We start from the raw sequence: 121,896 nt of genomic DNA on the forward strand, positions 1-121,896 counted from the left end.
ATCAAAACTTTTTCTAATGTTTGATATGCTTAGAAAATAAAGGAAATTGAAATGGCAAAAGACGGAAGGAAAATGGTAAATGGGCCTAGTCTCCTATGAAATAAGAATGGGTAACTACCTATCGCATGAATAACTAATACACTAATGCATGAATAATAACTAACTAAACCACTTCCTGGCATATGTTAACCAGTACTATGTGTCAGGAACCAAGTCAGATTCCTGCTTTAGTGGAACGTATAGGCTAATAAAAAAGACAGACGTTTAATCAGTGATGGAAGTCTGCTGAAAATTGAGGACAATGGAAGGAAACAGTAGAGGACCTCACTTAAGGGATCAAATCTAGTGCAAAGGGTCATAGAAATCTCTCAGAGCAAAATTTCTCTGAGCATATTCGTGCTCAGACTCAGGTAAACTGGGATCAGGGAAAAGGAAGAGTACTCCAGGAACAAGGAAGGCCTAGAAACTACCACTGATAAACTCAATAATGTGCCTCGGAGAGCCTCATAGAGAGAGATGATGATGGGATATCAGTTTGTCAAGGTCTGAACGCACATCAGATAAGTGAAGCTCTCTAAATAAGCTGAGGCTTCCAAAAAGAATGCTCAGCAAAAATCATGGTTAAAAACAAGATCAGTGGATGAGAGTGAATCTTTCACCTGCTTCTGCATTATGCATTGAAAACAGTGATCTCTGAACTGAAACCTAGAGAATAATTTAAATATGAGGATATGAAATTCCAAAATGTTAAAAAATAAAATGAAATAAGAGTCTCTTGGTTCACTTCTAGAACACTGGGAAGCCTGATATGAAGTAGATCAAAATTGATAGTAGTTAAACAATTTTAGACAATACAGGACATGCCTAAAGACCCATTTTCAAAATGAAAAACAAATTATAAAAAATGAACATGATCATAATTTGGGGCAAGATTCCACAGTGTGGTAACCAAGTCTTCAAAGAAAAGAACACAGAGCAAATGGTTAACTGATACTACATTATTACATTTATATTAACAATATACAATTGATGTTACATTACAATTCCTAATATAGAAAATACCCAATAATATATTGACAATATATTACAATGTATCACAATAATATCTATTGTATTACCCAGGTTTCAGAGAAACAGAAACCTGTTGACATATTTATATGTCAGAGTCACCCCTAAGTAGGGCTATAATGATGCAGCTGTCCAACTTCGGTGGTATTGGCGTAACATGCAGAACCGTCTGTAAACTATGCTCAAGATTTTTCTTCTTTGTTCAGTTGGCTTTAAAGAACTCCACTGGAGGTCATAGGCGTGAATCGAGGATGAGGACTCAATTTTGAGAGTCTGAGCAATATGCTAGAGCAACTTACCAGTACCTTCTAGACCTGCCCAAGCTTGGTTTCTTATATATCATTTTCACATGATGATAGACTGCGCTGTACACACCCAACTTCGTGGGTCAGACAACATCCAGTTCATGATGGGAAGCTCAAGCCACATACTCACTTGGTGTCCTGTGGTTGAACTTTCAGTCTTTACATGGTGCAGTAGTAAATAAGCTTTTTCAAAAGAATAATTACTGGGCTTCCCTGGTGGCGCAGTGGTTGAGAGTCCGCCTGCCGATGCAGGGGACACGGGTTCGTGCCCCGGTCCGGGAAGATCCCACAGGCCACAAAGCGGCTGGGCCCATGAGCCATGGCCACTGAGCCTGTGCATCTGGAGCCTGTGCTCCGCAACGGGAGAGGCCACAGCAGTGAGAGGCCCGCGTACCACAAAAAAAAAAAAAAAAAAAGAATAATTACTTGTAGAGGAAGGCACAGATCTGCCTCAAAAGCCTAGAGATCTACTTGCCAGAACTCCATACAGCATCCCTATTTGCTATGTACACATTGTCACTGGATCTCCTGGATCATAAGGCTCAGGTGGTGGAGCAGCAGGCCCTGAGGCTGGAATTGCTGCAGAGCCTTCTCTTGCTCTGGTTCACATTCAAAACTGGCAGCCTTAAGGGGTAACTCTGCACATAGCTAGGAGCATGCTCAAATGTGGTATATGTGACCTCAATTTTTGTTTAGAAACCACACACCAAGCACTGTACCTCTTTTTTTTTGTGGTACGCGGGCCTCTCACTGTTGTGGCCTCTCCCGTTGCAGAGCACAGGCTCCAGACACGCAGGCTCAGCGGCCATGGCTCACGGGCCCAGCCGCTACGCTGCATGTGGACTCTTCCCGGACTGGGGCACAAACCCATGTCCCCTGCATCGGCAGGTGGACTCTCAACCACTGCGTCACCAGAGAAGCCCCCGTACCTTCTTTTATTCATGGCGGATGGTGCAAGGTGCAGCAACTTATCTTTCACCTTACTCTAGACCATTAAGCCCCCAGAAACTTCACTGAAATGCTGGGCCTCTGAATTTTTGTGGGATTTATGTCCCACTCTCGTTTACACTTTTTTTTTACTAAGGCATCTGATTTCTACTTTCTGCTCCTTAGATACAATCAACATGATATTATGTAGAACACCAGTGTAATGTTTTGTTCAATGTCATGACAATCTATTTCTCTGCAAACTATCTTACAGCAGAGAGCAGAATTGACATAGCCCAGACTCAAGTGTGTGAAGGTCCACTGTTGGCTGTGCCAGATAAAATCAAACCGCCTCTGGTGATCCTTGCAAAATAGTTTGGAGGGAAAGGTATTATTCAGGTCAATAGCTATATTCCAAGCTCCAGGGCCTGTGTTTATTTGGTCTAGTCATTTTGGGACAGCAGCTGCAATTAGAGTTACCACCTGTTTAAATTTATGATTCACAGTCATTCTCCAAGATCCAGTCAATGTCTGCATAGGCTAAACAGGTGAGTTAAATGGGCACGAGAATGCGCACTCTGCACCTTTGCAGAGTGTCTGTGATAGTGGCACTAATCTCTGCAATTTCCCCCAGGGATGTGATATTGCTTTTGGTTTACTATAGTTGTAAGGGTGGGAAATTCCAGGGGCTTCTACTTTGCTCCTCCTATTGTAATGACCCTTTTCCCATGGGTCAGAGAGCCTAAGCAGGGATTCTGACTGCTGCCAATTATACATTCCAATTTCTACAACTATACATTCAGGGGAAATAACCACAAAATTGGTCAGTTGAACAACTGAGCTCACAGTGAGTTAAACTTGGGCTCAGATTTCATCTGTCTCCTGACCACCGAAAACCCCTATTTTAACTGGTGGGCTATGGTGGGTAGTTTAGGTCATAGGAATTAACATAATTAAGAGCCAGTATCTAGTAATTCCTGCAAGACCTAGGTATTTCTTTTTCCTTTTCCACATGCACCCTCATTCTATCAAATGGCTGCAGGTCCCTTTGGGAAAAGACTTGCAGGAATTCTATGGTATTTACTAGAAGCAATAATGAAGGGTCCTTGCTCAAGGGGGCCTGGCCTTTCCTTCAATCAAGGGACTCTGAATCTGTGAATTGGATTAGGTTAGAAAACTTGGTGAGTGGCCTTTACTCTCCACTGTGACAACTCAGTCAGGCTTTTGGCTACCCGAACTAGAGTTTTTCTATTATATAGATCAAGCAATACTCTAGTATACTGCTCATTCCTATTTCATTCCTAGGGACACCATGATCAATTAGCCATCACCAAAGATCTCTGCAGTCCAATGCACTCTGATGATTACTATGTCCCTGTTGCCTACACCTTCGGTAAAAAGAAACCCAATATCATGGGGAGAAAAAAGAAGGAACTGTCCTATCGGGTCCTGGGATTTTCACAGTAAAAATGATTCTCTCTTTGGCTACCTCATGCAGATCTAGGTTCTGATTTATTCTACCTTTATGGTCCAGGAACTCCCCGGTCAAAAAATTAACAAGCAACTATACCTTTTTACGGTCATAGTTTGCTCATCTGAAAGATGTAAATAATATTTACCTCCCTCAAATGGTAGTTGTAAGGATTAAATGTGATAATGTTTAAAAGTAATACATTTCATGATGCAGAGTATATAGAAAAAATTTGAGAAATATTAGCTATTGCCATTACTCTATAAGAGAAGAATATTATGCATCAATTTTACACACAAAAGTGCACCTCAGCCACCATACACTGTCCAGAGTAGCAGGACAAAAGCATGCAAACTTCCAGATGTCCCCGGGTCAGTTTTTGCCACTTGTCTTTTCTGAAGCAGCTGTTCTCCCTCAAGTTGACTGAAGTTGTATACCTCTGGCTCCTCTGGCGGGGCTACGTGCATACCCCTCAGTGCTGGCTGAGTTTGTCCTCAAAGCAGCTTGACTCTCTAACCTTAAGTAAACTCAGCGATCCAGGGCCTATGACAAATGCACAGTAAGGACGACATTACGACAGAGGAGCTGCTTGATTTATTGTGCCTTATGAAATAGAACCCTCCTCACATCATGGGAATTAGTGATGGAATTTTTAAAAGAATAACAAAATGAAATCATGAACGGAAGAAAAAAATGCCCGGATCCAACTCAAAAAAAAAAAAGTTTCTAATAAAAAATGCAAACCAGATGCAGTTAGAGATGACTGATAATTAAGGATGATAAATGACTAATGTTTTCTATTGAATTATCCAGTGCACACTATTGTTTCTACATGAGGGAACAATTTACATATGGCTGCTGGGATATCTTTTTACCTAAATTTGATTTCACAGGCAATTCTCCCAATCCTAAAGTGCCCTCCATCACTGAGTCCTATACTTCCCTCAGGAAAGTGACTATCTTACCTTTCCAAGATCTCTTTTATAAGAATAAAAAAGAATAGGATAGATTATGCATAAATATCCTCTCCAATGAGCATAAAATGTATGCGACGAAGCCACAATAAGTAGGATACAAATGCTGTTTCCTTGGTGGGGATGACACATTAGCATGAGGCTTCCCATATTCCCAAACCAATCTACCTTGTGACTAAGGGTGTATATTGTTCAGGCACACATAGGAGGTGAGGTGCACGGTCTGTGATTAAACCTTTTTTAAATCCCAGAACAATCCCTCACTCTCGCTGTCAATTTATCATGACCACAGCCTGTTTTCTGAGCTCCTAAAGAGTTTTAGTCTATATTACATAACACAGTTTTAGTGGTATGCTGCCTTTTACTAGTAACCATCGTTTATTCTGTGCTAGTATTATCTCAGCAACTAGATTACCATAAGGTAGGGACTTGATCCACTGCCCCCATCCACTTAGTACCATGTGAGCATGAAGGGTATCCTCAACAAATACTCAAAGGATGTGTGCTCCATCCCATATGTCCATATATATGCTAATACTCAACTGAGACGACTAGATTCAACCCAGACTTGGTTTATGTAACTTCAGGATTTTTTAGACATGAGGAGATTATGTTAACCACATAAGAAGCAGAGTTGTAATGAAGAACAGGCTAATAGTCAAATGATTAACACTCTCTCTACCCCTAGAGAATCCCACTTAAAGTTTAACATTAGCCTTTCCCAGTTGAAGTTGCTATAGATCAAGTATTGTCATTTGAAGTTTTCAGCTGAGTTGTTAAGTCTCCACTCTCACATAGGGAAGAAAATAATGTTTACTTTATATATGTTGAAGGAAAAACAGCCCCAATCTGGGAAGAAAAGAAATGTCTTCTAAGAGGAAACTTGATTCCTCCCACTCACCACTCTAGGGCCAGTAACACTTTCTGTCCAGCCAGTAAGAGGATTTCTTTTTTTTTTTTTTTTTTTTGCGGTACACGGGCCTCTTACTGTTGTGGCCTCTCCCGTTGCGGAGCACAGGCCCCGGACGCGCAGCCTCAGCAGCCATGACTCACGGGCCCAGCCGCTCCGCGGCATGTGGGATCTTCCCGGACCGGGACACGAGCCCGTGTCCCCTGCATCGGCTGGCAGACTCTCAACCACTGCGCCACCAGGGAAGCCCAGGATTTTGGTTTAATTCAACTTATTACCTGAGGAAAATCTATGGGGAGGGACTTAGGGGATTTTTCATGTGGATTCTTATTCAGTTCATTTAACTATCTTGGACAATAAAACTTTCGTTACATTTGCTGCCTTGCTTGTAAAAGAGGAGGAATTCTGTTTTCCAGGTAGAGGTTTCCAGCAAACTTTAACAGAATCAGATGAAAGAAACTACATAAGAAAGGAAAGTGATCTGTTGGAGCCTCTTATCTCATTTTGGTTGTCCACGTGTCTTGTTTGATTTCCTAATCATACTCTTCAAAGCCCAGATGTTGCACATCTGAAACAGAGTATGTTGGACACTGTGGTGATGACAATGTTAAAGGAAAGTCACTCTTCGGTTCCACATCAGACAGCCAAATTGCTCTGTTAGTTTTAAATTTAAAAATTGACCCCAGCTGCTTCAACTTCTTTTGGCTCCTGACTGAGAACACTAAATAAAGATAAATAATTAATCAGCCTATTGGAAAGAAAGTAAGCAAATGTCATGTGATTTAGAGACTGAGGTTACAATAGTTTGGGTCACCAGAAAGTTACTGCGTATCTTCTTTCAGACTTTTCTGCAGAAGTGTTGGGTTAAATAGGACAGACACCTGGGCCAAATCCCCCGACACAGTCTGCAAAGTTTGGTTCTGCCTATGGGATCTATACCTTTGTGGTATTATGGCCAGAGAAAACATTACTCAGATTTACTTTAGATATTTGCAAAACATTCTATTAACTAACAGTCTGATTTTTGTGGAGGTGATAGGGATGGAGGGGAGTTTCTCCCTTAATATTCTTAAAGCTGATTTAAATATTTGACTTGTCACAAGTGGAAATGATTAACTAACAGAATTAAATCCATTTTGACTCAGACAGTAATCAGCCAACTAGTAATTATAACTAATAGTTGAACTAGGATTAGAAGAAACACATATAGGACAATTAGTCACTGTTCATTTATATGGTATCTATATTACAAAAGCAACAATTCTGTGATGTAAATGTATGGGTTATAATTATCAGTACTTTCTTAGATAACAGCTAGTTATTTGGGTTTAAAGACAAAGGGGTACAAGGATGCTATTTTGGAGTTTTGTAGAGTGATAATTACTAGCTCTTCTCTTTTAGTTGCAAGTTACAGAAACCCAACTCATCCTAGCTCAAACTAAGGGAATACGTGGCTTACATAACTGGTAAAGCCAAGGCATGAACTGGCACTGCTCGTTCCAGGGATTCTATCAGTGTCATCCCAATCCTGTCTCTTTTCTCTTGCTCTACAGTTTCTTCGTTTGGCTTCATTTTCAAGCAGACGCATCCAATGATGGCACTATATTGGCACAGTTACTGGCATTACAGGCACACAGAGCACCTAAAGCTAGGGAGGCCTGAAAGAAGGGCTCTCCTGTCTCATGCTGTCTCTGCTTGGTCAGGTGTAGGGCACATGCTCAGCCCTGGAGGGAAAGGAAGGGTCAAGTCAGAACTATATGAACCAAAATTGGAAGACAGCTGGCTCTCATAAGGACATGTGGGTTCTGCTACCAGAGGAGATAATAAATATCTGCAACCTATGTCCTCTTTTCCTCAGTTTTTCCCTACCTCCTACTCCTACCTCATCAACTTTAGTAGCATATTAAGCAGGCAGAAAAAGGGGATGAATGAAAGCTAGGCCAAGACAACTAAGACTCATGTGTCTTCTCCATCTTCCTCCGTCTTTGCAAGAGTGACCTTGGAGACTCTGTAGTCCAGATGGGATGGGACCAGATGGAGAAGCTCTCCCCGACACAAACTGGCCTCCGTGTGAGCAAGAAACAAGCTTTATTACATTAAGTTACTGAGATTTGGAAATTTGCATGTTGCAGCACCTAGGGTTAATTACCTAATATATTACTATTTCTTAGCAGTAGAGAGATGAGAGGTACCATTTAAATAAAGCCTTACTTATGGATCTCACATAGTCATTTACTCTCTGACTTCTTGAAAACGGAAACTTGAAAGTTTCCTTTAATAAGAGTTAAAAGCAATTGTTTTGAGGTGTCCTGCATATGTCTCCATGATTAATTTATTAATCAGGTTTTCTTTATACAGAGCATTTAATTGGCATTTAGGACTTAACTTAGGAAACTTGATTCCCAAAATACGATGTGTTTACATTTAAATGATTTTTTGAGTTTTTATTGAGAATCTTTCTAAAATGTATTATTCCTCTTATCAGCCATTATTTTTCAAAAATTAAGAAATTTTTGATGATGTAACATCACCATGAAAATTGATTGTTTGTATTCACTTCAGTAAATGAAGAAATGGATTGAATGAGCACTGACCTTCAGACTTTTTCTGGCAGCCCGTCTTGAAAATAATTCTTTAATTACTTGCTCTTTGTATTTTTCCCTAAATTCTGGTTCAGGGAGGATCCAGTTAATTAAGGATTCTGCCTAATTAAGTTCCTATTTATCTGGGTTTCACTGAAATAAGAAATTAAGAAGTTGTTATTTTGGATGCAGTGTAGAAAACAGTGTAGAAAAACAGACATTGTTCCAGGGATCTAATAGTAAAAAAAAATGGGATAACTGCTAGACCCTAATGTCTTTTCTCTCCATTGCAATGGCCCTTCTGATAATTTCTTTTAGCTATAGCTACTATTCAAACTATTTTAGCTTATATATACTTATCCCCACCCCAAGAAGTCCATTTTGCTGAGAGAAACCTACATATCATTTATTCATTCAACAAATAGTGTGCTCCTATAATAAGTAAAGAAGTCTGTGCCAGTGGGGCACAGGATTATGAGCAATTATGGTGTAATAAGTGCTAAGTGCTGTGTAAGCTACATGCAAAGGAGTACGTGCAGCGGAAGCGTAGACAAGACCTTCTGGCAGAAGAGATACCTCAGCTTGTCCTCAGGACTAGCCTGGTAAAAATGCAAATTTAGGGCATTGAGGCAAAGAGCACAGGCACAGAAGTAGAGAGAGGAAGAAGGATTGGCTGGTTTTACTTATTAATATAATCAGCCTTGGAATATTTAGGAATCCATTTGCAAGCATGGGCATCTTTACAAAAGACGATTTTTAAGGCACAAGTAAGTTGTGCCTTATCTCTTGGAAGGACAATTCACAGCATGTTCAATGAATTCTTGGTTTGAAAACTCGTTGTGCACAAATTGATCCCAGGAAGCTGAGATATGGCATTGTTACCCCTGCAAGGGCTGTTAGGATCCCCAAGAGAGCTAGCCAGAAGGCAGGTGGAAATCCGTAGGCTAAGCTGATTGGCTCCACGGGTTAGCATGCAACTAATAAGAATGAAACTGGGCCTCAGTACTGTGCGGATCAGTGAGCTTTCTGCTGATCCCCAACTGTGGGACCTCTGACTGTGGAGTGGACCTTTGTCCCAGCTGTGTCAAGACCTAAATGTGGTACAGATCTGCCACCCTCATGAAAACACCACTTAGAGACCATATTTTCTTGTGGATAGGTCGGTAATGTATTTTGATATGAAGGGTGGCCTATATATGAAGGATATATATTTTATTCATTTCTCTATCACAAACATCATTGCTTAGGGAAACTACAGGGGATTTCATTGTATTTTTTACCTTTTGTTTGATCTCGATCATTCCTTATCAATCTGTATCTAGTCACCAGATACAGGTTTGTTTTTTTAAGTGTGATTAATTCACATTTACCCTTCCTTGTTCTGAAAGGATTTTAGGTAGTTTAAAAGATATATAAACACAGAAGGATAGCATACATTAAGAGTAAGCGATGAGAGACATGCTGTTTAAAGAAAAAAGTGGCTTATAACACAGTTACATACTAATGTACCAATTTATTAAAATAGAAAGATGTATACATGTATAGAAAAAGCCTATAAAATATTTTGGGTTATTTTTGCTTTTCCATATTTTCCAATTAGTCTAAGATAAACAAGAACAGTTTTACAATTATAGTCTTTTTTATAAAGTACATAAGAAAGGAATAGGAAACACACACACACACACACACACACACACACAGAGAAAGGCAAAAGCACATATCCTGTAAGTTACCTGACTGACTAGTCACAAATAGGGCCCAAACTGTCTAATAGCTACTGTGAGCATGGAAACTTGGTTAGCAACAATTTCACATTGTTTAAAAGAAATCAGTTGTTCAGGAAAAACACTGATATTCCTGATATTTATATCCAAGAAAAATATCTCCCTAAGACACTAAAAAAGAATAATATACTCATAATAAAAAAGAATCAGTTTATTACCTAACCACTCAACTTTTTGATACTCACTAACTGTATATAGGATAATAGAATAGGAATTATTTTATATTCATGTCACAGGAATTGAGTATGAGGCAAGGAACTATTTCCAAAGTGGGTTTATGTTGTAACTTTGCAATTCGTGTATCCATTTGAGAATGGATAACAAGAGTGGGTCGCGCATAATGTCTCATTAGAGGACTTCATTTATTAACTAGAGAAATGAAGGAACTTGCCCTGACATTTAAAAATAGAAAATGGAATTATCCACGTGTATTTGGTGTGCTAGGTGCAGTGATTCAGACTATATTTTATAAGAGAGTGGTTTTAGTAATCTCTCGTTGAGTCCTCACGAGCGAAGACTCAGGGAGAGTGCCCATTCTCCTGGCTTCAGAGTGAGCAAAAATCCTGAGGTGGTACTCAACTGGGGCACACAGCGTTTCTACTATGACACAAATCTGCATTTTCAACTATGTTCAGGATCCAGCCATCAATGGCTACAGGGAAAAGCCTCCCAAAGAGGCACAGAGACAGAAGGTTACTCCTAGAAATCCTGGTAAGGGGAACACTAATACACCTCAAATAGGATCCTCTATGATCTGAGCCCCAAATGCTCAATCATTACATTCAACTTTTATAAAGATTGAGGAAGACAGATAATTTCTTCTCCCAATTCTGTATAAATTCTAATTCACATATAAAGTGTACAAAATTCAGATTATTTCTATCTACACAAAGGCTATAATTTAACAGATGAGTTCCTGGCACCTAGTTTAAATTTAAAATCCAATGTTTCAACTTAATAGCATTTATTGAACACCTACTAAACTTAACACATTCTATTAGGTGCTGTGGCGTACACAAGAACACAAGTATGTGACTTTCAGAAATAATAGTGTTTTCTTTTCAGAATATAAGTGCTGAAAGTAATTATCAGGCTTCATGCGCTATGCTCAACATAGCTACATGACCTTATACTGAAGAACAGCATTAGTTAATCCTTAGAACTCCCCAGGAACAATGAAATAAATATTTTTATCAGCTGGGATCCCAGCAGATGCTATTAGATATATCACAGTGGTTTTTACAGTGATTCCTAAACCTGCACTAGACTGGGTGCAAGTGATTCAAGGAAAAAGACACAAGACACTAAGCAGTGTTCACATCACACAGCTGGACAGCATGGAGCTGGGATTGTAAATCAGACCCTTGAAATTTGGTACCTGCCCCAGCAGCATCAGCATCACCTGAGAACATCAGCAGTGCAAATCTCAGGCCCCATCAAAGACCTATTGAGTCAGAAACTCTGGCCTGGGGCCCAGCAATCTGTGCTGTGACAAACCCTCCAAATGATTCTGATACATGCTGAAATTTGAGAACCACTGATATGCCAAGATGTGGAGAAAACTTTAGCTGACACTTGATTTTTCCAGCTGTGGCCATTATGTTCTGAACCTGATCTGACGTTACATCTTAACACTAAAGGCCAATTGTAATGTGCCTTCTAATCCCATATTCTTCTCCCCAACCCTCGGAAGAGTTCATTTTAGCTTCTGAGAAAAAAAAAATTCTCCTTCACTGATCAGTATGCCAGCTTTTATTCTTAGAACCAAGCCTGCATTGAATTATCTGCAGAGATTTCAAAGATCTTTAATAGCCCACCAACATATGGGAAAATAAACTACTGACAATGTGTCAATGTTTTCTTTTGCTTTTTTTTTTTGCTTTGCTTTTCTGTGATTGAGTTACTGAAAACAATGCATAGCTTTTGCAACCCTGAGGTCTGTGGACTTACAGAAGATCTACTAAAAATCTCATAAATTCAAAGCAATTTGGTAAAGGAAAATAAGAATTCAAGCTATCACACGAATGCCAATGGCCCAAGTGGCTTATGATTAAAACATGACATCGGGACTTCCCTGGTGGCGCAGTGGTTAAGACTCCGAGCTCCCAACGCACGGGGCCTGGGTTCAATCCCTGTTCAGGGAACTAGATCCCACACGCATGCCACAACTGAGAGTTTGCGTGCCACAACTAAGGAGCCCGCCTGCCACAACTAAGGAGCCTGCATGCCACAACTAAGGAGCCCACCAGCCATAACTAAGGAGCACACGTGCCACAACTAAGGAGCAGGCAAGCTGCAACTAAAGAGCCGGCCTGCTGCAATTAAGACCCAGCACACGCACACAAAAAAACCATGATGTCTATTTTACATGATTTTTACAGCTAATTAGAAAGATTTATCAGCATCCAAAAGAAGCCCCCCAGAGGAAACAGGGCTGCACGCATTGATTAATGATAACCAGTTCTTACTTAAAGTGGAAAACTACTATACTCCAAACACTCATGTCTGGCAATGAGACTATTTTTTCTGAAGGGAAAAACTGATCAGAATTGAGGGCATAATAAGGCCATAAATGACACTCACTTGCCTACTTCCTCCATATTTCTTCACCAACTCAAGTCGCATCAACTCCACAAAGCTTCACTCACTGGCATTTTATTTCCTTCTTTTACAGACCAAATTATTGTAGCCTATGAGTCAGAGTGTAGGGCTGAATTATCAAAGTGGTTGGAAGTCAGACCAGTTTGGATCCTCTGCTTACTAGGTGTATGGTTATTAGGCAAGCTCAACCTCTCTCGGCCTCAGCTTCCCCATCTGTAAAAATGTGGGAAATACTACTACTAACATCACAGAACTGTTATAAGAATTGAATGTAGTAAAACATATAAGATGCTTAGCACATTGCTTATATAAATGCTGAATAAGTGGTGCTGTTATACTGTCATTATCGTTCAAATTTGGTTTATGCGTGATGATGTAACCAACTAGAATGTTAAGTTCCTGGAAGAAAAGCACTAGGTCTGTGATTCCTATAGGAAAAAAGGGAGGAGTGGAAAAGAGAGAAAGGGGGAAAGGGAGGAAGGAGAGAAAAACCATACAAACTTTCCCACCGACTGGCTGATTCCTGGAATTCTACCTTCAGAGGTTCATTCCTTTATTTTTGGTTTTTGATCTCACGAATCCATCTGGTTTTGCAAACATCTCTCTCTTAGGATGAATGTAAGATCTGAAAGTCAATTTTTATTCAAATTTTGGAGAAAGAGAACATGTGAGAATACCAGGTACGTGATATTGGGCCAAAAAACAAGGGAAGAGGATGTCTGTGCAGCAAGGATAAGCCTTGCAGCTTCCAAAGTTCTCTGGACCCTAACCACAAGCAGCAAACTGGAAACTACTATGGAAACCAACATGTCTCTTGATTCTGATGTAGGAATCCTAGAGAGAAAGCAAAAGAAGTGAAAAGTTCCTTCATTCTCTGATGGGCAGCACATCTCCATCACTGTCTCCAGAGATTAGACCCCCTTTCCTGACTGACTTTCATCCAGAATTCAGAAGAGGAAAGGGACCCATGGCTACTATTTATTGTGTCATCTGTTGTGTTTGCTTTTATTTTGATCCATGTGGTTCTACTTTTGTAGGACTCTCTAACTGCCCCCAAACCCTCCTAGAGGGATCCATTGGGAAGTAGCCATACCTTAACTCCTCTATTTGACTCTTCAAAAACAAAGGTAACTTTAACAGGGCATTTATGACAGATCCTTTTTTGTTTCAATGAAACTAGGAAGAAACCTTCATTTACAGAAACCAAAGGTATCACTATTGTCAATCTCTCCCTCATGTCCACAGTTACAGCCTTCAAAAACAAAAGAAAAACTGTTCCTTAGAAGTTTCCAATAACCAGAGAAGACGATGCCTTTGAATGCTGGCAGGTCCTAGATGACAGGTTCCGGAAACAGCGACACCCTGCTGGCAGCAGCAGATGGAGAGCTCCCAGCATGAAGCTGTTAACAAAGGGGAGCTGGGATAACATGCAGCTTCACAGCTTGCCAGCTGTCTCCAATTGCAGGGCTCAGACATAGGTCCAAAGCAACTAAAACAGCAGCAACACTTAGGTACAACTCAGTGTTGGAGTTTTATTGTTTCTTAAGAAGTTTGCTTCTTTTAAGAAAAAGAAACTATGTAGACACCAGAGAAACCCAAATGATTATTGCTTTAGGGATGTTTTCAGAATTCTCCCAGAAACAGTAAAGGTACAGTCAGTAAAAGTTTGGCATTTTAGTGGTTGCTCACAACTTTGTCTCTTTGGCATCACAGACAACACATCTGCTCAAAGGAATTTCCTATATCTGATCACAAACTACCAAGCCATTGGTTTACGGCTGCCTAACATTTGTAGCCTAGTCCTGCTGTGTGTTCAGTCAAGCACAGCCTTACAGGTAGTTGGGGCAAAGCAAGAGAAGGGAGGAAGGTAACTCATTTACTCAACATCTTCTGTGACTTGGCATTGTTTGGTGCTGATAGAGACCCTTCACTCATTCAGTTATCAAGGAATCAGAATGACTGGATTTCACCAGCTTCCAGGCACACACCTTGATACCTTAAATTACAGTGACTCCAAGTTCTCCCTCCCCAAACTGGCAGACTCTCTCCTTTTCCTGTGGTCCTCTTCTCAAGAGGACCAAGAATCCCCAGATATGCTGACTCATCTCTTAAATGAGTCCTGGCTCTTCCCATAGGTCAGGAACTCCAACAGCCCTCAATTCTGGATAACTCCACAACTGCTGGTCTGGAGGTTGGTTCCTACAAAAGCCAATGCCAGACCGCAGTCACCACCATCATAGCTGTAGTGCCTGGAATACGGTCACTCACAAAGTGAGAAGAAACAATTCTTTTGGGATCCACTTTGTAAAACTGGAAAAAAAAGAAAAAGAAAAAAAAGAGGGAATGAAGAAAGTCTTTCAGTCAAAATTCTAACAGATGCTTTTGTGGGACTTGATGAGATGAGTTTTAAATTCATAGGAAAATGCAAAGAGAAATAGTCAAAATGCTCTTTTGAATAAAAACAAAAAAGAAAAGAGAAGATGACTTGCTTTTCCAGATATCAAATATCAAATCATATTCTAAAGTTACAGTGATTAAGATAGTGAGGTATTGGTCCAAACACGCACAATTCTATCTATGGAATAGAAAAAGTCTTAAACAGACCTGTGCATAAATGGATACTTGGTTTATGTCAAATGTTGCCCTGCAGAGCAGTGGGGAATGGATGATGTTTTAAATAAATAGTGCTAGGAAAACTGGATATCTTAACAGAAAGAAAATAAAATTTGATCTCCTTAACTCACACCATACACTAAAATTATTTCTGAGTGAATCAGAGCTCTAAATGTGAAAGGCAAAACAACAGATTTTCTAGAAGATAATATAGGAGACTAACTTCATGACCTGACTTAGGAAAATAAAGTATTTCTAAAACAGGACACATAAAGTTCTCACCATGAAGAAAAAAATTGTTCAATTTATACGTAACAAAAATGAAAACAGCTGTTTATCAGATAGTAATATTAAACAAGTAAAAAGCCACAAATTGAAGAAAGGTTCAGACTCAGAATTTTTTAATAACTCCAATGAAACAATTTTAAAAAGATGGACAACACACCCCCAAAAATGAGGCAGAGACTTAGACACATCGCAGATGAAATCCAAATGATCTATAAACATGTGAAGAGGTGTTCATCTACTAGAAATCAGGAAAATAAAAATTACAAACAATAAGTAATGGTTACACAATTCTGTGAATATACTAAAAATCACTGAACTGTCCATTCAAGAAATGAGTGAATTGTGTGGTATGTGAATTCTATCTCAATAAAACTATTATTTAAAAAAATTGTTTAAACACAGCACATTTAGCACACACTTATCAAAATGACTAAAATTAAAAAGATTGTATTGGTGAGAATGCGGGGCAATTAAGTTCTTAATCACTTCTGGTGGGAAGGTAAATTGGTACAACCGCTTTGGAAAATAACCTGGCATAATCTGTTAAAGTTGAAAATACGCATACAGTATAACCTAGCAAGTCAACTCCAAGGTATAAACCCGACCAAATGAATGTATGCGTTTACCAGCAGACACAAAAAAATGTTGGCAGCAGCATTATTCATGAATGCCAAAATCTGTAAATAACCCAAATGTCCATCATTGCTAGAACTGATAAATACTGTAAACCATAGTATATTCACACAGCAAAGAACATGAACAAACTTTGGTTAGATGCAACAATATACATGAATCTTACAAAAGTGTTGAGCAAAACAAGCTACCAAACCATGGTGTTTGAAGATGCACTCTTAGGTGGTAAATCTCTAAGGTAAGCAATGAAGTGCTTACCTGAAAGTCAGGATATTGATTCCATTCAACAGGCACCAGGGCAACTGTGTTGGGAAAGTGGCACATGGATGGCTTCCTGTTTGGGCAATATTCTATTTCTTGATTTAAGTGATGGTTACATGAGTCATGTGTGTTTACTCTGTGATAATTTATTGAACAATATACTTATGTTGTACACATTTTACTATATATATTTTACAAAACAGCAATTGTTTTAAAAATAAAGTTTTGAAGGGAGTTGCTCAGGCCCCCCAACATTCCAGCCATTAAGCAATGCACCTTGTTTTCACCTTGGCTAGTGGAGCCAATGTTCTGGTTGCTCAGGTAGAGGGCACTTCAAGCCTCACCTCTACTGCACCATGTAGTTTGCCCTTTGTCTCACCCTCAGGGTAGGTCTGACAATTCACCCGGGGTTTCCATCATCTCTAGGCAAGAGAATGTAGTATTCCGACTGAGGAGTATATTCAGCCCACAGAGTGTCACACCAAACAGCATGGGCCTGTGATTCACTCACTACAAGGCAGGAGAGGATGAATTCTGGCCCTCAGGGCACCCCTGGCTCACCCTGGCCAGCCGGGAGAGGCCAGCCTTGGTACTGGCCTGCAAAATGTGTTTCTTCCAGAGGGCTTCCTTGCTCACCTACTTTTACAGTCTGGCCTTGATCCTGTTCCCTGGAGCCATCCAACAAGGGAGGAGGTCTGAATCCTAGTCCTTTTCTCTAAGGAGTCTGCACTCCTGTGTAAATGTAAATGTGCGGGCACCTCTGCCCAATACCATCCAAGCTCCACCTGTCCACAGTCTGAGCGTCTGCCTCAGCATCCATCCTTTTTTACCCACACTAAGCTCATGAAATAGGTACTATTATCCTCATTGTACATATAAGGAACAGCTTCAGAGAAACTGTACAATCTGCCCTTGACTGCACAGCTAAAGAGTAATAATAATATAATTTTGATGATAAAGTATTATCTTTTGAGTACTTACTGTGTGCAGGCACTCTCCTAAGCACTTTACATGTGTTAAATTTATAATCCTCACCAGAGCCCTATGAGATAGGTACTATGATTATTCCCATTTCACAGTTAAGAACGCTGAAGCCCAGAGAGGATTAAGTAAGGTGTTGATAGTAGTGAACAGAGGCATCAGGAATTAAACCAAGCCTACTTAATCACAGTTTAGCCAGCGGCTGTCCAGAATTAAAGGATAGATTATTTTGTTTTCTGGTTTGGAGTCTTCCAATGTACCAAGAGAAGGTCACTGTCAGTGGATAAAACACAAAGGGGGCATCCTTTACATTGCTGGGTAGCAGGGCTACATGAGGACTCAGGCTGGTGGGATTCAGCTCAGTCCTGCCTGCATCTTACAGGAGCCCTGTAGCTTCTCCAGGCCCAGGCTCAGTGGACATCATGACAGAAGAAACAGATGACGGGACCAAGTATCATCTCTCCTTTACAGTACTCTAGTTAATAGATTCCCTTTATATAGTAGGTGGTCTTGTCAAGCTATTTACTTAACAGTAAAAAAAAGCTTCAGATTCAATCATTTGGGTTTTTAGAGCTCCTTTTCATAGGCAAATAGTTCACATCTTTTTGTGAGTGAACTATGGTCAGTGGTTTCTAGCTTTGGGAACTAGTTTCTACCCTTTCACATTCTCCTTCTGTCATCTCTGTCCCCTAGTGAGGGTAAGTGGTGACTCTGTACTTATCCGCAGATGAGGATCTCAGCTGAATCTAGATGCTCCTAGACTCAAAGCAGGGGCTCCACCCCCACCCAGGGGATCAGTCTTCACCTCCAAAGTAAATGCAAGTTCTGTTCTAGTATCAAGTTAATTATCCTTTGTAACTATCCCTGCTCTGCATCAAAGGTAGTAAGCAAACATAAAACAAGGCTTTGAAAGAAACAATTAAGTGACAATGAAAACCACTGGGCCTCCTAACGTACATGATTTTTTGGCCTGCAGAAACCATGTTTTTGACCTGGTGTTTGCTCTCAAAATAGAATTTGCTCCTTATGGTTTACTGACCATTATTATCTTGTCAGAAATTGTCACAGTTTATTAAACAGAAAGTTTTAAAAGATTGTCTCCAATCTTTAATTGTGACTTTCTTTGTATATTGGAGGCAAATTAATTTTTTCCTATAACACTGCCTTTCAGCTTCAGGAGGCAAGTTGATTGGGAAATGCAGTCTAATAGCTCTTGCCTCTATTTCCCCTACACAACCTCAATCCAGGAGCCCACGGCTCTGGGTGACTCTGGCAGCAGTGTAGTTAATGTACTCTAATTCCCATTTTGAGAAGAGAAGATACTAATCCTTCTGGAACTGTTCCCATGTACTTAAAAGTGGACCACAGAGCTCTGGTTTAATCCAGGGTGTCAGCTGGCACATAGGCAGACTTTCAGAGATGCCTTGGGCTGTCCTCAGATACCCCACAGGTCAAGGGTCCCAAATTGTTGCCTGGTCCCTCCGTCCCTCCACTGCAGGCCCACCTTTGCTCAGTAGTCAGCACCAACATCAGCCCTCACCATCACCTCCTCCCTCCCCTCCTCCCATGCTTACAAGCTGCCACTTCTCCCAAAGTATCCTCTCCAAATGCTGCCAACCTCTAGCTCTTTCTAATCCACTGGGTGAAGGAGACCATCAGTGGCATCTTCAGGAATGTTATATCAAATAATATTGTAGGAACAGCCATGTCAGTGAAACCAAGCAGGACCCTGTGAGGCTCTCCTGAGAACAAAAGCCTTTCCATGTCCCCCATTTCTTGTTAGTAGGGAAAAGGCCTCAGGCTCCTAGACCCTCCCTGAGTTCTAAAGGGCAGATTCAAACAATTACTAATTAGGGGAGTGATATTTCTGAGTCCTTCTACAAGAAATAAGGGTCCTATCCAGGTGGAGCATGGTAACTTCAAGCTGAGCATAGGCACGTGGACTCAGAAGTCTGATTCCTGCAACACCACCCTGTTACCTCACTACCATCCAACCAGAGGAAGGTCACACACACTGCCTTCCTCTTCCCAAACTTTGCCTATAAAAACTCTTCCCTCAAAATCAGTGGGGAGTTCAGGCCTTTTGAGCACGAACCAACATTCTCCTTCCTTGGCCCTGAAATAAAACTTTATCTGCTCCAAACCCCGATGTTTCGGTTTGTTTGGCCTTACTGTGCATCGGGCACACAAACTAGGGTTCGACAACATCAGTAGGATGGTCTCCCTCCTTGCATGGTCCCCCCTCGACCCACCTCCACATGTTCTGATCCACCATCTCATCCCTCACTCCTACTCCTAGAACTCTGACCTCAGTTCCACTCTGATGAAACCTTCAAGTCCCAGACCCAGAAGGCTCAAATCCTCCCAGCTTTCTGGCCTGGACTCTAAAAGCTTTTGCTCAGTGATTGTTTATTTTTCCTTGGCTTGGAATGATTTCCAATGTCATTAAGAATGACAACTTCGGTCTAGAGACCCTTGCCACTCAAAGTGTGGCCACAGACCAGCAGCATCGGGCTCCACCTGGAAGCAGGATGGAAATACAGAATCTCAGGCCTCACCACAGACCATCTGCATTTTCACAAGATCCCTAGGGGATTCACATTAGGATTTGAGAAGCTCTGGTCTAGAAAACAGAAACGCCTGTTCTAACACAAGTTTAATTTATTCTTTTTTTTTAATCCCCAATTGCAGGATGTTTTTACAAAATCAGAACTGTTGCAGAAATATTTTCTTAATTTATGTTCCACTGAATTTGGTTAATTAAAAATAAAAGCTAATAAGACTTTCCACATTCTCAGGAAAATTTAGTATTTTTGTAATTTCTACATTGTATAATAAGGTTTAGTCTAGATATCTAATCCTTGACATATCTCCCCATATTAATTTATACACAAAGTTCACTGAGTCTCTATTTTATTTTTAACTAAAAATAACCTTTTCTTGTTTTCATGTTATAAAAGCAAAACATGTTTTTATAGAAAAATCAGAAAAACACATAATTGGAAGGAAATAAAACAAATCAATAAAATAAGATAAAATAAAACTACACAGAGATAACCACTGTAAGACACTGCAATATTTCTGTGTATTTGTAACATCATTACAAATAACAGATAATAAAATGCAATCACATGGTACATACCCTTTTTTAATTTATCTATCATGGACAACACATGTCCAATAAATATTAATCTACAATATTTTTTAAATGGCTGAAGAGTATTGATTATTTATTTAGGACATTAAAACAACCAATGTTTCACCAGGATCCATTTCTATTTTCTTCCAAAGGCATTTAAAAAATAAGTAACTACCTGTTAGCTATTCTCTGGGCTTGATTCAACTGATTGTTTATAAGGCAGTATCATTTATTCATTTGATTAATTTGTATCACCTTCAGTCCTTTGTGTTCACTAATACAATTAAGAAATACATCTGTGGGAAAAGTGTGTGAGTTTTTATGCAGCTCTATGAATAGATAAAACCAAAATCTGTCCACTAAGTAACATCCTTTGAGGGTCATTAAGTGGATTAGGCTATACTAACAGTATTGTTTTCTGTACAATAGATTGATAAGCTATACATGTGTTCTTTCTTTCCCTGGGGTTAATTTTGAGCTCACTTAGGATGTACTAAGAGCACATGAAAACCAAAGTCATAAGTTTAAAAACTAAAAACACACTGAGGTTAAGGTTGAAGTTGCCACGGAAGTATCACCTACCTGTATCCTGGTGATTATTGATTAATATTAGCCTTTGCGAAGACATACATATATATAAAAAACTACAACAAGGTACAGGATAAAGTTATACATAACATTTAAACAACCTTAAAATCTTTTACACCTGGCTATGGAACACAACCCAGTCAATGAAACAAAGTGGAAAGTTGTGGTGATTCCTAAGTGCCATCCCTCCTCATTAAAAACAAAACTGGTTTTCCACAACATGAAACATATTTAGACTCCTTTGCTCAGCCAGAGTTCTTTGGTTTGCATCAACAGAAAGGAACTGTGGCTATCTTAGGCAAATAAAAATGGAATATATTGTAAGAACACGGAATAGCAACAGAAGAAAAAGTTGAACAGCCAAGCCTCAGACAGGATGGTAATCCAGAAACTCCAGGATCTAGGCAGCAATGGTCCTCTCAGCTCTTATGATAGACTAAATGAGCTTCAGTATCACAATCAGAGAGTGCCTGATTGGCCCTGCTGTGGTCACACACCAACTCATTTGGTCACTGGAGGGGAGAGGACCTTGATTGACAGCCCCACCAATCTGGAGGCCTCTGATGAGGGAGACGTTATTATGAAATAAAAGGGAAATGGGCCTCTGGGCAGGCAAGACCAACAGCTGTTCACAACAGCCATTATCTTCTAACAGTGTAATGACTACACACTGGCTATTGGTGGCAAAGAAGGACACCAACAACTTCAAGTATCAGACGGAACTGGTTACAGGCATCAGCAACTGAAAGAACTGACTGATCCTTGGTTCATTCTGAGGATTGTGAAGCGTGTAGGGAAAAAAAAAGAAGCCTGTGGTTTACTGATGTATAATAAATGGTTTTGGAGGGAGTAGGCCATTTTAGTTTAAATAAACAAATAATTAACCTTGATAACAAAAGTTTAAGAACTATGTTAATGACTTTAGTCATCTTTCTTCTCTGCTATTAGACAATAGTTGTTACATATGTGGTATTAATGGAAACTTGTTTTGAGTTTGGAGCAGTGCTTATCAAATTTTAATGTCCATATAAATCACTTGGGGATTTTGTTAAGACGCAGATTCTGATTTGGCAGGTCTGGCATGGGGCCTGTGATCAGGCATTTCTAACAAGCTCTGGGGTGATAACAGCAAAGGACCAGAGGGCTGAGCCTTCCCTCTACCTTGCGGCTCCCCCGTGGCCATGGCCGTGATTCTCCTCTCACATCATGTGGTCCTTCATTCAGCCCCTGCACTACTCACCAGCACTTCCAAGTAACAAGAGGCTACTTACCTTTTGGCAACTTTTAGAAAGATATGGTGAGGAAGAAGATTGAAACTACCCACAAACGTGAGTCTTATGGATTTCGTTTATATAAGTGCAATGGACTGAATATCTGTGTCCCTCCCAAATTCATTCTTTGAAATCCTAATCCCCAATGTGAAGGTACTAGGAGGTGGGGCTTTTGGGAGGTGCTCAGGTCATGAGGATGGAGCCTCATGAATGAGATTAGTGCCCTTATGAAAGAGACCCTAGAGAGCTCCCTTGCCCCTTGAGCCGTGTGAGGACACAGCGAGAATATAACAATCTATGAACAGGAAGTAGGCTCTCACCAGACACCGAATCTGCTGGCACTTTGATCTTGAACTTCTCAGCCTCCAGAACTGTGAGAAATAAATTTCTGTTGTTTATAAGCTACCCAGTCTGTTATCCTGTTATAGGAGCCCAAACAAACTAAGACACCAAGTGATTCCCTTTCCCCGAGCACAGAAACTACAACCCATTTGTCCTCTGATCTAAAAGCAGACCACAGTGGTTTATGTTGCATTCTCAAAATGCTGCTCAACTCAGAAATCTAATATACTGACTTACATCAGCCCTTAAAATGGGGCATTGTCTGTCATCAGAGTTGGGAGATTCATTTCTCCATCAAAAGAAAAAAGGGAAACTTTGAAACAAATCTATTGTGTGCTTGCTGGACAGAGCCCAGGCCCTGTCCTCACCTCTGGCAGTGACTGGCCACATCCTGTGAGCAGGGCCAACCCAGACCCTCCGGATGTTGTGAGGTGCTTTATCTGCACCTTGTCACAGATGCACTGAGTGACAGAACATGGAGTGAATGGTCTATTCTCTCTGTAGAGACAGAGTCAACAGTGTTCTTGTAGCACACTTGGCCTTACTTGCCTGAAGGAGGGTGAGGGCACCACACACACCCCCTCTGGCATTTCACTTCCCTCAGTGGACAGCTTGAGTTGGAGAGCCAGTGATAAGATAAAAGTAAAACAGAGACAGCAGATGTCAGGTTCTGAGGCGAAGCATTATTTTTAGAGCTTGTAGGTAATAGAGTAGCTAACCCTAAGGGGAAAACAATTCCTCAATTTTAAAATTTGAGTTCTTGACCTAAGGTTTTGAATTTAAGAAATATGATAAAAATCTTGCAACCAGGTCTAGGTTGGGTCTACAGCATGAAGAAAGGAAGAAAAAAACAAGCTGCTCACAAAAAGTAAAAAGTGACAACGCATTTGAAGTAAATCCATAGGGTTTATCTAATTTTTCTCTGAGTCTTGGTGGTCCTTGTCCATTCATTTTCACTAGAATGCTGGTGAGCAGAGGGCTCGTGAAAACATCATGGCCAGCAGAAACAGCTCTCACCCACCTTTCCATTGACCATGATTTTTTTCCTTCCTTTTCTCCAGATAAATTTTCTGAATATATTCTCAGAGCTGTCTTTGGACATGACAATGTGCAGTTCTATGTCAATGGAGAACAGGATTTAATTCCATACAACCAGACAATATGATTAGGTATTGAGAATACCAAAATGAATGCGCCAGAGGCCTTATCCTGGAAAAACCTACAGTCCATAGGAGAAAAGAGTTAATAGCTATTGGTAGACCGTAATGGTCCAAAGTACAGACGTCATCAGTCAAATGCAGGTTCAAATCTAACATTATTCACCGTTAAACCACTTACTTCATTTAGTCTCCATGAATTTCAGTTTCCTCATCTGTAAAATGGCATAGAATGGCCATGAAGATGAAATATTCCATAAAAAGCACTTATTACAATGTCAGCCTATTAAATATTTGGTATATTTGGGTAATTATTATTAGCATTGCAGCTCACTGAATTTCCTCATGGTCAGCCTCTACCTTCTATCCACTAACTGTTTCTCCTACTACTCATGTTTTTGGTCTGTTTATAAGAGCTGTCATAGACACTCATTTTAGCCACACGATCCCTGGTCCAAAATACATTGAGAGAATAGGGAGCAACACCCTGAATTGTGTGATGTATGATTGGCTTGTACCACCTCTGGGATCTTTCTGGGCCCAGAATCTTAAAAGTGAAGAGAAACTTAGAAATCTAGTAGCTAACCCTGTTTATAGTACAGCTGTTACCTGCCACATCTGTGGCCATCAACAGGGAGACAGAGTGGTGCTGATAGACAGCAGAGGTGCAAGGACTCAATAAATCCAAAGGCATAGAAGGGAATAACCTCAATACCCAAGGTAGGCTCCTAGACCCATCTGAGGCACAATAACAAAAATCCATCCAGCTCCATCATCTGCACTGGACATGTCCTTTTGAAATACTACTGGGGAGATGCAGCTGCCCAGCTAAGCCTCTCAATCCTCACCTGCCCTTTAGCAAAGATGCTCTAGTAGAAAGACTTTGAAGACAACCAGGGCCATAAGGAGGTAATCTCTTAGGCCACTAGGGCTTGACCTATGTGCCTTGAGTTCCATTGCTGTGAAAAAGCTAAAACCATCTCACATACAGATGGCAGGTTTGATTGCCTGAAGACAGTGGTGTAAATGACACATTTTCTGTGTTTTTCCTGAAGACTAATTGCTCCCTGCACAGAAGCATTTTAACTATTTTAATTATCACCAAACCCATTACAAAACTCCTGGTGTCTGTGCATTTAAAGCAACTTTAACCAAGCTTGTTTTGTTCACTGGTCACTATGATTTCTCCTAGAATTACAGTGTTCAGACCTCTGATTTATATTCAACACTGACCAAAAAGCCACCAATCCCTTCCAATCAGTGGGGACTCTAAACTTCTCCAGAGATCCCCTAACAGAGCAAGGAATAGAAACAGTATGTCCACCCAGATATCCCAAAATGATTCACCAAAAGACTCTCCTTGAAAAGTATCTGATTTTTCCCTAATATATGGAAGATAAATAACTTCAAAGAAAACTTAACACATAAGACTTAATTCCCAGCATCCGAAAGTCAAGACATAAACCACAGACACCATCAGACAGTTACCTGTGGAATAAACTTTATTTCCTGCCACAGAGGGATGGAGAAGAGTAAAGAGGGAGATAGGGGGCAGTAAAGTCTTGCAACTTTGGACACTCTCCCAGGCATCCTGGGGCTTTGCTTAGGCTGCTTTGTAAAGGAAAATTAATGCTCAAAACAAGTTTATCATTTATTGAGTATGTACATATTAATAATTCTCTTAAAAAAATAAAAGAAGTCTATGAAGGGCATAAGATGAGGGATCCTTTGATAAAATGGCACCAGAATTCACTGACCAGAGGACAGCGGTCTCGTCCACATAACTGCAGGGCTATTTGTCACTACACAAGGCTCAGTGGGCTGCCTACCCGGAGCTGCTATCTGCACTAGACACAGCCTTTCCGGGGCCAGGTGCAGGCACACACACATCAAAGCCCGCCTTATCTCCGTCCCTGCTTCTTATCTTCTGCGGATAAACAAGGGCTCCAGCCCGGGCTCTCAGGCCAAGTCCCCTTCACACATGCACATTCAACGGCACACCGAGTCCGCATTCCTTCCAGAAGTACAACTTCCTCCCAAGTAAAGGGCACGCTTTGCCTCAGGGAGGATGGTGACCTCCACCCTAAAGAGACAGTCCTCCAGCAATCTATTTTTTCTCCCAAACCCACATGTTTTTCAAAGTAACCTTGACCAAATCTTTTCTCGATTGGAAACCACTCCACGGACCAGAAAGGAATCAAGCAGCCCAGGAAATACGCCTCAGCTGATCCCAAAGGTGGCTGATCAGGCAGCTAACAAAAGGAGTCGCATTCTTTGCTTAGTTATGCACCCAAGAAAGGGCACTGCCTCCACTAGTTCATGGGAGGACTCAAGAAAGAATCTGAAAATTGACAGGAAATAAATCCATCCTTTACCTTTCCCTACTGAGCCCAACAGCCCCTCTGTGTCTCTTCATTGGAAGTTTTGAAATCAAGTGAAAGACTTTTTTGGATGATAGCCTGCAGGATTTGACTCTTTCCCATGACAAATATGCCTGACGGGTTTAGCTTTAGGCTCTGGGTTTTCTCTTCCCTTAAAGAACAATCTTTTAAAATGCATTTATACACATCACGTCAATAGACTCTTATTCCAAGGGAGATAGATAAGGAAACATTATTATTATTTTTAGGTTAACAATGAGAAGTAGACACAGATGAAGTCAGAGCTATCCTGATGGTGCTGGGAGGGACCCTCTCACTTCTGGTTCTTTTGTTACCGGCAAAGCCCATCAACAATTCCTGGGAAATAAAAATAGAATCCAGGTAATAAAGTCTAACCTTTTGTTTTTCCTTTTCCTTTGTGCTTGGTCTAGTCTCACTTGCTCACAGGCTGCCGCGTGCAGAGGCCTTGCCCGGCCCTTCAGACCAGAGTTCCCGGTGACAAAAGGCTTCGCAGACACCTCATCCGGGGACCTTGGGCAGAAGCGCTGCGCTCGACACCACAATTCAAGATGGCGGCCGGCGTGTGCAGAAACGCTGCCCGCCCCGCCCACCCCACCCCCCGTCCCCGCCCCCGTTCCCGCCCCGCGACCCGGAGCCCCAGCAGCATAGCGGCGCCTGCGCCAGTGCCCGACCCGTGAGAGCTCTGCTCCACCCCCTACCCCGGCCAGGAGAACCCTGTAAAGCAGCCCGGATCAAGGCCTGTCAGGGAGGGCGTGGACTCTAGAGCACGAGCTCTCACCTCTCCAGTCTCTGATCAAAGAATAAAACTGTCCTTTGCTTCTGAACCGAACTCGGTCTCTTTCTATTAGCTCGAACGACACCGGGCAGGAAGACGCTTGTTGCGGCCCAACTAGAAAGGGTCGGTCACACTTTGTTCCTGCCATGTTCCACATGTGTGTTGCAATGATGGCTTCACATTTGGACTATCCTATGTTGTTTGACATTGAGCTAAGCCATCTGTGACAGTGGTTGTCTCCAGGGCAGGGAGCTGGGTGGCTGAGGCACCCACTGGGAGGGAAAGAGGGGAGAGGGAAACTTTTCACTGGGTATATCCTTTTAAGCTGTTTTGGATTTTAAACCATGTAAACTTATTGCCTATTCACCAAATTTTAAAAAAATGTTTAAAGGACTGTGGAACTTTATAGAACACAGAGGAAGCATGAAAAAGATAACTGTAGAGCTTTATAGGAGGAAACATGAACATTTAAAGAAAATGGTTAAGGGCTGAAAAGAAATATACACTAAGGGACTTCCCTGGCAGTCCAGTGGTTAAGACTCCACGCTCCCAATGCAGGGGGCATGGGTTCGATCCTTGGTCGGGGAACTAAGGTCCCACATGCCCCACGGTGCAGCCCAAAAAAAGAAATATACACTAAAGGAGAAAATTTTTCAATTCTTTTAAGACTGACTATATCTCCCAGCCTATCTCCCCACCATTCCTAACCTCACTAGTTCCTCAGCAAGAGAACAGTATTATACTGAAAGTGGCAGTCTAGCTTTGTGTTTGATATTTTTGCTTTTTTTTTTTTTAAGTACCAGAGTTTGGAACTCAGAATATGATTTTTAATAGTGTAACAAAAATTAGCTTAACCAAAGACTATGTATATAGCTTCTCAGCCCAAGAAACAGGCTTTTTATCATCTTTTTATCCAAGGTGGTTGGTATACATCAGGCATTCAGTAAATGTTGAAGGAGAAGCAAGAAGGGAATGATAGAGGGAGGGGACTGGAGAGGAAAGAAGGATGACAAACAAATGCCCTCCCTCTCATCTTTGTTACTGATGGGTTTTTAAAGGGTCATAAGAATTTGGTGACTCAAAAAAAAAAAAAAAAAGACTGTATGCTCTGGGTAGGCTACTTCAAGGAGATGGGAAAGACAAGTGCTCGGGGTTCTGAACCATTTTCCTTCAGGGAACACTACAGGTCTTAGATATCAGAACAATGGACCCCAAGGCAAAGCTCTGAAACAAGCAACAGTGTTTGAATCACAAACCGTTTTTTATTTATGAGAGATTCCTTGAGGTTGATCAATAAAATATCCTTTATGTCTATTGCTAGGATTTCAAAATCATGACACTTCAACAGCTCATTTGTCTTGGAGTGAAGAAGCAGCTCCCGGAGACAGGGTTTGTGTTTGTCCTTGGAAATAAGAACAAGAGCCGGCAACTCAGGAGTCTTTATTTTTGTCAGCTTGCTCTTCTGCAAGCTTACACCGTCAGCACTGTGTGAAGAGTGAAACCAATAAAAAGCATCTCGCTCAATGCAGGAGGCCAACTCAAGACTGTTTCTCGGCTCTGAAGCAAGTGTCTGTCAGTCAGGGTCAGGGAGGTTTCTGCTGCATTTAGGTGGGAAATTTTTCACACAGTGTAACTGGGAGCCTAAGAAGGGAGGCTAAGATGAAGAAACTGAGGCTCCCAGGTAGTAATGCTTTGCTTCAGGCCGCCTTAAGTATGTGGCTTGCCCCACTGAACGGTCATTAACTGAGACCCAGAACCAAGAAAGGAACAGACCCTAGAGCAGTGGCAAAGCCACAAACTCCACCACCATAGGACCTTTGTCAAGCATCTCAGCCACAGGGTGCCATTTTGCAAGAAGCTACAACTTCCTAAAGAGCCTTGGCAACAGCATAAAGGGAACGATCCTCGTACGGAGGAAACTTCTCCCAGTTCAGGTCCAAACTCTGTAGAAAGGCATGTAAGTCCTTTATGATCTGGCCCTCATTTTCTCTCCAGCTTCATTTCTTCTCTTCACCCAACACTTTTAGTTTAGCTCCAAGTATCCAAACTACTTGAATTGTTATCCAAATGTGCTTTTCCCTCTGCCTCGAATCCCCCTCTCGCCCTCACACAACCTGATGTCAGCTGGCAACTTGCACTGCTTCTTCTTCAGGAGTCTACTTAGATGTCACCCTCTCCCACCCCTTATATTTTAAAATGTAGATTTTATGATTATTCAAGTAAGCTGAGACCAACATATTAGAATATGATTGCCATTGAAAAGATAGCTTGCTCCTCAAAGTTCCCCAAAGAGAGCATGTCTTGCCATGCAGGGGCAAACAGGTTGGTCAGAAGGCAGAGGGGAGCTCGGGGAAAATGTGGGCAAGAGCCGTTACTGGGGTTCCCACAGGAACAAACTGTGAAGTAGGGTAAGCAGGCTTGGGATTGGCTAGTTTGAATAGTTTCAGTGGGCTCTGGGTCTGTCCTTAATTGTCTGTATCTGGCCCTTGAGTGATTATGACATGGGAATATTGGCCCAGAGTGTAAGGGGCTGAGAGAGGACATAGGGGTACATGGGCTCTGAGCTGCTTAGTCTGCATATGAGCGACACACTAGCAGGTGAGTCCTTCACCGCCTCTAGGAATTGGCTGGCCCTGGAAGGAGCAGTCTCTCCAAGATCAGCAAGGTCCCACATGTCAAAATATCAGAAACACATGGTTAATACACCCTACACTATTCGAAGTGGTTAAATGCTCCTCTTATATTCACTGTGGACTAATGCTCTGGTAAGACTGGCGACTATTTGAATTGACTACTTACCTCCTTGTTTACTACCACTTGTAGCCCCACCGGCTATAAGCTCATTGAGGACAGGGGCTGTGTCTTTTTCATTGCTAAGAATGGCAACAAAGTATACAGAGATCAACTTGATAGGCTTCGAGGTCTAACCCTTGGTTCTGGTGCACTACGTGACATCACCTGCTGCAGGACTGAGTCTCCTGGACCATTCACAGCTCGTGGAAACGTGTCATGTCTTCTCCAAGAAGCCTTGCTCATTACACAGCACTCATCTTGCCCTTCTTTCCTCAGGAACCCACTTAGCATCATGCAAGTTACTCTCTTCGGGCTTAGAAGCCAGACTGGAGGCAAAAACAAAGTTCTGTTGTTTTCAGGTTCTTGATCTGTTTTTCCAAAACTAAGAAAGAAAACAAGCTAACAAAGGCATAAATCAAAAAATAAATTTTTATTCTCTATTTTGCTCCAAAAGATAAGACTGTTTGTAGAATTAAATGTCAAGGGATCTTATGACATTTCCTGGCAGAATTTGTGTGAAGCTTTCGACCAGTTAGTTTAATCCAAATTAGTAGGAGCTTCAGAAAAGGTTTTTGGCCCATCCTCAGCTGGGAAGAGGTTTTGTCATGAACTCTGCCAAATGCGTAAGTATATATAAAAAGGGAGTAGAGGGAAATCAGGATTTTGGCCCAACTTTTTTTAATAACGAAGAAACAAACAAAACCCCCAGTTTAATTAAAAATTTCCCCATTCTGGCCTACCCTGTAATTTTTATGTTGCTACCCAAAAGTTATTACATAGTTACTTAAAAAAGAGAAAGGGGAAGTATTTTTAATTTTAAAGGATAAGGAGAAGAGTGAAAAAAACTCTTGAGTTTTTCTTTTTCTACATCCAGAGTTCAAACAGCATGGCCTGTGTTTCTTTAGCAGGTTTCTCTTAGAGGCAACTAACAGCAGCCTATCGGTTTTTAAAGTTCTAATTCTACAATGAGGCTCACTGATGTATACAATAAATGGAGTGCGTGCACCCATGCAGTCGGACAGAAGCACATCACCCCAAAGCCAGTGTTGCTCTCTGCAGCTTCTAGTAGTACAACATAGTAATTTCATCTCATTAGTAACTCGAATATAAATTTCTTGTAATAACTTTGGAATTGCCTGATCCAGTCTCATGGGTATTGGATCGTGCCAATTCTCTTTGCTAAACATACATATCATGCAGGGGGACAATGCAACAGAATGAACCTTAGCTCTGTATGGGGTATGTTAACTCAGTAGTTCTTTGTCTCACGCAGGGATCTTCTGCTCCTCACGTTTGCAATCACTATCCAGCTTCGGCCCTGAATACTCAACAGCCTGCTGTGCAGGTCTCTGTGCCTGTTCCATAGGCTTCTCATGTTCAGGATGTCTGTCCGATCCTAAACACATCTTCCTTCCACTATTTTCTTTTCCAGTTTGTGTCATGCCATCCATGCAGTCACCCAGTTGGAACCCTGGATATCATCCATTACTCATCCCTGTGCCCAGTCAATCACCAAGACATGCTCATTTCATCTTCTTAATATTCTCCATTCAATCTTTACTACCACTGCTCTAGTTGAGATCCTTACATCTCTAACCTGGATGGATGACTGCAACAACCTTCTGACAAACATCCCAGCTTCTAGTGTATCTCCCTTCACTCCAAACTATTACCACTGGAGTGATGGTGATAGACCAAGCCTGATAATATCTCCTTCCCACTAAAAATCCTGAGGTAGCTTCCCTTCCTCCCCCAGAGCAGAGGGAGGCAAGGTAGAAACCCCTCCTGCCATAATCTCTAGCCTTACTTTGTTGATTCCCAGGTCACACATCACCCTTCAGTGATTCTAAACCCATGTAGCTCCCCTACGCACCATGCTCTTTCTATGCCCTGGCATCAACCAATCACCAGCAGGCAAGCCTTAGAACACGTATCATAGGGAAAATAGAGTAGCACATATAACTGCTACAGGGAAAAGCAGTTACCATTAAAATAAAATAGAAGACAATTTTTGTTTACATTTTTTGAGATCTAGAGGAAAATGTAGGGAGAAGAAAATTAAAGATAATAAATCAGATGAAATATTGATTATCCGGCTTCAACATCAATAATAAAGCACTAGGTAGAGGAGTCCTTTTGGACCGGATTGTCACAGCTCCCTCTTTGGTGCTGGTTTTGGAAACCTTCCCAGCCTGAGACTCAAGCTATTAATCAACAACTGTCTCTGAGTTGAAACCCACCAACTAAAAGACTTAGGTGTCTGACAAAGGACAAAACACTGCACTAGTCAGAGCCAGCTCTGGAGCAATGTACTAAGCCTTTCTGAGAAGGCTTGGTAAATGACTGCCAGAGAAAACACAGAACAATGTAGAGAAAATTTCCAGAGCTCAAAAATTCCAGATGCCTGTGTCTGGTAGGGAGCATGGAAAGTCTACCAGATACCTTGACTACCAGCCCATAGTCGAGTGGCTTTTGCAGTGAAAGGTATAATACCGTTGTCATACCAAATACCAAATGGTCCAAAAAGCCAAACATGTGACACGAATTAGTCTCAAGGGCCAAAGTGACGTGGCTGGAGTCAACTGCAGAACAACACTGTTGTAACCCGAGAAAGCGCCAACAGCTCTGAGAGCGGGGCAAAGATCTAAAATAATCAATCTGCCAGAAGCAGGCTGGACAACACTCCATGCAATGTGGTCTCCTTCACCACAAGGCAATCAGAGTCTACCTTTGGCAGGAGTCACAAGTCTGGCAGCAAATGGTAACTCTGCATCAGAAACATAGTCCTTTACTTTGTGTCCTGTCTATACAATGGTGGATGTGCTGCCACGTGTGGGACAATGATGGCAATCTGGGTGGTGCCAGCCCAACCAACAGCTTTACTCTAGTTGGTCTCATCAGAGAATGACCCAGACAGCTCTGCCGGCAGCCACAGTCTGTTTCTACTATTTGTAGCCCCTAAGGAGGGGTATCTTTAATCAGCTAATCTGTAGTTTCCCAAGTGACAGAACAAACCGTAGGTCATTAGCAACAGCCTAAAAGTCAGTAAAAATATAACAAGGCTCAGCAAAGAGGGTATTGGCTGGAGTTATGAGAACAGCTTTTTCTGCCCATGGACCAGGCCAGCCACATCCGTTTTCAGGTCTGTGTACCTGGCGCTGAGATCAAGCAGCCACAGCAGTCCACCACCACCGGGTTTCAGTTTGGCCAATCCATCAGTGAACGAGGCAGAAGGCATTTAGAGCAATCTCCTGATTGTAGCCTAAATGTATTTTTAGCCCACCCTAAATGCAACCTTTATGAATCAAGGACACCATTGAGCCACTCCCTTTGTTTCAGGCAGTGGAATGGGGGGTTAAACTTTCCCCAAACGGATAGCTGGCACCTTTTCATCTAAATTCAAGATGCAACAACGGCTAAGCCAACTGCATTCTTGAATATACCAATTCCATTGGACAAGTGAGGCTTGTTGGGCCCTTCTATCTTGGTAGTTGTGAGTCTGTTTGATCCACTCCACTTTGGAAGTATCAGGTTGGATGGCTCAGGTGTTCAGTTTTGAAAAGAGCCCAGTAGTTAGCTAATAGTTAGCAGACTATTAGCTAGAATAGCCTTCTTCCCTTTTCAGAAGAGGGAGGAGGCAGGGGAGGTGGAGACACTACCTTTATCTTTCAAGGGTGCTCACACCCCACCAAAAGACGGTCTACGATGCAGGGGGTCAGTGCCCCCCTTAGTAAGGTGTACAGAAACGCAAGGCATCTATGGAGAACTGTCTCCCAAGAGGTAAAAACTATAGAAAAATAATGCAAAAAGAAGTTTTGCTGTTTGTGCCGGAAGCACTCAGACTTGTGGTGAGATACTCCAGCCCATGATTTATAAATAAACAGATATTAAAGAGGTTTTACAGATTTTTAAAGCTCATCAATACCAGCTCTGACCATCCTGATCCACTTCACAAATGTACAACACATTAGATACAATACTTGGGCAGCCCATCAAAGCCCAACCCAAGTACCATTTCATTTCCAATTTTAATTTTCTCCTCAGCCATTTTAAAAATCTGACTAATTTCACACATAAGCCCAGCTAATCTCCACTGCTGGATGTTAGACAAAATAGAGTTCTTCTGATAAGCCCTCAGGAGAAAGTCAGGAAGGCTTGATTAAAGGAGAGATTTTAAAGTCATAGAGGTCAAAGCAGATTCCTTTTTAGGTGATTCAGTTTGGCATCGCCGCGATATAATTATCTTAGTAAGAACATTCAAATTCTAGAACAAAAATATACTAAGCACGTCCTAATGTCCCAAGAAATAGGGCTAGCAGTTACATAAAGTGAAGCTGGCTTATCTTAACATTCATCTTTTAAGCCTATTTTGTTCCATGGCCCAGGCTTCTTAAGAGACTGCCATGAGAATTTAGCCTCCATCCCCCTAAGAGCCTGTCTACAATGGCTTATAAAGCAAGGGATAAGAGCCAAATTCCAGGTTGGCCTCAGTTATGTCTAAATGTCAACTTGCTTATCCCACATAGTGAAACATATGAACATCCTGAGGCAGACCTCTATTAAGGGAATAGAGTCAGGTTTGCCCAAAGAACATCAAGGAATGTGCTGTCTCCATGATGCTATGGCTAGATAGAATCGCAGATATGTTTATCATTCCATTACAATTCTTTACACTCTAGACCTTATGTTCTTAAACCACTCTGTTTTAGAGACGATCTCAATGTTTTAGTAAAGTACAAACATCATCAGTCTAGTGTTATTGTGTCCATGTGTATGTTCTGGATTAAGGCACTTTTTTTTTTTTGGTTTGGATTACAAACCACATTACTTGATAAATATCTGAGAAAAATGGGAGTGGGTGAGTTGGAAATCAAAGTAGACTTCGCTTGTTCTATGAATACAATCCTTCTAAGACAGAAAGATTCTTACAAGTGTTTAGTTTTCTAAATAACTTTATAATGGAGAAAACCCATGCTCTTGTAAAAAGAGCCAAAGTCCTTATTCTGGTATAATTTACTCCCTTTTGGTCAAACAGGCAAATCAACAATAAGGTCATCAATATTCTCAGCAACACCAACCTCCATTTCTACCCCTATGTTCCATTAATGAATTTATACAGGGCCAGTGCCTTGTTTAGTATTAGAACCATGAACATCAGCTTAGTTCCACTGTGGTTTTACAAGGGAGATTAGAATGGTGTAGAAAGATCATTTCCCCCCAAAAATGTCACCTTTGATTTTCAACACATAATGTTTTATTACATATATCTTTGGATTAGCAATACTTGATAGTATTTCCAGCATGGGTTAGTTCTCTTAACCCAAAAGGACTAAGGCCTTTGATTCAAGAGTCAGATTTGCTTATATTGGTATCTAGATAACACAAACTTAACATCTAATTTCCTGATGTTAAAAAAAAAGTCATCCCTGATTGTTTAATTATAAGAGTATAAAACATATTACCTTAAAAGTTGTTTCTGTCCCAAACTTTTAAAGCACATTTTTCATCCAATAATGTAAACACATTCACTACAATGCATTTGGTATGTTAACTCATACTCTACTTTTCCCTACCAAACTTGAAATAAAGTTCTTTAGTTGTAATCACCATTCTTCTTAAATATGTAGGGTATATCAATTTTTTTTTTTTTTTTTTTTTTGCGGTACGCGGGCCTCTCACTGTTGTGGCCTCTCCCATTGCGGAGCAAAGGCTCCGGACGCGCAGGCTCAGCAGCCATGGCTCACGGGCCCAGCCGCTCTGTGGCATGTGGGATCTTGCCGGACCGGGGCACGAACCCGTGTCCCCTGCATCGGCAGGCGGACTTTCAACCACTGCGCCACCAGACAAGCCTTGAATTTTTTTTTTCTTTCTTTTTTTTTTTTTTTTGCGGTACGTGGGCCTCTCACTGTTGTGGCCTCTCCCTCTGCAGAGCACAGGCTCCGGACGCGCAGGCTCAGCGGCCATGGCTCACGGGCCCAGCCGCTCCGTGGCATGTGGGATCTTCACGGACCGGGGCACGAACCCGTGTCCCCTGCATCAGCAGGCGGACGCTCAACCACTGAGCCACCAGGGAAGCCCAGCCCTGAATTTTAAGTGAGTTTCCACCATAAGGAAATAATGGTAACACTGACTTACCTCCCAGAGTTTAAACAGTTTGAAAATGTTTCATCGCTCAATCTCTGTACTTAAAGAATTAGTCATAAGGAAGTTAGTGGCGAACAGGCCTAAACCTGGGTCACCTTGGGCAGGAAGTGGCTAGAAATTTGTAGCAGATTTTAAACTTTGGCTAAATACCCCAAAGACCTCCTATTCCACTATTCCTTCCCAACTATCACAGCAAAAAAAAAAAAAAAAAAAAAAAAAATCCACCAGAATGGATGGGAAGGAGGTTACTTATGATGAAACACCACCAAGATGGTTACATCCGTAACCGTCTGTATTTTACGGTTGTTTTAATATATGCCAGAAACAAAATTATAGAGTCTGTCATATTATAAACACTAAATAGGCCAGCCCACAGACCACCTAGGGTTCACTCACAGATTACACTGTAAATTCATACTACAGGACTACCTAAAATGTAGGCATTTTGCTAGGTGATATTCCTGCCAGTAAGTGCATGAGGAATACACATAAAACTAAAGCAATCCCAGAAATGATCTTCTCCAACTTATGCAGAAGTAGTAAGATCCTGATGCCAGAAAATAAAGTCTCTTTTTTTTAGAATAAGAGGACGTGTTACCTGCACTAAAATCAAAATCTGTTGAAAGTGATCGGGTTTCTTTTTCACTTCTGAGTACTAACCTCAAAACAACTGCACAGATTCACACTCTGAGTCCGGTGACATTTCAGGAATGGGAGACTGAACTTATTGATATATATGAAAATAAACCTCACAACAATGAAGAATTAAAGATTAGAAGGCCTCCACTAATGGTAATAAGAAATAATATGAAATATATTTTTTTTAATGTTGGATAATTTTTAAGAACAAAGTGACTAAAATTAATGTTGCAACTTTTCCAGATCTAATTTGGAACTAATTTGGACTAATTTTTGTGACAACCAAAAAATGGGGCAAGGCTAAAATCTCATTCCAAATTTAGTCAGCTACAAAGTTTCAAACTCACCGCCCATATAACCTCAAAAAATTTTAAATAAGACAGTTTACAACAGAAATACTGAAAATAAATCATCCTTGAATACTTTTAGATTTTCCCCAGTGTACCACAAATCACATCCAGAAACCCAAACAAAACAATCACTGAAATGTTTGAGATCTGCTGCTGAAATTCAGAGCTGCAGGACAAGAAAAGGAGGGAGAACTAGGCGGATGGCCTGCTCTCTCTCTCTCTGCCTGGGCAGCACTGGTCTTCTGGAGGTCCTAAGCTATGCACATTCAAAGTGTGAGTCCATAAAAGCCAGCAGTAACACTAAAATAATAATAATAGCATAAATAAAAATAGGCTCTGGTTAAAGAGAGAGGATTCGTTTACTGCCGTCCTGCTGAGGTACTTTGACCACCGAGAGCAGGAAAGCTATTAGCATCCTGAATTAATGGGTAGAGTGGTTTTCAAACAAGATATTTTCATGATGGACACAATGTGGACTCAGCAAAGTTTCTCCTTCAAGAAAATACAGCTTCTATTTCAAAGAGCTCTGATTAGACTTAATGCCATTAGGGAACCATCAAGGATTTGTGTTGTTGTTACTGCTTTTAACTATCAGTTACTTTCTAAACCAAAAATTGTGGGTAGTTAACTTGACCGACAGTCAAGGTTTAGGAATGCAGAAGCAAATCCAAGGTACAGACGAGCTTCAGATGTGGACAGGCCTCAAGGAGTTTGGAATCTTTTTAGGTTGTCAGGTCCTAGCCTTTCTCATCATCACCATTATCATTGTGTTACTAACTTGTCTGGGATTTATAAATAAAAATTCATTTCCTTCATCACATCCCCTCCGTATACTACACGATTTTAGGAATCCTCAGTAAGCTTTATTAGTGACAATGTAAAACAATTACAATCAAAACCAAAATTAAACAAGCCTACCTAATGAATAAATTCTCAAACACTATTAATGCCTATAACATATCCAGCAGATATCTGTTTAAAAAGTCAATACCATTTGTAAATTAATTACCAAAAATATAACTGTTTTCAATTTCCATAATACTTGAAAGCATAAATATAAAGTTCAAAAGACCACATACAACAGAAGAGTCTATAAAACAAAGCTAACGTTAAAAGAATTGTTCAGTTGACTTTATAGCATTTATTTTGTTATATAAAATTATTTAAAACAGTACATTTTCTGTATCATACATGAAAGTTCACATCCAGATGTCTTTTCTATCAAATCCTTATTCTTTCACCATTGTCAAAATCCTAATTTTCATTCCTGGCTAGATTTTTCTTCCTTGGCAATTCTTTTTGTTACCCCACTGAAATATTTCTCACGGAAGGAATTATGACCTTGGTACGGCAGAAAGTGATCACTCAGCAGATGTGAATACTGGTCCCGGTTCTGGTTGGTTGGAAAATACAGAAAATAAAGATGTTTGAGTTATTTCTTTCATTAGCCTGCAAACCAAAGCAGTCATTTACTTTAAGCAAAATCTCACTCTCTGGTACACATTTGTTTTCCTTTATTACATGAACAAGAAATATACCACCACTTTATATCTGTATCATGCTTGGGTATCCAAAGTGTTTTCACTTACTTCACGTCATCTGATCCACACAACAGTCCTCTGGACAGAGAAGACAAAAACTTTTACTGGGAAAACAGAGACCCAGGGAATGCAAAGAGAATCATCCAGGCAACTCGAGTTGGGACAACCACCTGCATCTTCCGATTCCTAGTTCAGCACAAACTGAAACTGTCTTTGACTATAAGAATTATCAAGCAAGGAAGCTTCTACTCCAATGGTGTACAACAACAAATTATTACATTTGTATGATGTCATACAGATCAGTAAAACTGTTTGGGAGTACATGCACGTTCAGTTAATGAAATAAACTATTCCTGGCAACTTTAAGTAACCTCAGTAGATGAAGATACAGGATAAACAAGTGATTTTCACACTTTTAGACTTCAGAGACAGGTGAGGACTAGTGCTTAGACTGACATTTGGAAACTGGAAATATTAACCTGGGCTAAAATGTCATGTTTCAGCTTAGAAAATTGAGGATAAGAAGACTGACAGACAACATTGAAACATCAGCTTCTCAGCCAATTTCACTAGCCACCTTAAACTGTGAAAAAAAATCTAATTAGAAATAAAATCTCATTTCCCATGCATTTCTGTAAATTCATATTCAAATGTACAGGGATTAATGTGATTCTGAGAATAGGCGGGAGACATAATTAGAAAATATGAAGCCTAATTATTTATGCTGGTTTCAGTATCAAAATGATATCTACAAATATATCTGGAGTATAACAATCCTCAAAATATTTTTGTATTTTTCCTCATTCCTGTATGAGATGAATACTTTCATTCTCTCCCTCATATCTAATATTAATAAAAGCCCAGGTTTAGCCAAAATAAAATTATGTTGGCTGATTTGTTTATTCAGAAACTATTTTGCCCCAGAATGTTTTTTTTAAATTACACAAAAAAAGAAATTATTAAACATGCCCAGATTTCCTGATTCATTTAAAAAGAAAAAAGTGGCTATTTAAATTTTATGGCACTAAGTATACTACAGTTCCAAATTCTTGCAAGCACGTGAAAGCATGCCAATGGTTACTAACTTCAGGCTATATAATCCCCAAAAGATAAAAAGTTAAAGAATACCAAATGAAAGGTAGTATTTATGGGGTATTTATTATGGGCCAAAAACCATCCTAAATGCTTTACATGCACTATCTAATACAAACTCATCAGCTCTAAGAGATAAGTACACTCTTATTACCATCTACAGATGAGGCGTTATTTAAGAGTACAGGCCCAAGATAATACAGCTGGTAAGTGACAGAGCTAGGATTTGAACACAGGTCTACCAGACCCAGGGACTACACCCTTTAACTATAACATAATGAGGTTTTTTTCCCCAAAAGAGCTAACTCTTGCCTCAACTCAAGAGGAAGGATTATCTCAGGGAATAAACATGTGATGAACAAAGGCTCCCCAGAAAGGAAGAGACCTGGATCAGAAACGCTATTAACTTTGTTCTAGTAACGAAGAGGATTATTTCAATGATACAAAATTTTCATACTAGAAGGAGATATAAGGAGCCACAGGATGCCTGAGGGATACCATAACCCTAGCAGTACTGTCGACTGGACAGGAGGACTCAACGTCCACATCTCCAGACTGGACCTGGGAGAACAGCAATACAGGATGATGGTCCAGCATTTAGCCTTGCCTTGTGCATGGCAACTTTTCTCAGAAGTCTGACTGAAGAGTCATAGGAAAGGAAGGGACTTGCCATCATCTGCTCTTCCAGGCGTTCTACATTCTGTCCTTATATCAAATAAGATCACTAGAAAACTTGCCTACTTTCTGAACTACATTACCTTAATCCTGGCAGAAATACCTTTACTTGGTTATATGTAAAGCTATGTCCAGATGTGACATCTCTCCTGCTACATTACTTCTCACAGCTCTTTGCATCATTCTCCACCCAGTCATCAAAATCAGAAACCTGGGTCAAATCACTCTCCCTTTTCTTCTCACATTAAGTCAGTCCTAAAATCTTAGATTCTGCATCCTAAATTTCTCAAATCCACTCCTCCTCTTCACCCGTAACTCCACTATTATAGTTTAAGCCTTCCTCATCTCTCCTTGCTTTTTTCCTAAACTGCCAGTTGCCTTGCCTTTGTGGCTCCCTCTCTATTCTCCATAATGGGATCAAATGCAACTTATTAAAATGCAAATCTAATATTCCAGCATTCTGGCTAAAATCCAAACGGGTTCAAACTTTCCCCAATTCTGAGGCTTTTCCCTTAACATTTGGGAGTGAGATTCAATTGCACATCAGTTTGCTGAATGTCTTTTCACTTTCCTCTTCTGTACAAGAGGGATCAGAACACTGTCAGGCAGTGAGATCCTTCCCAGCTTTGCCTTCTGTCCTCTCTTCTCCCTGTGACTCCTCTAAGCCATGCAAGAGCACCTCTACATCTCAAAATGCACTGCAGACTACTTCAGTGAATATCCTGGGGCTGCAGTGGAATGACAGGACAGAAATGTGTGATCCCAGAGTGCTAGATTAAAAGGTAGAGGCATGGTAAGACAGCTGAAGACCAGGATGGGCCGGGGACTGACTCAGGCTCAGTTACTTGTGTGCCTAACCCACCTAAACTGCCAATTATGCAGCTCACTGGGGGAAGCAGGAGAGAAAAGCTGAAGCACAATGGAAGGTAGGTATCCTCATAGACAAAAGTGGGAGCTTAACCAAATAGCTTGTCTTTGACTTAAAGGATATACATAGGACAAACTGAGGATGAAGAAGAGACTATAAAGACCAGAGGCAGATGAACAGCAGAAACCTGGAAAACCCAAAAGTAATGATTAAAACCTATGCTAATTAATGTTTATCAAGAAAACATATACTACCTATGGCATTCTTTATCTAACTAGTTTAAACTTCAAGATTCACTCAGAACATATAGTAGTAAAAGCAAAATAAGCCCCTAAAAGACCATATATTCAGTGCTACAGAGACCCAGTGACAGAGAAATACATGCTACAGGAAAAGTGGGGAAAGACTATTAACCTTCGAAATGCAACCTCTGGGGGCTGGGGGAAATGCTATTTATCTCCCAGGGAGTAGAGAAGAATCAATGTGAGGTATGTGTTTGGGTCCTATAGTGGAACGCCTCCTTCTATAAGATTGATTGCCCCCAACTGTGAAATAAGACATTCATAACAAAAACTCCTGGAGAACCCAACAGCTCCAAATCCCTTGTGCAGCCAGGGACCTGGCAAGAGCCGTTCTATTACTAGCAGCGTTAAGTCCTGCTTCGGGATAAGCCAGACACTCCAGAGACTTTGGCTACCATTTTCATCTAGGTGGAAAAGATATGGTTCATAAAATGTTCCACATAAAACATTCAGTACATTTATGGTCCACATATTATCACATACATATCATATATGTAAATATCATTACCTATGAACAATACACATTTAACATATACTCTGGTCCTTATGAAAAATACCATTTGCAGCATTCAGAACTTATGTTAACTTGATGCTGAATAAAACGGCAAGCTCGCTGTTTTTTCTCTTTTCCCTCTCTCTTTCATCCTATCTTTAGTTTAGTTTACCAGGGCTCACACTTGAGATGATGATATTCAACTCTACATATTTTTCATCACCTTTTGATAACTCTTCTCTATTCACATTCCCTGCCCATCTCAACCAAGAATATCTGCAGATTTTTTTTTCAACTCAGTATCTCAAATGCCAAGGGTTTACTTAAAAGGAGAAGAGTATCCTCAAGCAACACAATGCTTGATATCCCTCACTAACTCAATCTTGCCCCAATGTTTGATTTCTGGTTTCTCTAACACTTCCAAATCTGTCTATCACTATCAGTCATGATATCATCTATGTATCATGAAACCTGAGTTCTGCCAATCTTTAGTAAGCAAGAAATACTTCATGGAAAATAAAAATACACAAAGAATTAGGAAATGCCAAGAAAGAAAACTATGGCAATGAAAGATTACAGACCACTTTTCCCAAATTTCATAACTACTGGTTAAATTTTGGCACATGGCAGTACTTAAGGAAATATGAATAAAATATTAAGATTGTTGATTACACTATCTACTGTTTATCATTTTTATAACCAGAAATCAAGAATTTCTGTAGGAAAATCTGTGCTAGCTACAGATGGCTACATAATGGAAATACACAGCTTTCAGACCTATCACTTAACTTTGTAAGACAAACAGCAATTGTAAATATGACAAGAAACATACAAGTTCTGATTCAAGAAAGCAACTGATACATATTTGCAACTATGTGTTTTACATAAGTGAATTATTTAATTTTCTGCATCTTTTCACAGATTATTATCTAAATTTTGCAGATATGGAAAGAGACTAAAAGAGTCTAAATAATCTGCCACAAGTCACACATCTAGTAAGCAGTATTTCCAGAATTGTAGACTAGATCAGACTTCAAAGCTCATGCGTTTTCCATCACAGTTGTTGTTTTTTTTTTAAGTAGAAATTACATCAAAACAATGGTTAAAGAGTTAACTTCCCACATGGTAGATTAGTGGGTCGTTCAAAATGGAGTTTGACATTTAGAGGACATTCTTCACGGAACAGCAACATATTTGGTAGCACATATTTCAGATCTAAACTTTTAGACAGAACCCCTTTAACCACTGTCCCACCCAGCCAATTTCCTGTCCTATCAGTACTGCTAATTCTAAACATAAACCACTCGAGGAATTTTAACACACTTGCCAAAAAAAATCAAAGGAAGCTTTACAATTGGTAGTGTACTTTTATGTGTACAGTGCCCTCTGCTGGCTGAAGCAGATAAATCCTTCTGTATAGTATTTCCCGCTGTGGATAAAGATAGTTTAAAGCAGAGCTGACCATCATGCATCCAACTGTCAGGAGCGCTCTATTTCCCTCACTGTCTCTAAGTCCTGATTGCTGTAAACACCTAGAGTTACAGAGCAGCAACATGATGGCCATTTTCCTTCAGAGGGCACTGGCATTTATTCACACCATTTCATTTTCAGAAGAATAGTGTGGAAATATACAAATACATATTTACCTTAGTGACTGTAAAGTGTATCATTGTCATTTATGTCCATTTGCAAATTATTCTCGAGAAAAATAAAGGAAAAGTACATAAACTAGACCTTATTCAAGTTAATCTTTATTTTTACAAATAACTCTACATCAAAAGTAGAGCATCAAAAAGAACACAGGAGACATTGAAAGGAAAGTACTTCAGCCACTTGTAATTTAATAAATGTTAATCTAAAGGGGAACAACTTTTCAAGAAAAGAAAAAAAAACTGTATGTTTTGTAGTTACATCTGAAGCTGACACTTTTTTTTTTTTTTTTTTTTTTGCGGTACGCAGGCCTCTCACTGCTGTGGCCTCTCCCGCCGCGGAGCACAGGCTCCGGACGCGCTGGCTCAGCAGCCACGGCTCACGGGCCCAGCCGCTCCGCGGCATGTGGGATCTTCCCGGACCGGGGCACGAACCCGTGTCCCCTGCATCGGCAGGCGGACTCAACCACTGCACCACCAGAGAAGCCCTGAAGCTGACACTTTGAATGGAACGAATGACACTCTGGATTACACTGGGAGAATACATATATGTAAGAGCGTCCTGAACATCATAAAACTGCTCAGACTTTAAAGAAACTAAAGTTCACAACTCCATTTAGGTAAAACTATCCTTCTAATTACTGCCTTCTCCCAGAAATCTGCCATTCTTTGTTATCATCTCCCTTAAACAGAAGGAAGGTGTTATGATTTTCCACAGTATGGCGATTCAGCTGCTTTTTTGGTTTGCTTCTCATGAGAAATGAGGCCTAGGTATGATAGGATTAAAATGTTTCTGTACCACTGACTTTTGAGGAGTGATATCAGGGTAATGATAAAATTCAGTGTATTTTGAAACAGAAAACTTTTAGCTAGCCTTAACTATCTATTCCTACTCTTCTTTCAAATGGATGATTTAAATGCTGTTGAATTTGATTGTTTTTTATTCTAGAGGGGCCCAAAACAATCACTGAACAATTACTATTCATTCCATAAATATTTACCGAGTGGTGAGCAAAACAGTCAAGCTCCATGAATTCACAGTTATATACTAGCGGGAAGAGACATTAAACAATGTATACCCAAACATGAATTTACAAACCATGATTAAACACTGGGAAGAAAAGGGTTACTATAAGAATATAAGGAGACACCTAGTTAGATGGGGGAGAAGAGAATGCATAAGAAAGGCTTCCCTAAGGAAGTGACATTTATCTGAGACCTAAAGGATGAGTCAAATTTACTCATAGAAAGAGACCAGAAGAAAGCATTCTAGGGAACACAATGAGGGAGGAAACAATGTGAAAAGAAAAGCAGGCTAGTGTGGCTAAGGCTTGCAAAACTAAAGGGAAGGTGGCACAAAATGAAATTGGAGAGACAGGCCAGAAGCCTAAGATCGGGCCGGCCTTGAAGGTTATGTGAAGGACTCTGAATTTTAGTCTAAATTTCACAAAGTTATTGATGACTTTTAGGCAGGGGAGTTTCATTATCTGTTTACATTGTGAAAGATATTCCGGCTACCGTACAGGAAACATAATGGTAGGAGAAATTCCAGAGGCAGGGAAACCAGCTGGAAGACTCCTGCAGCAGTCCAGGAAAGCGGCACTGCGCCATGTCCTTTGGGAAGTAGGGAGGACAGGTAAAGATACATGCACCTACTCAGCTACCCCAAGCCAGATTTCTAAAAGTTATCCTTAACTCCTGTCTCCCTTACCCCAATTATTCAATTAGTCGTTAGGTCCTGGCACATCTACCTCCCCTGAAGCTCTCAATTCCACTGTCTTGCCCACAATCTCCAGTTTCTACCTTTATTAGTTGACAGCCTCATCATCTTCACATGACCATGCCAGAAGCCTCCAGGCTGGTATCACAGGCATCTTTCCATAATAAAAACTTGCCTGCATGTTAAAGCCCGGGTGACCTTCCTAAAACAAGAACTTCTGCCACTCTACTAACTCACATTCCTCAGGGCTTGCCATCACCGATAGGATAAACTTGAAACTCTTTGGTATGTAAAGACCTTCAACACTAGGCAGGCCTTTGGTTTTCCACTTCTCAAGCCACTCCTCCCCACATACTTAGTATTTCAGTCATGCTTAAATGTCTAGGGTTCCCTGAATGCACCATAACCCCTCTCATGTCTCTGTACCTTTGCTGAAAATGTTGGTCTCTTGACTCAAGCACCATCTCCTCAGGTAGGCGCTCCCTGGTGTTCACAGAGCAATATGCACTGATCACTACAGAACCAAACACGTGATGCTGGAATGGGTTGGGTCATCGTTTCTCCCACATGCAAGTTCTCTAAGGATAAGGACTATGTTTTATCAGTCTGTTCTGTCTGAACACATGACACAAATGGTCCCATAAACACATGCTGAGTGATGAAAGCCATGGCTTTCCCCTCAGGGAACATGCAATCAAATCAGAAAAAGAAAACATACTAAAATATGAAAAATACATGAATGTAAAAATCAGTAAAAGACAGTTTTCTCATTTCTCATACTACCTTTTCCATTCACTCTCAACAAAAACTTACATCTTTCTTTACAGAGAAAAAAAAAGGAGTCATCAAGTATGAATTTTCTCAACTTCCTTGCCCCCAGTCCCCCTCTACTACAAACTGGATCCCCTTGCTTAACTCTACAGTCTGTCTCATCACTCCCAACCCACATTCTAACTGAAGCCAAAATTCTCTCTCACGGTTTCCCTTTACTGCCAAAAGAGTTACTTTCAAAGAACCCTCCAACAATATACCTAAGAATAATCATCAATTTATAAAAATTACTGTTTAAAAACAAGAGCTTTCGGGCTTCCCTGGTGGCGCAGTGGTTGAGAGTCCGCCTGCTGATGCAGGGGACGTGGGTTCGTGCCCCGGTGTGGGAAGATCCCACATGCCGCAGAGCGGCTGGGCCTGTGAGCCATGGCCGCGAAGCCTGCGTGTCCAGAGCCTGTGCTCCGCAGCGGTAGAGGCCACGACAGTGAGGGGCCCACGTACCGCAAAATAAAAAAAAAACAAAAAAAAAAAACAAGAGCTTTCCCCTAGAAAGGTGTCACTTTGGGGATGAAGCTGAAAACCATCTGGAAGAAAACCAAATGGCTATTTTAATTATAGGTCAGGTTTAAGTTGTTCTTTCACTTACTGACAGCTCCTGATAATGAGATAATGATTTCTTCTACCTCACTAGTATTAACCTTAAGTCATTTATATTCTCAAAGTGGCAGCAGTTTATACAAAACAGCAGTTTCACTGCAAACACTTGAATACAAATGGCTTACGAAACTTATTCTATGATAAGTGGAAACCAATGATGCTGTCATCGTAAGTAAAAGCCAGCAAATTGGTGATGCTCACCTAATTCTGTCGAGGATTCATGAAACAGATTAAAGGTATAATACGCATTCTTTAATAAGGTGAGAGGAAGAAGGCAAAGAGATGGAAGAGGAAAACAGTGAGTAGATTTTCCTTCTTATAATCAGCAGAGAGTGAAAATGAAATGTAAATGACAGTGCTGAACATAATGGACCTCAGTTCAGCTTCAGGGTAATTATCCATGTCCGGCTTTTGTTTAAAAATCCTGCTCCCCTTATCAAAGCTTCCCAGTGTTCTACATCTGGTACTGGACAGTAGCTATAGAAACCACTTGTGCTAAAGTTATACAACTATAAACAGCACTAGGCCATTTCCAAACCAAGGACAAGCAGGTCAAAAGTCTGGCATCCAATACTGTTAAGGAAAAAAACCCTCTAGCACTATTCTTAATGGGAGCAAGGTAAGGGTTGGAAATCTTCATCCCTAAACTTTGTATTTACATATAACCTGTACTTGTAAAAAGTTTAATTACTCTGTAAGATATTAAGTTACCTAGAATTTGTTAAAATATTTTAATATATATAAAAATCTTTATATCTAGAGTTCTGAAAATGAGTGACACCTAATGATTGAACTTTGACATCTGGCACTCAACACATAATTTCTTTCTAACTAAAAAAAAACATCATGGATATCTGTGCTATCATGTTGATACAGAACTATGAATACTTCCTACATACTCGCCACTAAAACCTATAACTCCATAAAATTCAAAACTTAACCTCAAACATTAAAATACAAGTCAACACAGGGGATAAAAATGTAATGACAACTTATTAGTTACTATATCTAAAAGTCAATTAAAGTTAAGAAGAACCTTACTTACCTAAGCAGCAGAGGATGAGTAACAGACCAAAACACGCATAGACATGAACATACATACTCTTGCTTTAATGTGGAGACAATTCATCTCCTAGGTGACTTCTTAAAATCATCAACAATCCATTAAAAGAAAAATTAATTAAAATACACCTGCATTTATATATGTAAACATCAAAAACAAACAAAATTATTTTGCTTAGGGATGAATTCGATAGTGATAATATTACAAAGGAAAGTAAGGAAGTGATTACCATAAACGTCAGATTAGTGGTTCTACCTGCAGGAGGAGGTGTTTATGATCAAAAATAGCCACAAAAGGGGATGCTCCAATACTCTGTAATTCTGACCTTGGTGGTGGTTACAGAGATGTTTACTTTATAATTATTCATTAAACTGTATCCTTTAGGTTTGGGGCAAAAAAAATACACATTAAAATCTCAGGGTTGGGTTCTTGGTGGGTCATGGAGTGAGAAGAAGACACTAGTTTGTGTTTGAATTTGAAAAACACTAGAAATATAGTTCTAAATTAAATAACCATTTGATAAATAAATAAAAATACAAAAAATAGAAAATGTGTCATTTGAGAATTATAAAAAAAGCTCCAGAGGATTATGCTGACTATGAACATAAACTTCCCATTTCCCTAAACCATTCATGCCTTGGACCCCTAGATCATACTTTATATTTTGCAACTGACCTCTGCCTAAGATTCTGTAACAACAGTTAAAGACTGTTTTACTGCCATGGTTTGAAAATATGAGCATTAGAGCTGGAACATTAAGATGGATGCTCTCTCTGCCTTCAGAGAACAACTGCTTTTTCCTGCAAATAAAAGAGCCATATCCAAATAGCATCATAAGTAGAAGGATCCAGGTATCTTAAATGATTCCTTCTTGGAGCTAGTAGGGGATAGACTTTTGCTTTTTCTTGGTTTACCAGAAATAGTAATTTAAAACTATTATGATAGCATTAATTTAACAAAACATCCAGTTTGGCAAAGTCATTTAGTTGCAGAAGTATAAAAGAAAAAGTCAAGTGATGACTCTCTAAAATTTAAATTCAAGGAAAAGTACCATTAACAGCAAAAGTGATTCATTCAGAACTAAGTAGATGGCATGATCCTTAAAACTGAATTAATACAATATGATATGCAGTATCAGGCTTCTTTCTGTTTTTATAAGCCTTTTTTAAATATCTCAAGTTGAAATATAATTTATAAATAATGCAAATAGCTTCCTTCTGATTTCTAATGCAAAATAATTTAAAAGAGTCTCTCTTTCTCCATCTCTCTCCCTTGCCCTCTCTCTCTCTCTCTCACACACACAGAGACACACACACACAGACACACATTTTGATAGTAATGAATACTGTATTGTACTATGACCTAGACTCAGTTCATATCCAACTATCATGTTCTGATTTAGTGTCACCCTGTCTTATTTTTCTCACTGATAAATGAAGTAGCATCTATTTCCCACCAGGCATGTTATAAGATCGAAATACTTCATACCTAATCTCTAATCTTTCATAGCTCTAATCAAAAGGAAAATACCCAACCATCCTGGCAAAAGACAGGCAAAAAACAAAGTATTTCAGAAAGAAAGGTCAACAGGAAGAGACCACCTTTAATTCAAATGGCTGCCAAAGGAAAAAAAATTGACAACATGGATCCTGGGAAAGGATAATGCATAATGGAAACAGGCACAAGCATTATGTCAGCAAAACACCACAGGTTGTGATTAGTAACACTACTATCATTATAATATGGAAACTACTTATACAAAGACTAATTTCTTCCACTTCAAGCCATTCATAAGTCATTTTCTCAAACAAGTGACCTCAGTTTCTCTTCTCTCTCTTATTTAAAACACCGTTGTTGTTGTTATAATGTTAATGGTTCTTTTCTCCCTCCACAGCTTTAAAATCTTTCAGTCCTTTAGTCAAGTCTTTCAGTTTTGGCCACCTTCCATCCTGATTAATGAAGCATTCATAGGCTTCATGTTACTGGACTCTTTCATTTGGTCCAAAATAAAAAATTACATTAACTTTCATCACCTGCTACTATGACCTCCCAATATTCTCTACTTTAAATCATGTGAACTATACTGGCTAGCTATAAAAAAAATAACAACTGGTTTACACAGTATTATAACTTTAGTCTAAACTAATGTCCATATGGTATCTAAAATTAAATTTATCTATACTTCAGTACTTCTCAAACCACCAGCAGTGTAAGGCAGGATGTCCAGTAAATAAGCCACAAAACAAATAGGGCACATGACGGCCCATTTAGTGCAATGACAATTTAAGATAATTTTCTTATATTTAACCAAGTACTATAGCATATAAAAGTTGCATTAATGTTTAAAAAAAATTTCAAGGAAGTCTTGAAAATGGCTGCTTTGGGTACTCATTTGTCTATCCAAGTATATTGGTATAAAACACTGAGAGAGTATTATTTTGGGTACTTCACTGAAGACAAACTACTACAGTTGATTTCTGAACTGTTCTGGACAACTCTAGAGATCAGCATTTTTCTCCTATGAATTTTATATGAGAAAAATGTTTTATAGGAGTAACCACTGTGACCACAACTATATATAGCAGCATTGACTACATGTTGTATCAACAGGAAAAATAAGTTCTAGTAAAAACAAATCATTCTGCCATGGCCCCATGAGTGATGAGAAAAAACTGGCTTTAAAAGAAACTTGTAACATGCTACCATTTGCCTTTTAATCTTGGCATATTCTAAAGGTAGAATTGTGTTTTGGTGAAGAGGCAACATGATCTACAAAAAAGGAGAGAATTTCAGGGACAAAGAGGAGTTTTGGTCTCAAATTGGCCACTTCCTATTTAAGTGGACTGGGCTAGGCCTTGGCCACTTCCTCATCTCTAACAGAGGCAAAATAATAAGGTCAAATGGATGTGAAACCGCTGTAAAAAATAAAGCATTAAACAGTGTTATTTGTCATTCACTTAGCTTTCAGACTACATCAACAGGGAATAATGACAGAAAACTAGCTTTTCTTAATCAGGCATCTTCATAATTTTAACATGGTTAACAAGAATTTTCTCCTTTACTACTAATGTTCAGTAAGTCTGAAAACTATAGCCAATAATGTAAAGATACAAAGTTTTATGAAATATCTATATTCTTTAGATATTTTTACATTTATAACTTATGTTTATATTTTAAAAGGGGGGGGAGGGAGAACACTTTATAACAACACATCAAGTGGGTCAGAAGTTATACTGAAGTTAAACCTAACAAGTAACAAATCAAAAATGAAGAGACACAGTATACAAAAGTGTAAAAATCTAAAATTAATAGTCTTCCACTGCCAAAATCAACAACACTGAACAAGGTCGAGAATAATTTGTTAGATGTGCATGAGAACTGTTTGACAATTTTATGTCATCACTTTCATTATAAAGGACTGGGATCTTGCTGCAATTATATACACTCCTCTCCATACAAACAGAAGGTAGAAATGAAGTAATTAATTAAAAGCCAAACACGACTAATTTAACATGACAAAGTAATTTCAGTTATAATAAACTCCATACAAGTTAAAACTCACTGATTAAATTTGATCTTATAAAGTGAAGGCCATTTCAAAAAATTACTTGAGCAAAAGGCTTGCCTTGTTTTATAAATTAATTTGAAAGGACAAAAGTAAAATGATAAAAAGCAACCAAACAAAAATTAACACTGCCTTTATAGGTTTAAAAATATCTAAGGTGAGTGACCTTATTTATCATTTTTAGATAGGAAAAAGCATTCTCAGAAGCATTCTTAGATCATTCTCTATTTCTTCTTCTGTGTATCAAATTTGCTTAGGGAAATATTATAAATCTACCAAAAAAAATATACTAGACTTTCTTAAACAAATTAAACTCAGGGAAAAGCAAATGTGAAATTGTCCACAATGGGTCTTAATTTTGTCACTAAAACAGAAATGACTGGTTTATTATGGGGCTCCATTAATTATTAAAGCCTTTTCTCTAGATTTTTCTCCTTCCAATTCTTTGGAACAGTGCTTCAAGCCCTCATAATCATCATATGGTGCAAGTACTTTTTATGGAGGCCACAAAATAAAGATTGCTGATGTCATTCACTGTACTTTCTAATATCAAGACTTAAAACTGCAAAATATATAGGTAATATTTGTATTTTTAATGCATTAAAATAAACATTAAACAAACAACCTAACTTTACACCTCAACAAACTAGAAAGGAAGGAAATAAAGATCAGAGAAGAAATAAGTGAAATAGAGACTAAAAACATAATAGAAAAGATGAATGAAACTAAGAGCTGGTTCTTTGAAAAGATAAATAGAGCTGACAAGCCTTTAGCTAGACTCACCTGAAAAAAAAAAAGACTCAAATAAGTAAAATCAGAACTGAAGAAGAAACTTTAAACTGATACCACAGAAATACAAAGGATCATAAGAGACCACTATCAACACTTATATGCCAACAAATTACACAACCTAGAAGAAATTCCTAGAAACACACAACCTTCTAAGATTGGGTCATGAAGAAACAGAAAATCTGAATAGACCAATTGCTAATAGAAATTGAATCAGTAGGGGCTTCCCTGGTGGTGCAGTGGTTGAGAATCTGCCTGCTAATGCAGGGGACACGGGTTCGAGCCTTGGTCTGGGAGGATCCCACATGCCACGGAGCAACTAGGCCCGTGAGCCACAACTACTGAGCCTGCGCGTCTGGAGCCTGTGCTCCACAAGAGAGGCCGCCATAGTGAGAGGCCCGCGCACCGCGATGAAGAGTGGCCCCTGCCTGCCATAACTAGAGAAAGCCCTCGCACAGAAACGAAGATGCAACACAGCAAAAATAAATTAATTAATTAATAAACTCCTGCCCCCAACATCTTTAAAAAAAAAAAAAAGAAAGAAATTGAATCAGTAATCAAAAACTTCCCAACAAACAAAAGCAGAGGACCAGATGTCTTCATTTGTGAATTCTACAAAACATTCAAAGAAGAATTAATACCATCTTTTTCAAACTCTTCCAAAATATACAGGAAGAGGGAACACTTCCAAACTCATTCTACGAGGCCAGCATTACCCAAAACCAGACAAGGATACCACAAGAAAAGAAATTATAGACTAATATCCTTGATGAATATAGATATACAACTCCTCAACAAAATATTAGCAAATCAAACTCAATGATACATTAAAAGAATCATACACCATGATCAAGTGGAATTTATTCCAGGGATGCCAGAAGAGTTCAATACAAGTCAATAAAACGTGATACACCACATTAAAAAAAGGAAGAATAGGGCTTCCCTGGTGGCGCAGTGGTTGAGAGTCCGCCTGCCGATGCAGGGGACACGGGTTCGTGCCCTGATCCGGGAAGATCTCACATGCCGCAGAGTGGCTAGGCCTGTGAGCCATGGCCGCTGAGCCTGTGCATCCAGAGCCTGTGCTCTGCAACGGGAGAGGCCACAACAGTGAGATGCCCACATACCGCAAAAAAAAAAAAAAGGAAGAATAAAATTGTATGATCATCTCAATAGATGCAGAGAAAGCATTTGACAAAATTCAACATCCATTTATGATAAAAATTTGTATGGAACTGCAAAAAAGCCCAAATAGCTGAAGCAATCTTGAGAAAGAAGAACAAAGCTGGAGGTATTATGCTCCTTGATTTCAAACTATATTACAAAGCTATGTCAATTCTAGCAGTATGGTTTTAGCATAAAAACAGACACATAGATCAATGGAAGAGAATAGAGAACCCAGAAGTAACTCCACACTTTTATGTTCAATTAATTAATGTATGACAAAAGAGCCAAGAATATACAACGGGGAAAGGACAGTCTCTTCAATAAAGAGTGCTGAGAAGACTGGACAGCCACATGCAAAACAATGAAACTCTATCCTCTTACATCATACACAGAAATTAACTAAAATGGATTAGAGACTTGAAGAAAACACAGGTGGTTTCTTGACATCGATCTTGGTGATGATCTTTTGAATATGACTTTAAAAATAAGGCGACAAAAGCAAAAATAAACAAGTGAGGGCTTCCCTGGTGGCACAGTGGTTGAGAGTCCGCCTGCCGATGCAGGGGACACGGGTTCGTGCCCCGGTCCGTGAAGATCCCACATGCCGTGGAGCGGCTGGGCCCGTGAGCCATGGCCGCTGAGCATGCGCGTCCGGAGCCTGTGCTCTGCAACAGGAGAGGCCACAGCAGTGAGAGGCCCGCGTACCACAAAAAAACCCAAAAAACCAAAAAAACAAGTGAGACTACATCAAACTAAAAGGTTTCTGCCCAGCAAAGAAAATCATCAACAAAATGAAAAGGCAACCTACCAAATGGGAGAAAACATTTGCAAATCATGTACCTGATAAGGGTTAATATCCAAAATATACAAAGAACTCATACAACTCAAAAGCAAAATATTAAAATTAAAAAATGGGCAGAGGATCTGAATAGACATTTTTCCAAAGACAACATACAGATGGTCAACAGGCACTTGAAAAGATGCTCAACATCACTAATCACGGAAATGCAAATCAAAACCACAATGAGATATCATCTCACACCTATTAAAATGGCTGTTATCCAAAGGAAATAACAAATGTTTGTGAGGATAAAAAGGAAAGGGAACCTGTGTGCATTTTTGGAAGGAAGGTAAATTGGTGCAGCCACGATGGAAAACAATATGAAGACCCCTCGAATTAAAAACAGAACTAACATATGACCCAGCAATTCCACTTCTGGGCATTTACCTTATGAAAATGAAAACCCTAATCTGAAAAGATACATACACCTCCACATTCAGTGCAGCATTATTTACAACAGCCGAGATATGGGAGCAAGTTGTATGTTCATCGATGGATGAATGGATAAAGCAGACGTGATATGTATAATAGAATACTCCTCAGCCATAAAAAAAGAATGAAATCTTTCCATTTGCAACAACATGGATCGACCCTGAGGGCATTAAGCAAAGTGAAATAAGACAGAAAAAGACAAACACCATATGATCTCACTTATATGTAGATTCTAAAAAACAAAACAAACAAAAAACGAAGCTTATTAAGACAGAGAACAGACTGATAGTTGTCAGGGGGTTAGAGGAGGGAGGCAGTGGAGAGGGTCAAAAAGTACAAACTTCCAACTATAAAATAAATAAGCCATGAGGATGTAATGTACAGCATGGTAACTAGTTAATAATAGTGCATTGCGTATCTGAAAGTTGCTAAGAGAGTAGATCTTGAAAGTCCTCATCATGATAAAAAAAAATTTGTAACTATGTATGGTGATGGATGTTAACTAGACTTACTGTGGTGATCATTTCATAATGCATACAAACATTGAACCATGATGTACAGATGAGAAATATGTCAATTATACCTCACTAAGAATGCTAATGTCACTCACTTTACTTTCTCATTTCAAGACTAAAACTACAAAATCTATAGGTAATATTTGTTTTTTATACATATTACTCATGTGGCTGGCACATGTTAGTTATTATTCTTATTATTAATAACTCATATAAGTATATTAAGTGCTGTGATTTCTAAGAGCTGTAATGTTACTATCTGAATTATCAAATGTCTTACTACTTCCCTCAAAATATAAAAGACATGAGAAGTGACTGGGAGAGTATGAAAAAAGCATACTCTAACATACAACAGAAGGCTTTTATTCAATGTGACAGATACTGATAATCAGTGTTATGGACTGAATTGTGTGCCTCAAAATTCGCATGTTGAAGTCCTAACCCCCAATATTTCTGTACTTGGACATAGGGCCTTAAAGGAGGTGAATGAAGTTAAATGAGGCCATCACTGTGGGGTGGCAATCCAATAGCACCGATGTTCTTGTAAGAGGAAGAAACATCAGCAGTGTGTATGTACAGAGGACACAAAGAGAAGGCGGCTGTCTACAAGCTAGGAAGAGAGGTCTCATCAGAAACCAAACCTGCTGGCTTTGGACTTCCAGTCTCCAGAACTGTGAGAAAATCAAGTTCTTTTATTTAAGCCACTCTGTCTGCAGTATTCTGTTATGGCAGGCTGAGTAGACTACAGTTAATTTAAAAAGTCAGTAAAAGCAGGAAAAAATTAAAATGCTTTGTTAATATATTAAACATCTTATTTCAACTTAAAAAATTGTATATTCAGGGACTTCCCTGGTGGTCCAGTGGTTAAGACTACGCTTCCACTGCAGGGGGCATGGGTTCAATCCCTGGTCAGAGAATTAAGATTCCACATGCCACGTTATCAATCTTTTGATACAGAATTAAGACCTGCAAAGATGTCCAGTTTTGGCTTCTGTAAAATGAAGCAAGAACTTAGACTCTTACAAAGCAACCTCAGTACAGAAACCTGGATTGCAGTAACTTTTTCCCAACCTGTTATAGTTATCTCAACCATTTCCAATACAAGACTCTAAATTTTTCAGCAATTCACTTTGTCCTATCTTTCTAAAGCATTCATATTTGTTTCTACAGAGATGACAACTTCATTCTTCCATTCACATTTCACTGGTCTAACTAGTATTTAGATTATATAAATGACATAGCAAATATAACTGGCATAAACAGCTCACAGGAAAAACACAAGTGGCTCACAATAGACAATTCATCTGTAAGTACAGAAGTGTACAAATATAGTAGAGACCAAGTAACTCACTAGCTCAAAGTATCTGACCTATTCTAGGCATCATGCATTGTGTTTTAGAGCAGGAACAGCCAGTACTGGTTAATCAACTGAGTTTGAAATGAAGTTAGTTAAGAGGGCTTCTTGGTACAGTCCTCCCTTGGCATCCACAGGAGATTGGTTCCAGGACCCACTGTGGATACCAAAATTGGCAGATGCTCAAGTCTGAGAGTCGGGTCTCGGCATCCACGGGTTCCGCACGCTCAGTTTCAACCAGCTGTGGATCGTGTACCACATTTAGGATGAGCAGTTTGGCTGAATCTGTGGATGTGGAACCCTCGGATAGGGAGGGCTTACTGCATATCCAAATAAACGGTGGCCATTTAAAATGATCGCTTTGGAAGGTTGTGTCACTGTGTCAAACAATTTGAAAACTCCTCTTTTGGAATTTCTGAAAACTGCTTATGTTTTAAACGTTTAATGGTAAACTGTCATCCTTGGAACGAGATGTGACTTCCAAAAAACATTAAGTGACCTGTCTGGTATAAAATGTGAGCAGCAAAGTCCAGGAATATAATTTGAAGAAAAGCAAGGTGTACTATAAAGTAAAATAACTGTTTAATATATTTCTTCTTTAAATGTAAATCTAAAAGTTTTAAGAACATGCTGAATAATTATGACATAAGTATATTGAGTACAAGATGCCACTCCAAGAATATCTGCTACTTGCATATAAACTTCTAGTATTTGTTTAAAATGACTATCAGACATTCATTTTAATTACATCACATATACCTTTACATATGTATGTATGTATGTACACAAATACATACATACACATATATGTAAGAGTGGACACCAATCAACTTTATACACACCCACACACACACACATACGTACATGTATATATACACATAGCTTAGCCTTCAGAAATGCCCTGATACTGGAGCCCAATTATTGAGGAAATTTTGTCACATTGAAGATTCTGAACCTTACTCTTATAAAAATGAGTCACGAAAATTTTTGCATCAAGAAGTAACTTAACGAATGCAGTGTTTTAGGAAGATTTATTTAACATGTAGGAACTAGAGGTGTGAAAAATGGAAGGAGAAAGGTAATTTAGGAGATTATCAGCATAAACCAGGTATATGGTAATAAGGGTCTAAATTAGAGACAGACAGGAAATGGAAATTAAAAGGACAAAAACAAGAAATATGTAAAATAATATATGCAAAAGGGACTGTACAAACATTAGTTTTTATTATTGTGAAAGAACCCGTAAGCTGTGAAGTAGATGAAAAATATCAAATGCAGAGTAAGGATGAGTAAGACAAAATCCTCAGGCAGTAACACCCTGTTCTTCTCCGCTTGCCCTACAAATCCAAAACAAAGATGGGGCTGACTCAAATTTCTAGTGAATATGGAAGAGCTTTGGTTGTCAATCAAGATAAGTACAGCCCAGTGAGCATTCTGTAGATTTAATTAAGCTCCAGTATGAGGTATTATTCATATCAATTCTGATCTGGATATGAAGTAACAGATGTTTTGTTCTTTCTTCTCAAGCTTAAATGAATTATGTGTGGGGGAGAAAGAGAAAGAAAAAGAGAGAGAACACGTGTTGGACCCTAACAGATGGGGGCAAATTACTTTCTCCTTTATACAAAGTGACATTTTCTCTTCAGTACAGTCTGCAATCACGTAGGTTCTGCTTTGGGGAGAAATGGTAACTAGTACATTGCTAACTAGACAATGGTTGTTTAATTAAGAGTGCTCTGTTTTATAACTGAGTTAGCCCAAGGATGTCAAATAAGCCTGAAAAGTAAAGGTCAACTTTTATTTCTAGTCTTCAACTTCTATATTCTATTCCTACCCTCTGAACTCCACCAAAGGCCACAAACCTGCTCAACTTTTACCTCTTCCTGAACTCGTCAATATTTTTTAAAAAATCAAGGACTAACGTTTCCAAATTTCATTAGAGGAAAACTAGAAAAATCTACTTCTAATTCTTCCAGAATTTATCTGAAAAACACTAGGATAACTTACCTCAAATCCCTTCACCTTTTCCATCGTTATCAAGCGCCTTGATGTGCGACCGGAAAGCTTCTGCTCACAGTTGCTGATGAGTTTCAAGCAAGGGTGCCAGGGTACCATCTCTTCAGTGTATCTGAAGAAAGAGCAGCTGACTGTTAGGGATACTCACATGTGCACCGCGCACAGGATCATCATGGGGGTTATCCAGTGTGGTATGGGACGTCCTCCCACTACATGCTGTACCATTTTATTTCACATATGCTAATTGTCCATATAATCCATAAACAATCTGCATTTATGAAAAGCAAAGTATTTAACATAACCACATCCAAAGAAAGTAATTGAATGTTTTTACCTGTATAATGAGGATGAGAGAGAACACAGGTATGTTTTATTGAAGAATGCCAAGCATTTAAACCACAGAAATACAAGATGACAATTCTACCCTAAAGGATCCCACGAGAGCACATAAGACAGACAGAAATACATTCCATAACAACCCCCTAACATTCATGAGGGACTGATTCAACTGGGGATGTTTATAAATTCCCAAAGGAAAGTCCACTACAGCATATACCCCTTTAAAATGAAATGTCCCTGCAAAATTTTTTATGACATCTTGAGACCTCTATTAACCTTGTTATATAAGATTATTCAGCTAAACTACCACTAAATTAAACACTACAGATGACATCAATCCTCTGCCATGAAATAAAACCAAAGTTATGATCAAGAGCAGTGGTGCTTGCTGCCGTACAGCACATGTACTTAGTGAATGAAGATGACGACACCTAGAAAGCAGGACAGTCAGGGTGCAGTAGTTCAGAACTTCATGTCTGATAGGTTGTTGGCACTAATCTTGGTAGAAGAAACAGGTAACAAATGTGGGGGAAACAGTTATGGAGCAGAATTCAGAAGAACAGCAGGAGAGAGGGCTCACTAGGAAGGGGCACCTTTAAGAACACTGTGATTGCCAGTTTTTATTTTTCCTTTGCAAACCTTCATATGTTTCTAGATAAACAGCCTGCAAACATTTCTTATACGGGATATCTTAAAGCTCTGATCCAAAATGGGAAAGGTGCTGATCAGCGCTTCCTGTAAAGGACCACCATCCAACCAGCCAATTCTAATGCATCAACACTGTCTTCCCCACCACTTGTTCACTGATTTCTCTAGGTCCCTGTGACCTTCAACAAGCTCTCCCTCATTACCTTGACCACATGCTCAAAACTTTCATCACCCACTTACCAAGCAACATTCATAACGCACTTCACTTCATTATCAGTGGAAGGAATTCTCTTGAAGTCATTCTCTGCCTCCCTCCTTAGGGCTTTCCAACAAATAATGGCCATTTCAGATTTCATCTCACCTAATAATTCTCTAATGCTCACTATACAGTCAGAAATGTTGTGCTCCTATGACATTAAGTTGATGTCAAATTTGGAGTCTTCACACAAAGCATTTATGATATGAAAGAATACATTCTACACCATAGTTGACAGACTTAAGTAATGGTAACAAAGAGAAGATATAGTTTTGACCTTAGGCTTGCAAACATCAGGGTTTAGAAATGTCTGAACTTGTCAAATTTAGTAACATACCCTTTTTTAAAGAAAAAAATCTTATTTCTTGGCAAAGGAAAACGTATTTTTATTAAATTTTATTTATATACCTTTTATTGACAAGGTATTTTTATTAAAATGTTTCTTAAATGTATATAAACATAAATTCCTCATGCTTATATAATTTATATAACTATAAAGCCCAAAACAAATTTATAAATTAAATCAAAGTACAAAACCAATACCATTTTAATTAATATTTATGACATGAATAATGCTAAACTGGTGAAACTAAGTCATTGGCGTTTGGCTTAACAGCAGAAAAACATTTACATGTTCTAGATCATTTTTTGACTTGAACTTTGAGTTTAAGCATGAAAGGACATCATTTAGGTCATCATTATCATTAACAAACTTGTTTTTAACCACTGCTCTATTATATGAATGAGCCAATCAATTTAACAGTGTACTCCCAAAATATCACACTAAAAAATAAAAAACAGCAGTTAAAAATTATTTACTATATATTTACTAACATATTTCATACTCATGGACTGTTTGCAATCTGTTAAGTAGAAGCTATAAATCTGTACTATGCCTAGACTATTATGATAGTATGGTATCTTATCTTAATTCCCTGTTTTTAGTACTATTCCCCTATAATCTAAGCCTCTATTTAAAATCTAAATCAGCCAGAATAGGTAAATCCACAGAGATAGATAAGTGGTTACTAGGGACAAGAGCAGTAGTGACTGCTTATGCATACAAGAGTTTCTTTTTGGGATAATAAAAATGTTCCAGAGGGCTTCCCTGATGGCGCAGTGGTTACGAATCCACCTGCCAATGCAGGGGACACAGGTTCAAGCCCTAGTCCAGGAAGATCCCACATGCCGCAGAGCAACTAAGCCTGTGCGCCACAATTACTGAGCCTGCGCTCTAGAGCCCACGAGCCACAGCTACTGAGCCCGCGCACCAGAACTACTGAAGCCCACACGCCTAGAGCCCATGCTCCGCAACAAAGAAGCCCACGCACCGCAATGAAGAGGAGCCCCCACTCATTGCAACTAGAGAAAGCCCATGCGCAGCAACGAAGATCCGATGCAGCCAAAAATAAATAAATAAAATAAATTTATTTAAAAATTGTTCTAGAATTAGACAAGTGGTGATGGTTGCATAACTCTGAGGTTATACTAAAAACCATGGAGTTGTACACTTTAAAAAGGTGACTTTCATGGTATACAAATTATATTTCAACCTTTTTAAAAAAAGAAAAAAAAAGTGTATATGTCCCTAGCTTTTCCATCCATCAATTTTGACAGCCATTTATTTTCCTGTGAATCTTCATGACTCAAGCTAACTATTTCCAAATGTCATTAGAGTTTCACTTCCCATTTGAGAAACGGATTTTGTGCTGATTGGAGCACTTACTGAAAACAATTTAAAAGAATCACTTTTCTCTGTTTCCTGTATGAAAGATGAAAAACAACATGTTCGTTTCTGTTTTGTGTAGCTCTGAGCCACCACAAAATTCATTTTATCACAATTAAACTTTATCCTCAAATCTTACTTTGGAGTACTTTATTAGACTTCTTCCCTTTGTCATCATTTTTATCACAAGCACTAGCAGTTGGATTTCCAGTAAAGGACATCCTTCACAAAGAAACACAGTTTCTAATCACTTCAAGAGCATTATCTGTATATAAATGACAATTAGAAAACAACACATAGGGATATGTGGAACCTGGGCAAAAAGCTACACTCACTCAACAGCTTAGCAACTCCTATAACATCAAATACACAAGTTGAATGTATGCCCTGCCCAAATGAATGTTACACAGATCTTCAGGGTCATTTGCAAATAGTTGAAATTGTGAATAATAAACTCACAAATACCAAAAGTCAAGAATAATTTTACGTGGTAAGTCTCTATGAGTAATAAGAGTAAGCTACTAGGAGAGCACATATGAAGGACTGATGAATTCTGCTTAGAAGGTTTCAGAAAGTGTCACAGAGGTGGTAACAATTAAGCCAGGCCTTGAAAGATGACTAGAATTTTACAGCTGAGGAAAGAAGAAACAGTATATCAAGCAATGGGTACAGAATAAATAAAGGTTGAAGGACATAACATATACAGTGTGTCTTGATGCTGGCCAAAAATACAGTATACTAGAGTGGGGAGAATCTGGACTAGAGGAAGCAGAAGTTTGTTGAGTAGCAGTTTCTTCACCACAATTTAAATTACCAAATAGTGAGAAAATCCTTTTTCAATCATCAGTTCTGACAATTCTTCACAAATAACTAAGCTGTTAGGTAGTATTTTGTTTTTATCGTCTTATACCTTTCAAAATGTCTTAGGTTTAAAAAAAATAAAAATGTTCTGGGTTTAATGAATAATACCTTAACTTGATTATAATGTGCGAGTCTTATTTTTAAACTTCAATCATATAACAGGATTTGGCTGAGTAAATTAATTCAATAGTAGGACTAAAAGCCTACATTCACTATACCAAAAATACAAAAGTTTTCAAATTAAGCTGTGCTAAGGTACAATTTTAAAATGAATTCTTTATTCTTAGTCTAATAAAAAGCTATATATGCAATACAACATAACCAAACTAATTCTAAATTGTTTAATTCAGAAGCAAGAACGTTATTTCAAACTTTTGCAGATGACTTTAGTTTTAAGTTCATCTAATACTGTGTTATTTTAAAAAGAGTAAATACTTTGGATTATGTTTACTGCAAAAGTGAAAATAGTTCATTCCCTAATATAAACGCAAGACAAACTAAGTTCATTAATAAGATCACTTTGAGTTAAGGGGAGGAGAAGGCACAACAGAAGTCTAGTTATGAACATCAGAAGACCTGACAAATAAGTCAGGGAAGTAAATGCCATAGGAGTCTTTCCATGTGTGTCCTAGCCTGGATGAAATTTGTCCTTTGATAAAACATCTAAGGTAAAAAAAAAAAAACAAAAGTGACAAAAACGTGCCTTTTTTTACTTCTAAAAAATCCCTTTGGTTATATGGACTTGGAAATTTCCCCTTGTCGAAAATTATTAAAAGAGAAGTCACTGAAGAAATACCCAGTGGCCATTTTTTAAGGTCTTCAGAAATACTAAAATAGTTGAAAGTGCCTCCAGTTTGACTTTTTATAAAAAAGAAAGAAATAAAAGAATTACAGAAGATATTCATAACCACATTTAATTTCAATTATAATTAAATAATAAACTACAAAATAGTGGAAAGTCAGAAATGCCAGAATATAAGAAACACACAAAAACTAATGAGGATATTTCAAAGGACAGAGGAGCCACCTCAGAGGGACTCCTGCTGATCATAAATCTGGGACAATTTGAACAACAAAATAATGATAGTAATAAAGTATAACCCAATGAATAATATAGGAATCTATGACTCCATACCAGTATAAATTAATAAATTAGTGGGAGGGAAGGGAAAACTAATCCTTATAGTAGAATGCCAACTTAAAATGCAGAAGGAATGATGGAATAGAAAAGTCATCATTATGGTGGTTGTCAATGTGAGTAGTCACCTGATGAAGAACAAGATATTGGTGTAATCTTGTGATACCTCCCCCTGGGAAATACTAATCGAGAAGAACATGATAACTCACAGCGGAGAAACCTGACAGAGAACATGACCAGATGATCAAGTTTAAGACCTCCCGTAGAGGTTGGCTCTGTGTGCCCCATAATGCAGTGCACTAAGAGCACAGTATCATTTTTGTGGTATTTCTACCAAGAGCATTGCCTGAGTCTGGTCAAGGAAGAAACATCAGATGGACCGGGTTAGGGGTCAACCTTCACAATATAAGCCCTGTACTCTATAAAACTGTTAAGGACACAAAAGATAAGGAAAGATTGAGGAAATATTCCAGACTGGAGGAGAATGACATGAGGGGTCAATGCAGTACATTTTCCTAGAGAGACTGCAATCAGTAATATCTGACTGGGGTCCATGATCTGGACAGCAGCACTATCAATGCTGACTTCCAGACTTCAGGGGTTGATGGTGATTTGACAACAATGCTCTTGCTTCTGAGAAATGCAATGAAATACGCAGGGGTGATGGGGCATCATATCTGCAACTTCTCAAATAGTTCCAAAAATGATTAATGATAATGGGCGTGTGATTAATGTAATGGGTGAGGAAAGGGGGGTAGAGGAGGTGTATGTTAATAGTTGGAAAATTTGGATGGGGGAGAGATGGGAGTTTTTTGCATTTGAAACTTTTCTGTAAATTTGAAATTTATTTCAAATAATTTTTTTAAAATTCCAGCTCTGAAAACTTGAATTAAAACAAAAAGACAAGTTAGTTTGCTGCTGGAGTTCAGCTTGTCTAAGGCAGAAACCACTTTTGAATCAAAATAAACAAATATGCTCTTCTCTGAAAATATTTTTTTTCTCTGAAAATATTAATAAAACACCATCTATCACTCCACATACCAGACACCTGAGATCTTGGCAAGATCTTGAATTATGTGAACAGCACTAGGAATAATGAAAACAATAAACTAGCTAGCTTTTAACTTTAGACAAGTCATTTCACTCCTTGGAATTAATTTCTCTTATTTCCAAAATTAAGAAATAATTAATTTCTTAACAGAACATAAGCCCTGTGTTAAGGGGTATGGGTATGAATGTGTACAGTCTTATTAGCTGATAAACAAGATGCAAAACTAAAGTTAGATCAGGGTTTCCCTGAGGGTGCAGTGGGTAAGAATCCGCCTGCCGATGCAGGGGACACAGGTTCAAGCCCCAGTCCAGGAAGATCCCACATGCCGTGGAGTAACTAAGCCCCTGGGCCACAACTACTGAGCCTGTGCTCTAGAGCCCGTGAGCCCCAACTACTGAAGCCTGTGTGTCTAGAGCCCACGCACTGCAATGAAGAGAGTAGCCCCCGCTCGCCTCAACTAGAGGACGCCCGTGCACAGCAACGAAGACCCAATGCAGCCAATAAATAAATAAATTTATTTTAAAATAATAATAATAAAAAAATAAAGTTAGGTCCTGGTAGCTCCCAATGAAACATTTATAAAAGAAACAACAAAAAAGCATAGCTTCCAACTGCTGAGGGACCATCAACCATTATGAAAAGACAAACAAGAAAACACTGGTCTAAAATGCTTTTTGTACAATTATGTATAGTAAATATAGAAATTAAAATAATTTCTAAAAAAGATATCTATAGCATCTTGAACAAATAGCCAAATTTTCAGCTTGACACTGCCTTTCAAATCTAAAGATCCTGTTTTGTCAACACATCTTGTCTTTCATTGTTGGTGTACACAGCTCTGTTTATAATTAATAACTACTGAATAATAAAACCCAAACCAATAATGTTGAACATAATCAGGGCTTTAAATATATGCATAGCTCTTAGTTTGTTTGGTCTTAGCTTTTAAAAAAGATTTTACTGCATTTACGGTGATCATAAGAGCCAATATATATTCAAGCTAACTAGCAGTAGATAGATGAATCACTCAGCTAAGTTGTTAAAATTTATCTAAGTTTATGGCCTGGCCAAAGAGCTATTGAACACACAGGCCCCGAGCTAAGTATGATATACAACAGGGGCAAACTTTTGCTCTTACAGGCCAGATAGTAAATATTTTAGCCTTTGTGGACCACATGTGTTTCTGACACATATTCTTCTTTGTTGTTTTTTTCTTTTCTAATAATCCTTTAAATAGGTAAAAACCAGTCTTAGCTCAAGTGCCTTACAAAAACAGGCTGAAAACCATATCAGGCTCACAGGCTGTAGTTTGCCAACCCTGATGTAAAATAAAAAGTTCAAAGCAATTCAATCAATTAAGAAGAAGGGGCCTGTTTTATGCAGCGTGTTGGTAAATGAAGGCCATCATACACATTAAACACAAAGATATTTACCCTGAATATGATTAGAGACAGGGAAAAAAAGTATGCTAGATATACAAATACCATAAGAAAAAGTAAAATTATTTAATATTTTAAATAATTAAAAGTAAAATTATTTAATATTACATACTCTGGTGTGTACACTGGTAACCAATAGACTAGTCTTCCACCTAATACGAGGGTCTCAGCTGCAAAGTTTAACAGGTCAAAAAACATATCACTCAGATGATAACTCAAGGAAACAGGAACGTGGCTTTCTGGACTAGACAAAGAAAACAAAATTTCAAAATCAGTGAAAAACTTTAAGACTATTAAACTAAGTTAATTAAAAGAAAGCAATATGCTTCTTCCCAAAGTAGTAACATACCATATTTAACTTTTACTTACCATTTTTCTATCCCCTTTGGTATTTCCTTTTGTGAACCTGTTCTTCTTGTAGACTCTCTAATACCATATGGAGCTAGACAGAAAACAGGTAACACGGATAGTCAAAAGTCACCTAATCACCACTGCAAAGCAGATGGACATCATGTGCCTCCAGATATGACACCCTGAGAAGGATACATCACCTATGCAATATTCCAGCTGAGAATGCATAACAAGAGGGACATTCTATTTAAAACACTGGGAGGGCAGGCAAGCAGGTGACTGTATTCTTCAAAATGTCAATGTCATAAAAGACAGAGAAAGGTTGTGAAAATGTTACAAACTAAAGGAGGGTTAAAAGATATGACTACTAAAGGCAATACCTGACACTAGGCTGGATACTGCACTTCAGGGAAAAACATGCTATAAAGGATGTTACTGGGTCAATTGACAAAACTGGATGAGAAACTACAGATTAAAGAATTAGCGATTCACTGAAATTGGTAACTGTACTTTGGCTATCTAAGAGACTATCCCTATTCTTAGGAAATATACACTGGAGTATGGGGGGGCGGTGAAGGGCCATGATGTATACAACTTACTCTCAATTGATCAGGAAAAAAATTACGTATTTTTATAAATACACATAGAGAGTGAGAGCAAATAATAAAGTAGATTATTAATAAAAAGTCACTCAATTTTCAAAAGTATATTCATACTTGCTAATTTTTCTTTTGTTAGATTTGAAAATATCTAAGTTACCAAAGAACTGAAAAGGTCTGAGATGGAAGGGTTGAGATACTATATGCCACTATATACAGATTTACTGCCAAATACTATAGAAAAGGTAGATTTATTCTTAGATAGGATGCCTGAAAAGCCCAAGAACTCACATGGCATGAGAAAACAAGTTCTCATGCACATTCTTGAAGCTCAGTGGGTTCACAAGCACAGTGGGTCACACCCAAATTTCTTTTAACTCTATAAAGGAGATGCCAGTTACAACGGGCACAACAACAACAACAAAATATAAAAGCTTACACATAGAGAAATGGGAGATATCTGAAACTTTCTTCTTCAAATGTGATACCATAATTGCAAATGACATTTTGGCTCCAGTTGCTACACTAATAACCAATTACGGTCAAATATAAAACAAATATAAAAACAAATTTATGTCTTAAAAAATAAGCCGAAGAGAAAAAGGGATGACAAGTTAATACATATAGTTTAAAAAATCAAAACCACGTAGTTAAATTGGTGTCCTGCCCTACATTCATAATTTTTTCCTTCTCACTATGTGAAGAAGTCAGGGGTGAGGGGAATACTAATACAAGTTGGCTTTCTTTGTTGTACTGATAAATTTTGTAATTTAAATGTAAATGACTTTAGGAACCTAATCCTACTCCTACTTTTGTATAAAAATAAACTTACGATCAGTGATGATTGCATCAAAGTATGTGCCCTTCCTCCAAGAAGGTTTAGATGCATCTGAAACCAGGACATCAAGGTAATACTTCTCTAAACCATATTGACGAAGATTTGCCCTAATGTTTTCATCTGGTCCTCTCCATTTCTGGTTTTTCCTACTAGCCTTTCCTGAAGGGAAAGAAAAAGGAAGACAGAACTAACAAACAACATTCTTACCTCGTCATTTGGCTAAAAGTAACGTTTAACTTATCTAAACCTATATTTAATCAAATAAAACTTGCTTTCATTTCAAATCTTAATTTTATTTATACAAGGAACAATTATTTTTATTTTAACTTATTGTAAAAAATGTTTCAAAAAGTAAACTGTACTGATGTCTACCTATCCTTTCACATAAAACTGCCTTAAAACACTCATTCAATAATTAATGCATTCAAAGCGTACTAATAAAGACACAGAGTTAAACAGAACATGGTCCCTTTCCTCTAGCAGTGTAGAAACACTGACGAATTAGATAAATGGAACAGAAATGAAGAGAGCTAACTTGGGAAATGCAGGAGCTGTGACCATGGACAGAGGAGGTAAAACGAGAACACAAGAGATGAAGTGTTAAAGTGGGGGACTCAAGGAAGAAGTTCAAAAGTTTTAGTTTAGGAGACATGAGTGGATGATGATACCATCAATTAAGATCTGAGAAACCAAGAGGAAAAGAAAATCTAGGAAAGAATGAGATTCATTTGAGATACATCAATCTTGATATACCTTGAGGTACCTACAGAAGCTTCAGAAAGAGATATTCAGCAGGTAGGTAGAGGCCAGAATACATATACCTGAGAGATGTCAGTATATAAACTTAAGTTAAATCTGTAAGAATGAATGATATTTCTGATTAACCTAGGTGGCAATTACATAAATGTTTGTTCGATAATTACTCTTGTTATTTTAATAAACTCTTCTGTATTATGATCTACTTCACAATAAAAACAAAACTTAAAAAGCAAAAGAAGAATGACATGACTCTGCACAATATGTAGTGTGATAAAAGGGGTCAACAAGAGATGCCTGGAGAAAAGCAACATATAAACAGACATTGAAGAAAACTGCAGGGCCTTCAGGAGACTGAGATCAAAACAAAGAAATCAGAGTACCACCCAATGAAGCCACTGTCTAGGAAACCAAGGGCTGCTTTATGAAGGTCAACACTGCCAAATACTGTAGATCTGTAGTAAGATTTTTCAGTAGGCATGCAAGCTGAAAAATAACAGGCAGAAGGCAGTTAGAGATGAAGAAGAGGAATAGCAAATAAACTAGTCTTTTTAAGAAGCACTTTGGGGGACTTCCCTGGTGGCACAGTGGTTAAGAATCCGCCTGCCAATGCAAGGGACACGGTTTGAGCCCTGGTCCAGGAAGATCCCACATGCTGTGGAGAAACTAAGCCAATGTGCCACAACTACTGAGCCTGCGCTCTAGATCCCATGAGCCACAACTACTGAAGCCCTCACGCCTAGAGCCCGTGCTCCGCAACAAGAGAAGCCACTTGCACCGCAACAGGGAGGAGCCCCCTCTCGTCACAGCTAGAGAGAAAGCCCACATGCAGGAACGAAGACCCAACACAGCTAAAAATAAATAAATTTATTAAAAAAAAATGAAAGAAGCACTTTGGGGACTTCCCTGGTGGTGCAGTGATTAAGAATCCGTCTGCCAATGCAGGGTACATGGGTTTGAGCCCTGGTCTTGGAAGATCCCACATGCCGGGGAGCAACTAAGCCCATGCACCACAACTACTGAGCCTGCGCTTTAGAGCCTGCAAGCCACAACTACGGAGACCACGCGCCACAACTAGTGAAGCCCACGTGCCTAGAGCCCATGCTCCGCCACAGAGAAGCCACTGCAATGAGAAGCCCGCGCACCACAACGAAGAGTAGCCCCCGCTCGCCACATCTAGAGAAAGCCTGAGCGCAGCAACGAAGACCCAACACAGCCATAAATAAATAAATTAATTAATTAATTAATTTTAAAAACTCAATCTCTTAAAAAAAGAAAAAGAAACACTTTGGTAAAAGGAAGAGGAAAACAAAGTAGTAGCTAGGAGGGTCCCTATAGAATTGATAAAAAAGTTCTGTATTTTTAAAATAGAAGAAACTTGGAAGTATTTGAGAGTATAGTAAGAGATTAGAAGCATAGGAAGCAGAGGGCATATCTAACAGCATCTTGGATAAGCTCTGAGGAAACTCTACCTCAGTCAGAATTCTACCCAAGTAGACTGAAAGGTTATCACATAACTTTTAAACATAACTCTAATAAATAAAAATTCAAATGAATTATATAGGACAATATCCTTAAAGCAAACATACTGCTTCTACTAAAAGCAAACAGGAATAATTCTTCTTAGCACTTTGTCTACTCTAACATACTGCAGACAAAGACTATCTTTTTCTGGTTAGCCCATTTAGGTGAACTTTATAAAATGTTACTCATTCTCCTTATAGTACTAAATTCTTTATAGCAAGGTAGGAAAAAAGACAGTTCATCAAATACAATATATCAAATTACTTAAGCAAAAGAAAATAAAGTCTAATAAATTCTCACCTATATAATAATTTACACTGGGTGAGTAAGAGGAAAAGCATGTTTTATAGGCTGATTCTAGTTACAACAATGAAATACCAGCATAACTACAATTTCAAAGAAACTTTACATTTTTAATACTATTCAGCTATGAAGAAATATTTTGTTTGATTCAATTTCATCCAATCACACTTCATTAGCAAAGCTTCTAGATTTTAAAGTATTTTCCAAAATTGCCTCAAAAGCAAGCAGATGCTTATCTCAAATTACCCTCAGTCTAATGCAGAATCTTTACTATTACTGTCACCTTAACTGTCTCAAAGATGTTTCGGTCAGTTATGAAATTAAAAACATGTATGGTACTCAAGGACTAGAAATTAGAGTATACACATATGACTGCTGAATAAAAGAACGGTGATAATTGTTAAGTAGAAACTCTGTTTCACTAACATGAATATGCTAATTAAAAATGACTAGTCCCTCTCCCACTTCCTTCCCAACCCAAAAGTTTTACAACCTTATTGATTGCCTACTTTTTAAAAATCTAAGACCAAAAATAGCTCTGAGAGGAGGGATTTTTCCTACTCATCTTTGTGTTTCCCCGGGGGTCATTTTGCTCACACTGGATCACTTCATAAAAAGCAGATACCCAATGAAGTCTTATTGTTGTAAGAATAACTAAAACTATATCACAACACTTTAACATTAAAAATAGATGTATAATGCCATATATAACTATTTAAGTATCTTAAAGGCACATTTGGTACAAGAGCAAAGACTGTAACACTGTCTAGAACCACTACTCACCCAAGCCATGAACGGTGTTGTAGTCTATGTCTGTCCCATATACATATGCACCAAAATGAGCAGATGCTATCAGAAGGCCACCTGAAAAAAATCACACAATTGTGATCTGTTAACCAGAAAGTCCCAGACTCTTATTTCTTCCCCTATTTAATCTGATCCAAATTCTTACAAACCAGCTGTAGGCAGAGTACCCTAGAATGACATTGGTTCCGGCCATATTTAGTAGGCTTCAGAACTGAAAAAACAACCCCCTAAGCTGTGCTCATCACACTGGTCACAAAGCAGGGAATTAATATATGCCCTGGCATTATTACTTTAAACAGCACTACTCTGGGAAAATTATCCTTTTCTTGGTCAAAATAATGTGTATTTAAACATTTTCATCTTATTTTGAGAAGTCTATACAAAAGCATCTTGCTCCTTTCTTACAATGAACATACAAGGCTGCTACACAAAGAGCTGCCAATAAATAAGTCTGACAATTGGGCTTAATTCTCACTCAAGTCAGAGTTTCAAATAACTTAAAGAGGGCATAATTAATATATAAGAGATTAATTCTTACAAAACTTAAAATATGAGGACAACAAACAGTTACTCCTATTGTCAGTGAGGTAATTATCTGATTTTAAACTGTAGATACAAATTTCTGAATAACTGTTATCAGACATACACAAAAATAGTTAATACAATGAATTTTCTGTTTACTTAGTGCTGTGAACAAAGAAAGAACAGATGTCCTAACACGATTTGACTAGACTAAGTAATTTGGTAGGTGTGACCAGTTCACATATGAAGGAACATCCTTATAAAGATTAAAAATTAATGAAATCCTTTAAACTAAAAGGTATAATATTTTTAAATTGTTTAAGAATAAAAATTCACAAAGTTAAATATCTTAATAATTGTTCTTTTCAATGAACTTCACTTTTTTAATTATCCAAATTAAAAATGTTCTTAGTACTTGGGTAAGTCCTAATAGTTATACTGCAGAACTATCTGTCAGCCAAACTGAAATCAGAAATATACAGAAAAATATTCTTAGCCTATGCACAAACTTGGATATGGGGAAATAACTAGGGCTCTTTCCATTATATCCTTTTGAAATGTAATCTCTAAAATTAAGATGGGTAGTGCCTCCAGAGGGTCAAGGTCTATAAATGAATGTGTTCCTTCCATAGCCATTTAAAACATAGTTTGGTAACATATACTTAAAAATACTTTGCTCAATGAAAAATATTATAACTACTACCTAATGGAGCCATGAATAAGAGAAATGGAAGACTAAAAGTACAGCAGAAACCAAAACCTAGGTTCCCTCATACTAACTACAAAAAGCATTTGTTTGAGGAGGTAAGGTTAAGTAAGCCCTCATAATTCTTAGCCTATAAATGGAACAGTCCATATTTAGGAAAGGTACTATATTTAGTAATGACTTGAAATACAAAAATCACTTCACCCATATTAGAGGAATTACTACAATTCTGCCAATTAAGGCAGATACTCACCTAGAAGAACTAGTTGTCAAGGGGAACAGAAAAGCTTTCCTGTGTTCCTTAAACAGAACCTTATCCATTTGGTTAGAGTGAGTTTTGAGAAGACCCAATTTAGAGTACACTGCTGAAAGGAGATGAATAATCTGTTAGACTACATCTGTTAGTTAACTTTGTGCCCTTTAAAAGCTTTTCAAGTTTCAAATAAAATCAATATAAATTAGCTTCTCTGAACTGGTCACTGGGTAATCACCGTTAATCATCTAGTTATTTTTTTAATTAAATTGAAGCATTTTCACGTTTAGTTATACCTCAGTTGGAGTTTCCTTGGAAGCTTTTTGGTGGAAGAAGGGGTGATAAAACGGAGGGGGTGAAGTGTTGAGGGGGCAGATAACATGACTCACCCGATTTCTTATTAGCTATCAAGTGTAAAAATACCACATATGTGATCTAGACTAGCAAATCAGCATTTTAATGTCTTATTACCTAAATAGTAACCAGTTTAAGGTTAGGGTAATATCTTACAGGTAAAAGGACACAATAACTGAATTATGATATAGAAACAAATTTATGAGTTTCATCTGTAGAGATTTAAGTGGAAAGCCTTATAAAAATGTGAAAATGAGAACTGGGCTTTGGTTTTGCCGAAAGAAAAGGAAGAAAAATTGTAATACTATGTCCCCTATGTAATCCTTAATAAAAACAAACAAACAAAACCAACTCATAAATTAAACTAGCAGCTTAAGCAAAAGGATATTGCCAGAAAACAGAGATTACACCAAACTATGAGACTCAGGAAAAGGGGTCTACAAAGAGTTGTGGATAAAATGGGAAGCAGAGATTCTCACAAAGACCTACAGAGATCCATTATCTCTCTGCTAACTTTCTCTTTTCCTCCTCATAGTCTCCTCTCAGAGGTAGACAGTGGGCTTCTCAATACTTGCTCCCATGTCTATCATCTGCAATGACAAAATTTCAAAGTTTTACTCCTTTCCTTAAACCTATGAGCCACTTGAAAGTAGAACAGGCAAGGAGTACACAATAGTCTCCTGGGTATATTCTTAACTACTAAAGGAGTGGACTCATTTGAGAGAGGGGAAAGGGAAAAGCAATCAGAGCTAGGGCTGCAGAGCTACATCACTGCACCTACAGACATCGGCACACACTTGTGCCAATTATTTTCATTATGAACAAAGAATCAGAAGTTTACAATTTTAACCCTCAATTACCTTGCCTGCTGCCACAATTTGCCAATAGTTGCAAATTATGAATATCTTGGAAATCAGCCAAAGAAGGAACTAGAAAATGAATTCATGGCCAAATTGTTCATCATCACCATTCAATATTAGCTATATCTAACAAAAGGTTAGCTATTAGCTATATCATCAAAAAGGTATCTAAGTGCTTAAAAAAATAATTAAAAAATGATCAACAGTATGGTCAATTGACTGTCTTCCATCCATCATACAATTTCCTAAGAATTTCATATACATATATTACCTCACTTAATCTCACAATATATTACTTATTACCATTTCACAAATGATGGAATTGAGGCCCAGACAAGTAAAGCATCTTGTTCAAAGTCATATAGTAACTGACAGAGTAAGGATTTAAAACTCACTCTCTTTGCTCTTATGGTACGCTATACTATATAACTTCCTTTAGGGTCAGCAGCAATTGAAGTAAATATTCATTAGCCTACTAATTAGATACACAAAAGTAAAATTTGTTATTAAACAAATTAAATTAAGTAAGGCTGCATACTCAGTTAATAAGAGTTGTATACAATTCACGAGTCTTGTATCACATCACAGGCAGGCCTGTGCCATTATAGGTATTCAACTTATGCATGCTGATCATTCCTTTAGCAATGTTCATATTAGAACAGCAGTACTTCCTAATTACTGACAGCTGACCCACGATATACATCTTCCCCCTTGAGAAAATGGAGATGTACAACTTAAAATAAATCTTACTATAATGAGAATCAATGTATTTGCTAAAATGGAAATGAAAGTGTGTTTCTGTAGCTCATAATGTCATTCTAGACAAGAGAACAGACTGTCTAAAAGGAAAAGGAAAGGTATTTAGGGAGGAAAAGATTATATCTCTCCTTTCAACTTCCCAGAAGCTTTCTAACCTACTCTATAACCTTGAGACCATCACAAGCCATAAGTAGTCTGTGGGTAAAGCCTTCAGGAAACTAATAAACATCTATTTTGTAGCTTTAGAATGGAAAAGGGATATCATACATTTGAATTAAAACAAAAATACTAAAAAAGGAAAAGAATATCATCCAATACTTATGAAAAACTACGACCATGGAGGAGGGCACAAGGCTACTTATTTCTCCAATCCTTCAGAAGGTACTACCCATCGAAGAGACAAAAGGTCCAGTAAAGAGGACAAACTGCTTAAGCACTGTGCCTATTCTCAATTATTAGCCATTAACAGTTATAAAACAAAAGCACCAAAAACTAGCTAAAGTCTTAAAGCTATGCTTAAACAACAAACACAAATTATGAAATGTATTTTAGCAGCATCTTTGCAAAGATCTTCCTCTTGCAATTTTCCATTAACTGTCCTACATATTGCAATTAATTTTCCATTAATTGTCCTATACAGTATAAACAGTCAAATGACCAAGATATGCTACCCACCCTAAGGAGCAGCCTTAAAGCAAATTAGGGGCAGGTCTGCTCACCCCTTACCACACTAAAAATAGTCAACACCTTGACTGCTATGGAAGTTAGCATTTCATAATATGCCCAGCCTCGTCTACATCAAAGGAAGGAAATTTTACCCATACTGGTAACTATTTTTGAACTTTATGGTCTGGTCTATGTGTATGTGTGCATACTAAACACGTACATGTATGTATCTCAAAGAATCACTTCACAGGAAAAGGTTTTAGAAGTCCAAGAACAAGATTAAGAATTAATAGAGGGTTACCATTTGGAAAAAGATAAATTAAATCAATTCCTCATGGCATACAAGAAAATAAACTCCAAATGCATTCAAGATCTAAAAGGAAAAAAATCAAAACTACTAAAGTACCAGAAAACAGAGCTGAATTCCTCTACAAATTGGATGTAGCGGGAAAGTTTTTGCCTGACAAAAAAAACAATTACATGCAAAGTCAAAACATAAAGGGCAAACTGGGAGAAAATATTTTACATATTTATATACATAAAACAGGAAAAAAGGGGGAGAGTGACTAAAATATAAAGTATTTTTTAAAATAAGGGGGGGGAATCAAAAAGTCTACAGAAAAATAGGCAAAAGATTTGGAGATAATTCCAAAAACGTTATAAAACTGGACCTTAAAATAGAAAAAGTGATTAGATTTCACTCGTAAGAGAAATACAAATGAACACTTCACTGAGATAACATTTTCACCCAACAAACCGGCAAATTTCAAAAGCCTGACAATATACTCTGCTGGTGAGGCTGTGAGGGAACAGGGGCTCATATATTGCTGGCGAGAAGGCAAGATGGTATAATGGAGAGTAATTTGGCCACATTTAACAAAACTACATACGCTTACATTCTTCAACCCAGCAATCCTAATTCTAGGAATTTACCCTGGAGCTATACTTCCAACACTGTGAAAGTATATATGTACAGATTATTCATTGCAAACATTATTTGTAACTGTGAAATATGGGAAACTACCTATATCCAAGTTGAGGTGATTGTTTGACTAAATTACAGTACATAAACCCATGGAGTACAACTATAAAAAAGAACAAAGATAATCTCTATGAACTAAAGGAAGTGATTTCTAAGAAATACTAAGTGAAGTTAAGTGAAAAAAAAAAAAAAGAAATCTGTACGGTTAGACCAGAATTTGTAGTATATGTGAAAACTCACAATTTCTAAAACATGTATATGTTTGGTTGACCCAAAATAAGGAACATTCTGGATAAAAAATAAAGAGAGGAGGGATAGTATTCTTCAAAATTGTAAGTTTTATAAAAGAAAAAGTAAGATTCTGGATATACTCCACATCAAGGGATCAAAGAAATGTTAACAACAAAATACAATACCTGGAAAGGAAAACAGATGGTATAAACGGACATCAGTGGGTCAATTACCAAAAATGGAATACAAACACTAAACTACTGTATTAATAGTACATTTACTAACACTGAAAACTATACTGTGGTTATGTAAGAGAACATCCTTATTTTTTTTTTTTTTTTGCGGTCCGCGGGCCTCTCACTGTTGTGGCCTCTCCGGCTGTGGAGCACAGGCTCCGAACGCGCAGGCTCAGCGGCCACGGCTCACGCGCCCAGCCGCTCCACGGCATGTGGGATCTTCCCGGACCGGGGCACAAACCCGCGTCCCCTGCATCGGCAGGTGGACTCTCAACCACTGTGCCACCAGGGAAGCCCGAGAATATCCTTATTCTTAAGAAACACATTCCAAGTCTTTGAGAGGTAAAGGGATGTAATGGATGCAACTTACTTGTATATAAACATAATGAGAAAATAAATGATAAAGCAAATGATGCCAAATTTTAACAACAGTCTACTCTGGGTCAAGGATATGTGTGTGTGCTTTCTTCTATTTTTAATCTTGTAACTTTTCTATCAGTTTGGCATTATTTCCTGTAAAGTTCAAAAAGTTGGGGAGGCACTCAGGATAATGAGGATAGGAAAGAAAGGAATAGGTATAGTAGTATGTTGGGGGTGGGATATATGAAGACAATGGTGGAATAGCAGAAGAGAGACTCACTAAGATTAATTCAACAACACAGGAAATAATTCCACCAGTTAGAATCTCTTGACCTTGATTCTATTTGCTCCTAATGACATGGGATTGTATTCCTCAAGTTAGTTTATGGTACAATAGCTGGCTGGCAGATCCTAAGGCTGAGAGAGGCAGCATTATGATAGTAAAGAGCACGAGCTCTGGAGTTAGACTGCTTGAGTTTGAATCTCATGAGATTTCTACACTGGATAACCCTGACCAAGTCACTTAACCTCTGCCTGTGCCATAATCTCAGGAAGATTTTTTTAAGTATCTCAATTTCAGTAGTTGTAAGAATTAAATTAGATAGTAACATTAGAGTGCATAGCTAGTACCTGACATGTTTACCATTCAACAAATAGTAGCTACTGCATCACCACTGCTTACAAAGTTTCTGATGAGTTTCTGATGGGGAAAGACCACTACAGGGAGACACTCCAACCACGCATAATTTGTTCCTAAACGATCTGAATCATAATGAATTTAGCCAGATGAACCTAAATGTGAGTACTCCCTAAGTATAGGCAAGATTTAAAAAAATGGGTTGAAGCAGGAAAATGTCTTCAGAGTCAGATGAAATAAACTTGGACTTTTAGGACTTCCACACAAGGTTAATTATGAGGACATCCAATCAAGTGCATACAAAACCCAGGTCATAGCCTCAGCAGCCAAGCTCTAGTCCATTGATACTTAGTCACTTTTCTTATTTTCAAACTTCACATATGAACCTCCACAAACCAAAGGCACATTTTTTTTCCATGTAAGTATATAATTATCAATTTTAGAAGATGAATACTTTTTAAAATTCTGTCACTCAAGTCTTTCTTCCCCCCAAGAGTTTTCCTTTTTTTTTTTTTTAACTGAAGTATAGTAAGAGTTTTCCTATTTAAATAAACTATATAGCTTTACAACATTTCTACAATGTATGGTATACTCCCCTTAGTGGTTTACTTGAGGAAATAAACCCCACAAAATTCTTTCAGCACCCTCTCTGGAAGTGGCAAAAGTGTTAAATATTGGCTACTATACAAATATGTGGTTGTCTCTTATCTAATGATAAATAAAGGATTATTTTATCTTTTAGCAAAACTATTACTATGACCTTGACTAATATAAACAAGCAACATCTCTACACTAGTTTAACAATTAAATTAAAATACCTGTTCCAACAAATGGATCAAATACAATATCATTTTCTTTCACTTTTCCATGGTTGGCCATGATGAATGATAAACCAGCATCCATGCTTGTATTTCCAATAAAGTGTCTCTTTTTGACACTGTATGACTCAATAAGCTCTCTCTGCCCATCTGCAATCTAGATTAGAGATAATTTTCAATTTGTGTAAATGTACAGAACAGATTTAAGATAATTATTCACAATAAACCCATAGTATCTTGATAATGAGAACTTCTTTCCATTTACCACTGCTTCACATAAATATGTGATTAAGGCAGTTATGGACAAAAACCTTTATTTCTTAGTGTGTTCCCATTTACTTTTGCTTTTCAAAGCAAATTTGAATTGAATTTGAATGCAATTATTCCAGGGCTTGGTGGTGAGCTCTAGCCACCTCTTTTTTTCTCCTAAATAATAATATTCTGTAACATAAGCCACAGCTTCCTGCCTCAGGGAAGTGGGCAGAACTGCTCTGCAGTAATTTCATTTCTCTTCAGAATGGAAACCTAGATCAGAGAGCTCCACAAATGAGAATCCTGCTATCACAGCACTCTGCCTTTTCTCTGCTTTATTAAAAAAGCAGTTCACACTTTCCGATGAGTCTTAAGACTTCCAGGTACATGACCTCCTACCTGGGCCCCATATCTAACAATCCTCTTGCATTTCATCAGAATCTCTGGAAAAACAAAACACACAACCAATATTTTCCACTGATTTTAATTCATACAGTAGTTCTGACTCTTCAGCTCCTTTAAAGTTTTACATATAAAGAGTCAAATACAAAGGCCTACCACTTAGAATTTTTTCTTTTTCTTTCAATTTTTTATTGAAGTATAGTTGAATTACAATGTTAATTACCGCTGTACAGCAAAGTGACTCAGTTATACATATATATACATTCTTTTTCATATTCTTTTCCATTATAGTTTATCACAGGATATTGAATATAGTTCCCTGTGCTATACAGTAGGACCTTGTTGTTCATCCATTCTATATATACCAGTTTGTATCTGCTAATCCCAAACTCCCACTCCTACCCTCTCCCACCCCTCTCCCCCTTGGCAACCACCAGTCTATTCTCTATGTCCCTGATTCTGTTTCTGTTTCATAGAATAGGTAAAAAGAACACTTGCTTACCCATCTACCAAAATAGATATTATGTGGATTCTCAGGGATGCAGTTTGGGTCCAAACCATAATCCTCCAAAATAGAGAATATATGTTGTGGCTTCTTTAAATTCACTTTTCCTTCAAATGGCAGAAATTCAAGGGCCTAAAAAATAAAAGTAATTCCAACGTCCTATAAAAATTTAAAAGAAAACATAGTGCTTATATAATAATACCAATCTTGTAAGTCTGGTATCAGCACTAAATAAGACAAAACATGAAAAGTACTTAGCACATAATGTGGTACAAAAGAAGCACTTAGCATTGCGGATATTATATATCAACAGTGGCTATATTACATTAATCTCATAGGTTTTTGGTTTTTGCTAAATTCACTTACATCTATCCGTTTGATTTTTTCTTCTTGTGTCAACGTTTTATTAAATGTGTGAATCTTTATTTTATATGTAGAATCTGAATGCAGAAATGGAACCTAAAATAAGAGCAGATAAATTCTTTAAGCTTAGTAATTCTACATTATCTACAGATATGCTTACAGAAAACCACATTTCACTACGCACCATCTTCTCCACAGGGTAGTTTCTCAAAGAACTATATAGCTCCTCTGGAGACTTTCCATGACCCCATAGTTCAAATATAGACCTAGGAAATAAATGATTGACATTAACCTCAGTAAAAAAAAAAAAAAATGAGTTCATACAGTAATATGTAACAATTATTTCACTGGTTCTTTATGCTTGCTCCACTAAAACAATTATTGCCTATGTTTTCTAAGCTATAAATGAGAAATATGCATCCTGGAAACAAATATAGCTTAAGTCTAAATTAACACAGAAGTTGAACTTTACACAAATAAGGAGGATTTATAAGTCAAGATTTTTTGAAGTTTTCATCATAATCATTTCATCATTTTTAAAAAATTTTTATTGGAGTATAGTTGATTTACAATGTTGTGTTATCACTTCATCATTTTTTAACTACAACACAAATGATTCCATAAAATGACTTGTGATTTTAGTGAAACAGTAATAAAGGTGCAGGAAATTCAATCATTCCCACTGTCTTCTGAATAAAACAAAAGGAAAAACGACCAGATAAAAATGTTACCATTAATATTTAGCCATTATTTAATAACATTTAGTAATAATTACTTTTATGACTATTACAAAAACAAAATTCTTACTACAAAAAATTCTCAAGTGTCTATCAAGGAACATAAAAAATTAAGCAAAATTTCATTGTAATCAATGAAACAATTCTTAGAATTAGTTGTAATGGAACTTGATCTATATATTAGTACAATTTTGTGCATCTGAACTCAACTACTTTATGATTGTAAGTAATGCTGCCGTTAGGACTGAGTATACTATCTTCTGAAAATGAATTCCTCCTTTCCCTTGTAATGAATTATAGAAAGAGGGCCTCTACAGTAATACTACCCTTACTTAGCTAACTAAGAGCTAACAATATAACTCAAAGTACCAGGGACTGTTCTAAAGCCACTTAATATTAATTCACATATTCCTCACAGGAATCCTATTAGGTAGCTGCCAGTATCATCATCCATTTAACCAATGAGGAAACTGAGGCACAGAAAGATTAAATAACTCTCTCAGGTCATATAGCAATTGGTGAAGCTAAGATTCAAATCCAATCCATCTGACTCCAGAATCTATACACTGCTTCTCAGATATAAATATGCAAAAAGACAGGAACTCCAGGCCATTCAGGAAAGGCACAGACAATTCCATAAATCATAATTATCCCTAATGAACCATTATACAGTAATTTATAGGAACTAATGCTTGTAGTGATAACCTAGAATCAGTAAAAATGAAATAATACTCCCTATCCTCTTTTTCAGAAAGAATTTATATAACATTAATAAATTTATATTTAAATGGCAAAATAAAAATATTATAACATCATAAGCTTCAGTTATAATTGGAACACTGGAGTAACACCCTTTGTGATTTAGATTTCGGAGTAAACGGTTTTCATATATATGGCTGCACTATTATGATCCCTATTTTAGAGATTATAAAACTTATATGACTTGCAACATCTCATGGGTGCTATATAAATAAGCATGGATGTCAACTTACTAATATAATATCAATATGACCTAAAATATTTCACTGATTATAGCAGTAATAATGAAACCTTTCTGACAAATAAAAATGCTTTAAGAAACTATGCTTTGAGGAAAGAAGGGTAATAGAATGGGGAAAGATACACAAGGAGCACCAATGGTTCCTGTCATGGTTTATTTCTTTAAAAAAAAAAAAAAGCTGTGGCAAATATCTCAAAATGTTGAGATCTAACAAGGTAGGTACCTCGGTGTTTGTTATATATCACTGCTTGTGATATGCTCAAAATAGTCCATGTTAAAAATAAGTCAAATAAAATGAACTTTCAATCCCTATTCTACCACAAAAAAATCTGAATTTAAGTTAGCTTTGGATGCACTGTTCTAAAAGTCTATTAGCTCCAGAACAATTAATGCTACAATTAGAACTGTAAATTTTATCCTCTGAAAATGAATTCCCCCATTTCTATTAAATTTATAGAGATAAGGCCTCTGCAGTAACTGTTCTTACTTAGTTATCACTTAAGGTATAACCTCAGCTATGTAAAATATACAGAGACTAAAAAGCAGCCAGGGACATTATTTCATAATGTTATACAACTATTACACAATTATTTATTGTACCATTACTCAAATATATTCATCAGAAGATATGAGCTTTGAAGGAAGTATACAAGTTCTGGTTCTCAAGTAGCTATTTTAAACCTATAAGCTTTATCTTTGGAATTCAAACACCTCTTAGAGCCATAAATTTTAATACGCTAATGTAGAGTAATAATTATTCAAAGGATGTGTTTCTTAGTTCTGTTTCTGATTTCTAGTCATTTTTATTGACTAAGACCCATCAACAAGCCTCAATTTATGAGATTAGATTTAGTACTGCAGCTAGTTTTCAATAGGATAAATCTAATATGGGGGTTGTAGTCTATTCAATAATATAGCAATGACATACTATGCTATAAAGTACTGCTAACCATGCTAACAAAACTAGATATATGTAAATTCTTATTTGCACTGCATTATTAAATGTTATAATTTCTAAGCAAAAAGAAGTTTTCAGAAATGTTTGGGGATGGGGGGGCATGTAAAAAAAAAAAGCAATTCAAGGATAAGTTGTTCAGTTCTTAAAATGGTAGCTAAAAATGCAGTTTAATTTTCAAACCCAAAGATAGAATTTTCCAACAATAAAAAAAATGAAAGAAAGAAAAGAAATGAAAAAAGAACAGATACTAATGATAAAAGCTAGAAAACACTCAGGCAGGATAAATAAGGAAGACATCATTATATTAATCCATATCAAGATATGATAATCAGAGTTCCTCTAACAAATAAAACAGAAAACATACTTTATGGTAGTCCTCATTTTTTGTCATCTTACACTTCACCAATCTGTTCATCTAACTAAAAACCATCTATAAGAAAAACATTTTTAGGTTTTCAATACTTTGGTTATAATTAAATGTGGCATTTATCCTATGTAATAACATAGCATTTACATCTTATACCATATGCTTGCTTAATGTAGAAATTTAAAAAAATTATTCTAAAGCAAGCGTTTCTGCATTTCACCACTGAAATTCTCTCAACCTCAGTTTCAGCAGATAACTCTCCTCTGTTCTCCTACCACCATCCAGTGGCAAATACATATAACTACAAGCTAAGCTGAGCTCCCCAAACAATCAACCCCCTTCTACCTTCTGCCAACATAAGCAAAAAGTAGGACAGAGTAGTTATGAGAAGTCTGGTTTACACTCATGCAGGAGGACACTATAAGTTTTTCTTACTTGGCACACACTGTCCGTTTCATTAAGTTTCTGGCAATATCTTCAGAGGGAATGCTAAGAATCCAAAAAGGAGACTGAAAGAAACAACAATATATGGTTTTATGGCCTCATATGCTTTCGTTTAAGAAGTCAATAAGGAGAGATTCCTATCTGCTACTTTTATGTAAGAATATCTGATTTGACACTAACCAAAATAAAAATTGCTCCAATAGATAAAAAATAAATAAATGAATTATTTTAATAGGTAACCTGTTAAGATAATACAGTACAGTATCAGAACACTTTTATAAATGACTGTATAAATGAAAACATCAGCAAATTTAAAGATATTTAAACTTCAGGTTAATTTTGTATTTGCTCTTATATAGTTTGATCAAGAATTAATGAGTATTTTACCCCAAAATATAATTTCAGAATTTTTTATTGTTGCTAATTATTTCTTATAACACAGCTATTTTATTTTTAACTACTAAGTAATGTATTTCTTTGAATGATCCCTTTTTTTCTAGGTAATTGTGGCCACCCGAGGGGGTGGGAAACATAGTTATTGTCTCTGCAATAACTATGATGGAAAACTATACAGTATATTATTAAATTATCATATATTTTTATTATTTTATCTAAGGAAAAAAGTTCCAAGTGCATCAGTGGGTTTTAATACCCAAGATTATAGGCACTTCTGTGCTCCACCCAGATAACCACTTGCCAGAATGCAGCAAAATGTAGCAGGATCCTAACCTCAGTTTAACACCCTCACCCAATTATACCCACACTCTCCCTCTTTTCCTCCTCCCTCAATAAGTGAAATTCATTCAGGAGTACAAGTCCAACACCAGGGGACTTTCAAATTAAGTTCTCTCATCTTTTGTGAAAAGTCCTCCCTGCCACACCCAGCCTTTATTCCAATATTTACACTACCCTACAGAAAAATTCAAAATAATCCAAACAGGAAAAAAGATGGTCATCTCAGTATCATTTTTATTAGGAAAAATTTAAAAGCAACCTGAATGAAATGAAATCATTAGATAAATTACGGTAGAGCTAATCGATGGAAAATATTACACATCCCTGTTAGTAATGAAAGCTATGCAGAAATATGTGCCTACATTAATGCTATCAAATGAAAAAGGAAGTTCACTGGTAGCATTACCACTGAGCGGAAAAAATGTATATGAAAAAAGACTAGAAGGCAGTATCCCCAAATTATAAGTCACGTCAAGGAAGAATTGTGAATGATTTTTTCTTTTTCTATTTTCCAAACTCCTCTAATACACTGATAAACCATCAAATACAAAATATATAAATAAACTCACAATTTCACACATGCACAATTACAAATTTTAAAATGAGTACCAATATAAGCCTGAAATTCAGCTAAATTCTAAACTCTAATTATACCTCATCAATAGAAGATAGCCCTTTTTCCAATGAAGCAACAGATATAAATTATGGTATAACTGTTGAACTACAATTTAAAAACTAATAAAATAAGTGAATACTGGAAATAAATCTAACTTTCCAAAACCAAAATTTCTCCCAAATATCCTTTTTATTCAATTGCCCCTAAAATCAGACACAGGTAACCAAAAAAATATAAATTTAAGATTTTGAGTTCTTCTCTTTAAATCCAAGGTTCTATTTATAAGGATACTACATATGGTCTAATGAAAAATACAAATTAAACTTACCTTTCCATAAGTTTCCTGACTATTGGTGAACTGACCTCCAAAAAGTGAAAGCAGAGACTTTATTTCCTATATTGAAAATATCAGAGAGAGAATACATTTTAACACAGGGAACTTAAAGTCTATTAAGATGCAGTTATAACACACACACACACAAAGACACACACACACACACACACACACACACACACACAAAGAGCAGATTATCTACTTAAGGTGTTTAAATGTCAATATCAGACAAATTACAACTCTGGGTTCTAAAAAATTTTACAGTCACAATCATGGTAAGTAATTTTGGAGAAATTTTAGAAAAAAAAAAAGCGTTGTCAAAAAACTTTGAGAAAATGCACTGAGTTTTAAAAGGAAAAAGCAGATTACAAAAACAATAGATTAGTAAATCTGACAATGGATCAATACAAATAAATTAGATAATTTGAGGATGTTCAGAAAAGAAATAACATGTTTGTAATGATGTTTAGGATCCCTGTGTTTTCCCTTTGAATATTAATATCATAAACATTTTCTTCCTTGGCATCAGGATTGCAAATTTTTCAGTAGGAAACAATATACTTTATGTTGGACATTTAGGTGTTTTCAACTTTATCAGTTTAAAACAGAGCTAAATACTTATTTTCACAAATATATGGATTTTTCCATTTGAGATTGCTTCTTTAAAGTAGCATTACTATACTCAGAGATGTGAAAAATTTTATGGCTTCTTAGAGTATATGTGGCCAAAATACTTTTTTTTTTAACATCTTTATTGGAGTGTAATTGCTTTAAAATGGTGTGTTAGTTTCTGCTGTATAACAAAGTGAATCACCTATACATATACATATATCCCCATATCCCCTCTTTCTTGCGTCTCCTTCCCACCCTCCCTATCCCACCACTCTAGGTGGACACAAAGCACAGAGCTGATCTCCCTGTGCTATGCAGCTGCTTCCCACTAGCTATCTATTTTACATTTGGTAGTCTATATATGTCCATGCCACTCTCTCACTTGGTCCCAGCATAGCCCTCCCCCTCCCCGTGTCCTCACTTCCATTCTCTACGTCTGCGTCTTTATTCCTGTCCTGCCCCTAGGTTCTTCAGAACTTTTTTTTTTTTTAGATTCCATATATATGTGTTAGCATACGGTATTTTTCTCTTTCTGACTTACTTAACTCTCTGAGACTCTAGGTCCATCCAAGTCACAACAAGTAACTCAATTTTCTTTCTTTTTATGGGTGAGTAATATTCCATTGTATATATGTGTCACATCTTCTTTATCCATTCATCTGTCGATGGACACTTAAGTTGCTTCCATTTCCTGGCTATTGTAAATAGAGCTGCAATGAACACTGTGGTACATGATTCGTTTTGAATTATGGTTTTCTCAGGGTATATGCCCAGTAGTGGGATTGCTGGGTTGTACGGTAGTTCTATTTTTAGTTTTCTAAGGAACCTCCATACTGTTCTCCATAGTGGCTGAATCAATTTACATTCCCACCAACAGTGCAAGAGGGTTCCCTTTTCTCCACACCCTCTCCAGCATTTACTGTTTGTAGATTTTTTGATGATGGCCATTCTGACCGGTGTTGAGTGATACCTCATTGTAGTTTTGACTTGCATTTCGCTAATGATTAGTGATGTTGAGCATCCTTTCATGTGTTTGTTGGCAATCTGTATATCTTCTTTGGAGAAATGTCTATTTAGGTCTTCTGCCCATTTTTGGATTGGGTTGTTTGTTTTTCTGATATTGAGCTGCATGAGCTGCTGGTATATTTTGGAGATTAATCCTTTGTCAGTTGCTTCGTTTGTAAATATTTTCTCCCATTCTGAGGGTTGTCTTCTTGTCTTGTTTATGGTTTCCTTTGCTGTGCAAAAGCTTTTAAGTTTCATTAGGTCCCATTTGTTTATGTTTGTTTTTATTTCCGTTTCTCTAGGAGGTGGGTCAAAAAGGATCTTCCTGTGATCTGTCATGAAGTTCTGCCTATGTTATCCTCTAAGAGTTTTATACTGTCTGGCCTTACATTTAGGTCTTTAATCCATTTTGAGTTTATTTTTGTGTATGCTGTCAGGTAGCATTCTAATTTCATTCTTTTACATGTAGCTCTCCAGTTTTCCCAGCACCACTTATTGAAGAGGCTGTCTTTTCTCCATTGTATATTCTTGCCTCCTTTATCAAAGATAAGATGACCATATGTGTGTGGGTTTATCGCTGGGCTTTCTATCCTGTTCCATTGATCTATATTTCTATTTCTGTGCCAGTACCATACTGTCTGGATTACTGTAGCTTTGCAGTATAGTCTGAAGTCAGGGAGCCTGATTCCTCCAGCTCCATTTTTCTTTCTCAAGATTGCCTTGGCTATTCGGGGTCTTTTGTGTTTCCATACAAGTTGTGAAATTTTTTGTTCTAGTTCTGTGAAAAATGCCTTTGGTAGTTTGATAGGGGTTGCATTGAATCTGTAGATTGCTGTGGGTAGTACAGTCATTTTCACAATACTGATTCTTCCAATCCAAAAACATGGTATATCTCTCCATCTGTTTGTATCATCTTTAATTTCTTTCATCAGTGTCTTATAGTTTTCTGCATACAGGTCTTTTGCCTCCTTAGGTAGGTTTATTCCTAGGTATTTTATTCTTTTTGTTGCAATGGTAAATGGGAATGTTTCCTTAATTTCTCTTTCAGATTTTTCACCATTAGTGTATAGGAATGCAAGAGATTTCTGTGCATTAATTTTGTATCCTACTACTTTACCAAATTCATTGATTAGCTCTAGTAGTTTTCTGGTAGCATCTTTAGGATTCTCTATGTATAGTATCATGTCATCTGCAAACAGTGACAGGTTTACTTCTTCTTTTCCGAATTGGATTCCTTTTATTTCTTTTTCTTCTCTGACTGCTGTGGCTGAAACTTCCAAAACTATGCATAATAATAGTGGTGAGAGTGGGCAACCTTGCCTTGTTCCTGATCTTAGTGGAAATAATTTCAGTTTTTCACCATTGAGAACGATGTTGGCTGTGGGTTTGTCATATATGGCCTTTATTATGTTGAGGTAAGTTCCCTCTATGCCTACTTTCTGGAGGGTTTTTATCATAAATGGGTGTTGAATTTTCTCAAAAGCTTTTTCTACATCTATTGAGATGATTATATGGTTTTTATTCTTCAATTTGCTAATATGGTGTATCACATTGATTGATTTGCATATATTGAAGAATCTTTGTATTCCTGGGATAAACCCCATTTGATCATGGTGTATGACCCTTTTAATGTGCTGTTGGATTCTGTTTGCTAGTATTTTTGTTGAGGATTTTTGCATCTATGTTCATCAGTGATATTGGCCAGTAGTTTTCTTTTTTTGTGGCATCTCTGTCTGGTTTTGGTATTAGGTTGACGGTGGCCTCGTAGAATGAGTTTGGGAGTGTTCCTCCCTCTGCTATATTTTGGAAGAGTTTGAGAAGGATAGGTGTTAGCTCTTCTCTAAATGTTTGATAGAATATTCTGGTGAATCCATCTGGTCCTGGGCTTCCGTTTGTTGGAAGATTTTTAATCACAGTTTCAATTTCAGTGCTTGGGATTGGTCTGTTTATATTTTCTATTTCTTCCTGGTTCAATTTCAGAAGGTTGTGTTTTTCTAATAATTTGTCCATTTCTTCCAGGTTGTTCATTTTATTGGCATATAGTTGCTTGTAGTAATCTCTCATGCTCCTTTGAATTTCTGCAGCGTCAGTTGTTACTTCTCCTTTTTCATTTCTAATTCTGTTGAGTCTTCTCCCTTTTTTTCTAGATGAGTCTGGCTAATGGTTTATCAATTTTGTTTATCTTCTCAAAGAACAAGCTTTTAGGATCAATTATCTTTGCTATTGTTTCCTTCATTTCTTTTTCATTTATTTCTGGTCTGATATTTATGATTTCGTTCCTTCTGCTAACTTTGGGGTTTTCTTGTTCTTCTTTCTCTAATTGCTTTAGGTGTAAGGTTAGGTTGTTTATTTGAGATGTTTCTTGTTACTTGAGGTAGGACTGTATTGCTATAAACTTCCCTCTTAGAACTGCTTTTGCTGCTTCCCATAGGTTTTGGGTCATCGTGCTTTCATTGTCATTTGTTTCTAGGTACTTTTTTATTTCCTCTTTGATTTCTTCAGTAATCTCTTGGTTATACAGTAGTGTATTGTTTAGCCTCCACGTGTTAGTATTTTTTACAGATTTTTTCCTGTAATTGGTACCTAGTCTCATAGCACTGTGGCCAAAAAAGATACTTGATATGATTTCAATTTTCTTAAATTTACCAAGGATTGATTTGTGACCCAAGATATGATCTATCCTGGAGAATGTTCCATGAGCACTTGAGAAGAAAGTGTTATCTGCTGTTTTTTAGATGGAATGTCCTATAAGTATCAATTAAGTCCATCTTGTTTAATGTATCATTTAAAGCTTGTGTCTCCTTATTTATTTTCATTTTGGGTGATCTGTCCATTGGTGAAAGTGGGGTGTTAAAGTTCCCTACTATTATTGTGTTACTGTCGATTTCCCCTTTTATGGCTGTTAGCATTTGCCTTATCTATTGAGGTGCCCCTATGTTGAGTGCATAAATATTTACAATTGCTATATCTTCTTCTTGGACTGATCCCTTGATCATTATGTAGTGTCCTTGTCTCTTGTAACATTCTTTACTTTAAAGTCTATTTTGTCTGATATGAGAATTGCTACTCCAGCTTTCTTTTGATTTCCATTCCCATGGATTATCTTTTTCCATGCCCTCACTTTCAGTCTGTATGTGTCCCAAGGTCTGAATTGGGTCTCTTGTAGACAGCATATGTACAGGTCTTGTTTTTGTAACCATTCAGCCAGTCTATGTCTTTTGGTTGGAGCATTTAATCCATTTACATTTAAGGTAGTTATCGATATTTATGTTTCTATTACCATTTTCTTAATTGTTTTGGGTTTGTTATTGTAAGTCTTTTCCTTCTGTTGTGTTTCTGGCCTAGAGAAGTTCCTTTAGCATTTGTCGTAAAGCTGGTTTGGTGGTGCTGAATTTTCTTAGCTTTTGCTTGTCTGTAAAGGTTTTAATTTCTACCTTGAATCTGAATGAGATCCTTGCTGGGTAGAGTAATCTTGGTTGCAGGTTTTTCCCTTTTATCACTTTAAATATGTTCTGCAACTCCCTTCCGGCTTGCAGAGTTTCTGCTGAGAGATTAGCTGTTAACCTTATGGGGATTCCCTTGTATGTTTATTGTTGCTTTTCCCTTGCTGCTTTTAATATTTTTTCTTTGTACTTAATTTTTGATAGTTTGATTAATATGTGTCTTGGCGTGTTTCTCCTTGGGTTTATCCTGTATGGGACTCTCTGCGCTTCCTGGACTTGACTATTTCCTTACCCATATTAGGGAAGTTTTCAAGTATAATCTCTTCAAATACTTTCACAGTCCCTTTTATTTTTTTGTGGTACACAGGCCTCTCACTGTTGTGGCCTCACCCGTTGCGGAGCACAGGCTCCGGACGCGCAGGCCCAGCGGCCATGGCTCACAGGCCCAGCTGCTCCGCGGCACGTGGGATCTTCCCAGACCAGGGCACGAACCTGTGTCCCCTGCTTCAGCAGGCGGACTCTCAACCACTGCACCATCAGGGAAGCCCCTCAGTCCCTTTTTTTTTCTCTTCTTCTTCTGGAACCCCTATAATTCGAATGTTGGTGCATTTAATGTTGTCTCAGAGGTCTCTGAGGCTGTCCTCAATTCTTTTTTCTTTTTTCTTTATTCTGCTCTGTGGTAGTTATTTCCACTATTTTGTATTCCAGGTCACTTACCCGTTCTTCTGCCTCAGTTATTCTGCTGTTGACTCCTTCTAGAGAATTTTTAATTTTATTTATTGTGTTGTTCATCATTGTTTGTTTGCTCTTTAGTTCTTCTAGGTCCTTGTTAAACGTTTCTTGTATTTTCTCCATTCTACTTCCAAGATTTTGGATCATCTTTACTATTATTACTCTGAATTCTTTTTCAGATAGACTGCCTATTTCCTCTTCATTTGTTTTGTCTGATGGGTTTTTACCTTGCTCCTTCATCTGCTGTGTATTTCTGTGTCTTCTCATTTTGCTTAACTTACTGTGTTTGGGGTCTCCTTTTCGCAATCTGCAGGTTCGTAGTTCCCGTTGTTTTTGATGTCTGTTCCCAGTGGGTAAGGTTGGTTCAGAGGGTTGTGTAGGCTTCCTGTTGTGTAGGCTTCCTGGTGGTTCAGAGGGTTGTGTAAGCTTTCTGGTTATGCAGGTTGGTTCAGAGGGTTGTGTAGAACTGGTGCCTGTGTTCTGGTGGATGAGGCCATATCTTGGCTTTCTGGTGGGCAGGACCACATCCGGTGGTGTGTTTTGGGGTGTCTGTGAACTTATTACGATTTTAGGCAGCCTCTCTGCCAAAGGTGGGTTTGTGTTCTTGTCTTGCTAGTTGTTTGGCATAGGGTGTCCAGCACTGTAGATTGCTGGTCATTCAGTGGAGCTGGGTCTTAGCGTTGAGATGGTGATCTCTGGGAGAGCTTCTGCCGTTTGATATTATGTGGGGCCAGGACGTCTCTGGTGGTCCAATGTCCTTAGCTCGGCTCTCCCACCTCCGAGGCTTAGGACTGACACCCGGCTGGAGCACCAAGACCCTGTCAGCCACACGGCTCAGAAGAAAAGGGAGAAAAAAAAAGAAGAAAGAAAGAAAGAAAGGAAAAAATAAAATAAAGTTATTAAAATAGAAAAAAACTATTAAAAATAAAAAAGTAATTAAAAAAAAAGAAGGAAAGAAAGAAGAGAGCAACCAAACCAAAAAACAGATCCACCAATGATAACAAGTGCTAAAAACTACAGTTAAAAAAAAAGTCAGAACCCTAGGACAAATGGCAAAAGCCCAGCTATACAGTCAAAATCACACAAAGAATCACACACACACACACACTCACAAAAAGAGAAAAAGGAAAAAAATATATATATATATAAAATTTAAAAAGGAAGAGAACAACCAAATCAATAAACAAATCTACCAATGATAATAAGCTTTTAATACTAAACTAAGATAAACATAAAACCAGAAACAAATTGATGCAGAAAGCAAACCCCAAGTCTACAGTTGCTCCCAAAGTCCACCGCCTCAATTTTGGGATGATTCGTTGTCTATTCAGGTATTCCAGAGATGCAGGGTACATCAAGTTGATTGTGGAGATTTAATCCGCTGCTCCTGAATCTGCTGGGAGAGATTTCCCTTTCTCTTCTTTGTTCACACAGCTCCTGGGGTTCAGCTTTAGATTTGGCCCATCTCTGCGTGTAGGTCGCCTGAGGGCATCTGTTCTCTGCCCAGACAGGATGGGGTTAAAGGAGCGGCTAATTCAGGGGCTCTGGCTCACTCAGGCCGGAGGGAGGGAGGGGTACAGAATGCAGGGTGAGCCTGCGGCGGCAGAGGCCAGCGTGACGTTGCACCAGTCTGATGCACACCGTGCGTTCTCCTGGGGAAGCTGTCCCTGGATCATGGGATTCTGGCAGTGGCGGGCTGCACAGGCTCCCAGGAGGGGAGGTGTGGATAGTGACCTGTGCTTGCATACAGGCTTCTTGGTGGCTGCAGCATCAGTCTTAGCATTTCATGCCCATCTCTGGTGTCCACGCTGATAGCCATGGCTCGCGCCCGTCTCTGGAGCTCGTTTAGGCAGTGCTCTGAATCCCCTCTCCTCGTGCACCCCAAAACAATGGTCTCTTGCCTCTTAGGCAGGTCCAGACTTTTTCCCAGACTCCCTTCCAGCTAGCTGTGGCACACTAGCCCCCTTCAGGCTGTGTTCAGGCAGCCAATCCCAGTCCTCTCCCTGGGGTCTGACCTCCAAAGCCTGAACCTCAGCTCCCAGCCAACACCCGCCCCGGGGGGTGAGCTGACAAGCCTCTCGGGCTGGTGAGTGCTGGTCGGCACCAACCCTCTGTGTGGGAATCTCTGCGCTTTGCCCTCCGCACCCCTGTTGCTGCACTCTCTTCTGTGGCTCCTAAGTTTCTCCCTCACCACCCCTGTCTCTGCCAGTGAAGGGGCTTCCTAGTGTGTGGAAACTCTTCCTCCTTCACAGCTCCCTCCCAGAGGGGCAGGTCCCATTCCTATTCTTTTGTCTCTGTTTTTTCTTTTTTCTTTTGCTCTACCCAGGTATGTGGGGAGTTTCTTGCCTTTTGGGAAGTCTGAGGTCTTCTGCCAGCATTCAGTAGGTGTTCTGTAGGAGTTGTTCCACATGTAGATGTAATTTTGATGTATTTGTGAGAAGGAAGGTGATCTCCATGTCTACTCCTCCGCCATCTTGAAGCCACTCCCAAAGTACTTTCTTAAAGGACTGTTTTAAATTATAAAATGAGAGTATCACTTTGCCTTCACTACTGCTCAGTTGGATGTTGTACTGTTTTTGTTAATTAAGTAGATTAAAAAATAGTGCTTTTAACTTGTTATTTTAATTTTTTGATTACTAGCACAGAAAATTATTTTTACTATATTTGTTTACAAGCTGTATTTGGAACCATTCTTTTTCTAGAAACTAAAATCATTAGTAATGTATTATTTTATGATTAAAAGACTAAAAGATGAATAACAGAATTTTACCAAATGCCAGGAGTCCCTTTAGAGATTAACTCTGCTGTCTTGTCCAGTTAATTAGATGAATAAATATATGTTAAATTAAAAAAAAGAAAAGTGATTAACTAGGGAGCATCACTGTGGATTCATTATGTACAAGTTATGGTACGTTAACCTCCTTTCTGGATAAAATTACAGAACTAGAAAGAGAATACAAAAGCTACTTTAAAACATCAGGTATGCAAACTTGAAATCTGTTCAGATAGTACATATAGTCTATGAAACAATCACTATGTACTGATAAACACAGGATATTATACAAACTTTATGATTTATACTACTAACAAATTTTGCCTCCCCAAATAACATAAAGCAGGTAGAATCCCACTCCTCTGTATAGGTCTTATAGAGGAATAAACCTAATGAGAGATAAGTGTCCCCACTGAGGGGTGCCTACAATCCCCTTTTGTTCCAACTAGGGGAAGGGACGAAAACCACGCCCATCATGAGCCACAGCCACCATGAGAGAATGTACACCCAGACCATGAAGTCCTCTACCTCAAGACCAAGAAGAATGGGAGGTTTGAACAACTAGTACCTTCTCTGTTTTCCCTTTTGTCTATGCAACAAATCATTTTCTTAATCCCTGGCATTAGAAGGTGCTGAACTCAGATGAATCACATGGACAGACCAAGAACTAGCATAGACTATCAGTAAATCACTGAAGGTAGTCCAAAAGTCATTTTGCAACATGGGTGACACAAATTTGAATAGAAGGCATCACTGGACCTCAGAGTCAGACCACAATTTGTTCTTCAGTTCTTCCAAATAGCAGCTGTGTGATTTTTTTTTTTTTACAAGAAGCTTACCTCCTTTGACCCTCAGTTCCCCCACCTATAAAACAGGAATCAGCTACCTCACGAGGTAAGGTCTGTAAAGAATGGAGCAAAGAACCTAGGCTGTTATTAAAGGAATCAAGCTGATGATGACCAACACTATCCTTGAAGCCCAGTGAGTCAAGAAATCAAGTGAGACTGACAAAGTTACAATACTTAAAAGAAAAAAATGAAGTTATAGATTGTCTCTTGACCTAGAATGATTATTGTTCATTCTGTACTAAACCATATTATGAAATCAGCTTTACATTTAAAACAGGAAAGTGTGCTGCTCTTGGAATACATTGTTAGAAATTAGCAACAGGTTAAAGCACAAATGTTCTAAGAGATTTTTTTAAAAGGTGAGGATTATTGGAAATTTTACAACATAGGATTAGCACCATTACCTAAAATCTAAGCAATGATTTAAAGTGAGAGTAAATGTGATAACCCAAGTTTCAAATTTAAAAGCAAAACACATATTAAACTACAATATCAACCTACTTGGAAAAATCAAAACGCAAGATTTTTATTCATCATATGGCAAACCCACTTTCCAGTTGAGAATCTTTTTATATCAGGAATAGAAGAATTTATATTAGACATTGGATATAAAAATATGGCATGATCTGATGCATACCTGATACATTAATTCATGAGCTTTTCAGTTCTTTTAGCCACTCTTTCATCCATTTAGTTTGCTTCAGAACCAGCAATGAAACCCAGGGGTCTGAACTTTACTTTTAGTACAATAAGGCAGCTGCCAACTAAAACTGGCCCTGATTAACTGCACAGAGGTAAAACCAGACCACACTTGCACTCAGTCTTTCATTTTAAATCATAAAGGCAGCTACTCATTATAGCTTTCCTGCCTAGCAGTTCTCATACAGTAGATGGGTCCTTAAGTGTAGACTGTCCTTTTGATTGCCTTCCCTGAAGAGATCCTATTTCACTCAATTCAATATTTATTAAACAACTAATATATGCAAGGCACTGAGCTATGTAAAGATAAATATATATTTATCCTGAGGGAGCTTAAGCTCTACTAGAATTAACATTTAATCCAGTAACTGAAAAGTGAGGTATACAACAGTGAGTGCCCTTAAAGAAGCAAAGAAGTATTGTACCAGAGTACAAAGGAAGAAAAGATTACTTCAGTTTTAGAAGAAAATTTTCAATGGAAACTCATTTAAGGGGCTTCCCTGGTGGCGCAGTGGTTGAGAGTCCACCTGCCGATGCAGGGGACACAGGTTCGTGCCCCGGTCCAGGAAGATCCCACATGCCGTGGAGCGGCTGGGCCCGTGAGCCATGGCCGCTGAGCCTGCGCACCCGGAGCCTGTGCTCCGCAATGGGAGAGGCCACAACAGTGAAAGGCCTGCGTACCGCAAAAAAAAAAAAAAAAAAAAAAACTCACTTAAGCCCTGAAACACAGGGAGAATCTGTACAGAGAGAGGACTTTCATTTCCAATGATGGCAAACTAGGTGATTCAGATTAAGCCTCCTGCTGAAAAGAATTTAAAAAAAAAACCTGACTTCTGCTTGAAGGCATCAAGAGATTACAAAAATTACCAAACCAAGATCCCCCAGAGGACAGAAATCTCAAGGTGCAGCCACTCTCTCCCTGGGACATTTACCAATTCCAAAAGCAGCTGTGAGGGCGGACAGCCCTTTGCACAGCTTAATGGAGCTAGAGGAACAAAAAGAGTATAGGGCCAACAATGAGAAGGAAAGGAAGTTTGATAATCCACCCAGTTTAGACTGGCATCCCCAAAAGCTACACACACTAGCAGTATGTGCAAATCAGAACAGAAACAGAACTTAATGGCTGAAAACGAGTTCAAGTGATCCTAGTGTGTTAATGCTCCTATATTCTTCAAGAGGATTTACATCATCCTAGCCCTCACTTATTTTTTCAAATAAATTTTCAAATATATCTGGTATATATTTAACAAACACCCAGCACACACATGAAAAAGAACCAAGAGAAACAATACATAAAAGAAACAGACCCATAGGACCCCTTTTTTCAATTACATACTTTAATATAACTGTGCTTTCTATATTGAAGGGGATAAAAGACAAAATTAAGAATTTTGGTAGAGGATTAAAAAAAAAGGAAATTGCACATCTGAAAAAGAATCAATTGAAAAATATAAACCTAAAATAAACAAATATGTGGGCAAATCTAAATGAATATTGACGATATAAAATCAGTAAAACGAAGAGTGGACTAGGAAAGACCCAAACAAGAGGGCATCATTCAGGGAATAATGGGGAAGTCTATTTTGGCTGCACTGTTTGTGGGAGGAGCGGGTGGGCGGATACAGAGGAGAAAACCATGCAACTGCAGGCCTTGAATGCCAGACTAGAGTTTCAGCCTTGGGACAATGGAGACAGAAAAGATGGCTGAGCTTTTGGAAGATTAAACTGGCACAAGGGAAAGATACTAAGAAGAATTTAAGAAAGAAAAAACAGGTAAAACCAGCAAATACTAGGGATGCTATTTTTAAGACTGCAGCTTAACCACTCCATTCTCCCTGCATTATCTGACTATAGGCACTCACCGTCCTTGGCTTCTCTCTAGTTCCACCCCAGTATCCTCTAAGTGGTATCCTTTCTCTGGTACTCCAGAACTATCTTTTTAAAACACAAATGATTGCTAGTCACTTAGTGATTTAAAATGAAAAAATGTTTGTCACTTTCTGGCTTAAAAAGGAAAAAAAAAAGAAAAAAGAGTCAATGGCTCTCCATTAAATCTAAAACGAAATCCAAATTCCTTCCAATGGTTTCACAACACTCCAAAATCTGGATCCTACCCACCTCTCTAGCCTCAGGGCCCATTACTTCATCCTCCTTCCCCTCACATCCCCCACACAAACCACCATAATCAACCATCCCTCTGTGCCTCTACACTTGCTTTCATTTCTCAACGCACCTGCCCAGCAACACATTAGTCCCGAATCAATGCCACAATCTTCCTTCAAAACTCCCAAGGCCAGTGAGTTGAACACAACTGAAGAAAATCACAGAATCTTGGCACAATTACAAATACATGCTCTTCACCCTCAGCTGCGTTTTCAGCCTCGCACTAACACCTGAGTTCTTCTCTACTCAACTGTTGTAGCTCATCAGCTCCCTCTTTGCTCTCAATGATTATTTCAGATTTTACTATTTTTCTCAGTTTCTCCATTCAATCGCTTGGTGCCCCATCTTTCAAGAAATAACCTTGACTCATTCATTACCCAGAAAACAGGCCCTCAGGCAACTACCCACACCCATCTTAAGTCCCCTCCGCCCACACTCCCCTTCTACTGAAAGGCCAACACCTCCCACTGTGTCCTTATATCCATTTTCCCCTTCCCTTCAGCCTACAAACACGCAAATTTCTCCAAGAGGGATAGGGATCCTCCCTTGACTCTAGGGCCCCCTCAAACTGTTAACCAATCCCTTACTTTCCCTTCTTATGTTAAGAGCAGTCTATCTCCCCTTCCTCATTTTCCAGTGACCACTAAACCAAGCAATCTGGCTTCTTCGCCTATAACTACACAACCACACTAGCAAAACTAAAACTTTACCCTCTTGATTTTTATGGTCTCACATACTTCCTATTCTGACACTTGCCTATCTTCTTCATGACCTCCTTTTCCCAATTCCCCTTAATATCAATGCTTCCAAGTACCTGCATTTGGCCCACCACTCTTTTGAAGCTATGCTTTCTCTGAATAATTTCATTTTCTCTCCTAGAGTTCATATGCAGAAGACTCCCAAATATTAATTACCAGTACATGCAGCTCTATCAACATCTGTGCATACTCATATTCACTGCCTCCTGGTCATCTCCATTTGATGTTACACAAGCATAACCAATTCAGCATAACCAAAATTTAAATCATACAGCTGCCTGTGCTCTCTATTTTAAGTGGAAACACCCTTATATCCATCCCAGGAATCATCCCTGATTGGTCCCTCTTGCCCTCACCTTCAATCAATCATCAAGCCCTGATGATTTTATCACCTAAATATATCCCCAGTCTATTCCATCCTCCTACCCCCTGCCCTAGTTCAGGCCTTCTTAATTTATTAACAAGACTATTCCAACAGACTCAACTCCTAACTCCTTATTCCTCTCAACTCCATCCTCCGTACTGCAGCCAAAGTGATTTCTTTAAAAAAAAAATCTGATTCTGTCACTTCCTTAAAATTCTTCAATAAAGTCCCCTTCTAAGATCCAGAGTATTTAAGGCTTTGCATTTTCTGAACCCTACCCTCCTCTCCTGCTCTCTTCTTGTCATTCTTTGCTACATATTTGGTAAGCAGGTAATAATGAATAGCTTGTAATTCTAATTTGCTTATGTCTCTTCTTGGCCTGGCAAACTCCCACTCTTCTTTTATGTTACAGTTCAAGTGTCATGCCGTCCTGGAAGCCATCTTAATGGCCAACATCACCCACCCCTCAGGTGGATCATATTTCCCTTCTATATGCTATTTCCCTACCTATCACTGCACTTACCAACATTATTTCATAGTGCTACGTTTATGCATCTGCTCACCCCTTAGCCTAAACAGTAAACTCCTTGAAGACAGAAACTTTGTCATCATTATATCCCCAGCGTCCAGAATATTCGATTACACGTACTCTGAAAATGTTTCTTGAATGAATAAATAAAACAATTTCCCCAACTTTTCCATCATCTAACCCTACCACCCACCATCACCACCACTACGCCAACCCCCACGAAACCTGACCCGCATATTCGACACTTAAAACGCTACCCTGAGTACTTCTGTCTGCTCTCTCTATTCTCTAGACGAAGAGCTCCAGGAGGGAGAGGACCGGTCATATTCACCTGCCTGACTCCGGTACCTGGCACATGGGCTGAAGAATGAATGAAAATGCTTAGCAAGGCTGAGAGGCTGTCTCGGACTTCTCTCTCACACCCTCCGCAGAGCTCAGACCAATCCCAGGGGCCGAGGGACTGGGGGGACGCGTGATCTCCCCGACAAGCACAGACCCCCCACTGCCCGCGGGCTCGGACTGCGTGGGTCGCCTCCGCTCGCACACCAATCTCCACCCCGCCGTCCTCTCCAGAAGAAAGAGGTGGAGGTCACTGCGGCGCTTACCGGCAGGCGGAACTCCAGGTGTTCCTGTGCCATGAGCAGAAGATACCTGTTCACGGGTCCCGGCAGCGCCATCGCATCAGCCCGCGGCGCGCCTGCGCCACCGAGGGTGTCTCACTCTTTTCTTCCCCTACAGACCGCTTCCGCTAAGGCAGAGCCTGAGGAGCCAGAAGCGGAAGTGGGGAGAGTCGGTTCTCTCCGGAGGTTCCCGGGTTGCGGGACTCAAGCCCCGCAGTTCCAGGAGAGGTTTCTTCTGCTGCCGGTTGCGTTCTGTTTGAGGTCCCGGTGTACCAGGAGCTGGTGTGAGATGTGTTGTGTTCAAGAGCAGGTTACTATGAGACAGTGTAGTTCCCAATGATCCTCCACCTGGAATGTACTTTTAACTTCCCCTACAACTCTTCAAATTCCAGGTCTTCGAAACTGAACTGAAATTTCTGTCTTTTCCCTGCAGACTTCTCTAACCACTCCAGGCTTTGGGGACTGACTTAGCTGGACTTAGCTATACTTATTGAAGTATAGTTGATTTACAGTGTTGTGTTAGTGATTCAGTTATACACATATATATATTCATTTTCATATTCTTTTCCATTATGGTTTATTACAGGATATTGAATATAGTTCCCTGTGCTATGAAGTAGGACTGAATATAGTTCCCTGTGCTATGAAGTAGGACCTTGCTGTTTATCCATTCTATATATACTAGTTTGCATCTGCAGCTTTTTCAAAAAATTGTACTGGAAGGGCCAGAGAGGTTCAAAGTCTGCCTTCTAGACAGATGCAAAGCTCCGTCTGCTCACCAAGGCAGATCTCGTAGAGACCTGGCCCCTCTTGTGAGATTACTATTGTGTAAGCATTGGAGCCTCTGGTATAGGCTGCTGCTTATTAAAAAACCAGAGGTGTTCCTGGGAAGGACCAGGAATTGGAAAGGAGAATTTTGAGTTCTGGTTAGAACAGGTCACTACAATGTTGAGACTAGTAGGACACAGTCAGTGAAGAAAAGAAATTAGCGAGTTAACAGGTCCCAGTGGCAGAAGTCACGAGTAATGTCAAAGTTGACCATACATCTGACTAAACATCTATCATTTGAAAAGGGTTTAGGTGTCCCTATGGTTTAGAACCATAGGGATGTGTGAACCAATGAGAGGGAGAAAAGCTCTCTTCATACATAGGAAGACTAGATTTTTGCAATGAGTAAAAAACAAGGGGTTTTTGAACAGTTAGGAGAGTAAAGTTTTATTGCAACAAGTCATATAAGAACTATGGAAACTTCACTATTGTGAAGCATTCCTGAGGGAGTTCTATTTCACAAGATTCCAGAAGGGTCCTCAGCATCTTCAGTCTTCATGAAGATAATTCAGGAAGAAGAGAAGAGAGGAAAAAACACTGGCTGCTCTCAGGAAACAAAACTGAACAAGTTGGGACTCTGAGACACCTGTTCAGACATAAGCAACTGCAGTGGATTTAAATATGATTCAGCTCCTCAGTCCGGAACCTGTGCTCCACAACGGGAGAGGCCACAACAGTGAGAGGCCCGCGTACCGCAAAAAAAACAAAAAAACAAAAACTATCACAACATGCATAAATAATGCTTTTGATACTATTTTAAACATGGTTCCGGACGCGCAGGCCCAGCGGCCATGGCCCACGGGCCCACGGGCCCAACCGCTCCGTGACATGTGAGATCCTCCCAGTCCGGGGTACGAACCCGAGTCCCCTACATCGGCAGGCGGACTCCCAACCACTAGCGCCACCAGGGAAGCCCTATTTTAAACTTTTTTAAGACAGGTTATGAATTAGCTTTGTACTGAGCTAACGTTATAGATGACTAGAGAGCTACCAAATAATTGAACTACTGAAAAGGCTGAGTGAATTTAAATTGTCATAATTTGATTATTGATCTTTACAAGAGAAGAGCCACTGAAAATGTAAGGTTCCAAGGGTTTTCCAACCTCCTTACTATGAGAGGGTATAATCTCATATAAATTAAATCAAATGGCTAATCACATTTTTAAGAGGTCCATAAGGCATTTGAGAATTCCTTAAATACCTTACATATTGTTATCATAATACTGTTAATTATATCACTGTAAGTTCACTCGTACAACATGTTGCACATGTTGCAAATTCCTTTTCTGAAGCTGATCACAGTTGAACTGATTTATAGAAATATGTAACTGCTAATCTGTGTGGATGCTCAGCCAGCTACTTCGCAAAGCAGTGCTGAAAAACTTGTAAATCTAATTTTGAGAGCCCGTAACCCCTACTTCCAAATTCCTCTCTCCACCTTCAGTGAACAAAATGGAATTTGGATGTTCAGTTGTTAAGTAAATAATAATGGAAGCAGAACCCAAGGAAAGTACATGTTGGTCTCTCAGCCTAAACTTCCACTATCTACCTGCCTAACATTGAGTCTCAAATACTCAGTTCTACTGCCACCTGCTCTCAAAATTGTTTCCCTCTCCACAAGCTCTTCTATGGACATTTTTGTACTTAACATACCAAATTGTACTCACTGGTTTTGTCTGATCTTCGTATTAGCAATTAAAGGCAGACTGTCCTTTCTCACTTCTATATTTCCTGATCCTGGCAATGTCTGGTACATGTTAAATGCTCACCGAATTTATTTTTTTTATTTTTGGCTGCATTGGGTCTCCGTTGTTGCGTGCAGGCTTTCTCTAGTTGCAGAGAGCGGGGGTTACTCTTCGTTGTGGTGTGCGGGCTTCTCATTGCGGTGGCTTCTCTTATTGCGTAGCACAGACTCTAGGCGCAGGGGCTTCAGTAGTTGTGGCACGCGGGTTCAGTAGTTATGGCTCCTGGGCTCTAGAACTCAGGCTCAGTAGTTGTGGCGCACGGGCTTAGTTACTCCACGGCGTGTGGGATCTTCCTGGACCAGGGCTCGAACCTGTGTCCCCTGCATTGGCAGGTGGATTCTTAACCACTGTGCCGCCAGGGAAGCCCACTAAATGTTTTTTGAATGAATTAATGAACAAATGAACTAAACAATATTGATTCCAGAGGTTGTAACTAAGTATTTCATTACTTAAAACTATGTTTAATATCATCCCCCAAAAAAGAAGGTTAAAAAAAAAACCACTACTCTTCTCAGCCTGTTCCTAAGATCAATACTTTAATCCTTATGTTCATTTATATTCATGTATATGGTACCGTTATACACTGGCACAATGTAAGATTAGCTTTCAGTACTTATTTTTCATTCACATTCACTATTGTTAGTAGATTAGCACCAAAAGACAATTCCTAAAGAAATATGTCTCATGAAATGATTTATCAATATATTAATGTTGCTATTAAAATTAATTTTCTCATCCAATCTATCTCTACTTTCAAATCAGGACTTTTTCATGATAAAAGACAGGTCTAACCACTTTTTAATTCTAATTTTCCTTTGGTATAATAAATAAGCCATAGAGCAACCGTTTCTGCCAGTTTTAATAGATTAATGTAACCACTTATGTTTCTTCCCAATTTACATTCTTACAGGTAAAATTCCATTACAATGAATTCTCTTGGATAGCCAAATTGATTGTTATAGCAAACCCACTGTTACAGTGAAATTATTTTATATATATTACATAGCTTCAGGATCAATTTATTACAAAGATGCTAGGATTCAAGAAGTGAAAGCCAGCATCTGAAACCTGAGTAAAAAGTGACACATATACAGTTCTTTCCATCAATAAGATCAGAGATCACTGTGTAGTACGGTACTGTTTATTTTGAAATTTTGTGTGTAAAATTACAGATCAAGAAATAATTTCTCTTTCTCCTTCATATAATAAAGGCTCCAACAAAGTAATTGTTATACCAGTTTATTCTTCATAAATAAATCACTATTATAATTGACTATTGAGAAATTAAAATGTTTGAACTTTAAAAAAAATACAGAGCCCTTCTTGATTAACAGAATTTGTTTTGATGGGATTTTATCTATAGTATCTTATACCTTAGACAAGGAACCACTAAAACAAAGTCAATGACAAAATATTCATATAACTATATCACAGATTTCAGGAAACAAACATTAAGAAACAATTTAAAACTACCCAGTAATAGCTTCACGTAAAACCCAATTGTAATTAGACTTCAAAGAGACAAGAATATTATTTTATGTTGAGCTAAAATTAGGAAAATCTTCCACTGTTGACATTTTCATGTTCTTAGTTTGTCAATCAAATAATCAGCCTGTAATGGAAAAATAACATATTTTTTTATTCTAGTTTTCATAGCCTACATGAAATAATTCTACTGGCACCCCTATTATAATAAGCCACAGCAGAAGAACTGGATACTACATATTCTGTTCCTAAAAATATCTTACAAAAAACTCTCAACATAACAGTTTTCAAACTACAGTAAAGGTGTTTATTCTATACTATATATAAATAGGCAGATTTTTATCCACATTGCCTTTTTGTTAGATAGTTTCAGTAAGGAAAATAAATATAATACTAAAGACATGGAAGAACCTGAAATGCATTTAACTAAGTGAAAGAAGCCAATCTGAAAAGGCTACATACAATATGATTCTAATTACATGATATTCTGGAAAAGGCAAAACTGGAGACATTAAAAAGATCAGTGGTTACCAGGGATTAAGGGGGAGGGAGAAATGAATAGTCAGAGCACAGAGGATTTTCAGGGCAGTTAAACTATTCTGCATGATTCTACAATTGTGGATATATGTCATTATACATTCATCCAAACCCACAGAATGTACAACACCAAGAATGAACCCTAATGTAAACTATGGACTTTGAGTGATAATAACATGTCAATGTAGTTTCATGGATTATAACGAATGTATCACTGTGGTGTAGGATGTCGACAGTGGGGAAGACTGTGAGTATGTGGGGACAGAGGGTATACGGGAACTCTGTGTACTTTCCATTCAATTTTGCTGTGAACCTAAAACTGCTCTAAAAAAATAAGGAAAACAAAAAGAATAAAAAGTAAACTAAAGCCTTCTAGTTACATCATTTCAGATACTTTTCTCAATCATCATATATCTGAAAAATTATGTAAGATTTCAGAATAAACGTTAATATCTTTATCTTGATTTTTTCAGTCTCATAATATATACTTAAATACCTAGATTTAAGAAGAGTTCAGATTCCCAGGACGAACCATTAATAGATCTCATAACTTTGTTCATTAATTTTTTTCCCAACTAAAAAATCATGTAAGGAAATACAGTTTAAAAAGTATAAAAATGTATTTCTAATTATTTTTTACTATAAAAGCATAGGTAGTGTAGAAACTTAGAAATACAAATAAGAAAAAAATATCTGTTTTTTATCATACTGATTTTTTTAAGAGACCACACCAGCTTCCTACAAAATATCCCACTTTTTAATTTCAAATATATACACCACATACCTTAAATATATGGACAACAAGTTGAGGAGAGAGATAATAAGTTTGAAATATGAAGTTTCCAGAAATCAACTGCTTTTTCATTTCTTTTGTACTATGACTATAATAATAATCTGCATTAACTAATGGTAATTACTTAATTTGCAATTTGATGGTTTTTCAGATATAGCAACTATAGGTCACCTTATCATCATGGACACATGAAACATATATTACTAGTCAAGTGGCCCTGGAAGGACAGAGTCATTTAATAACTAAAGCTTGACTGTCAGGTTACAAGCCAATAATCAGTTGAATTCTATTCTACTTTTGCCCTAGTAAAGCAAAATTCTGCAATTTTTTTAGGCTCAAAGCTTCAACTTCAGATCTAGTAGCTGATGCTACTACTTGCATCAATTTCTGCAATGAGGTTGATGATGACAGAGGCAGCAGATAACATTTACTGAGCCCTCATTATCTGCAATGTACAGTTTTAAGTGCTTTACATGTTAATTATTTCATCAATCTTCTTATCAACCCTAGATGTAGGCACTATTACCTATACGTCAGTAGTAGATAAAAAAACTTGGGCCTTAAAAAGTTTAAGTAACTTGCACATGGTCACTCAAGTAACTAATAGAGCCACAATTCAGAATTCTGAACTATTAATGCCATGAACTTCTATATCATATCCTCTGCTTACAATTGAGAGACTTTGCCATAGTATCGCTTCCTACAGATTTGATGACCTGGAAAAGTACCCCAAATTAAAAATATTATTTTAGATATGTGCAAATAGAATGTTAAAACAGATGATCAAGTCTGTAAGTGCCCACTGTTGCCAAGAAAAGAAAAACTACAACAAAAAGGACAAATATTTTAAATATTTTTGTATGCTGCTATCATAACAATAACACTTACTGTGATAAACCAATAGGAATTCACTCTATAAACCAATTTTGATAAGAAGCTAAGCTGATCGGCTGGTGCCAGAACATGAAGGTGCAAATGGGAAATGGAACAGAATGGTGGCACATGGAAACCCATTCTGAAAGAGCAAGGTAAGAGATAATTGACAAATTAGTTCTACAACAGTTTAAAACTATATTTTCAGGTTAAAACACATAAATATTAAATATATCCAAAACAAGTTACCTAAGGTAGACAGATTGCCACTCAAACATCTCTTTCACTGTTTTTCTTTATGAACTTGAGAGTATTCACACAGTTCATCTTCATGCTGAAGTTCACAATAAGATAAACTCTTCATTGAGAAAGGTTTTCACAGAATATTATGCCTCTGTATAACCCTTATGAATTCTGAGCTGGCATTATGTCTTATTACTTCAGTTCTTATCATATTAAGCTTTAATTCTCCTAAAAGATGTCTCTGCAGTGAATCTTAAAATTACTGAACGCTGAAGTAGAAGTAGGATTCCTTTTTCCAAGACATAGCCAGTAGATGGCGCACTTTCTCCTTTAATAAAGTGGTCATTTCCTTACCCTCACTAAAAAAACTTTATCATCACTTAAGTTTCTTGAATACTAAAAATAAGTTAGATGATAACTATTCATAACTATTTGCTTTATAAAATATTTACAAGAGAATTCCTTTGGTAAAAAAATTTTTTAATATGATTTAACCTCTTAAAAATCCATTTACACACAGTTTTGGAAGTCTACTTTGTAAGTGGAGCAAGGCACACCTGTAACAATAATTCAAGCCTAGAAATATTTGCCTGTTCAAACTAGAAGTAAGTCTCAATTTTTAAAAAAGACTAAAAATGACTGGGAACGTGGGAAGAAGGCAAGGAGAGGTGCTATAATGCAGCAGGACAGGACAGACTGTGGAATCAGATCCGTAACATATTGAAAAGCCTCTACCACCACCCAGAAAAGGAGACTAGGTTTTCCCTCTATGAAACAGGAGTCATATAATGGAATCAAGTAATCTAAAAGCAAGAAGTAACTCAAGGGTTCACTCAACCTTTTCATTTTAAAGATTTTAAAGATGGGGAAACCAAGATCTAGAAAGTTGAAGAGACTTCTCAAGGTCACAAAGTTAGGCAGTGGTAGAGCTAGAATTGAAACTCAGGGCTCTTGACAACCAGTCCAGTGTTCATTCTTCTAATGAGCACTTCTATGACTGGGAAGGGAACGTGTTGGTTTTGACCAAAGGGTCTCAAATACCATCTGTTCCTTGTCATTATCACCCTTGGATATAGTTCATAATAGTTTTCACAGGATTTTCACACATTCAATCTCATTTTAGCCTACAAGTAGGCACTGCAGGTATTATCTTGGAGAGTTTAAATGACTTGTCTAAAGTAACACAGCCAGTACAACTACAGTAGAAGCAAGTAACACTGATAGCATTAGAATTCAGGCCTCTGAATTCCAGTTCAGAGGTGTCAAAGTAATCACTATACTTGCCTTGGTACTACTTTGATCATACAAGGCAAAATCGAAATCTTTTGAAAAGAAAAAATAAATAGATTAATTAAAACAGTTACCAAATTGAATATTGTATGCTTTTACTCAAACTTTGGTTAATGTCAGAGTGCAGTTCAACAAATTCAAGTTACTTTCATGCTAGAAGGGTAATAATATATTTTTAAATCATATAAAATAAATTTTTTCTAAGGAAATTCAATTTACTCACAATTTTATAGGAATGCACATATTGAACAAAGAGGACTAAGCAACTAATTTTACCTACCCACTGCTTCAATATACTTGTCTGTCCAAAACTAAATGTGGTGATTATTAGACGATGTTGAGATGTGAAAAAAAGTTTTGTTTATTAAATTTACCAATGAACAATATGTTCACTTTCAGGAAAACTGCATTTAAACCATGAATTCTGCCATCTCTACTTTCGTTTTCCTGAGGAAATAACATTTCAGAAAAACCAACTGCATATATTGGTTTCTATCTGGAAGTATACATACCTCGTATTTTTGAAGTCAGTGAAATTATTCCTTTCAAGAATGGTTTTTCCAACAGTTACCATGTTCTCAACTACAAAACAGTAAAGAAACTACATTACACTATAGGAGCCATTAAGTTCACTACCTAGTTATTAACCCGAAATTTTAGGGTCCTAGTAAACAGTCGTATCAAATACATACACATTTAAAGACTCATCCAGTAGCTCTAAGTTACGAAGAAATTTGCTTATCAACAACTGAAATGAAGGTTCAACCCATCACAAACTGTCACACATAAGCTGACTTTGAACAGCTGTTGAGGGATATTACCAAGTGACTGTTTAGGACATCTGATCCTACTGAGGTCTAATTCTAATCGTAAGGAAACCAAGTAATTAAACAAAAACTGTTTGAGTTAAGAGGACAAGAAAACTTTGAATTTGTCTTTGAACTCAAATTAGGAATATGACATCCCTTTATGTTGGCCCAGCCATGACTAGCTAAATGTTTTGTTTTGGCTTCCAAACTCTTATTTGCCTTAGCATCTTTATTGTCTCAATGTTTCATGGCCTTCAGGTGGGAATATGCTTCCCCATTAAAAAAATTTTGGTAACCCAGGATCTTCAAAGCACAATGCCAAACTTTAGATCTCTTTTGTTTCTGAATGGTGTAATCAAGCATTTGAAAAAGAGAAGAAGTGAGAGAATCTGCAGAGGGCAGTTGTTATAATGAGGCTTATAAAATCATTGCTAACAGTTTACCTCTCTAAGTCAGGCTTGAGTGGGAAGGCTTCCATGACAAGGCCAGTACCACAAGGTCAAAAAAAAAGCTCATGTTACTTCGAGCCAGACTGTATCTTGTTTTCTTTTGAAAATACTCCCAAGGGCTTCCCTCATGGTGCAGTGGTTGAGAGTCTGCCTGCCGATGCAGGGGACACGGGTTCGTGCCCAGGTCTGGGAAGATCCAGTCGCGGAGCGGCTGGGTCCGTGAGCCATGGCCACTGAGCCTGCACGTCCGGAGCCTGTGCTCCGCAATGGGAGAGGCCACAACAGTGAGAAGCCCGCGTACCGCAAAAAAAAAAAAAAAAAAAAAAAAAAGACACAAGAAGTATTTCCAGACATAAAAAGGAACATTTTACAATGATAAAAATGGATAATTGAGAAGACATAACAATCATAATTACATATTCACTTAAAATCAGATCCAAAATACATGAAGCAAAACCTACTGTCTCTTTCCTATTTCATTGATATCTACTCTACTATTTCCTTCTTTATACTTTATTTTGATCTGATTTGCTTGCCTCTTTCTAGCAACCTAAACTGGAAACTTAGGTCATTGGTTTTGTACCTCCTTTTCTAATGTAAGCACTTAAAGCTATAAATTTCCCTCTAGGCACTTCTTCAGCTACATTCTACAAATTTTGTTATGTTGTATTTTTATTACCAATCAGTTCAAAATACTGTCTTTTTTACCTATTTATTTAGAAGTTACTTAAAAGTGTTTTAACTTAAAAATATTTAGTGCTATTCTAGATTTTATTATTTATTTTAATTCCATGGTCATCAGACAATGTATTTTATAAGATTTTGATCATCTGAAATGTATTGAGACTTATTTTATTGTCCAGAATATGGACTATCTTGGTGAACATGTGCTCATAACAAAATGTATATTCTATAGTTAGGTGAAGTTCTATTAATGTCAATTATAGTCACAGTGCTTGATAGTATTATTAAGCTCTTCCATATGTTTATTATTTTTCCAACTTTATAGACTGTGTAAAAATATTAATTTCAAGGACTTTTAAAGTTTTATTATGGAAATATTCAAATATACACAAAATCAGTAAAAACAGTACATATAATGAAATTCCAAACACCCACCATGCTGCTTCAAAATTAGTAACATTTGATTTGCAACTGTTATAAAAACTTTTAACAAGAAAAGAAATACTAGAAAAAGAAAAGCAAGCATAAACACATTTCTCCCTCCTTAAGAAAAACAGTATAAAAGGAAATACTTAAGGCTGGTGGCTGTTGCCTAGTACTAAATACTGCACGTATATTGGCCTCTGTCTGTTGGAAGGAGCATGAAACATACTGATAGAACTGAAGGTGACTAAGGAATTTCACAATACCTCGAAAAAACAGTTTAAAAACTGGTAATTCAGTAGTCTAAACACTAATAAACCACATATCGAGGTTTTCATCAAAGAGATTTCTTAGTCACCTTCAAAAATCTGGCCCAACTTATCTATCTTGCCAGCTACCTTAAAGTATTGACCAAACATCCCAGACCCTGATGACAATGGCTATTGAAGCAGGTTTGAAGTAAACTTAGCAATGTCTTAGTAAACCGTAGCTGACAAGTCACAGAAATCATGTATAGGAAAATACAGGATAATCCTGTAAGAGACAAGATTTCAGAATCTCTTTTTCAGAGGCTAAAAGTTCATCACTAAAATCTCATAATTAAACTTTGGTCCTACTTCATCTATACAGGAAATTACAAGGCAGGAAACTACAAGGCAGGTACCAATATGGTCTCACTCTCAGGTAATATGTACTCATATGCCATACTATAACTTATTTGTTTATAACTTTTTTAAAATTAATTTTTATTGGAGTATAGTTGCTTTACAATGTTATGTTAGTTTCTGCTGTACAGCAAAGTGAATCAGCTATATGTATACATATATTCCCTCTTTTTTGGATTTCCTTCCCATTTAGGTTACCACAGAGCACTGAGTAGAGTTCCCTGTGATATACAGTAGGTTCTCATTAGTTATCAATTTTATACATAGTAGTGTATATATGTCAATCCTAATCTCCCAACTCATTCCACCTCCCCATTGCCCCCTTGGTATCCATACGTTTGTTCTCTATGTGTGCATCTCTATTTTTGTTTTGCAAATAAGTTCATCTGTATCATTTTTCTAGATTCCACATATAAGTGATATTATACGCTATTTGTTTTTCTCTTACTGACTTACTTCACTCTGTATGACAGTCTCTAGGTCCATCCACGTCTCTGCAAATGGCACAATTCCGTTCCTTTTTATGGCTGATTAATAGTCCATTGTATATATGTACTACATCTTCTTTATCCATTCTATTTGTTTATAAGTTTTCATTATATCTTTCACTTTCAGAATCAAGAAAGCCATCATTTAAAAAGCATAAAGAGGCATTATCTTTTAGAGATTTAAAAAATTAAATAACATGGCGTCTGATATTTGCTTAAAATCCACTGTGGGAGAAGGTTAATACATGTAAAGAAATTGGCCATGAGTTAATAAATGTTGAAGTTGGGTGATGAATACATGGAGATTATACTATTTTCTTTATTTTTGTACATATTTGAAATTTTTCATAATGCAAGTTTCAAAAAGCCATAATGCTCCTTTATCATGATACCTGGCTAAACTGTTTCTTTTCAATTGTCACTGCCGTCACTGATGCCAGTTCACGATGATATAACCATGAAGAATACTGCCATCAACTTACCCAGTTCTATCTGATCTTTCTTTAGATATCTGCAGTTTCCAATATGCACCTTTGGCACCACAAGATAATGATGAGGTGCTGCTGGCTTGATATCTTTGAAGCAAACTAGGTCTTCATTCTAAAGGAAAATATCATTTGTTAGTGAATTTTTAAAAAGAATTTCCTAATGCTGTTCTGGCATGTCTTAAACATCATACATAAATCTCAGTCTGATAGGGAAGTGGTGCTTATGTTACAACTAATCTCCATTGGGCAGTTTTGTGATTATGCATTATGTCCATAAAGACAAGCTTTAGCTTCCTCCATGAGATGCTCATTTATTCCAGAGAAGAAAAAAACTTATATAAAATCAATTTCCGGAAAACAATTATGAATGAAGTTCATTAAAACTTCATTACCATAATCCCAGAGTTTTTTTTAATTTCATTATATATTTCTCCACCTCTACCCTAAGGTTTTTCTACTCCTAATACGTACTTTTAAAGGTTCTACCACAAAATCATAGCAAGATTGATAAATTCTTTTTTACATTTACTTTTTTTCCAAAGTGCCATTTTCTTCATTTATAACATCATCTAGCATCTATATATCCAGGGGTTACATTTTTTTTTTTTTTTCTTTTTTTTTTTTCAGGGGTTACATTTTTAAACATTTTTACAATAATTATAAATACTTTTTCTTTATGTTTACTTGCCACTTTATAGCATTAAAAAGACTCTGAAATGCTGAAACAAACTCTAGTATACTGTACTAAGTTATGTGTCCAGTCCATTACATGTATGGTATCAGTTTTCTGGTTTCTATACTCCACACATTAATGTAAGGAAAAAAGAAAAGGAAACAAAAAAGGGAGTCTTTCAACCTATTAACATTTGAGTTTCAAGTTTTTTCAAAAGAAAAATCTATATTCCCTAAATAACCTTATTTAATATCTTATATTAAAAAATTAGTCAAAATTAAATAAAATCAGTATCAATAAGCATAGTTTCCCAGAATGCACTGTTGCTCACTAGTTCTCCATTCCAAGAACTAAAATTCAGTTGGAACAAGGGCCTCATATCCATGCCAATAATCTTGATTTCAGTGAGAATAATGATGAAAGGCAATTGTACATACTGTAACACAAACTTCCTTATCAGTATCCATACTGCTCATCTAAGCTTCAGGTGACTGACAAATTGACCTGCAGTGAGACCACAATTCAGTGAATGGGACTTTTTGTCTACTTTAGCCCCCAGCAGAGTCATGACTGAAATGGAGGGCAGCAAAAATACAGTATTTTGTGTCCCTCTCCTATCTCAAGGCTTCTATAAAATGTCCACAATATCACTCTATTAAAATATTGCTTAAATATTGATTTTGTTGCTGTCCTCATTTACATACTTTCAACCAAGAGCTGCCAAAATGTGGAGGCACAGCCACACAAAAATCTCCATTACTTTTCCAGATATTGAGTGTAACCTGCCTATAAGATGAGAATAGAGAGGGGGAGAAATTGTAACTTTTAAGACCTTGAAGTAAACAGTGATCAACTGAATGTAGCATGAGCTATGAGGAAAGTACACAAACAAGAAATGAATTGAGGTGCCTGCCTACAGAAATGGATTTATGCTGTGTTTAAAGAATATGAGAATCCTATTGCCCCCAAACTTTGAGGAAAAATCTATAGCAGCTGTTGCTTTGTGTTAATGTATCAGGAAAATGAAAGGAAAAGAATCTGTTACTCTCTTCGGCTGATGCAAGACAAAGGTTTGAGGATAAGATAGAAAATTTAGTAGAAACAGAAAATCATGAGAGGTGACTAGGGATAATGTATGCAGCATACTCCCCCCAGCGCCAAGAGGAAATCTTCTGATATACTTGGGGAAAGTGATGGGTTTCCTGCAATTCAGGGACAGAGACTCAGACCAGGGGTGTGTGTGTGTGTGTGTGTGTGTGTGTGTGTGTGTGTGTGTGTGTGTGTGTGTGTGTGTGTGTGTGTGTGTGTGTAAATTTACGTAAATATGTATACATGTGTATATATATGTATATGTGTGTTATATATACACACACACACGTGTGTGTATAGTCCCAGAAGGTTGGTTGACTTGGGGAACCCCAAGAGCTAACCTTAACCCTAAAATAACAAGCATGACAATTATTTCCATTTTTATTATGGTTTTCCCATCTAGTAGTAACTTTAAATATACATATCCATGGAATGTTTTAGAAAGGGATAAGATCAAAAGGGATAAGACAGCAATGTTTTTGAATGTTTAAAGTTTTCCATTATTTACTTAATGCTTCCAGCTGAGAAACAACTAGTATCGGGGGTCAAATCTAGTACAACAAAATTGTACTTCCCAGACTGATTCACAACACAACAATTTTATATGTCTTTATTTCCCCCTCAATTATGGCATTAACTTTTAAAAATCCAGAGGTAATTCTTTCTGGTACAGAATACATCCCGATTAGAATTATTTTGAGATAATATAGCTGAATTCTACCTCAAAGCAGAAGTAACACTTCTTTAGATTCATGGAACTACAAAATGCTAGTCTAAAGGATAACAGGAGAAAAACATTAAAGAAGCTCTTAAAAATCTGCTGTCATACATGACTCAGCCATAAGAATGAACCAAATGCCCAGTTCTGTCTTCATCTCCCAAAACCCTATTTTGAAAGGTTCTGTTTACTAAACATCATGTGTGAATATTTTATTTTCCCAATTCTCGTTAATTAAAGAAACCTACCAATTGACATAACTGTCATCATCACCAGCAGATAAAATTCCTGTCAAAAGCAAAGCGATGACGTTTTATTTAGCCTATGCAATCAATGATTGAATTAGATTTCCATTAAGCTTTCTAAAATTCTGAAACTGGCTCTCTGATGTCTCTCATTGCTACTACTGATCTAGCCAGTATTTAGACTCTTCATTTAAAAGAAAGACTGGGGCTTCCCTGATGGCACAGTGGTTGAGAATCTGCCTGCTAATGCAGGGGACACGGGTTTGAGCCCTGGTCTGGGAAGATCCCACATGCCGCGGAGCAACTGGGCCTGTGAGCCACAACTACTGAGCCTGCGCGTCTGGAGCCAGTGCTCCGCAACAAGAGAGGCTGCGACAGTGAGAGGCCCACGCACTGCGATGAAGAGTGGCCCCCGCTTGCCACAACTAGAGAAACCCCTCGCACAGCAACGAAGACCCAACACAGCAAAAATAAATTAATTAATTAATAAACTCCTACCCCCAACATATTCTTAAAAAAAAAAAAAGCCACTACAAACCCGTACAGGAAAGCTATCCAAAGATCACTCATTAAAAAAAATAAATAAAAGAAAGACTGTCCTCCCATTCCACAGATAAAGAGGCAAAAAATATGAAAAATATTTGTACAAGGCTATTCTTTGTAGCATGATTTATGATAGCAAAAGACTGAAAATAACCCAACTGTCCATAAAATTCAACTAAGACTGGCTGAATAAATTACAGTAAATCCATACAGTGGAGTATTGTGTAGTTATAAAAAGGAATGAGGAAGATCTTTATACACTTATGAAATCATTTCTGGAATAAATTCCTAAGGTAAAACAGAAAAAGCATGGAACAAGGTTAAGCTATCTTTTGTGTAAGAAGGCAGAGTATACATATAAACACACGCATACATATCTACTCACAAAGGAAAGATAAACCAAAAATATTTTTTAAAGGTTTGTTACGGGGAAAGAGGAACAGGGTAGAGATAACAAGAGAATGGATACTAGACTTCAAATGTACTTTGCTTTACAATTTTGATTTTAAAAGCATGTGAATATTTACCATACATTTTTGGACTAAAAAAAAAAAAGTAGTCCTTAACAATGGAAAACAAACAGAAATGAGTGAACCTAACTATTTGTCATGTTGGTAGCATAATTACACAAAGAAAAGATAATTTCAAGTGACTTTAAAATACAGAATTTTGACTACCTATACCTAGTGATACCCACTAAAAGAGAATTTTTCATGTCAATTCAGATCATAGGCAAGCTTCTCAGGTGTAGGACATGCCATGTTCATCTTTGACCTCCAAGTGAGTAACACATATCAATAGTAAGCCTGCAAAATCTGTTCAGTAAATGACAGTTGCTTAAACAGAAAGATAAAACTACCGATATTCCCTTATCTACCCCTTAAAAAACCGATGTGTCATTAGGGTTTTCATATACTTTTCCTCAGAAATGGATGACCTTCAGGCTTCCCTGGTGGCGCAGTGGTTAAGAATCCGCCTGCCAATGCAGGGGACACGGGTTCGAGCCCTGGCCCGGGAAGATCCCACATGCTGTGGAACAACTAAGCCCGTGTGCCCCAACTACTGAGCCTGCACTCTAGAGCCCGCGAGCCACAACTACTGAAGCCCGTGCGCCTAGCGCCCGTGCTCCACAACAAGAGAAGCCACGGCAATGAGAAGCCCGCGCACCGCAACGAAGAGTAGCCCCCGCTTGCCGCAACTACAGAAAAGCCCACGCGCAGCAACAAAGACCCAATTCCGCCAAAAATAAATAAATAAATTTATTTGAAAAAAAGAAATGGATGACTTTCTTAAAGTTGGAATTATGGCCATTGTTTGATTATAACAGCGTTTCTTAAACTTTTCTCATTATCACCCTCCTAAGGAACATTTTTAGACTTTTTCCTAATTGCCCTCCCATGATATGTTAATATCACAAATATATTGTGTATCTCTCATGTCCTATATGGCATAGCTGTACTTTATATATAAAGAGTAAACCATATACTTTCCTCCTTCACCTCCTTCAGGGCTTCATTCAAATGCCACCTTCTTAGTGCAGCTTTTCCTGACTAAAAATTTAAAATTTGCATCCCTTTTCTCTTTTTCATTCCCATCTAATGAACTATGTATCAATATTTTGATATATATATATATATCCATTCTCTATATTTTACTTATTATGTTGCTTACTATTTCCTGTGAGTAAGCTCCATGAAGACAGGGATTGTTGCACATTTTATTTACTGCTATATCCTAATGCCTCCAACAGTTCCTGACACACAGAAGGCACTCATTCAAATACTGAGTAATGGATGAGTGACTGAGTTTCTCTTTCTCAGGGACAAAGCTCTACCACCGTGGGCCATTTTAAACCTCTCTCCATTGGCACCTTCCCATCAGGATTTAAACGCACCAAAGTCTTCACTGTTTTAAAAAGCTTTCTCTTAACTCCATCTCCTCCTGTAGTTACCTTACCTTTTCCCTTCTCCCCAAGACTGCCAAACTTCCTTCAAAAGTCGTCTGTATTTGCTGTCTTCAATTTTTTATCCTTCAGGTTCTTATCAACTACAATCTGCCTTCTGCCTCACCACTGCACTGCAGTTGCTCTCCTCAAGGTCAATGACCATCACTCTGGGGACAAAACCAGTTCTGATCTAAGTTGCCCTCTCTGCAGGCATATTGGAGAGTCACCTAACCCAGATTCGAGGATTAGGGAAGGCTGATGTTGCTGCCAATTCCTATCGAAGGCTGATGTTGCTGCCAATTCCTATCTTCCTAACATACTCCCTTCCCTTAGCTTTCCTAGTTTTCCCTCTGTTTCTCTCTCCTCCTTTCAGGTCCTCTTCCTCTGCCTCTCTCTTGTAGGGGCCCCTTCACTTCTTACTCCACATATACTTCCTAGGTGATCTCATTAATTTCCCTCTTTTCAATTTCCATCTGTAAGCTGACAGTTTCTATAATCTGAGCTAGAGATGCACATCTGTGCAGTGTCAGACTCCTAAATATCCTTAAATTGATTGGCTTTTCTTCATTCCCACTACTACATCTTATTTCAGGCCATCATCAGGCTGGATAACTTCAACAGCCTCATAACTGATCTCCATGCCTCCAGGCTGGTCCTCTCTAAATCATTCTCCACAATGGTGTCAGATAATCTTTCAAAGATCAAACCCTTTCATGTAACTTCTCAACCCCTTTCTTCCAACCCAGCATTAACAGTAGCATTAAACACTGTAGAGTTTCCCTTCACTCTTCAAATAAAGCCAAAACTCCTTAACATGAATTACAGCAGCCTTAATAACTTGGCCCCTTGTCTACCTCTCTAGCTTCACCTTTCACCACTCATCCCCTCAAACTCCATGCTCCAGTTAGACTGAATTTCTGTTCTCCTGTGGCAGAAACCAAACCTCTGAAGGTGCTCTTTACCAGGGGCATCTTCTCTCCTCCTCACCTGACCAATGCCTACTTACTTTTTCGTGTCTCACTTCCTTTGGAAAGCCTTCCCTATCCCTTCAAATCTGGGCCAGGTGCTCCTCCCACGAGCCCTGCAAAATACTGCAGGTGGTAAAACCATCTCATCATACAACAGGGCACTGTTATCAGCTGCCCCTTCTGTCCCTTTAGATTATAAAATCCAGACGGGGACTATCCTTTACCTTGCTCACCAATGAATCTCCAACAGTGCTTAGAAGGAAGTCAATTTACTTTTAACAAATGAATGAATGATTACTACAAAAAACCACAAAGAAGCCCAGAATCTTTGGAGCTGATTCTTTCAAAAGATGTTTCTTGGGCTTCCCTGGTGGCGCAGTGGTTGGGGGTCGGCCTGCCGATGCAAGGGACACGGGCTCCTGCCCTGGTCCGGGAGGATCCCGCGTGCCGCGGAGCGGCTGGGCCCGTAGGCCATGGCTGCTGGGCCTGCGCGTCCGGAGCCTGTGCTCCGCAACGGGAGAGGCCACAGCAGTGAGAGGCCCGCGTACCGCAAAAAAAAAAAAAAAACAAAACAAAGTATGTTTCTTTAAAGGCAAGTCGAGCTGGTGGAAGAAAGTGCCTACCAGATCATCTGTTTTAAAATATCTGGACAAAGTCTTAATGCTCTGAAAATGTCCACATATCCTAACTGATAACACTTCTAAGGAACTGGACCCTTTAGTGCAAATCAGAATCTATTAAGTAATAGTTTGACCTCGGACCCACTCCTGCCAGACTATTTTCAGTCAATCTAACAAACAGGTTTTCACAATTACCATTATCTATTTTCTACTGGTTTCTCTTCAGTACCAGTATTAAGAGTGCGGAATGTAAAAGCAGTGTCTAGAAAGGCGGGGGGAGGGGGGTCCCTTTAATAAAATCAGAGGCCATACATGCTATTGTCCACAAAGTACCTCGGCAGCTGCAGAGAGACTTTACCACTACATTTTCTCCCCCTTAGAATAGCAAAGAGGTGGCTGACACTCCCTGCGCCTAGAGAAGCAAGTCTGTTATTAACACTAGGACACCCAGCCTCCCCTAGTCCCATTTATCAGGACCCTCCCCACCCGATCCACATCAGCGAGGTCCCCTCGCGGAGCCCCCAGGAGCGATCGGGTCCCCGGTCGCGCGTCACCGCCAACCTCACAGTACAGGAGTTCAGTGCTGGGATCCTGCTGCGCCGCGATCCGGCAGAACACGCACTTGCTACTGTAGTTCTCGAGCTCCGGCGACTCTGCGGCGACGGCGGTGGTCTCCGAAGGGGATCCCAGAGGTTCTGCAGCCGCCGCTGCCTCAGAGTCGGCACGTGACTTCTTGAAATCACATTCCTGCTCCTCCGCCATCGCCTCCGCTCCCGCGCCGCCGAGAGCCTCAGGATTCTCAACAGGGCCTACGCAGAGTTAGCCTCCCGCACCTCCTAGATTTTACCTCGAGGCGTCGCCCCTCGCCTGGCGTTGGGGCGGATAGGGAGTTGGGCACGGTCGCTGATCCCGGGCCACGCCAGACCCAAGGCGACTGACTAGCTGCGGAGCCTCAAAGCCAGAGGCTCGCTTGCACGCCGGCTGCCACTAGGGGACGTGCGAGGACGCTACACGGAAGAGTGGTCGGCCGCAGCAGTTGCCCCTCCCTCTGCGTCTCGTTGGTAACTACGCAGGACTTCCGCCAAAACGCAGGCTCGCGCCCCACGTCGCGGTGACGTCACGGGAGCGCCGTGGCCTCGGGGCGGAATGGAACCTGTTGACTGTACTGAACTTCGTTTCCCTGAATCCTGTAATGTAAGGTGCCCCAAGAGTGTATAACGATGTCTTAAAAAAAAGTTTTTAAAGTTTAATTTTTTAAGCTTACGAATTCGTAGGTTTTAAGAGAAAGAACAAAATATCTAGAACTTTGTTTTCAACAAGATCATAGTTGATCCTTTGTGTACGCATTTTCAGCCATGATAATTTTAGGTGCTAAGCTCAAAATGTGAAACTGAATTTCCCATCTGTCTTTAATTGTTGTTGTTGTTAACAGCACCAGCTAGATCAAAACAGCGCGCTTTATCTCATTCTTCATACACAGGTAATGCGGAATCCTGTAGTTTATAGTCTGAAATATTCCGGAACTTTACTGCCAGTGGCTCATTATGCCTCACCTGGATCACTGCGATATCCTTCTAACTAGTTTTCCTCCTTGAGTTTTCTGCCACTCAGGTAAAAACCGTGTGTTACCAACTCAGGTGCTTGGACTCTTAGGAGTCTCAGACTAAACTTTTAAAAGGCCTCTCAGGGCCAGGAAAGCCATGCCAAGGGATTATCACAGATTTTGCCTAACAGATTTGGATGAATTCCTCCCTTTTTGAGGTTCCCCCCACAAAATACCTTAAAACTCTTGCATTTGTTTGGAGGTGGCCTTCCTTATTTATTGGATAAAGTTTTTGGGAACCTCTGAGTTTCCAATTTCTGGAGGGTTCAGGTAGAGAGAAAATATAAATGTTTCAATTCTACTTAGGGGTGTAATTTACCAAACTGCTATAAATCATAATTAGCTTGAGGGGAAGGGTTTCCTTGTATCTGGAGAACACAGAATAAAAGCCAGTAATATCTCAGGTGAGACCGAAAAATTATAACCATATCCATCAGTTTACTCAATCTCATGTAATTAATAGTTTTATAGAGCCATCTGGTTTACCCAGTTCAGCGGTATGATTTGAAAGTTATCAGAAACTTGTACTTGTCAAAAAGCCCTTTCTATGAATCTTCCTGAAATGAAGCATTTTTGTTTTTTTAAACTTATTTTATTAAAGTATAGTTGATTTACAATGTTGTGTTAATTTCTGTTGCACAGCACAGTGATGCAGTTATGCATGTATGTACATTCTTTTTCATATTCTTTTCCATTATAGTTTGTCACAGGAAATTGAATATAGTTTCCTGTGCTATACAGTAGGACCTTGTTTATCCATTCTCTTTATAATAGTTTGCATCTGCTGATCCAGAACTCCCAATCCACCGCTCTCCCACTTGGCAACCGCAAGTCTGTTCTCTATGTCTGTAAGTCTGTTCCTGTTTTGTAGATAAGTTCTTTGTGTCAGATTTTAGATTCCACATATAAGTGATATTATATAGTATTTGTCTTTCTCTTTCTGAATTACTTAGTATGATCGTCTCTAGTTGCATCCATGTTGCTGCAAATGTCATTATTTCATTCTTTTTTATGGCTGAGTAGTATTCTATTGTATATATGTACCATATCTTCTTTATTCATTCATCTGTCAATGAACATTTAGGTCGTTCCGTGTCTTGGCTGTTGTGAATAGTGCTGCTATGGACATAGGGGGAGGCGCACCTGTCCTGACGATGTCCCTGGTGATACCTGCGATTGCTTCGCTCACTTACCTGTTACTTTCAAAAACTTGCTTCCCATTCCCAAACCTTGGACTTGATATAGTTCCCTACCATGGAAGTGGGAGGAGCAAAACAAAGTATTTAAAATTGTCTGGAGTATATGTCCTGGTGTGGGAACAGGCAAAAATATAGGCACTGTGTGTGCACAGACAGAGCTGCTACCAGGTGGGGTTCTGGATAGCTCCCCTGAGGAATAGCAATTTGCGTTGTGTGACAGTAAACTAATTTTAAATTTTATTTGTGAAATGGAGTGCTCTTTTCTAATTTCAAAAGGGCACCATATGGGCCAGTAGCAACCCTGCTTCAGAGCAGGCTCTGGAGTTAGACAGCTGTACAACTTACCATCTGTGAAGACATGGGCTAAGTTTTTTATCTTTCCCTGAGATATATATATATATATATATATCTGAAACACTCTGCTGCACACTTGAAACCAACACCTTGTAAATTAACTACACTTCAATAAAAATAACCATATTGAAAATAATATACAATATGAATGTAAGTCACATTACTGTTATCAGTAGCAAACATTTATTAAGAGCCAACTCTGAACATCATACCATACTAAAACAAGCCTTTATTTGTCTGTGCTTTCCGTATCGCTTACTGATCCATTTCTGTGCTCTCCTTTGCAACCAAACTCCCCCCCAAAAGTTGACTATACTCTTCCGAATCCCTCTCCCCCTCTCCTCTCACACTGTCT

General features: G+C 38.3%; 2 protein-coding genes and 1 long non-coding RNA gene across 7 annotated transcripts; 1 reads left to right on the forward strand and 2 right to left on the reverse strand.

Moving 5' to 3' along the window:
• Nucleotides 1–37,831: 37,831 nt before the first annotated feature.
• Nucleotides 37,832–99,856, reverse strand: TRMT11 (tRNA methyltransferase 11 homolog). Of its 5 annotated transcripts, XR_009521928.1 has the most exons (14): nt 99,770–99,856; nt 85,233–85,298; nt 83,545–83,618; nt 80,232–80,313; nt 80,051–80,143; nt 79,682–79,816; nt 78,526–78,682; nt 71,118–71,198; nt 67,746–67,910; nt 66,333–66,405; nt 66,076–66,207; nt 58,497–58,617; nt 45,765–45,916; nt 38,264–38,391 (listed from the first exon to the last, which is right to left on the reverse strand). XR_009521928.1 is itself a non-coding variant. In XM_060030005.1 (13 exons), exons 1-13 carry the CDS (start codon nt 99,839–99,841, stop codon nt 38,260–38,262), a joined length of 1,383 nt encoding a protein of 460 aa, XP_059885988.1. In that variant the 5' UTR covers nt 99,842–99,856; the 3' UTR covers nt 37,832–38,259. The 5 variants fall into 5 exon arrangements, 4 of the variants coding, with proteins under 4 accessions (XP_059885988.1, XP_059885990.1, XP_059885989.1 ...); XM_060030005.1 differs by lacking the exon at nt 45,765–45,916 and having other exon boundaries at nt 37,832–38,391; XM_060030007.1 differs by lacking the exons at nt 45,765–45,916; nt 99,770–99,856 and adding an exon at nt 86,392–86,406 and having other exon boundaries at nt 37,832–38,391.
• A 3,026-nt stretch (nt 99,857–102,882) lies between these two features.
• HINT3 (histidine triad nucleotide binding protein 3) lies at nt 102,883–119,310 on the reverse strand. The gene is made up of 5 exons (XM_060030010.1): nt 118,947–119,310; nt 111,579–111,696; nt 108,091–108,160; nt 106,061–106,187; nt 102,883–103,969 (listed from the first exon to the last, which is right to left on the reverse strand). Exons 1-5 carry the CDS (start codon nt 119,145–119,147, stop codon nt 103,937–103,939), a joined length of 549 nt encoding a protein of 182 aa, XP_059885993.1. The 5' UTR covers nt 119,148–119,310; the 3' UTR covers nt 102,883–103,936.
• Nucleotides 119,311–119,520: 210 nt separating this feature from the next.
• On the forward strand, nt 119,521–121,568 carry LOC132436941 (uncharacterized). Its single transcript, XR_009521929.1, has 4 exons — nt 119,521–119,579; nt 119,866–119,996; nt 120,763–120,836; nt 121,073–121,568. It is a non-coding gene; the product is annotated as an uncharacterized lncRNA (long non-coding RNA).
• Nucleotides 121,569–121,896: the final 328 nt, after the last annotated feature.

This window comes from Delphinus delphis, chromosome 14 (genome assembly GCF_949987515.2).
Source record: "Delphinus delphis chromosome 14, mDelDel1.2, whole genome shotgun sequence".
In the NCBI taxonomy this organism is placed as follows: domain Eukaryota; kingdom Metazoa; phylum Chordata; class Mammalia; order Artiodactyla; family Delphinidae; genus Delphinus; species Delphinus delphis.

What these genes read in the sequence shown, in the direction of transcription:
- HINT3 (XM_060030010.1), bottom strand. Translation starts at nt 119,147, where the DNA reads ATGGCGGAGGAGCAGGAATGTGATTTCAAGAAGTCACGTGCCGACTCT. An exon ending in CTGAACTCCTGTACTGTGAG is followed by an intron (nt 111,697 to 118,946) that starts GTTGGCGGTGAC and finishes ATTTTCCTTTAG; the next exon opens with AATGAAGACCTAGTTTGCTT. An exon ending in ACTGACTTCAAAAATACGAG is followed by an intron (nt 106,188 to 108,090) that starts GTATGTATACTT and finishes TTGCTCTTTCAG; the next exon opens with AATGGGTTTCCATGTGCCAC.
- TRMT11 (XM_060030005.1), bottom strand. Translation starts at nt 99,841, where the DNA reads ATGGCGCTGCCGGGACCCGTGAACAGGTATCTTCTGCTCATGGCACAG. An exon ending in ACTACCCTGTGGAGAAGATG is followed by an intron (nt 80,144 to 80,231) that starts GTGCGTAGTGAA and finishes CTCTTATTTTAG; the next exon opens with GTTCCATTTCTGCATTCAGA. An exon ending in TGATCCATTTGTTGGAACAG is followed by an intron (nt 71,199 to 78,525) that starts GTATTTTAATTT and finishes GATTTTTTTCAG; the next exon opens with GTGGCCTTCTGATAGCATCT.